Source organism: Mesoplodon densirostris, chromosome 8 (assembly GCF_025265405.1).
Source record: "Mesoplodon densirostris isolate mMesDen1 chromosome 8, mMesDen1 primary haplotype, whole genome shotgun sequence".
Classification (NCBI taxonomy): Eukaryota; Metazoa; Chordata; class Mammalia; order Artiodactyla; family Ziphiidae; genus Mesoplodon; species Mesoplodon densirostris.
Window position 1 is genome coordinate 98,799,974 of NC_082668.1, and position 135,244 is coordinate 98,935,217.

General features: G+C 37.7%; 1 protein-coding gene across 4 annotated transcripts; it reads left to right on the forward strand.

The window, feature by feature from the left end:
* The first annotated feature begins 4,495 nt into the window (after positions 1–4,495).
* On the forward strand, positions 4,496–105,462 carry UBE2E3 (ubiquitin conjugating enzyme E2 E3). 4 transcript variants are annotated; one of them, XM_060106795.1, is made up of 7 exons: positions 5,012–5,086; positions 5,625–5,843; positions 7,620–7,670; positions 86,890–87,022; positions 90,918–91,065; positions 104,814–104,849; positions 105,302–105,462. In XM_060106795.1, exons 2-7 carry the CDS (start codon positions 5,650–5,652, stop codon positions 105,397–105,399), a joined length of 660 nt encoding a protein of 219 aa, XP_059962778.1. In that variant the 5' UTR covers positions 5,012–5,086; positions 5,625–5,649; the 3' UTR covers positions 105,400–105,462. The 4 variants fall into 4 exon arrangements, with proteins under 4 accessions (XP_059962776.1, XP_059962777.1, XP_059962778.1 ...); XM_060106793.1 differs by lacking the exons at positions 5,012–5,086; positions 104,814–104,849; positions 105,302–105,462 and adding exons at positions 4,496–4,585; positions 92,713–93,345; XM_060106794.1 differs by lacking the exons at positions 5,012–5,086; positions 104,814–104,849; positions 105,302–105,462 and adding exons at positions 4,855–4,994; positions 92,713–93,345.
* The last annotated feature ends 29,782 nt before the right edge of the window (positions 105,463–135,244 follow it).

Consider the following 135,244-nt stretch of genomic DNA (forward strand, 5'->3'; position numbering starts at 1 on the left):
AAAAAAAATGTATCTGTTCATGACTTTTGTCTTATTAAGGTGCTTATGTTTTCATTTCATGTGTACAAGCTCTTTATGGAATAAAGACACAAGCCCTTTTCGGTATATACTCTCCCTCAGAGTTATCTCAAAGGAGAAAAGCGGGAAATGATCACTGAGTTTTGTGCCTTGAAGTCCCTGAAGTCAAACAGAGGCTTAATGCACCTTTCCATTTCCGCACCCCAGCCAAGGGTCTGGCACACAGCAGGTTTTGTACACATGACACAATGGAGGAACACTAGATGTCAATCAGTGCATTGGACTCTGGAGGTCCAGAGACACTGAGACTAACAATGGCAACCATGGCTTCTTAAACTAAGCCTGGGCCAGGAAATGACTTCCTAATAAACCAAACTCTTCTTTTTTTTTTTTTTTTTTGAATGGATAGTAAGAGAGAGTTTTATAGCCAGAGGACAAAAGGATACAAGTAACTGGATAGCATCTGAAACAGCCTGAAAAAAAGAAGGGTAAAAGGAAGGGATGTTGAGAAAGGTTACTGTGTGGAAGGAAACAAATGAAAGCACTCTGAAATCAACAAAACAAATTAGTAAGTATTCTATATCCATTATGTGTAAGGTATGTTGTTGGCCATGGTGGGTGATTTTAAAAGATCCGTGGCCCTACCGTAGCTTATATAATCACTCAATTCAGAAACTTATTAAGCAAATCAAACGTATATTCCTGTAGAATTCTTGGTTACACACACACATACTCATGTACCTATATAACACTGAGACCCACTGAAAGGCATGGGAGAAAGCAACTCCCAAACCAGGTAAGTCTAAAGGATTCTGGGTCCTGCCTTGTCTGCCCTTGTAATGACCAGTTCCTTTTGGTCACAGCATTTGGGGGGGAAAGAGAGAAGAGGTCTCTGTGGCAATATCTGCTGCAATTGAATTTTTTATCTTTCCTCTTACTTCTGCCTTTTTCAGAGTTGTGAGTGAGAAGCTGGCAGGACCCCATACCAAGAAGAGAAAAAGAGGAAACCAAGAGGGAACAATCTTCTTGTGGTAGCTGATGTCTACTTTGTGGTACTATTTTGAGGGGTCATATGGGAAGAAATTTTTATTACATACTTTATAGAATAATTTGTACTAGATGAAATATGTATGTGCTCAGGAATGCCTATAAGACATGATCCCTGTTTCCAAGGGTAGACACGGCAAAAAAAAAAAGAGAAAGATAAAACAATTACAAAACAGGTGTCCTGTGAGGAAGAACTTCAAGTTAGATAACAATTCATAACTTACAAGTTGCTTCTGGTCAAGATAGTGATGTCAGATGACCTTGGAGGACAGCTGTAAGCTGGAAAGAATTTCTTGAACAAACACCTTTAGTCAAGTGAATAATGGTAGCTGAGTACCTAATACTGTGAGGGCAGGCCACTAATGTCCCTCACCTTATGGAGCCATTCATTTTCTTTATGGTGACTTTAACAATTTGGTAAGTACTATTTATTGAACACCTATTATGTCCCAGGTACTTCGCCCAGAGCATTATCTATATTATCACTTATTGATCCCTCCAGGCCCGGTTCATTGCAACTTCTTCTTTTTTTTTTCATTGCCACTTCTTTTGACCCACACCCCATGGTGCATAACCCCACGCTGAATTAATAATTCCATTACTAATTTTTAATTCATAATTAATAACACTCCACTCATTCTGTCCACTCCTTGAATGCAGCACTTCTCATCCTGTAGTCTACATTTCTGGCTGTTCCACTACCTACTGAGCTCAGTAAGAGCAGCACCCATATTTCACTCCAATTTCTTAGCATTTGGTAGTTCCTAAGTAATCTGTTGCGTGAATATTGAGTGGAACTCCATGACTTCAAACTCATTGAAGAATCATGAAATTTTTGAGCAAGGATTTACACTTCTGCTACATACGAGAAAGACTGAACTAGAAAGAGTAACTTGCCTGGGTTTCCCTGATGGTGCAGTGGTTAAGAATCCACCTGCCAGTGCAGGACACACGGGTTCGAGCCCTGGTCCGGGAAGATCCCACATGCTGCGGAGCAACTAAGCCTGCGCGCCACGACTACTGAAGCCTGCGCGCCTAGAGGGCGTGCTCCGCAACAAGAGAAGCCACTGCAATGAGAAGCCTGCGCACCACAATGAAGAGTAGCCCCAGTAGCCCCCGCTTGCCGCAACTAGAAAAAGCCCGCGCACAGCAAGGAAGACCCAACGTAGCCAATACATACATACATACATATATACATAAATAAATACAATTTATTTTAAAAAGAAAGAGTAATTTTCCTGAGGTCACATGAATTTGATAGAATAAGATTAGAATCCAGTTCCCTTGCTTTTCAGTCCACTGTTGTTTCTTTTATCATGGAAAATGCTACCAAACACAACTAAATATCTTTATCTACCAATCTCCTAGCCCCACCCTAATCCTATCAGCAAATTGCCATTGGGCCTTCAGTCTACTTCTGTGATATTAAATTTCCTAAACTATCCCACTTTTTTATATATAGCTTTCCTTTCACAACTTCCCATTCCAAATAGAGCAAAATCCAAACTCCAAATTGGTTGGCTTTTGCTGTAGCAGCACAGTGTAAAAGTTGGGGGAAACTTCTGCCTGTATTTTCACTAACAAGCTCTTTCCACAGGTACACTTTGATCCAGCCCAGTGAAACTTCTTGTCAACACACACACCATGCTCTGTCTTCCACATCTGAGACTTCCTATTCCTTCTGACTAGAGTGTCCTTCCTCCTAATCGACCTGGTGCACTTTAATGACCTGTTCCCCTTCTGGACTGGTTGCTTCTAGCACAGAATAGAGACCTGGCTTGAGTCACACAGTAATTGAATGAGTGCATTTTGTGTGTCCAGCACCTAGGGCATAGCCCTCTGAAAGGTTCGCTGAATGACTGTTGTCTTTGGAAAATCACAGAAATGTAACTTACTCGTCAGAATTGTAAGCACCAATTTACCAAAACTTTTCTATTTGGAGGAAAAATAATATATTGGCTCACTCAGCCTTTTTTTCTTTTTTCCTTTCATTCTAGTTCAGATGTTATGACTCTGCTATTGTCACTCCCTCTGTGAACTCCACATTCTCCCAGCACCCCTGCCCCTGACACTTGTGGAAGAGGAATCCCCAAATTCCTTAGGGGCTCCATCACTGGAGCAAGTTCTCAGTAGCAGGAGAAGGTCTGGGCTGCAAACAGGAAGTTTTTGTACTTCTGGCCACTTTGTGCCCGGGGCAAAAACTGCAGAGTCCACCTGGAGATTGCAAGCGAGAATGACAGAACAAAACTAACCTTCCCTTAACCCCATCTGAAGCTTTTCTGCGTAGACATTCTGACCCAGTATCACTTAGGGCTTCTCTTTCCAGAACTGGCGTCTAGCAGGCACGTCAGAAGGGCATCCAGCAAAGCATCAGGTATGAACCCTCCTTAAAAGACCCTCTTCACTTTAAAAAATCTTGAGTGGGACATTTCAATAATTGTTCTGAATTTTTAAGTTTTCAAGGCATCCGAAGGACCTTCCCCTTTGGAAGGCTGAGGGCCAAGGAGAAGCAGAGGCTGGTCACCTAGTCTCGAAATCCATTTTTCCTCCTTCAGTGCCCAAGACCCCATCTTGCCCCTTTAGCTCACACGAGGGGCAAGAGGCAGCTTTCCTCCGCCTGCGTGCCTGGCTTCGTCAACGACACCCATTAGTCTCCAGAGCAGCAGGAGACTCCCGGCCACGCGCCCCGGGCCCTTGTCCAGGCGTGGGGGCCCCGTGGACCACGCTGGCCCGTGTGTAGGGAGAGGAGATGCGGCCAGCCCCGGGGATGACCCTGGCCCCAGCCTGCGGGGCGGGTAGTCCAATGGGCAGCCTCGCTCCGGAGGCGGGCTCAGGCCGGAAGCCACCCCGCGGCACAGCGGCCCCGCGAGACGGCGCCCGCGCCCCCGCCTTCTCCGGTACCGGCTCCGCGGCCAAGGGCGTCAGGGGCCAGCCCGCCGGGTCCCCGCCGCGCTCTTTGTCCTGGCCACGCGCGGGCGGACGCGTGCGCCCCCCGGGTGAAGGGAGGCGCGGAGAGAGCGCGCGGGAGCGCGCGGGAACAGCTCGCGCCCGCCGGGCGCCGGCGGCGCGCGCCCCTCCGCCAGGCAAGCAGCGAGCGAGCACGCGCGCCGCCGCCGCGCCCTCCCCTCCCCCCGCGCTCGCCTTGGAACTTGCTGACTGCGCGGCCGGGAGGAGCCGAGCCGGGCGGCGGCGGCGGCGGCGGGAGGCCACAGTGCGCGGGGGTCTCCCGCGTCCCCTACGCCTCGCCGGGAGCTCGCGCCCTCGCCCAGCCGAGCTCCCACCCCCCCCTTTTTTCCGAAGGCGCTGGGCGGCGCCACCCTCCGGCCGGAGCCCGGCACTGCACAACCCCCTCCGACTTTCAATGTTCCACACTCCCCGGCCAGAGCCTCCTCGGCTTCTTTTTTTCCCTCCCCCCCCTTTCCCCCCCCCCAGCTGCCTCCATTTCCTTAAGGAAGGGTTTTTTTCTCTCTCCCTCCCCCACATCGTAGCGGCGCGCGAGCGGGCCGGGCGGGCGGCCGAGGTAAGGCGGCGGGGCCGGGGGGCCGCGTGGGGGGCGGCTGGGGCGGCGGCAGCGGTGGGGGAGGGGGCGGGGGCGGGCAGCTTTGTTCGCGCCGGGAGCCCGCGCCGCCGGTGTCCGCGAGCCGCGGCGGGGCCGGCCGGGCTGCTCGCATCACTTGGCGCCCGGCGCGGTGAGCGCTGCCCGCGGCCCCCGCGCGGCCCTCCCCACAAAGGGCCGCGGAGCTGCGTGGCCGCCGTCGCCGGCCGCGGCTCGCCTCGGCGGGAGCGGAAATTTGTTGCACTTCTTGGGGCTTTGTTTGTTTGTTTGTTTTTCCTCTGAAAAATTTTTTTTCGTTATTTTGGACAAAATGTCGGTCCGTGATGTAAAAATTGAGCGAGGAACCTTGATGGCACGGGGAGCTTTGCAGAAGGTGCAGTTTGAATTCTGCTTTTCCCAGGGTGGCAGCTCGGTCTTGGCCGGATGAATCTTCTCTGCTGGCGGTGAAAACGGCCAGAGCAGCTTGTTAGTTGATTTTTTTTAAATTCGTTAAGTGTTGTATTTAAAGGTTTACGGGCTCAGAGGAGGAATCGCCACCTTAAATAAGCATATGGGCTATTAATAGGGTATGTTTTCCTCTCGGAAAGGGAATTTGGTAGCTTTGACCAATGTCACTGTGTAAATATTTAGACGTTTTTAGTGACTTTTGAACATTTTTCAGCGAGATCTGTTATTTACAGTGTGTCATGTTATTAATGCTCGTTGCCTAAGTTCCCTGGCAAATCTGTTTCATGCCTTCTGAGAAAGTAGACAATTGATAGATTGTCCAAGGGATGGAAAAAAATGTGAGTGGGTTTTCTAACTTGAGTTCGGTAAAGCCCTGAACGCTGCCGTTGTGAGACACATCACCTCCCCTGTAACCTTCCTGTACGATGAGATGTGTGAACACTTTTGAAGCGTTTTTATTAAAATATGATTTTAGGTGAAGATTAAGAGAAGAAAATGCTGTTGGCTTATTTCGTAGACTTACATTTCCTTTTTTTCCCCCTTTTCTCTTTAAAAGTTTTCCAAGAAATAACTTTACCAAGATGTCCAGTGATCGGCAAAGGTCCGATGATGAGAGCCCCAGCACCAGCAGTGGTAGTTCAGATGCGGACCAGCGAGACCCAGCCGCTCCAGAGCCTGAAGAACAAGAAGAAAGAAAACCTTCTGCCACCCAGCAGAAGAAAAACACCAAACTCTCTAGCAAAACCACTGCTAAGTTATCCACTAGTGCTAAAAGGTAATGTGTAAAAAAAGGATTAAGCACGTTGTCAGATTGTCTTCCAAATGGCTGGACGCTTTTGTTGGTTTTATATCAGTAGCAATAGTTCGAAAACATTTCCTTTGCGCTCAGTTTTATTTGGACTTGAATGAGTTGTCATTCTTTAGGTGGCATATAATCCACCTCCCTAGAATTAGACTTTTAAGCAAACTCGTTCTATACTTTGGTGACTTCAGTGAGAGTGTCCTTGAGCAGAGATTGGACTAACATCTGACAGATTGTTTAAGGAGTTGGCAAGGAAAATTTGGTGAACCCAAATTAGCTGGTACATTGAGGATGTTTCCTTTTTATGAGTCATATTCGGCTTCCTTGAAATTGACACTTAGATCAGCAGTGTCTTCATGAAACTTAATGATCAGAAATGGTCATGTTTGCTAGAAAATTTGTAAATTCAAGGCCTTGGCTATATTTGAAAGCAGATTTTAAAATTGTGCTCCAAATCTGCTTTCAGTTTTACAAACCTTACTTTAAGTCATGTATCCCAGGTATTACTTTTTGTAATTAAGCTATGGTTATATAGCTCTGTGTCCTTGTGAGGGCAAATAAAACTGAAAAGTAGCCATTTACATTTTAGGTGGCACTTGGTGAGTGACAACTTTGTCATTTTTCCTGTTCACTCTAAAACTTGTGGATATGCTTGTCACGTTAATACTCAACAGCAGGAGAAACATATTTTGTTGGATATAAGTGAAAGATCATTTGTTTCTTGTTGATTTGTGTTATCTGTAATGGTGAAAAAAAGACTGTCAATGGGACTACAGCAGTGGTAGTAGTAGTGGAATACCCATGATTTCTAGTAATTATACATCAAATGCTTCTATAGCATTAACCAGTATCGACATTTTATTGATTTTTGTTGATCACAACCAAAAGAAAAAGAAAATATAAAAGCTGATCAAATGTTGGCATTCTGTAGTGATATTCTATGGATTTTCACCTCTATTACATCAATAATCAAGTATTAATAACGAGAATATTTATGAAATAACAGCAGTCTTTGAGATAATTTAAAATTCTCAATTTGTTGTAATCTTGTTGATGAGCATATTAGACACATCTTAAGTTTTGAAAGCATTTTAAATTTGAATAAAATAAGGACTGCGTTTTTCCCTCTTACCTCAGGGATGTCATTATCTCTTCTCCCAAATTTATTAAATTTAAGTGCTGTACTTAAGGTCAGGGAAAACAGATTCAGTTAAATAAGAATGCCAGAATCCTTTGGAAGTTTTTCACTGGTAAAAATATTTGTAAATTTCAAACTTTTTTTTTTTTTTTACAGATAAAATATTGTCAAAGTTATTAATGTACTCTTGCAGTAGCTTGTTAACTCTTACCTTGGTAAAAGTGACTTGAAGTCATTGTCAAATATTCTAGTGCTTTCCCTCCTCCCTTCTTGTCTCATTTGCATATAAGCTTGAAAAGAGAATTTCTTTGGTAAAAAGTGTTTTAAAATACATTTTATATCCTTTACTGAGTACTAGTGGGGGGCTAGTTCTCAAATCAGGTGTAAATGTCTTACTTATTTATAGTAGCAAGTGAGAAAAAAAGCTGCAAAGTTTCTGTTAAGGGATTTGGGTTATGCCTCTGAGAACAAAGAGGAAGCAGCCATGTTAGCATTACTGAAGGCGAAGCCAGCCTTGCATTTAACTGCATGGTGGTAGAGGGCAGTGTAATTCCCCGGTTATTCTGTAGACTCTCTCAAATCCTTTTTGTCTGTTCTCATTTCACTAACAGAATTCAGAAGGAGCTAGCTGAAATAACCCTTGATCCTCCTCCTAACTGCAGGTAAGAAACAAATTTTGTTTTAATTTCAAATTGTGGAAAAATATCAAGAGATTTATGTATTGTCCTTGAATATGTGTGCTGCAGAAGAGGCTACATTTGTTTCTTTTCAGCTTTGCAAGTGGATTAAACAAAAATTGTCTTGGGTGAATTAAATTAATTTGGGAGGATAAAAACCTTTTTAGCGTGTATCATACACTTTGGACTTACGAATATGATTTTGTGCTTCTTGCTGGGATTAGTATGAATAGTGCTGATTTTTGTTCTGCTGTAATAGTTCTATACTGTGTTTATTCAGAAGTATATTGCAGAAACTTCTAAAATTTTACTAAGCATTAAAGTTACTGCTTGTGTGCAATCTGAACTGACCTTCCAAATTTAGAAATTGCTGAATGTGGTGTTACAAAATGTAAATGCAGTAAACAAGAGTATAGTTGTTTCTGTTTGATTTATTCAGTAACTTGCCTTAAGGACAAATTTTACGTGCTAAGCTAATGGTTTTAGTTGCTGTTTTCTAGAGAATGCATTGCTGGAATTATTTACATTTTAATTAAATGGCCTAATTTGGAAAATTCTTAGTAATTTTAGTACTTGAAATATGTGTATAAAAAGCAGTGAATGAGTTGGAATTTGTGGGAAGAAGTCATTTCAGTGAAACTCATGTAGAATAATTTAAGATTGTTGGTTGGTATAGGTGTATTAAAAGTAACTGGTTGATAATTTTTTCCCTGAAAAATTTTTTAAATTCCTCTTACTTAGTGCTCACTTTTTCAATAGTGACTTTATGGCTTCCAAAATTCATCAGACTTAGAAAACCAGTCTTTAGATAATTTGCATGGAGATACCTGCTCAAGAACAAGAGTGGCTGCTAGAAATAAGGAAGTGTGGTTTGATATGAAAATGTTTTCTTGTCTTACCTATATTTTTGCTACAAGTTGTGTTCACTTGTGATGATCAGACCTATTTCTGAAGTCTACTTGAGATATAATAGGATATAATCCAACTGCCTCTTATCATGTGTGTTAACTGGCTCCTCCAGTAAGGTGATCTGATCCTTATTTGCTCATACTTGTAATCAGACATTTCAGTTCAAAAAGGAAACATGAATGTATACTAATTTTAAACATAGTGGTATGTCAGATCTCAAAGTAGTGCTTACGAGCTGCACTGTCCAGTAATGTAGCCACTAACCACTTGTGGTTATTGACCATTTCAGTTGTAGTCCAAAAATGAGATGTTCTGTAAGTGTAGAATACACATCAGATTTTGAAAACTTAGTATGAAGAAAAGAACTTTTGTAAAATATCTTACTGATTTTCTGAAAAATATTTATTGCATGTTGAAATATTAATATTTTTGATATGTTGGGTTACATAAAATGTTTTAAAATTAATTTCTTTTTTTACCATTTTAATACGGTTATTAGACAATTTAAAATTACATATGTGGCTCGCATTATATTTCTGTTGAACAGCACTGGTTTAGAGAATAAATAAATCAAAGTATTTCCTTTCAGGCTTCTAAATGGTGTGTCAAATCTGTAGCCATTTAGGGAGGTCAAGTTAAATTTGCTCTCTGGAAGAATCACTTAACTTGCAGATTGTATTCTGGTATTTCTCATTGTAAAAGACGTAAAGATCTATCAGTTCAAAGGTCTTAAATGTTTTAAAATTGCATGTTAAGGTCAAACATTTTTTAAAGGTTTTTGTTGATTTTCTGCAAATGGCACAAACTAGTGTTCTTGTGTAAATCTAATGAACCCAGTAGAGATGTGTGAGATGCCCTCAGAGCAGTAGCTTAGTGTTGCAGTTGCCGAAGAAATGTGCTCTACATGTTTAGCCCAGGAATGTTTCCACAAGGTCACTGACGATTATTTTAGAGGAAGTAGAGTCTTTCTTGGAGATAGAAAGTTTAACTTGTTATTATTTTTCTCTTTATCTACCAGATTTCCTTTCAGTCCATGAAATAATGCTTCACATTTAGTGATTAGGCTAGTGAAATAGTGAACCTTTGGGCTTGCCCGTGTGCAGTAACTTGGGATACATCATCTGTGCTTTCCCTTGTCACAACTTGTGATCACTGTCAACTATTGCAAATTACATCTTTCAGTTCTGTGCTTCTTGTTATGTATGAGTTTCTTTGTGACTGTGTGAGTGATTAAAGAAAAAAAAACAGAAAATATGAGTCTTAGTAGGAGACTGGAGAAGTTTTTTTTATTAGTTTGGAGACAGCCTTCCTTCATATGCTGGATAAGTAAAATACCCAAATAGTTTTGTGTGTTTTTCTATAAGTCTTCAGATTCTTTTGGGCGGAAGAACATCTAGCCCTTGTTCTTGAGCAGGTATTTGGAATAGTGAGTGTTTAGTGGAGGCCTTTTAGGATTTTGACAGCTAATTTAAAATTTGTATTGTATTTTTACCTTTGTGTCATACTTGTGGTGTTCTTGTAATTCACAGGTGCGTTGGTGAGAATTTTAGCTTTATGATGATCGTACAGTTTAAATTTGTTAATTTTTGTCTGAATTAAAAGTGGGACTCCATATTAATAAATTCTAGAGTATGTGAATTCATATTGCCTGAAATCTATGAAGCCTAATTCTTTTGACTTTAATGTGTAGTTAATCAGAATTCCATTTTGGTTTTGAATATGATTTTTATAAGCTTATCAAAGTACGTGACACATTTAATTCTTCCTCAGGGAAGAAATGTAAAGTATATCTGTGTACATTCAGGAAAAAGTTGAATGGAATACAAGAAAACTCAACAAAACCAAAATTACTCAGACTTGATTAAGATTTTTCTTAAATTCCTTCCTATGTTTAATTAATAAAATATTCTTTAGTTACTATACAGCTGTGTCAAATATGTATACACCCAGGGTGATCATAGGATAGACTTAATTACTGAATTAAGTGTGTGGCTTTAAACATGTTTGAATACATTTTGATAGTATTGACATTTCTTTTCCCAATAATATAAAAGTTTGATAAAATGTTATTTCCAATGATTTGATGACATTTCAATTTTTAGGTATTGGAGTGCTTTAGGCCAAAGCATTCTAAACATAGGGATATGACATTTAGTGCCTTCAATTCATACTCTTTACTGTATTCCAGATTAGAGTATAAACAGCTGATACACCAGTGAGAATGAAGGGAAATTGTATGTGCTATTAAGACATTTATGTTCCATCCAAAGAGTGTCCTTGTCCTCTCAGGACTTGACAGGTGGTGGAAGTTTAGAAAGGTGCTGGATTTTGAACTTAGCCTCTAATTCTTTCTGTATCTGAGAAAGTAGAAAAATACTCTCCAAAAATATTCTTTAATATGTTCAGATTGAATCTGTGTTAAAGTAGGTATTCAGGGACATTTGTAAATAGTTTTTGAATGTGGGAATGTGGGAAAGACCTTATTGGGAGGGAGGTGTGACGGTATCAAGTTATAGTATTAATATGCAAAACCTGAAAGTAGGTACTAAGTGCTTGCAAATTTTGCTCATTTCCTTCTTTCTAAAAAAAAAAATTAAGAGAAGCAGTTAAGTTCTAAACCAGAAGTTGGCAAGCCCTGATTTATTTGTAAGCCTAATTGTCTAACTGGATGAGCTCTATCTCCCTTTGAGGGTTACCACCACTTTGCACCATTTCTAGGGAAGATAGAACTTCGCTGCTCAAAGGGTGGTCTTCACAGATGAGATTTTAGAAATGTAGAATCTTGCCTCCCCCACTGCAGAAGTACTGAATCAGGATCTGAATTTCAACTAGATTTCCAGGTGAATTGTATGTATATTAAGGTTTGAAAAGCAGTGGTACTGGAACTGGACTGTCTGGGTTCAGATCCCTGCTCTGGCACTTAATAGCTATTTTAACTTAGATAAGGTATGGAATATTTCTGTCTTTCAGTTTCTTATCTGTATAATGAAGATTAAAATGATATCCCTCTTTATAAGTTTGTTGTGAGGATTAGATGAATTAATATGTTTAAAATTTTTTTAACGATATAAACTTGGTCAATAAAGTGGCCGTAGCATGGTTAAAGAGCTAGTTTATAGCAGTATGCCTTCACTCTTGCTGGCGTTTTCTCTAGTGCATCAGCATCCGACTGTAGGAGTAATTTCATCTTAACCAGCTCCGCACCTATTTATTGAGATTATGTCAAGCAGCTGTTTTTCTGATGTTAGTAAAAGCAGTTCCTTGGAACTTGAGTAAAAAAGAAAATAAACCTAAGAACATTGGGTAAAGCTGAACAAATAGTATATCCTCTTTAAAGGAATATGCATGAGGTTAATGATACTTAATTCAGTAGAGAATGCTCTGACTGTCCAATAAATTATAATAAAAAATTTTTAAATAATGGTGATAGTTATGTTTTCCCTTTTAAATGTTCCATTGTAGGAATTTGTAGTTTTACTGTATTGAGAATGAGATTATATCAATGTTTTTGTAAAATTTAGATCCTGAATTGATACAGTTTACTCGTTACCTAAACATAGCATTCTCTCCTTCTCTGGAGAGATTTTGGAAGCTTTCTCTAATTGGTGTATGAAGGCAGGTCATGATCAAAATAACATGTGATATCTACATAGCTTTGTTGGTTGCTTATACAATACTTGGTTTTAAACCCTCCCACATGTATGGATAGATTGCTTTTTCTTTTTTACTTATACATTTGATTGTTATTGGCCAACAATATTAGCCAGTTTGTATTAGCCAGTGTGTGCTATGTGAAGGTACCCTATTTTATAAAACAAAATTGTGTCATTAATCATCTAGTCCTTTTGTTTTCAACTCTTGAAAAAAAATCCTGTAATTGCCTTTTCATAAAAATTAAATCTCAGTTGGACGCTCGATTTGTGAAACAGTTAAGTATAGAACTACTCTGACTGAAGGTGTTTTCCATCTCACTCTACTGTGGTCATCTACCAAGGAATAGTTCTTATTTTATTATAAATTAATTACATTTTGGCATCAGCATAGACCTCAAAAATCATGAGGATTTTTCTTGGTACTTGGACATTCCTGATAATTTGAAATGTTTTATTTTTCAATAAGCTAATAGTTGGTTCAGCACAGCTGTAATATCAATACATGAATCCAGTATGTTAATACTATACAGTATAATTATTTACTTGTTTGTCTACCTTCTGCAAGAGTTAGTGTTCCTTTGAAAGGAGGATTGTCTTGAACATTTTTCTGTCTTGCTTCACACAGTGCTTTTCATGTGAAGATTTATTAAGTTAGTAAATAAGTTGAATTCTGTCAGATTGACGGGAATAGAAATTACAGGCAAAACAATGAATTTGGATTGGAGAAAATCTATTAAATATCCCATATATTCTTTACTTTTTCATAATTGTAATTTTTAATGTGATTATTCAGAGGTATTTGGTTACCATTTTTATTATAAAAGGAAATTGATTCACAGTAAAGCTAATTATTTCCCTCATATATGCCAGTGTAGCAGAAGGACTCAGTTCTGTTGTGACTAAAAATTTTTTCCAAAAGAATGATGTGATTGAAAATAATATTCTTCCCCATCTAAAGGTCACATTTTCATTAGGGATCTGTTAAGTTCAGTGCAGATAATGTAATTAGAAAGTATGTGAAAACTGTGCATTTAAAAAGTTGCATGGTTACTTTGCTGCTGCATGCAAGACTCAAATTGTTTTGTTCCCTTCTATACATAACCAACTGGTACCTTATTCTCTCCTTGAATAAGTTGCTGTAACAGCAGATGGGTATGTTTAGTTATAAGAAAGTCAACAAGTCATTGTTCCTGAGAGTGCCGGGCGCTCCGATTGATAACGGAGAACTTGATCTGCCATTCTGGTCTTTCCTACAAAATTAAGATTAAAAACATAGCATAAAACCACCTGTAGATCTAGAGAAATAGAAAATGTTTTTTTTTCCCTCCTCATACTGCTTTTAACGGGGAAGTATATTTGGCATTTTAGAATCTAGAAGAATAAACATCTTTAAACGTTTAATATTTCTCTTGCCTCAGTTCTCAACTGGAGGCAGTTTTTGCCTTCTTATTCCCTCACCCCACCCTGGCCTAGGGGGCAATTGGCAATGCCTAGAGACTTTTCACAACTGGGGGAACAGGGGCTGCTACTGATAATTTAGTGAGGAGAGGTTAGGGATGCTGCTAAATACCTTGTAATGCCTAAGTCAGCTCCCTCCAACAAAGATTTATCTGGGCTATAAAATGTCAGTAGTGCTGAGGTTGAGAAATCCTGCTGTAGATGTTTATTCCAGTATCTTGCCTCTTTAATTTTTACATAGTTTGCTTTTTACCATTTTCCTATCTTACTAGTGATGCCTACTGAATACATTCTCCTATACCTTCCTCAGAGTTGGTGTCCCCATCTCCCACTACTCTTGTGCTGTAGTTTATCTTATGTTATCTGATACATGTCTGTTTTTTTATGTGAACCTACAGGAATGGCTACCTTGAGTACCTGCCAAATTATGGTCTATTGAGGCCAGAAATGCTTACAGCAGTATTTTTAATTAACTAGTCTCCTTCTAGTTAATTATACCCTCTCATGATTTAGCTTTAGGCTGGTTGTATCTGTGTGCTACTGGGAATATTGTAGTATCATCAAGTAGAAATACCATTGGAAAGTCATCAAAATTCAGTTGGATTCAGTACGTTGATTGAACTACAAACAGGTTAGAAAGCCATGCTCTTCATTTGATTTTTATTTTTATCATTAAGACCATACAGAGATTATTTACTTCTATTATTGTTACAAGTCCACAGTCTTTTATTTCAAACTCTTGGGGCCAGTAATGTTTCAGAATTTGGAAATTTTAAGATTTTAGAAAGGGAATGTGATATATTTGTTGTGTTTTATGTAACACTGCCAGTGGGATCTGGAGAAGCACTCCATAATCAAACACATTCATATTTCTACAGTCAAATTGTATGAATGTTCATATTAAGGGGATAAATAGACACTACAGATAGTTTTTGGTTAGTTCATGTTTGGTGTTGCTGCCAAATTATTTTTCTCCAAACTTACTTTTTTTTTAATCTTTGATTTTTAGAGCTTTTGGGATATTCCAGAATTGCGGGTAAGCAATTGTGGCTCTATAATACTTCTGTTACAATGGCAAGTGACTTCAGCTATTTTACTCATGGTGAAAGGGTGTTTAAAGTCTTGTTCAGCTTTTCTTTCTTTTACCTGTTTCCTGATAGCTGTTTTTAGTTTCTCAGTTGTTATTTTTGTACTGTTGCTTTTTTTTTGGTATAATTTGCATGCCTAACTAGAAAAAAGTTTAGACTCTTGATTTTAGAATTTTTTCTCCTTAAGGTGAAACTATAAGTATCAGTTTCTTTTTAAGTTGTTCTGTGTACATTGGATTACTTTTCTACTTTGCTATCAGAATTCTCTTTTAAGCATTCTATTCATTCTGGATATACAAAATTACACAGAAAGGAAGATATCCTTTAATACCTAAGCTCAGGACTTGCCATTTTTATGTATGCATTTTGTCTAGCATTTGAGTGCAGTTAGGCTGTAAAAGGAGACGCTGAATTTTGCTAAGCTGTGTTGTGTTAACAAACAAACCTAGAAAGCTTATAACATGAACATATAAACGTTTGTCTCACTTGTATGAAGTCCTCTGTGGGTCCAGGGACTCTCCTGTTTAGCTCTTCCACGTGTCGGCTCAGATCTGTTCAGCTTACATCTTGTAGCCCTGCCATTTGGAACATGTGTCCAGGCAAGATAGCTAGAGGGTCATGTGCTGGCTAACTGTTAAGTGCTTTGGTCTGGAAGTAAGGCATGAATTAATCACATGGCCTCGACCAACTGCAAGGTGGCTGGAAAATGTTGGGGAGCATATGGATATTCAGTGAGAAATCGATTTCTCTCCCTATATTCAAAGGATATATACTTCATGAATAGGTGAGCACCCAGCCTGACACTACTGGATTCCATAGTATAGTGCCTATTAATATGCTATTTTATTTAATTCCCAAAACAATCCTTTCAAGTATCATTCTTGTTAAGATATCAAAAGCTAATCTGAGAGTTGTCACACATGTAGTGCATATACATAACAGCTCCAGGGCAAAAATTTAGGCTTACTTTTTTTTTTTTAATTAATTAATTTATTATTTTTGGCTGTGTTGGGTCTTCATTGCTACTCGCAGGCTTTCTCCAGTTGAGGGGAGCGGGGGCTGCTCTTTGTTGTGGTGCGCAGGCTTCTCTTGTTCAGAACACGGGCTCTAGAGTGTGCAGGCTTCAGTAGATGCGGCGCGTGGGCTCAGTAGTTGTGGCTCATGGGCTCTAGAGCGCGGGCTTTATAGTTCTGGGGCACAGGTTTAGTTGCTCCGCAACAAATGGGATGTGGGATCCGCGGCATGTGGGATCTTCCCGGACCAGGGCTTGAACCCATGTCCCCTGCATTGGCAGGCAGATTCTTAACCACTGCGCCACCAGGGAAGCCCTTTAGGCTTACTTTTTACGTGAAGGTAAGCACTTTTGCTTTTGTACACTGCTGCTTGAGAAATCTGGTAAAAGCATTCAGAGTTGTTTAAGGGTTTGTAGGTGCATGCTTTAGTATGAGTACATCCCATTTGTTTGCTTATAGTCTCTTGAAGGATCCAAAATACTGTATGGTTTTAGAACCTGACAAGTGAGGTCCAGATGGTGAGTTGGAGAAAGAAGAGTTGCCTTCTTTGGCTTGGGAGTGCTAGGCTTGCCTTGGGGTTTTTTTTTCTTCTTCTTCTTCTTCTTTTTAAATCATTCAGAAGCATTTTCTTTTCAAGGAGCATTCCCCAAGTTGCCAGCTTTCTTGGCTATTCTCTTGCCTTGTAAGGAAGAAGGTCAGGGATTGAATATGATCGTAATGGAAAAGGCAAATCTTTGTTCTCTAGCTTGTAGTTCCTTGTGTAAGGCTTTTCTTTGGGCAAAGCAATGAGACTTTAAATCTGCCTCTACTTTTTTGTCTGGGGTATTGTGAAGCGGTCTATGTTTATGAATTGCTTTGAAGTTGGAAAAAAATCTATGGATAAGAATTTCTAGCTTTATGGAGAAAAGTCCTAATCACAGGATTTTAGGAGTATTTTAATGCTGATTTCTCAGCAACATGTGCACTTGTTATTTTTTAATACTGGTACTAGATCTGACTTTTTATAGAAATTTGGCTTTATATTAGATCCCTCTTAATTTTGTCTTGTTTTATATCGTTTCATAGTTTATTTAAACACTATTTTTCCTAAACTTGTGAATTTATACAAAAATATTTCCAGATAATAGTATGGAGATTTGCTTTTTTCCTAGGAGTCTCTCTGGAAGAGGAACTGTTTCACTTAGCAAAACAGACCTAATGTTTTCAGTGTGACCTGCTAGGTTGATATAGTTCATTTCAGATTGATAAAACTAAATGAGTTTTATGAATCAAATCTGTGTCTTGCATCTTGTCTAAATGCTGTATTAAAATTAAATTCTAAAGCTTTCAGCTTTTTCTTTCTGTTGACATTTTATCAGTTTTATAAGGGTATAAAAGGAAATAGCGTAAGCTTGTTTTTAGCACCTGTTTTGGATGTGATGGTTAGTAAGATGTGATTAACCTTAAGTAATAGCAAGAGGGTCAAATTTCTAGAGTTATTAAATTTTTAAAATCCCAGCCTCCTGTTTGGTCCTTGTTGTAAATAATAATTGTTTTAATTTTATGGTTATTTGCAACAGATAAAACTTTGAAAGGAGTTGCAATATTGCCTTGTTCATTCATTGTCCAAGGTTTAGTCTGTCTATTTTGGAGGGATTTGGACCAGTTTTGCCATTCTGAAGTTTCTTTGCTGCTTCACTGTCCCAGAGTAAATGTACTTTGTCATTCTGTTTAACTTCTAGCTTGTCTGGGGAAAAATAAAGACATCTCTAGTCTGAAATTGCTTTTGGGAGTATAGCTCCACATGTTTTGGTCTGAGTGAAAGGCCTAGGGAAACATGAATTTTGTTACCTTTTTATTTTATTTTCCTTTACTTATAAATCATCATGATGATTCTCCCTTTATATCCATGGGACTCGCTTTTCATAAACACCATTCATTCCCTTTCTGAGGGTGGTTATTTGTAGTTTGTTTTGCCATTTACAATCTTACAGGTCCTTTACAAATGGATCATTTTTTTACATTAAATTTTAGTAGGTCAAGAATCCATTTATTTAGGGTCCCCAAGAGAATCGATCTCAGAAGATTGTGGCTACACATTTTTTATGGCTTCCTACTGCTTTCTGTAGTCTTCTCAATTTAAACAGTAGCAACAACAAAATATAGAGGGCATCATAAAGCCTTGGCTTTATGGTTTTATTTTTGTTTCACACTTGTTTCTAAGGGTATTGGTAATATTTTTGGATTTGTAAATACTTGTAGTAAATCTACCTATCATAAAGAGGGGAAATCTGGCATTTGAAGGGTTTAAACACAAACTTAGATGCATGTGACCTGTGTGGAATTCAGTGACCGTTTTAACTAGTGCACCTTTAGATTTTCTTTATTTTATTTACATCAGTGTCTGTTTAAAATTTTTAAAGACATTTCTGTTATGTTCTCCCAGATGCTTAATATCCCCATATCCATTAGAGGACTATGCCAAGTATTCATTTTGTTATTTTATAAGCCCAAAAATAAACATGTTGCAAATGATCGCTTTTCCCTCCTGCTGAGGTTTCTTAATTTTTTTAAAATTAACTTATTATGGAGAACTTGAAACATATACAGAAGTAAACAGACTAGTGTGATAAATACCCCTGTAGCCTTCACCCAGTTTCAGTAGTTACCAACCTTTGACCAATTTTGTTTCATCTATAACACCAAACCATTTCACCCTCCCATATTACATTGAAGCAAATTTCAGACATCATTTCATCTGCATTTTTAAAGAACAGCTATTTCAGTGTGCATTTTCAAAAGGTAAGGACTTCGTTTAATTTAACCACAATGTCATTAACACATCTAAAAATATCAAAATTCCTGAATCAGTCATTGTTCAAATTTACAAATGTCTCAGGTATGTCTACCTTCCTTCTTCACAACTAATTTGAATCAGTATCCAAATAAAGTAGAGACACTGATGGGTCGATGTTTGTTATGTATCTTCCAATCTATAAGTTCTCTCTTTTTTGTTTTTGTCTTTCTCTTTTTCATTTTTGCAATTTATTTAATGAAATAGGGCTGAGTTTCTAAGTGTGGATTTGCTTATTGCATTCTTAGTCATAGTATAATATCTTTCTTTGTGTTCAGTGTTTCCTGTAAAATTGGGAGTTAGGTCAAGTTAGGTTCATATTCAGGGTTGATAGCCCCCCACACTTTTTTTCTTTTTACAAAACTGCTTTATAGGTTTTAGTGAGCTTTTCTATCAGGAAACACATCTGATTGTCTTTTTGTGATGCTGGTAGCTATTGGAATACATCTCTTAAGAGAAATTTACCCACATCTTCCATTTGGTTACCAATCTGGTGAGTTACATAGTGAAGGCATACATAGAGTAAGTGGTTAATTCTTCCCCTTGTTTATCAGATTTATTTTTTTCTTCCTTTTCAGAATAATAATAATGGTTTCCTATTATCCTTTTCAGACTCATTGTGAACTTGTATTTGTTGTGTTTCATTCCATTGCAGTACTTCAGTATATGCTGCTATAGTCCTTACAGACCTTCTTAATTTTAAATAAACTTCAACTTAAATTGCTTTGCCTTAGGAAACTTTGGATGTATAAAAGTTGCATGGACATATTTGGTGGTAAAATAATGCAAATGCATGTCATTCAACTTAACCAATGCCCTAGGTGTTATTTTAAAAACTGAATACTTACTGAAACTATTGCTTTAAACATAACATATTTTCCTGGCCACCTCTTCATTTGTCAAGGGATAATCAATGTCTTAGCATTAGAATAACCAAAATTCCTTTATTAGAACTATATGTCTGTTCTTAAGTTCCGAATTAAAATAGATTAAGGTGGAATGCAAAGACCTTGATCAGAATCAAATTATCACAAGAATTAAATTTAAAAATGAACTTTGTTGTTCATTTTTATCTAAATATACAAGGAGAATACACAAGAAAAGCGACCTTCTTTGTCTGTTTACAGTGTTTCTTATCAGTGCCCACTTTGGCATTTTGGACTGGGTTGTTCTTTGCCTTAGAAGACACTGAGCATCCTTGGACTTCGCTGACATAGTGCTAGTAGGGCCTCTCCCAGTATTGTGGCCACCAGAAACCAACTCCTTCTCCCATTTCCAGATGTCTAGGGGGGAGGAAGGGTTATCATTTCCAGTTGCAAATTACTGGTCTAGATTCCACATTATAATGATAGCAAATCATAATGCTGTAATAAAAATATTTTTGTATAATATTGCTTTAAGTAATGTATAATTTGTAAAAGACTTCTTATGTAAAATCTATCATGACCAAATGTGTATGATTTTACTGCATATGAAATTGTCTTTTATGCAAAAAATATTTTCTTCCTCTAGCATTTTACTTTTTACACCTCCCCCAAACTCTGAAATCTTTCATTAAATTTAAGCTTTTTGTATGACCTTAACGTGTACATATACACACTCTCTGGCCAATATGTATCTTTGTATATTCCTTTGATCTTTTTATTGTGAGTGAATTTGATTTTATTTACAGGAAAATCTGTGCTCTTAACAGGATTTTTCTGCTAGCCCATTGCCTGAAACTGAACCTTTCCTTTTCATTTATCTCCAGTCTCTTTCCAATTATTAACCTTATCCTGTTTCTGAGAGTTTTCCTTTTTTTAAGCCCATTTAATTGTCATCTTTTCTCTTCTTATCCACTATCTGGCTGCCCATTTATCTTTTAGTTTACTGAGCCATATATATAGCCACATCTCCACTTTTCTGTCTTGTATTTCTTTCATCTTTTTGTAATCTGGCTTCTCCTCTTCTATTTTATTTGAAAACGTTATTTGGTAATCTGGCTGTCAGTGTTTTCTTCATATGACTTATTTTTATTTCTTTTTTGTTTTAACTGCCTGCCTTCTTATATGTCTTTACTTTCAACTTCTTTTTGATGTCCCTGAAATGTCTCTTCTTTCTCCTAATTACTTGTCTTTAAGTATTTAGTATTTCCTCTTATGTGGGGTATTACTCTTTTTTTTCACTCTTGTATCTTTTATCCCTTCTCATTTCCCCTGGGCACTCATGCCACATTGTGTCACAGCTTTTTTTTGATTATGGAATTCCCTCAGGAATTTTAGTGGGTGTCCATCAAAATGTTCTGCATTTGGTTCTTAACTTATCTTTATTTTTAATTTCTGTTATGTATAAAAGCTATGCTCTGGCAGAAGTAGGTCTGTTTCCCACCCCCTGGGCATAACATGGGTATCTAGGCTCTGCATCTCCGTTTACCTTCTCTCACTGCATAGAATGGCTTTCATCCACCAAACAATAGTGCTCCTTTAAGGCCCATTTCAAATCCTACATCTTGTGAAGCCTTTCCTGCATATCTCTCTTTTGAGAGACTTACATATTTATTCTCTGCGACTTATCGCCTCTTGTCACATGCCCTTTCTTTCCAACTGAACTGGGCACCAGAACTGGGTGTGGAATGTTTCTTTATATTTTCACCTCTTAGTATAATACTCTTGCACTACATTTTAGGATAATGTTAATGAACTCCTAAGTTGAAAGTAGTTCTGAAACTAGCCAAATTCTCAAAGGTGTGGCATACCACAGGAACCCTACTTTGACCATACATCCTGGTTTATATCTTTTGTCTTGTTGTAATTGTTAATAGCATTTCCTTTCACTTTCAGAAATATCCCAGTTAGTATGATAAGTTGTAGGGCTACCTTACCCTAATGCTGTATGTGGGCAGTGTTCTGGTTAGGCTTGGTGAATCAAAATATTCTTGTAATCAAGCATTGTCCAAAGCAGAGATTCTAATTTCGTAGTCCAACAGTGGCCTGAGAATGTGCATTTTAAGAAGCATGTCTTAGGATTCATGTACTAGCTGCACTGTAATCAGTTTTTTGAGAAATAGTGCTCTGAGGTTTAGGGTCATTGTCGGGATGAGGAGAGTTGGGAAGGGACGGGCGAAATAATGAAATACCATTTATTCTCTATGAAGCTAGAGAACAGTTAAGATCGTGTTTCTTACTTGGTTTTTAATGGCTAGCTGTTTCTTAACATAAGCACTCTCTATACTTTGATCGCCTGTGTCATAATGCAAAAGATTGGTAAAAGTGGGAGGAGTGTGCAAAACATTAGGGCCGTGTGTATATTTATATGTATGTGTGTGTAGCTAATGACTTAATGAGGGCATGAAATTTTAGTGCAAACAGCTGAAAATAAAAGTAAATCAGAACTTAATAAGATGCAACTTTGGAGGAAGATGGCATTAGCTAAAAGCACCAGAGACATCCCTAAATCTTACTAGATGTTTTTATTTTTTAAAAAAAAGAAAATTTAAACCAAACTTCAACAGCAGTCTCTTAACGATAATCGACAGAGGATGATTCATTTGAAAACATGGATTAGATTATTTGTAAAATAACTTCTAAAAATTTATGCTTAATACTTTTATTAAATACTTTTCTCTATAGATTTACAATTAAGATGTTTTAAACTTCCAAGTGGTAGCTCTTTCCCATGTTATCTTTTATTCTAGAGCATAGGAAAAGATGACAAACTACCTTAAACATGTTTTGAGGCAAATATGACCTAAGTCCCCTAGCATGATACTAGTACTGCCAAAATGACAATGGTCTAATTTCATTGATGAACAAAGAGCACTAAAATTGTAAAAACAAATAGAATACTCTTCAAACAAAGGAAGTTTGTTGCAAGACTGAAGAATGGCAGTTCCCAGTCCTCTGATATATCACAACAGTAGGCTAAAGAAGAAAAGTTATTGAGCGTTTCAAGAAATACATATGATATAACTAAAAAAAAAGAAAAGAAACAGACTTACAGATACAGAGAACAAATTAGTGGTTATGGGGGGAGGGCCAGCATAGGGGTAGGGGATTAAGATGTACAAACTGTTATGTATAAAATAAGCTACAAGGATATATTGTTCAACACAGGGAATATAGCCAATATTTTATAATAACTATACATGGAGTATAACCTTTAAAAATTACCAGTCACTATATTGTACATCTGTAATTTATATAATATTGTATATCAACTGTACTTCAATTTTTTTTAAAAAAAGAAACACAATATGAAATAAAAGCATTTGGTACATTTTATCCACTCATAAGTTATGGGCATTTTGATTGTTTCCACCTTTGGGCTGTTGTGAATAGTGCTGCTGTGAACTTGTGTGTACAGGCATTTGTTTGAATACCTGTTTTGAGTTCTTTAGGGTACATTCCTAGGAGTGGAATTGTGGTCATATACTTGCCAAACTGTTTTTTACAAAGTCTGTGCTACTTTACTGTCTCACCAATAATGTATGAGGGTTCTAATTTCTCCACGTGCTTGCCATACTTATTTTCTGTTGTTTGTTTGTTTGCTTGTTCATTATAGCCATTCTGGTGGGTGTGAAGTGGCATCTCATTGTGGTTTGGATTTGCATTTTCCTAATCACTCCTGATGCTGAGCACCATTTGGTATATTTTAACTGACTCTCAAATCTTAAACAGTGAAGTAGAAGAGAATTTTTCCTTAAAATAATAAAATATGCTTCTCTTTAACAAAAAGCCAATATTCTATTTGTTGAAAATACTTGCGAACAGTTCTTTTAAATTTAGGGGTGGGGGGAAACCAAAGGTGCCACCATTATAGTTAGGTAATAACTGTGACTATAAAATTCCCAACTATTGGGAAAGCAGAGACAGATTCCGCACCCCTCCCCTCGCCCCGCCCCGCCTGCAAAACAAACAGATGAGCAAAAACTGTCCTTTTGTACCTCCAGGAAGTCCAGCTGACCCAGATAAAGGGCTCTGGAGTTAGACAAATACAAGTTCAAGTCCCAGCTCCACAAATTAACTGTGAGCTTTTGAGCAAGTTATTTAACTCTTCTCTCAGAAATGCGGATAATAATCCTATTTCATCTGTTTATTTTAGTGAGTTAGATATTACATACCTTGTATATGTTACATGGAATGGTAAATAGCAGTTATATGGAAAAATAAACAGGCATGTTTATGGGAGAACATTTTGAAAAAACGAGGTATTAGAACCAATGATTGTACAAAAAAATAATTCTAGTCCACAAGTAGCAGTGATGAGTGGGACAGAATACGAAGATATTATACAGCATGGTAACTGATTTATTTCTCCGGTAAGAGTTAAAGTCTTGTGTTCAGCAGCCATCTTTTGCATTTTTCATTATCAGCATTTAGCCCAGTTTCTAGCACGTGGAAGATACATATGTATTTTTTTAAGTTTTGTTGAATACAGGTTCAGATTGACAGAGAGTATATTAAACAAACACTTTAAAAAAATCTGTTAAAGTAACTTTCCAAAACATGGATTTAAGAGTACTTATTAAATCAAGTTGAGGTCAATGAATAGTGATTTTAAAAATTGTTAATTGGCCTTCCCTGGCGGCGCAGAGGTTAGGAATCCACCTGCCAGTGCAGGGGACATGGGTTTGAGCGCTGGTCCGGGAAGATCCCACATGCCGCAGAGCAGCTAAGCCCATGCACCACAACTACTGAGCCGGTGCTCTAGAGCCCACGTGCCACAACTGCTGAGCCTGGGTGCTACAGCTGCTGAAGCCTGCGCGCCTAGAGCCCGTGCTCCGCAACAAGAGAAGCCACCACAATGAGAAGTCCGTGCACCACAACAAAGAGTAGCTCCCGCTCACCGCAACTAGAGAAAGCCCGTGCTTAGCAAAGAAGACCCAATATAGCCAAAAATAAATAAATTAATTAAAAATAAAAATTGTTAATCACAACTTTTACAGTATAATCTCCATATGGATGAAAATCTTAAATATACTGTAAAAAGTCAAATACTTATGTGTAACATTTCAGGAGGTTTGGGGACCACAAATTTCCTTCCAAGCACTAATTTTATAAATGGATTATTACATTTACTGTAAATTACTATGAAGAGACAAATTAAAATTTGTCATTTATTCAGGAAAGATACTTGGGAGAGAAATAACTTTATACCCTTTAGAAAGTTGAGAGCTTGCATGTTGAAAGTAGAATTAAAAGAGCTTCTTAAATAGCTGGTGAAAAGAAAAATAAAATTATGTTTTGCCTTGACTTTCCCCCTTATGAATGTGTGGGGGAACAAGAGTGGAAATATAACAAAAGAGAAGATTTGGAGAAGGGGTGGGTTAATGGAACACTAGATCAGTAGGTTTGTTCAAGCACAATGGAAGGAATAGGCGGAAGAGTAGAGAAAAAAATAGAGATTAGCCTAATGAAACTCAAAATTGAAGATAAGGATCCTGACATGGAAGGGCAATAGGAAATCTCTGCAGAGTATTGAAAAGAGGAATTAGGATTTAGAGGTGTAACAGATGAGCCTCTAAAGTGAGTTGTAGTGGTTAGAGACTTAGGTAACTAATTGACACATGGATGCTCCTAGGGGGAAATGATCTGGATGCAGTTCATTGTTCAAATCAATTAATATATTATTTTCAAATATGAATGAGGAGATTTTATAATTTTACCTCTTTAAACCTCTTGTAGTGCTGTTCTCACTTTTAAATACTCAGTGACTAAAAAATGACGTTTATATATGTCTTTGTGTTTTAAATGGAAGTTTACAAGGAAGTTGTACTTTTCTAGCTGTTGCACATTGGGGATTCAAAGACTTGAGTATCACAAGCAACAGGCAGTAATTACATTATCACAGAAGCCCAGTTGTTATTAGTAGGAACTACATGTGGCCTTCCACGCCTAGCTGGCAAATAAAATTCTGGGAATTAGGTTGACTTTATGATTGGCCTACTAACCACCTCTTGAAATGGATTTGTTTTAATGGATTTCTGTTTTGATGAAAATGTGTATCAGTTGTTGGCTGCATGACAAAAGCACTAGTACATTAGTAACAGCATAATGTTCAAGTATATAATCTATATTATATATTAATACATTTATTCTGTATTTGTAGTATTCACTGGTGTTAACAAGTCCTAAGAGGTTGTGTGAAAAGTACGGAGGTGGGACAGGAAATGTAGATTGTGTAAATTGGCAGATGCTTATCTCTTTTTTGTTGTTAAAGACAAACTTAGGAATGATTACAAATGAAGGAAGTCCTCTAAACTCATAGATTTAGATGCTGTGACTTAGAACAGTGCCGTCCAATAAAAATATAATGCAAGTCACATATGTAATTTTCAATTTTCTAGTAACATTATTAAAAATATTTTAAAATGTGAAATTAATTTTGAAGTTTTTATTAATGCAGATATCCAACATTATTATTTCGACATGTAAACAATATATACAGTATCTTTGAAATTTGGTCTGTATTTTACATTTACAACATATTTCATTTCAGACCTAGCCACTTTGTAAGTGCTTAATAGCCATAGGGAGCTAGTGGCTACTGTATTGGACAGCATGGATTTGGAATGTTTGCCATGTCTTTTTGTCTGTCATGGGTTAACTTGTCTTTTACTCCCTCTTACCACTTTTTATTGTGCATAGATTTTAAGAACTGGGACACACCCCAGTTTGTAAAAGTAAGATTAATAACCCTTCATGGCTGGAGGTAATTAGATGTGAAAGGTCTAAAAGAAAGCTCAGCACCCAGTGTAGAAATGCAAGCTGTTTTCCAAGGGATTCTGTTTTGAAATATATTTCTCTGCCCATGATTCTTCATTATTGCTGTCTTACGGTAGTATGTGCATCCTTTTCACTTGAGAAAGAATCTTTTCTTTTTGTGAATGGAGAGTATGTCTTGAACATCACTTTTGTGACAGGAAGTATATTTGGCTTAATTAGGATTCCTAGATGGAGGAGTTTATTTAGTAAGGAGGTTACATTGGACTTAAATGTATTATTATTGGTTTTCTAAGCTGAAATGTCATGTTATGAGTTTAATTTTTTATATTAACACCTTTTAAGCAAATGTAAGCTTATGTATTTGTAACTCTTTTACCTTGTTACAGATAATCTTGCCATTAGCACTCATGTTTTAGACAGTCTCTAATGAGCAAATACGGTGTTCTCACTCTGAGCATTTTTAGAAGTACTACTTTAATTCAAATTATTTGTGTCTTATTTTCTAAGAACTTAATTCCTGCAGGGATAATATTATCTCAAGATGTAAAGTTGACTTAATCTAATTACAGTTGGACCTTATTTGATGTAAACTTTAAATAAGATAGATAGGGCCTCCCTGGTGGCGCAGTGGTTGGGAGTCCGCCTGCCGATGCAGGGGATACGGGTTCGTGCCCCAGTCTGGGAGGATCCCATATGCCGCGGAGCGGCTGGGCCCGTGAGCCATGGCCGCTGGGCCTGCGCGTCCGGAGCCTGTGCTCCGCAACGGGAGAGGCCACGACAGTGAGAGGCCCACATGCCACAAAAAGAAAAAAAAAAAAAAAGATAGATAGTTCTCTGTTTTTTTGGATTGTGGTTTTTATTTACTACCCTAATGCCATAGTCATTTTGCTGTTTTTGAACACTTAATTTGAATATTAAAAACTTCATGAAACAAAATTTGCTTATAGTACACGGTAGAACCAGACTATGTTTTCCAAGGCTTCTAATCTTTTATATTTTTATACCATTTTTTCTTATGTGTTGAATTATGATAAGTGTCACTTAATTGCAGGTATGCATGCCCATTTGATGTAATAGCTATTACTTATTGACTATGCTAGTTACTTTGCTAGGTAATGTACATGTATTATCTTTTTTCTCAGTTCTCTCAGGGAGATATTATAATCATCTTTTTAGAAATGAGAAGAGTAAATCTTTGAGAGATTAGGTAACTAGTCTAAAAACATGCTAATTAATTGTGGAAGCAAGCTTCAAGCTCAAGTCTGACTGATCCAAAAAGCCATGCTGTTCATCACAATAGATATTCTGACGGCATCAGGTGGGAGTGTGGGAGTGTGTGTGTGTGTGTGTGGGTGCACGTGCCTTAGTGCACGGCTGTGTGTATTTGTGTGTGTGAGAATGTGTATGTGGGGTGGCGGTGAAGAGATGAGGATAATCATTTTAGCACAGTACTCTGTGAATACTTGTCAGTTTATGCTTGTGTTGTGTGCACATGCTTAGGGCTTGTTTCTTTTTAAAGAGGCCTGGGCGTTATAGTCTGCTATACTTGTAAGAAAGTAATATATATTATGTAGTGACAATCAAGGCTGCTGTTGCTTCTTGGCCTTTTGCCAAATGTAGTTTTGAAGGCTAGTACTGGTATATTAAATCTTAAGGTATACTATATCTTACAAAGAAAATATTTTGAAAAAAATTACATAAAACCCAAGAGTTTATATTTGCATATACTTGCGTACCGGCAGCCTGTAAGCCAAACGTAGCATTGTGTGTTTGTGTGAACTGTTTTAAAAAACTGATTTTGAATGCCTGTGTCGAGACTCACTTGGTTGCAGTAGTAGAAAATTCAAACCAAACTGGTTTGAGAAAAGCATTAATTTGTTGGCATTAACTGAATAATGGCACAACTGAATAAGTTAAGTTGTCTCACATAACTGGAAAGTTCAGGGTAGAGTTGGCCTTAGGCATGTCCTCAATGTCTTGACTTACCTCTCCATCTGCCAGGTCTGTTTCCTTTTAGTTGACTCCAATATTGTACAGGCTTTGTTGTTGTGGTTATAGAATAACTAACTGCGAGTGCCTCCCAGCTACATCCTTTAGGTTCAGATGCAGTATGAAATAGTGTGAGATTACTGGCCCCAATATATTTCTGTCAGAAGTCCAGTTGCATCTCCATAACTCTAATTGGGTTCATCATTGAATCAATCACAATGGGGTGAGTGGAGTAAGGGTGAAATGTTATGCACTTATGGTTCATGCCTATCCCTGATACTGGGGTAGGCGTATAGGTTATGAGAAGGGCTGCAAATGTGAAGTGGCTTACCACAAGTCAGGTGAGTGGGGCTGAGTAGCAAATGCAATGTGCATTTCTTTTGGGGTGGCAGGTATTCTTTTTTTTTTTTTTTTTTTTTTTGCGGTACGCGGGCCTCTCACTGCTGCGGCCTCTCCCGCTGTGGAGCACAGGCTCCGGACGCACAGGCCCCGCGGCCGCTCCGCGGCATGTGGGATCCTCCCGGATCAGGGCACGAACCCGCGTACCCTGCATTGGCAGGCAGACTCCCAACCACTGCGCCACCAGGGAAGCCCCGCAGGTATTCTTTATTTCACCATAGTCCTCACTCTTTCAAGCGTGCTGGCTTATTTAAGTAATTTACATTACCTGCTTGGTACTGTCGAGTACTTGGTTTTAATTCCTCTGGTTTATATCTTCCTGTTATCGGAAATTATTGAAGAATTTGTTGTGTTTATATAAATGTATATTTTTCTCTACTGAATTCAACAGATCTATTTTTATAGTTTAATCTTTTGGATATCTGTGGCTTCCTTTTTGAATAGGAAATTACATTTGTTTGAGTTGTGGAATGGCAAAGATGTTTACAAAGGGTTGGGTTATTTTTTAAATGACTTTACCAAAACAAGTTTGTTCCTTGGTTAAACCTCAGCCAGTTGTCTTGAACTGCTTCTGGCAGTTTTTTAGAAGACCCTGTAGCCAAGGTTTCGGCATGTATGTATAGTTACAACTAAACCAGGAGCTACTAATCTAAACACCAGTGGATGGGCTGCTATAGTTGGAAGGAAGAGGTTCCAAGCCTAGCGCTTCTGTAGGAACAGAATCAGAGGCATTTCTAGAGTCCCTGACTCAGAGCAAGCCAGAACTGGATGGGGTAGAGAGGCACAAGTCTGTGGCACTATTTGGGAGTTGTGTCAACAGGTTAAAATTAAGAGTGGCATCTAGAATTGAGTACAACTAATGTAGAAAAAACTCTTCTGACAGGATTCTCTTGCACTGGCATTAGATTCAGAGCCTTAGGGTTTGCTCTCAGGCATGTCTTTGCATGTTTTAAAGACACATCTCTCAACCCATTGTCTATATTTACTTTCTCTATATTGATGGTGATTTCCGATTTTGTCGACTTCCACTCTTTGCCTTTAATCCTTTTGAGTCTAGGGTGGCCGGATAAAATACAGGACACCTAATTAAATCTGAATTTCAGTTACACAACAAATAACTTGTTAGTATAAGTATGTCCCAAATACACATGGGATATACTTATACAATATTTCTTGTTCATATGAAATTCAGTTTTAACTGGGTGTCCTGGGTTTTTCTTCAAATAAACTTCTTATTTTGAGACAATTGTAGATTCATATGCAGTTGTGAAAAATAATTCTGAGAGACCACCCTGTATTTTTATTTGCTAAATTTGGCAACGCTCTCTGGGTCTTTTCATCATGAGGCAACCCAACCTCAAAGCAATTGTGTTTTGCCAATCATAAATATTAGTTGGAAACCTTTTGGAGACCCTCTAATACTTCAGAGAAGATTGATTTTTGAAAGAATAATGTTTGAGGTAAGATACTACTAAAAGTACTTCAACATTTTCAAAATTGCAGAATAAAATTACTTTAAAAGCTATGCAGGATACTGCATTGGAAATGTTAGGAAACAATGAACTAATTTAGCTTGAGACATCTCTGAACAGGTAATATTTTGAGCCAGGTAGTCTCAGATCTCTTTCATCGCCCAGTCCTTTAAAGTCGTTACAACTCCTTTGACCCAGATTTGGCAAGAGGGTTTATAGTTCTATCTTTTCTAGCAGTTTGTGGTGATTTCAGAACTGTGGAATTATAATTTGCCTACCACACCTTTGAATAAGATGGGAAACAGAAAAGACCGGATGCTTTGGGTTTTCAGAGTTCTTGCTCAAATTGAATCAGCTAGCTTGTTTCAATTTGTCCTTTTTCCTCATCTTGACAGGATAGCATGGGGAGAAACATGACCAACTTGTTTCCCACACAGCTACTTAGTCAATCCCAGCTGTTACTCTTCATTGGTAAACAAACCTCATTAGTACTTTTATTTTAGAATAGACTGAACTGGGGGAAAGGAGAGGAAGTAGAACTGCGAAGTAAAACTGTATATACTTAGTAAAAATTGATCATCTCTCTTTTTCCTTTATGCTTGGAAATAGTTGGGTAAATAGCTCTACAACATTGTTCTCTAATGAGGAGATGAAAATTGGAGCTGGAATTAATTAGTCCACTGGACCTTCCATTGGGTCAGCTCTGGTCTCCAGCTTTACCTCCTCTGGAGGGGCACTGCCTCGATATGTTCTTTGTGTCACCACTCCCTGGGAGGCAAGACAGTGCGATGAGGCCTTTACGGCAGTGGTGCTGCTGCAGGGCTCTGATTACAATAGCATTGTCCAAAGAACTTTCTGCAGTGGTTGTAATGTTTGATCTGCCACATTTGGGAACTGAGCACTTAAAAGGTGGCTAGTACAAATGAGGAACTGAATTTGTAATTTAATCTTATTTTATTTTTTATTGAAGTATAGTTGATTTATAATGTTTCAGGTGTACAGCAAAGTGATTCAGTTATATATACCCATTTTTTTTCAGATTTCTTTTCCATTATAGGTTATTACAAGATATTGAATATAGTTCCCTGTGCTATACAGTAGGGCCTTGTTTATCTTTTTTTATGCAAGGTAGTGTGTATCTGTTAAACCCAGATTCCCAATTTGTCCCTCCCTAATTTTACTTATTTTAAATTTTAATAACCATATGTGGCTAGTGGCTACCATAGTGAATGGAGTCTTAAATCTTTATCCAAGCTTCTTCAGGAATAGACAGGTCAATTTGTGTTTGTTCCCCAAGCATACACTGAAAATAAAACCAAACAAATATAGTATTTTGAATAGTCTATAGCCTGGCTTTTTAAAGTAGGGCTTGACAGGTGTCAAGATCTAATCATTTAAGCTTTGGCCTTAATGATAAAATCACCAGTTGTGACATCATGGGTCTCTACAGTATAGACAAATATGATTGCTGTACCAGTCAGGCAGTTATTTTGTATGAGGGTTTTGTTTTTCTACATGAGACTTGGCTGAATGCTTTGCAAGTAAATAATTCTGATATTTCTTGAACAATCACTATTGCTGGGCATTATTCCAACTCTCACAGCAGCTTTATGGATGTTATTCTCACTTAAGAAGAGAAAACTGAGGCACAGAGAGAGAAAATAATTGCCTAGGATCACACAGTTCGTAAAAGGTGGAACTAAGATTTGAACTCAGGCATACTGGCTCGAGAGTTCATGCTCTTAACTTCTGTACTGCACTGATCTTGTTAAGTTGTTGTTAAAGTGGCCATAGACATTTTGTTTGTATGCCTACAAGCTGAGTACTGGTGGAAAATGTGTTCTTAGTTCCAGTTGAGGTCCAGGGATGTATACTGCAGCCCTGATTGTGTAAGGAAAAGTATCCCGGTTCTAAGCCATTGAGGGGAGTGCTGGGGTCAGCTCTGGGTTCTAGCTGAGCGATAGCTTGGGCCTGGCTCCTGTGCTGAGGATAGGGGAGTGGGAAGGGAATTCCTCAGTGGCTTTGGGTTGGAAAAAGGGCGTACTTAAAGCAGATCAGGAGCACTGGGCATGGCTAAGGCAGGTCAGCTTCTTACAAGCAAACATTAAACAGTTACTGAGAGGTGATAGATTAATCTCTTGGAAGGTAAATTCAAAATAATAATTTGATACATTATGACCATATACTTTGACAGAGTCATTCAGTCTAACAATACTTGTTCCTCATCAGACCAGGCTATAATTTGTTTTATTTTCCAATGGAAATATAAAAGTAGTTGAATAGAATAACACTGGGTCTTGATGCATTAAATACTATGGCAATGCTAAAAATACTATGGCAGTGCTATAGACAGTTGTTCTAAAACAGCGTATTTTATACTGTTTGTATAAGGTGAAGGAAGTAGTTATTTCTTTTAGCCAACTCTTTTTTTTTTTTTTTTTTTTGCCACAACACGCGGCTTCCAAGCGCCTTGTGGGATCTTAGTTCCCCGACCAGTGATTGAACCCGCACCATCAACAATGAAAGCGCAGAATCCTAAGCACTGGACCACCAGGGAATTCCCTTTTAGCCAACTCTTGACATTTTGTCACCTGCCTGCTCCTTTTGAAAGAATGTCCTATCTAATCCTGATTTTCCTCAGTAACTAATGCTAATGTGTTATTTTTCCTAGGCATGTACTATTTTTAATGTTGACAGATTGGGCACATTACAAAATAAGTGACTAAAAAATAAATTATCTTTTCTACCATTTATCTTCAGAGACACTGTGAATTATTAAGTTATCATATGGCTTTAGTCTATTGTAGTATATATGCACCTGCCTGAAGTCATGAACAAATATAAATTTCTTCCTTTCAGTATTTCTGTTCTACTGAAGTGTTGACTGTGAACATGTCTTTGGACTCCTGTACTCTAAAGTATGTGCTAGCCCTCATTTATTTAGGAAATGTAAGAAACACTGTTTTAAGGATATGTTGATATCTAGATTTGCAGGGTGGTATTAATAAGGACATTGGCACTTAGCTACTTTATAAATGCTTTTTTATCATAAAATTACAATTTATGATTTTTTAATAAACTAACTTTTCCAGTTTCTTTAATACATTTTTTATTCTTCATCAATTGTCCTCTTAATGTATTTGTATTTTGATATCGTAAATACTATTTCTGTTCTGTCCTAATCTAGCCAGATATGTGGTTGTAATGGGATTCTAGTTACATCCATTTTTTTTACCCTTTCTGGATCATGGTAATGTTTTACCAACAAGAAACAGAGTAAGATGAAAGTCTACTGAAGTATTACTTCTGGTATGGTACTGGTACAACAATTAGAGGATATATATTTGTGGTAGACTGTATTCTTTTGTATTATTGTGTTTCTCTATGTAGTTCTTTTTTCCTTTTTTAAAATAAATTTATTTATTTATTTAGTTTTGGCTGCATTGGGTCTTCGTTGCTGTGTGCGGGCTTTCTCTAGTTGCGGTGAGCAGGGGCTACTCTTCATTGTGGTGTGCAGGCTTCTCATTGCAGTGGCTTCTCTTGTTGCAGAGCTCGGGCTCTAGGTGCGCGGGCCTCAGTAGTTGTGGCATGTGGGCTCAGTAGTTGTGGCTTGCGGGCTCTAGAGCGCAGGCTCAGTAGTTGTGCACGGGCTTAGTTGCTCCACGGCATGTGGGATCTTCCCAGACCAGGGATCGAACCCGTGTCCCCTGCATTGGCAGGCGGATTCTTAACCACTGCGCCACCAGGGAAGTCCTATGTAGTTCTTATTTTCAAAGAAATCAGTAGTAGGGTCAATTTCCGGTGTCTTAGAGCTGGTTACTAACATGTTATTGTACTGTTTCTTGCTTGTCTTATCCTTTATAATATTGAAGGGTTATTTTTTGAGGTGGTTGCTTTTAGCTGATTTCTTTTTAAAATAAGAGTAGTGGTTGATATTATTGGTTGTAGAAGAAGTCAAAGGGATGTTCATATATTTCCAGGCGTGCCTACCTGCCCTAAATCTTTTTGTGTGCTCCTCAGTTATAGTAGGTTACTGCTGTTACTACTAAAAGGGAGATCGTGTGCAGGGACTATGCAGGTTTTTAATATTCCTATCAGACTGAAAATCTTCCTCACTATGGTGTAAAAATTCTGTTAGGATTGGCGTTGTTTTAGTTAGATTTTGATAATTGTTTCGTGGTTCCCAAGAATGGATTCAGAAGTTACATGTGAACTTGATTCTCACAGTTAGATATAAAAGGAAAACAGTAGCTAGTAGAATTTTTCTCAATATCATGTTATACTTTTCCTTTTTCTACGTTTGGATAAATAGTGCTTTCTATTGGGAGTTAAGAATAGCTAAAACAGCCTGTGACTCTTAAAACCTGTTTAGGGGAAAAGAAACCCTTTCTGATGAAAAGAAGTACGATGTTATAGAGTATTGAATATATGTACCTCCTGCTTGTAGTTTTTGTTATATTCTCTTATTTTTGCATTTTACTCTTACATGGATGTGCTTATTGGCAATATTCAAATCTGTCTCAGATTTTTGTGTGTGCCTTGGGTGCCTCTGCAAAAATGAACCTACTGATTTCTTTATTAGTGAGTGCCCTGGGTTAAAACGTACTACTGAAGACTTACTACTTCAACTGCACATCATAAAACACAGGGCCTTTGTGGACTTATTTACTGTTAGCCCCTAATGTTGTTAGTAAAATCAAAGAGTGATTTGGTGACTTGGCCATGAGGTCTTGACTCATTTTTGATCAGAGCCAGAACAAAAGTCCAGATCGCCAGGCTCCAGTCCATTGTTCTTTCTAGTGCTCCTCAAGCAAAATTTTCTTTTAGAAAGATAACCCAGTAGCTGCAAAGGAGCCATGATATAGAATCATCATTTCTAATTATATTAGTTGCCAGGTAATGTTCTTCCATTCTTCAGCTTTCATCTTAATGCCAGCTTTGTGTGAGCTATAACAGTTTAATCACTGAGATCCTCTGGCAAGTAGTGTTATAAAAATTGGATCATAACATTATTTATTGTTTTATTTTAGCTTTTGAAGCGAATGAGCCGTGTATCTTCCTTTTAGCTGCTTTTAGGAAGAACAAATGGTAAAGATTGACTGTAACATTTTTTCCAATTATTTAATTTCACATTATGAACAATGGTTTGTATTTATTTGTTCTTAAATTCCCTGAATGAGGCTTATTAGGCAAAATGGACTCCATAGAATACACCATGTTTTCCTGTCACTTTAGTGTTTTCAGAATTAAGCTTTCAGTGTATGTGTAAGGGCAGATCTCTTGTGTTCCACGGTGAGGTAGAGGACTCAGGTATTAGGTGGGAGGAGGAAAATTAATTATTGTCTTCTTTTGAGAGAAAGCAGTGTTATTGGTCCCTAGCTACAGATTTGTTTTGTCCCTTGCCAAGAATGATAATTTTTAACGGTATGTGTATTCCTTTGTTGTGTGCCAATCCTGATTAGATTAACAACACCAGTTAGATTGGTTTTTAACAAATCTATTACATATATAGGGTATGCTAGGAATTTTCAAACATGTCAGGCAAATATTTTATTTTGTCTTACTGAGTTGATAGAGAGCCAAGATATTTGTCAGTTATAGTTATCATGTGAATCAGTGTTGTCTGATGATTAACATTATTTCCTAGGTAGTTTGCTGTATAATTAGGTACTTTACTAGCTTTTTAAAAACAAACAGACATGGTTGAGTTGGGGGGAGGTGTGTGTGTCTGTATACATACACACGCACAAGTGCGTGCACTCTCATGGATTCATGTTTATGTGTGTATAATTGATTTTAAGTCGTTTATCTACACAACTACACAATGTCAGGTAAGCGCACAGAGGTTTAACATTTAACAACGCAGTAATCTCTTTGTTAGGCCTGAAGCCAGTTTGGAAGATCTGACTAGTAAAAAAATGCAGTATATTCCATGAACACTAACAATTTGATAAACACACATACACACCCCTATATCTGTCATTTTATATACATATATATGTAATTAACATCTATGTTTTGAATTAAGGTGTTAAGCCATTTGATGATGTCATACTTTAGACTAAAGTTTTATTATTATCATCTAATAACACATTTGTAGTCATGAATTTAGAGATATTGATAAACATTAACATTTCTCATATTGAATGTTTCTGGCATCCCTACTATGTATTAGACATTACTTGGTGTTGAGAATATAATAGTGAACAAGTCAGCCTTTGTCCATATGCTTCTTCCTTTTTAGTCAGGAAGACATATATATTAATTTTTTTAATTGCAAATATATTAAGTGCAACAAAGGAAAAATACTAACTGTTATGATAGATGCCATAGGGATTTTGTTAGCTATCTATTGCTGCTTAATAAATTACCCCACAACTCAGTGGTTAAAATAACAAACATTATTATACTTTCTGTGAGTCAAGAATTTGGAGAGGATTAGCTGAGTGATTCTGGTTAAAGATCTTCCATGAAGTTACAGTCAGGGTATCAGCAGGCTGAAGTTATCTGCAGGCTTGATTAGATTGGAGGATCCATTTTCAAGATGGCTCACTCATATAGCTGTTGGCAGGAGGCCTTAGTTCTTCACCACATAGGCCTCTCCATAGGCTGCTTAAATTTCCGTATAACATAGCAGCTCACTGCCTGCAGAGTAAGCGATGGGGGGAGGGTGTTGGAGTGTGGCTTCTCCATGTGGCCTGGGTTTCCTTAAAACATAATGGCTGAGTTTCAAGGGCAAACATTCTCAGAGAGAGAAAGACAGAGAGAGAGGGAACTAGATAGAAGCTACATTGCCTTTTCTGACCTAACCTTGGAAGTCATACAGCATTACTTCTGCTGCATTCTGCTCATCAAGGTGGTCTCAAAATCCCACCCAAATTCAAGAAGAGAGGAAGAAACCATACCTCTTAATGGGGAATGCCAAGGTTCTGGAAAAAGCATTTGGACCACAGAATTGATGTGGTCATTTTTGGAAAATACAGTCTGTTGCAGAAGGGAGAGGAAGAGAGGATGCTGAGAGATCAGGTAACTTCTCATAGTCCAGGAGGGAGATGATGGTGGTAGTAGTGGGAGTGGAAAGAAGAGGATACATGTAAGAGATAGGCCAGAAGGATGGACAGAATCTAGTGATTGAAAAGCTGTGCATGGTAAAGAAGATGGGATGTTAGAGAAGACTCCTGTGTTCCAGACGTAAGCAGTCAAGTGGATGTGGTGTCATATTCTGGGATGGGAAATTTTGTATAAAGACCAAAGTGGGGAAGGAGATTTTGTTTTCGTTTTCAATGGTTTTTGTTTTCAGTGGCTATGGTGGGCTGAGTTGGGAATATTCTAAGTTTATTTTTGAACATACTGAGTTTGAGTTATATGAGGGACATTCAATGGGAATGGAATGCTGCTAGTCTAGTTCAGAGAAGCAGTCTGGGCTGGAAATAATTATTTGAGAATTTTAGGTATATAGATTGCAATTGGTATGGGTAGGTTCACTTAGGTGAATGTAAACTGAGAAGATTAAAAAGGGGGGAAAGGTTCTGAGGAATGTCATCTTTAAATGATTGATTAGAGGAGACTACATCAGCACGTAAGACTGAAAAGGACTGGCCTGAGAGGTAGGAAGAAAACAAGAAGAATATAAGTATGTCAAGGGAACCTAAGGAAGATAGTATTTCAAGAGTGCATAAAAGTCAAGTAAGTTGAAGGTTTAAAAATATTTTGTGGATTTGGCCTCTTGGAGGTGACGTTAACAAAATTGTTTTTGTAGAAGAGTGGAAGTGAAGACAAATTGGAGTGGTGTGAAAAGTGAGTGGGAAGGGAGGAATGGCGATGCCTGATGAGTCAACTCTTTTAAGAAATGTGGTTAAGGAGGAGAGGAGGGGGCTGAGGCCAGTAGCTGCAGAGGAGAATGAAGTAAAGAGGTTTTTTTTTAATTAAAATTGTTTTCTTTTTTAAATGGAAAGGGCTTGACACTTGAAATGCTTACTTAATAATTTAGAGAGATTTATAAAAGGTTGGAAGAACCAGGGACCCAGAGAGAAAGAAATTTCTTTGTGTTAGAGGCCTGGAAATGCCAGAACAGTTCAGAGAATAGGTGTGTTTGGGACTAGCAGTTTGGATCCCATCTGAGGACTGTATCACCCTAGTTAACAAGAAGATGGGGAGAGAGGGTGTGAGGAGCACCTGGGTCTGATTTAAAAGAGAGCTCAAGGGTAGAGGACAGAATTGGACCAGAGATGAAACCTGGATCATAGGAAAGCCTGGAGCTGAGGATGGAACACTCCCTGGGACAGGGAAAAAGAGTGTAAAGCCTGAAGGAGGGCCAAAGGGTTTGGGAAATCTGGAAGAAGCATAGGACTGGGAGCTCAGATTAAAGCAGGACAGTGGCCAGGACTCTCCAGAGATTACGAGAGTGTGCAGGTAAAGTCTGAGGCCTAAGAGGGGCCACTAGGACAAGGGCAGGGCCAGTGAGGCGAGCTCAGAAATGAAAGTTTAGAGTTGGGTACATCTGAGGTTGGGACCCTGGAGGATGAGTTGGGGGCATAGGGTGGGGAACCAAGTATGAGTCTCTCTTGTACTAAGCCAACAGTTTTTCTTCTAAGACGAGACCATGAATGCTGCAGCTTGGGCAGTTTTCTCCAAGGGGAGATAGTTTGTATGTATACTACCATTTTGGTAAATGTGACTGATTCTAAATTTGATTAATCTGTCATAGCTCTGGTTTCTTCCTTGATCTAATTTGTGTAGAAGTATTCCTTTCATATGTTGCTTATTTGAAAAGTGGTAAATAAAAGGTTTTTAAAAAAATCTCTTGTTTAAATAATACTTAGATCCAGAATGCTTCTTCAGCCTGCCTTATCTTTCAACTCCCAACTAAAAAGAGGGCTTTGATAGCCAGAGAATAGGGGATTTAGGCTGCCTTTCTAAAGAGAGCTATTGACCTGAGGGACTGAGTCCTACTGACGGCAGATTTTCTTGGTTACAGAAATCCCATCCCTCGTGTTGTCAGTCATCATCTTCCAACTTGCGAGCTTGGTTTACTTTTTTTCTCCATTTCCTTTCAACAGTATCTTTACTTTCTGCTTTCTCTTTACCTCAAAGATCACCCTAGTTAATTTTGTTTATAATGAGACTGCCAAAGTGGCTTTGCTTTGGTTTCATTCATGCCTGTTGGACTTTCATTTGCTTTGCTTTTGGTACTTGGATGTCTATCTCTTCTAAAATGAATATTCTTAAATAACTAATAAAAAAGGTTATATTACAGTAGTACTTTATTCCAGTAAAACCTAAAGAACAGAGTTTATATTTAAAGATTCTGTCCCTCTTGGAGGACTATATACTGGTAATGTACATGCATACATAAGCACACAAGCACCCATGTTTACACATGAGGTTAATATTTTTACGTATACATATATTTGACCTATAGGAAGACACAGTTTTTGTACTATATATCTATTGGGATGGTGTGTGTGTGTGTGCGTGTGTGTATACCTATATACACATATACATATTTCAGTGTAGATGATCTATTCATTATTAGCTTTTGTGCCGGAGGACCCAGGGGAGCATAGGTAGTTAAAAACTGTGTGCCCTTCTTACTTGCTGACAGCTCTGTATTTTGTTTCAATTTCTTATGTTTGTTCTTTTATTAGACCTTTTAATAAGCAGGTTCTGAAGAGCTTGAAGAAGGAAATGATTTTAATTGCAGGAGTTAGGGCTTTTTCATTCTGGTTTTTCCTTCTGCTAGGATTCTTCATCTTTGATTTGATACAATAGTAATATCAATAAATGGACGTAGGGTAGTAGTATAACATATATAATTTTTTTCCCCCAGTATCTGGAGGATCTAGAAAAGCTTATGCTTTTTGTGTAGGGGAGAATCATTTTCCTGATAAGTGATTATCTGGGCTAAAAGCAGGAGAGATCTATGGTCTCTGGACTCAGATTTTTCATTGTAAAATGAGGAAGTTGAAAATACTAAAACTCTGAAGTTTCTTTCCAGCTCTAAAATTTATGAGAATGTGGGTTCATGAAATTCTTAGTTGACAGGCATTAAATCATTGGAGCATGTTCAGATAGTGCTCAAAATTTGCTGCCCATAAATGTCACTCAGAAACATATTAACTTTGCATTAATCTTTTTCCTCCCTACAGTATATACTTTCAAACTTTCAAAATGCACTGTGCAGTGGCCTTTTAATTTTGTTTTTATTTTTATTTTTTTTAAGATTTAATTTTATTTATTTTTGGCTGCGTTGCGTCTTTGTTGCTGCATGCAGGCTTTCTCTAGTTGTGGCGAGCCAGGGCTACTTTTTGTTGCAGTGTGTGGGCTTCTCATTTTGGTGGCCTCTCTTGTTGCAGAACATGAGCTCTAGGCACTCGGGCTTCAGTAGTTGTGGCACATGGGCTTAGTTGCTCCGCAGCATGTGGGATCTTTCCGGGCCAGGGCCCGTGTCCCCTGCATTGGCAGGCAGATTCTTATCCACTGTGCCACCAGGGAAGTCCCACAGTGGCCTTTTTAGCTTCTTGTTTCAGTTTGTTACTTTGGAGAGCACAACATGGATTTTATTTTCATTTCACATTTTGAAGGAATAATAGTAACTACAGAACTTTCAGGAGTGGGGGGCTTCATTTGTAATTATATCAAAATTTATTTTCATTGGAGGGCACAATGTACAGTGATATTTTTTTAAGTCTATTTACTGTTAGTTTTTTTCAAAAGGTTGATATATTAGTTTCTTTGGGCTGCTGTAACAAAGTACCACAAACTGTGGGTGGCTTTAAACACAAATTTATTATCTAACAGTTGTGGAGACTAGAAATTCTTGAACACAAGATGTAGGCAGGACCATGCTCCCCTCTGAAACCTGTAGGAGAGACTCTTTCCTTGTTTCATCTAGTCTCTAGTGTTTTCAGGCAGTCCTTGGCATTCCTTGGCTTTGTAGATGCATCATTCCAGTTTCTGCTTCCATTATCACATGGCCAGCTTCTCCTTGAGTGTCTCTGTATCTCTTTTCTTAAAATGATAGAAGCCATATTGGATTAAGGGTCCACCTTTCTCCAATATGACTTCATCTTAACTAATTACTTGTGCAATGACTGTTTCTAAATATGGTCACATTTTGAAGTACTGTAGGTTAGGACTTCAACATATCTTTTGCCAGGGGTTGGGGGGAAGCACAGTTCAACCCTTAATTGTTGATGAGATTATGATCGTATAAGTACTCATGTACTAAAACCAGATTATTGTCCTCTTACTCCTTATTTCATAAATCTTTCAACACTGCCACTACCACCTTTCCATCTGCTGAGCAAACGTTACTGAATTCTGTTTGTTTCTGGTATCTAAGATCAAATAAAAGCCTTACAGTAGATTCAGAGAAATGTTGAAACTAGTTTTCATATAAAGCTAAGAGAAAGAAGGTGAACAGTTAGAAGTGGGCTACATATGTGATGCGCAAGAAAAAAATATTACGTAGTCATAGGAAGTAGAAAACTTTAAATTCACCTTAACATATCCAGGAGCTCCTTGATGTGAGTATAAAATCCAGTGATGTGGCTGTGGCTGACTGGGTAGATTACAATTCTAATTAAATTTTTAGATTCAGAGATTGATAAAAGATGGAAAAGAAAGGGAGAATTTTATCCTTCCTGTTCCATAATGTTTTATTTGGAAATGTTTCAGTATTTTAATGTATAAGCATTTGAAACTAATGAAAGGGTTATTGTATACTTTGTCAATAATTTTATAGACTACAGTGCATAAAAAGCAGTAATTATTTCAGGAAAGATGGTTTAACAGGTACAAAAATAATGGAGTAGATCATTGCTACAGCAATATACCACTCTTTGTAGACTTGCATATATAATAATACAGTTGGAATTAAGAAACATGAGATTAGTTGAGATTGTGGTATTTACTGGCAAACAAAATATTAATCCCAATGGAGTATAGTTCTCCCTCTTGAAATTATGTATTCATTTAAATTAATTTTTCTGTCCTTATTCAGGTTTTAAAAATTAATTATTCACATAATTGCAAACCCCTACCACCCCCTAGTTAACAGTTTTTCTTTTTAGATGTGCTATATCTATTAACAGCTGTGGTCATGGAACCAAGTAAAGTAGTTTAGTAGTGGTTTTTTGTTTGTTTTGTTTTAAATTTAGGAGTGTTTTGAAGTGATGGATTTATTAATATTCTTGTAGACTATCTGTTTCTGTTAGTTTGTACTTCATCTTTTTCAAGGATCATATGTAGGTTGGAAAATGTTTTTGGAGTTTGTTTTTTTAACTTAAATGATTTCTAAGTATACCTGCAGGTTCAGAGTAACAGTCCTGAGAATCCATGACCTAGGTCTTCCTTATATATGAAACCACTAGTTTTTCTCTTTTGATCAGTTGTTTTGTTAAGGGAAAAAGCTGCCCTGTCTCACTCACAACTTTTGTAAAAATAAAATAATGTGTGTATCAGTTTGGAAATTGTAAAACATGTACAGTTGTAAAACACAGTAAGGTGTCATTAATAATATTAGAATTTAAGTGGGAATGTGTGATGTCCTCTGATTAATGTTTGTTATGGTAAATATACTATAAATCTAGGAATTATGGAGTGCTTTTTTAATGAATATTTAATAATGATCTGATGGTTATGAAATTTAACCTTTTCATTAAGATTGTCTTGAAAATAAGATTAATTTTGCTAGCTCGATCCATTTCAAGAAGACTTAGGTGGTAGGAAAAAAATTCAGTCAGTTCTCATTATCTGCAGTGGTTATGTTCTTTAGTGTTGCCACAAACACTGAATTAGTGAATATTGAACCATTGTCTCTAAAGGAAATACAGGATTAGTTTCCTGCGAGCCTCTGGTTCCCTTTTCATCAACAGATGAAGGCATAACTTTATGTTTTTGTTTAAAGATACCTTATCTAATATATACTGTTAATTTATTAACATTGAACCGGTGGCCAACAGCACTATATATAACTCAGGCCTGGAGAGAGCTTATGTAACACATATGTTTTCTTAGGGCACATCAGAGCCTTCTTGCATTTCGGGACAGACACTAGACAGCACTTCAGCACTATGCTTCGGGGGCCATTCCAAACAGCAAGTCACACACAAAAAGCACAAAAAATGGGAAAAATGTGGTACTAAATAGACCATGAAAAGAGGACTTGTTTACAGTATGAGAGCTGAAACAAGAAGGCAGAGTTTTTATTATTTATTTATTTATTTACGGCTGTGTTGGGTCTTCGTTGCTGCGCACGGGCTTTCTCTAGTTGAGGCGAGCGGGGGCTACTCTTTGTTGCCGTGCGCGGGTTTCTCTTTGTGGTGGCTTCTCTTGTTGCAGAGCGCGGGCTCTAGGCTTGCGGGCTTCACTAGTTGTGGCGCACAAGCTTAGTTGCTCCGCAGCACGTCGAATCTTCCTGGACCAGGGTTTGCATTGGCATGGCGGATTCTTAACCACTGCGCCACCAGGGAAGTCCTGAAGCAAGTTTTGTCTTGTTCTACCTTAGCTGAAACTAAAATTTTTTGCCACTGTGTGCATATGCCTCGAATGACTGCAGAAGCACTGCTAGTATTGATTTGGGGTTTATAAATGTATTTTGAGGAGTAGGTGAATTCAAATATAAAATCCATGAATAAATGAGGATCAACTGCCTACTGAACAGTGAAAGAATGAGTTGGGTTGTTATTAAATTGCTAAAGTTGGATTCAGAGACTTTTCATCTTAATTCCTTAAATTTATGTTTACAGTAAATAAACTCTATCTTTATCTTTTGATTTCTCAAACAATATAACCACAAAAATCTCCATTATCCATGATATTTGTAACAAATAAGTAAATATAATGTAATGCCTTGCCCTTTCATTTGATGATAAGAAATCTGCTATTCAAGGAATCACGAAATGCTGTGTGGCATCAGAAAGATGACAGAGGACTTTGGCCAGTGTGGCCAATGTGCGGCATCCCTTATGCTACCTGACTCAGCAGTAGCTAAGCAACTGCACTCTGACAACCTCTGGGTAATTCTGGGTGTAAATCAGGGGCATCCAGTATAGCAAAGGGGTTAAGAGTATGAACTCTTGTCTGTCTTGGTAAGATCAGTTACTAGATGTGTGACTTTAGTTCTGTTAAGTTTTTTGTGCCTCAGTTTCTTTTTTACAATGAGGAAAATAATAATACAATCATGATTTTGGTGAGAGAATTAAGTTAACTAATACATAGAACATACATAAAATAGTGCCCACCACTTAACTTACTGCTCAGTAAATGTTAGCTGTCATCATCATTACTATTGTTACCATCCTTAGTTTAAGCAGACCCATTTTATTCCTCCCTGCCCCTTACTGTCATGAGTGATAGAGCAATTGAAAACCCCGTGATTTATAGTTTTCATATTTGTAACCTCTCCCAGCATTCCTTTTTATCATCGATGTAATTAGTCACTCCCCACCCTTTTACTATTGTTGTAAGAGGTCAGGAAGGGGAAGAGAGAAACATGTACGTTCAGTCCTCCATTATGAGCCAAAAATTGATATGGGGACTTGAGCAATGAGTCACCAAAGGATTATTTTTTTAATATTTATTAATATCTTAATCTTTCTTCCCCCAAGAATAGTCTTTTGACTGACTTTTTCTTAGAAAATGGTTGACAGTGTATATAAGATTGACTTTTAAAGTGCATAATGGATTATGTTAAGACTTGATCAGGGAAAAGTGAGACTCCATCCTACTATCCTGCCATCTTGCAGTCATTCAGCATGAATGACTGCATGAAAAATAATCCAGAAAATTTTTCAAAAAGGAGGGAACACTTAATGAAGTATTTGGGGAACTGAGTTTCAGTCACCATGAAATGAACAAGCAATAACAAACAATAACAAGATTAGGTAAAGCTCCAATAAAATAGAATTGTGGAACTATAAATTATACTTTAATATTTTTCCTCAATTTATTTTCAAACTTCACATTATACCTATATATATGCACACATATGTACGCACACAATATCCTTGTATATAAAATATAGTAAAGATGTAACTGTGATGTGCTGCTGTGTAGATATGAGTCACTGTTTTTTCCAATTTTTTTTCCAACATTTTGTTAATGAAAATGTTTAAACATACAGCAAAGCTAAAAATTTTTTTTAAACATCTTTATTGGAGTATAATTGCTTTACAATGGTGTGTTAGTTTCTGCTTTAAAACAAAGTGAATCAGCTATATGTATACATATATCCCCATATCCCCTTCTTCTTGGGTCTCCCTCCCACCCTCCCTATCCCACCTCTTTAGGTGGTCACAAAGCATTGAGCTGATCTCCCTGTGCTATGCGGCTGCTTCCTACTGGCTATCTATTTTACATTTGGTAGTGTATATATATGTCCATGCCACTCTCTCACTTCCTCCCAGCTTACCCTTCCCCTGCCCCGTGTCCTCAAGTCCGTTCTCTACGTCTGCGTCTTTATTCCTGTCCTGCCCCAAGGTTCTTCAGAACCATTTTTTGTTTGTTTATTTAGATTCCATTTATATGTTTTAGCATACGGTATTTGTTTTTCTCTTTCTGACTAACTTCACTCTGTATGACAGACTCTAGGTCCATCCACCTCACTGGAAATAACTCAATTTTGTTTCTTTTTATGGCTAATATTCCATTGTATATATGTACCACATCTTCTTCATCCATTCACCTGTCGATGGACACTTAGGTTGCTTCCATGTCCTGGCTATTGTAAATAGAGCTGCAGTGAACATTGTGGTACATGTCTCTTTTTGAATTATGGTTTTCTCAGGGTATATGCCCAGTGGTGGGATTGCTGGGTCATATGGTAGTTCTATTTTTAGTTTTTTAAGGAACCTCCATACTGTTCTCCATAGTGGCTGTATCAATTTACATTCCCACCAACAGTGCAACAGGGTTCCCTTTTCTCCACACCTTCTCTAGCATTTATTGTTTGTAGATTTTCTGATGATGCCCATTCTAACTGGTGTGAGGTGATACCTCATTGTAGTTTTGATTAGCATTTCTCTAATGATTAGTGATGTTGAGCATCCTTTCATGTGTTTGTTGGCAGTCTGTATATCTTCTATGGAGAAATGTCTATTTAGGTCTTCTGCCCATTTTTGGATTGGGTTGTTTGTTTTTTTGCTACTGAGCTGCATGAGCTGCTTGTATATTTTGGAGATTAATCCCTTGTCCATTGCTTCATTTGCAAACATTTTCTCCCATTCTGAGGGCTGTCTTTTCATCTTGTTTATGGTTTCCTTTGCTGTGCAAAACTGTTGAAGTTTCATTAGGTCCCATTTGTTTATTTTTGTTTTTATTTCCATTTCTCTAGGAGGTGTGTCAAAAAGGATCTTGCTGTGATTTATGTCGTGGAGTGTTCTGCCTATGTTTTTGTCCAAGAGTTTTATAGTGTCTGCCTTACATTTAGGTCTTTAGTCCATTTTGAGTTAATTTTTGTGTATGGTGTTAGGAAGTGTTCTAATTTCATTCTTTTACATGTAGCTGTCCAGTTTTCCCAGCACCACTTATTGAAGAGGCTGTCTTTTCTCCATTGTATATTCTTGCCTCCTGTATCAAAAATAAGGTGACCATATGTGAGTGGGTTTTCTCTGGGCTTTCTACCATGTTCCATTGATATATATTTCTCTTTTTGTGCCAGTACCATGCTGTCTTGATTACTGTAGCTTTGTAGTATAGTCTGAAGTCGGGGAGTCTGATTCCTCCAGCTCCATTTTTTTCCCTTAAGACTGCTTTGGCTATTCAGGGTCTTTTGTGTCTCCATACAAATTGTGAAATTTTTTGTTCTAGTTCTGTGAAAAATGCCATTGTTAGTTTGATAGGGATTGCATTGAATCTGTAGATTGCTTTGGGTAGTAGAGTCATTTTCACAATGTTGATTCGTCCTATCCAAGAACATGGTATATCTCTCCATCTGTTTGTGTCATCTTTAATTTCTTTCATCAGTGTCTTACAGTTTTCTGCATACAGGTCTTTTGTCTCCTTAGGTAGGTTTATTCCTAGATATTTTATTCTTTTTGTTGCAGTGGTAAATGGGAGTGTTTTCTTAATTTCACTTTCAGATTTTTCATCATTAATGTATAGGTATGCAAGAGATTTATGTGCATTAATTTTGTATGCTGCTACTTTACCAAATTCATTGATTAGCTTAAGTAGTTTTCTGGTGTCGTCTTTAGGATTCTCTATGTATAGTATCATGTCATCTGCAAACAGTGACAGCTTGACTTCTTTTCCAGTTTGGATTCCTTTTACTTCTCTGATTGCTGTGCCTAAAACTTCCAAAACTATGTTGATTAATAGTGGTGAGAGCGGGCAAGCCTTGGCTTGTTCCTGATCTTAGTGGAAATGGTTTCAGTTTTTCACCATTGAGAATGATGTTGGCTGTGGGTTTGTCATATATGGCCTTTATTATGTTGAGGTAAGTTCCTTCTACGCCTACTTTCTGGAGGGTTTTTATCATAAATGGGTGCTGAATTTTGTCGAAAGCTTTTTCTGCATCTATTGGAATCATATGGTTTCTCTCCTTCAGTTTGTTAATATGGTGTATCACATTGATTGATTTGTGTATATTGAAGAATCCTTGCATTCCTTGGATAAACCCCACTTGATCATGGTGTATGATCCTTTTAATGTGCTGTTGGATTCTGTTTGCTAGTACTTTGCTGAGGATGTTTGCATCTATGTTCATCAGCGATATTGGCCTGTAGTTTTTCTTTGTGACATTGTTGTCTGGTTTTGGTATCAGGGTGATGGTGGCCTCCAGCATGAGTTTGGGAGTGTTCCTCCCTCTGCTTTAATTTGGAAGAGTTTGGGAAGGATAGGTGTTACCCCTTCTCTAAATGTTCGATAGAATTCACCTGTGAAGCCATCTGGTCCTGGGCTTTTGTTTGTTGGAAGATTTTTAATCACAGTCTCAATTTCAGTGCTTGTGATTGGCTGTTTATATTTTCACTTTCTTCCTGGTTCAGTCTCAGGAGGGTTGTGCTTTTCTAAGAATTTGTCCGTGTCTTCCAGGTTGTCCTTTTTAAGGCATGTAGTCGCTTGTAGTAGTCTCTTAAGATGCTTTGTATGTTTGCAGTGTCAGTTGTTACTTCTCCTTTTTTATTTCTAGTTCTATTGATTTGAGTCTTCTCCCCTTTTTTCTTGATGAGTGGCTAATGGTTTATCAATTTTGTTTATCTTCTCAAAGAACCAGCTTTTATTTTTATTGATCTTTGCTATTGTTTTCTTCATTTCTTTTTAATTTATTTCTGATCTGATCTTTATGATTTCTTTCCTTCTGCTAACTTAGGGGTTTTTTGTTCTACTTTCCCTAATTGCTTTAGGTATAATGTTAGGTTGTTTATTTGAGATGTTTCTTGCTTCTTGAGGTTGGATTGTATGGCTATAAACTTCCCTGTTACAACTGCTGCTTTTGCTGCATCCCATAGGTTTTGGGTCATCATCTTTTCATTGTCATTTGTTTCTAGGTATTTTCTGATTTCCTGTTTGATTTCTTTAGTGATCTCTTGGTTATTAAGTAGTGTATTGTTTAGCCTCCATGTGTTTGTATTATTTACAGATTCTTTCCTGTCATTTGTATCTAGTCTCATAGCGTTGTGGTCGAAAAAGATACTTGATAACGATTTCAATTTTCTTAAATTTACCAAGGCTTGATTTGTGACCTGAGATATGACCTATCCCGGAGAATGTTCCATGAGCACTTGAGAAGAAAGTGTATTTTGTTGTTTGTGGATGGAATGTCCTATAATATCAGTTAAGTCCATCTTGTTTAATGTATCATTTAAAGCTTGTGTTTCCTTATGTATTTCCTTTTGGATGATCTGTCCATTGGTGAAAGTGGGGTGTTAAAGTCCCCTACTATGATTGTGTTACTGTTGATTTCCCCTTTTATGGCTGTTAGCATTTGCCTCATGTATTGAGGTGCTCCTATGTTGGGTGCATAAATATTTACAATTGTTATATCTTCTTGGATTGATCCCTTGATCATTATGTAGTGTCCTTCTTTGTCTCTTGTAATAGTCTTTATTTTAAAGTCTGTTCTGATATGAGAATTGCTACTCCAGCTTTCTTTTGATTTCCATTTGCATGGAATATCTTTTTCCATCCCCTCACTTTCAGTCTATGTGTGTCTCTAGGTCTGAAGTGGGTCTCTTGTAGACAGCATATATATGGGTCTTGTTTTTAATATCTATTTAGCCAGTCTCTGTCTTTTGGTGGCAGCATTTAACCACTTACATTTAAGGTAATTATCGATATGTATGTTCCTATTACCATTTTCTTAATTGTTTTGGGTTTGTTATTATAGGTCTTTTCCTTCTATTGTGTTTCCTGCCTAGAGAAGTTCCTTTAGCGTTTGTTGTAAAGCTGGTTTGGTGGTGCTGAATTCTCTTAGCTTTTGTTGTCTGCAAAGGTTTTAATTTCTCCATCAAATCTGAATGAGATCCTTGCTGGGTGGAGTAATCTTGGTTGTAGGTTTTGCCCTTTCATCACTTTAAATATGTCCTGCCACTCCTTTCTGGCTTGCAGAGTTTCTGCTGAAAGGTCAGCTTTTAACCTTATGGGGATTCCCTTGTATGTTATTTATTGCTCTTCCCTTGCTGCTTTTAATATTTTTTCTCTGTATTTAATTTTTGACAGTTTGATTAATATGTGTCTTGGCATGTTTCTCCTTGGATTTATCCTGTATGGTACTCTCTGTGCTTCCTGGACTTGATTAACTATTTCCTTTTCCATATTAGGGATGTTTTCATCTATAATCTCTTCAAATATTTTCTCAGTCCCTTTCTTTTTCTCTTCTTGTTCTGGGACCCCTATAATTCGAATGTTCGTGCGTTTAATGTTCTCCCAGAGATCTCTAAGACTCTCCTCAATTCTTTCCTTCTTTTTTCTTTATTCTGCTCTGTGGTAGTTATTTCCACCATTTTATCTTCCAGGTCACTTACCCGTTCTTCTGCCTCAGTTATTCTGCTATCGATTCCTTGTAGAGAATTATTAATTTCATTTATTTTGTTGTTCATCATTGTTTGTTTGCTCTTTAGTTCTTCTAGGTCCTTGTTAAACGATTCTTGTATTTTCTCCATTCTGTTTCCAAGAGTTTGGATCATCTTTACTGTCATTACTTTGAATTCTTTTTCAGGTAGAATGCCTATTTCCTCTTCATTTGTTAGGTCTGGTGGGTTTTTACCTTGCTCCTTCATGTGCTGTATGTTCGTCTGTCTTCTCATTTTGCTTAACTTACTGTGTTTGGGGTCCCCTTTTTGCAGGCTGCAGGTTCGTAGTTCCTGTTGTTTTTGGTGTCTGCCCCCAGTGGGTAGGGTTGGTTCAGTGGATTGTGTAGGCTTCCTGGTGGAGGGGTCTAGTGCCTGTGTTCTGGTGGATGAGTCTGGATCTTGTCTTTCTGGTGGGCAGGACCGTGTCTGATGGGGTTTTTTGGGGGTGTCTGTGACCTTATTATGATTTTAGGCAGCCTATCTGCTAATGGGTTGGGTTATGTTCCTGTCTTGCTAGTTGTTTGGCATAGGGTGTCCAGCACTGTGGCTTGCTGGTCGTTGAGTGGAGCTGGGTCTTAGTGTTGAGATTTAGATCTCTGGGAGAGCTTTTGCCGTTTGATATTTCATGGAGCCGGCAGGTCTCTGGTGGACCAGTGTCCTAAACTCAGGTCTCCCACCTCAGAGGCACAGGCTTGACACCCAGCTGGAGCACCAAGAGCCTTTCAGACACACGGCTCGGGGAAAAGGTAGAAAAAAGGAAGGGAGGGAGAGAGGGAGGGGTAAAATAAAATAAAATAATTAAAATAAAAAATAATTATTATGAGGTAGAAAATTAGAAAGAAAGAAGAAAAGAAGAAAGAACAGAGCAATCAAACCAAAAAACAAATCCACCAATGATAACAAGTGCTAAAGACTATACTACAAAAAAAGAAAAAACAATAAAACAGACGGACAGAACCCTAAGATAAATGGTAAAAGTAAAGCTATACAGACAATATCACACAAAGAAGCATACATATACACACTCACAAAAAGAGAAAAAGGAAAAAATATATATCTATATATTAAAAAAAGGAAGACAACAATCAAATCAGTAAACAAATCTACCATTGATAATAAACTCTAAATGCTAAACTAAGATAAACAAAAAACCAGAAACAAATTAGATGCAGAAAGCAAACCCCAAGTCTATAGTTGTTCCCAAAGTCCACCGCCTCAATTTTGGGATGATTCTTTGTCTATTCAGGTATTCCACAGATGCAGGATACATGAAGTTGATTGTGGAGATTTAATCCGCTGCTCCTGAGGCTGCTGGGAGAAATTTCCCTTTCTCTTCTTTGTTTGCACAGCTCCCGGGATTCAGCTTTGGATTTGGCCCCACATCTGCATGTAGGTTGCCTGAGGGCTGCTGTTCTTTGCCCAGACAGGACAGGGTTAAAGCAACAGCTCATTTAGGGGGCTCTGGCTCACTCGGGCGGGGTTCGGAATGCGGGGCGAGCCTGCAGAGGCAGAGGCCAGAGTGAAGTTGCAACAGCCTGAGGCGCACTGTGTGTTCTCCCAGGGAGGTTGTCCCTGGGTCCCGGGATGCTGGCAGTGGCGGGCTGCACAGGCTCCCGGGATGGGAGGTGTGGAGAGTGACCTGTGCTTGCACACAGACTTCTTGGTGGCTGCAGTAGCAGCCTTAGCGTTTCATGCCCATCTCTGGTGTCCTAGCTGATAGCCCTGGCTCGCGCCCGTGTCTGGAGCTCATTTAGGCGGTGCTCTGAATCCCCTCTCCTCGCGCACCCTGAAACAATGGTGTCTTGCCTCTTAGGCAATTCTAGAGTTTTTCCCAGATTCCCTCCTGGCTAGCTGTGGCGCACTAGCCCCCTTCAGGCTGTGTTCCTGCAGCCAACCCCGGTCCTCTCCCTGGGGTCTGACCTCCGAAGCCTGAGCCTCAGCTCCCAGCGCCTGCCCGCCCCGGTGGGTGAGCAGACAAGCCTCTCGGACTGGTGAGTGCTGGTTGGCACCGATCCTCTGTGTGGGAATCTCTCCGCTTTGCCCTCCGCACCACTGTGGCTGCGCTCTCCTCAGTGGCTCCGAAGCTTCCCCCCTCCGCCACCCGCAGTCTCACCTGCGAAGGGGCTTCCCAGTGTGTGGAAACCTTTCCTCCTTCACAGCTCCCTCCCGCTGGTGCAGGTCCTGTCCCTATCCTTTTGTCTCTGTTTATTCTTTTTTCTTTTGGCCTACCCAGGTATGGGGGAGTTTCTTGCCTTTTGGGAGGTCTGAGGTCTTCTGCCAGCATTCAGTAGGTGTTCTGTAGGAGGTGTTCTGTGTGTAGATGTATTTTTGATGTATTTGTGGGGAGGAAGGGTCTCCCCTATTACTCAAAGCTAAAAATTTAGTGACTACTTGTATGCCCACCACCTGTTGTTTGTCACTGAGCAATTTATTTCTATAAAGGTAATTTTATGTCACAGTCTCATAAACAAAGCTGTACACTTTAGAAAACAAATATGTCTTCCCCCGAAGTCTTTAATAGAAATTAAATAAAGGTGTCTCTTTTTTTAATTAGGGTAATTTGCTTAAATTATAGTAATTCAGATGGAGTAACTTCAAAAGTAGGTCTTTCTAATGTGTATTATCATACTGTTTCATATCAGTTCCACTAATAAAAGTAGAAAAATAGCAAAATAATTCTCATGATTCCATTGACAGTACAGCCAATTGTAAAACATTGTTAATAATATCAAGTAATTTTTAGGGTCAGAGTGTTTTGAGGTACAGTTTCGGATTTATCGTGGGTCTATGCATTTGTCCAGAGACCAGACCACTTTGCTCAATATGCTTGAATTACTAAATGTATTCACTAGCCTAAAGACTCTCCTACATAAATCAGAAACCCTGCTCTTAATAGCATATAAGATAGTGCAGTAAGTTTACTTTTTTGTAAATGTTTTCATTTTATTAGAAGTATTTTATTTACAAATAAATATAATTTGCACAGGGTCATTGTGTTGATTTTTGTCACTGAGGATGTTACCTATTTTTTCCCGGTAGTTGATGTTAAAATGTGAATAGCGTTGTTGGCCAAGGTAACTTCAGTAGTTTTCTTCAGTATTTATTGTGAAAACAGGTATAATTGCCTATAATATATGCATTTAAAGATATTCTTTTAGAACAGTTATCTAAGAGGTACCTTTAATCATAGTTGTTAAATACCACTTGTCACTTTTTTTTTGGTTTTAAGTGACTAACAGACTGTTATTTTTATTTATTTATTTATTTTTTTGCGGTACGCGGACCTCTCACCGCTGCGGACTCTCCTGTTGTGGAGCACAGGCTCCGGACGCGCAGGCCCAGCGGCCATGGCCCACGGGCCCAGCCGCTCTGCGGCATGTGGGATCCTCCCAGACCGGGGCACGAACCCATATCCCCTGCATCGGCAGGCGGACTCTCAACCACTGCGCCACCAGGGAAGCCCCCAGGCTGTGTTATTGAACTTGTCTCAGAAATGATAGAAATACCGGGTCATTATATTAAATTAATTCTGGATTTGGATCATATTATTGGCTATTAATGGCAGAGTCACATCTACATCTACATATGTTAGCGGTAAAGACTTAATAAAAGAGAAAAAAAAAAGAAAAATGTTAAGTTCACATTTTGTCTTCTATACGAATAACTCTAATTTAAGTGTACAGCCCTTTTTTATTTTTAAAACTCTAAGATAATTAAACTTTATATGAAAACAGTTTTCAAGAGAGTGGGAAATGGACTTAAGGAAAGTTGTACAGTAAGCTTGTACTCACATTTTATCTAAAATGTATAAAAATTATTTTTAATGTTCAAAAATGTTAACATTTGAATAATACCAGGAAGCAATTTTACTTCGTTTAGAGGGTCAACAGAATAGTTAATAAAGTGATGATAGAACTGAAGAGACTTTTGCTCTAGGATCAAGTGTGTTGGGCTAATGAATAAACAGTTTGAATTAAAACAGCAGAAAAAACGGAAACAGCAAACTCAAATCCTTTGGGAGATTTAGTCATAAATTTTGAAAGTAATGATTTGAGCCTAATACTTTAGACGTTTTCATAGAACAGAAAAACATGTAAATGTATCAATAGCTTACATATTCTATAGATTGTTTGGGCATTTTCTTATAATCTGATTTTTTTAATTTAAGAAGGCATTGAATAAACCTAGGTAACTCTCTCAGTTAAATTCCCTGAAAAAACACCTGTGGGTTCATAGAGAATTTTTATTTCTCGTACTTTCTATGTCTTGTTTGTCTGAAGGTAAGAAAGAGGCTTCTCTTTGCAGGTATATTTTCTGTCGGGGAGTTATTAGATCTTTAAACCATTTTTTGATAATCCTGGGAAAATGCCCTCCCTCCAGAGGCTGAGAAAAAAAGAAAGAGATGGGGGGAAAGCTGCGTTTCAAAGGAATTAAGCTGGATAAATTAGTGTTCTTGAAGTTGCAACAATGCCATTAATTTAAATTTGGGGTATGAGATTTGTTCGACCATCACTTCAAGTAGATTACATTTCCTTGACTGGGCTGCCTATACTTCTGTTGTGTCAGTCAATGTGGTTATGTTTAATTAAATCTGTGGCAATGCCAGTATTGGATCCGTTGTACATAAATTGTCAGTAATCTTGTATTTATTTGATATTGATTGAAATTCATGTCCAGTTTGAGTCTGTTGACCATGTGACATTTTGTATAATTTCTATGGTTATTGTAAACATAAAACTGATAACCAGTTACCTAGGAAATTCTATTTTAAATGTTTTGATTTGGATTTATCTAATCAGTCAGAAATATCTCTATGAAGCTAATTATTTGTTAGTAAAAAGATTTGTGGACCAGAATTGTGCAGCATATCCAAACTTAATTTTATCTATTCTTTCCTAATTTAAACTACATTTATGAATGTTGTCAGCATTTTTAGTGAAACTTTATTCAAAATTTCTTAGGTAATCTGTACTCCTTTAAAATATTACCTGCAACTTTTAAAATTAAAGGTCATGTATTTTATAACTCATGTTAATTTCAAATTTATAGCAAATATAGGGCTTCCCTGGTGGTGCAGTGGTTGAGAGTCCGCCTGTCGATGCAGGGGGCACAGGTTCGTGCCCCGGTCCGGGAGGATCCCACATGCCGCGGAGTGGCTGTGCCCGTGAGCCATGGCCGCAGAGCCTGTGCTCCACAACGGGAGAGGCCACAGCAGTGAGAGGCCCGCGTACCGCAAAAAAAAAAAAAAATATATATATATATATATATATATATATATATATATATAGCAAATATACGTGTATGTATATGTATGTGCATGCGTGTACAGATTAAATCTTAGAATATAAGATGGACTGTAACAAAAAGTGTAGGCAAGTTTTATAGTAACAATATCCTGCTTTTTGCTTTTCTGGCTAAGAAGTTAGTAACTGCATCATGGCCAGCCAAACCTCTTGTTTGAAATGATAGGCATGGTTAACCATGATTTAAAATACCCAATAAATTTGAAAGTAGAACTATTTAACCCATTAAATGAAAAAATCTTAGCAGGAATTCCTAGATGTAAAGCCATTTAATTCTGAGATTTAACTTAAACAATTCATTTATGGGTAGACTTCTTAAAAGTTTTGTTATTGGAGCATTATGGAGGCTGGACATTTTGGGTTTTTTAAAAATTATTTGAAGGTCTGGGGGAAAAGTGTTATATAATTAAGAGATGCAAGAGAATTGTAACATATTGTGTCTTTTAAAGGCTTTTAGAGTGACAGAAAAGCCCAAATTCTCTCCTAGTATCACTTTTTAAATGGAGTTTTGAAGCTGAATGTAGTTCAGTTAGGTTTTGTTTGCTATCTCCCACTCTTAACATTGCTGTAACTACTTTCCTAGTCATTTGATTCTGCAGAAAAATTATACTCTTTTGTTTGTAAGTATACTATTATTATCTATGCACTACATAATGCATAGAAAAAATAGATGTAACATGCTATAAAGCATAGTGATAAAATAAACACTGATGACCTCTCACCTACCTAAGGGACTAGAATACATCATTGAACCTATATTGTCCATCCATATCCACTCCTCTGTTTCCCCTCACCCAGATGAGATTTTAAAAATTATTCCCTTACTACTTTAAAAATATAGGTTCTCTGTACATTCCTAAACAGTGTATCTTTTGCTTATTTTTGAGCACTGTATACTTGGTATCATAATGTAATTGGACTCCTACAATCTTCTTTTTCTCTTTTGTTGAAACTGAAAAAAAATTTTAATGAGGTATAATTGAGGTTTAACATTAGTTTCAGGTGTATAACAGTGATTCGATTTATGTATTTATTGGGAAATGGTCACTACAGTAAGTCTAGTTAACATCTGTAACCACACATACTTTAAATTTTTTTCTTCTGATGAGAACTCTTAAGATTTACTGTCTCCGGCCTCCCTGGTGGCGCAGTGGTTGAGAGTCCGCCTGCCGATGCAGGGGATACGGGTTCGTGCCCCGGTCTGGGAGGATCCCATATGCCGCGGAGCGGCTGGGCCCGTGAGCCACGGCCGCTGGGCCTGCGCATCCGGAGCCTGTGCTCCGCAACGGGAGAGGCCACAACAGTGAGAGGCCCGCATACCGCAAAAAGAAAAAAAAAAAAAAAAAGATTTACTGTCTCAGCAACTTTGAAATAGAAAACACAGTATTATTCACTGTAGTCAACAGGCTGTACATTACATCCCCAGGACTTGTTTATTTTATAACTGAACGTTTGAGCCTGTTAACCACCTTCACCCATTTAGCCTGCTCTCCATCCCTCTGCCTCCAGCAACAGCCATCTGTTCTCCATATCATTTTTTTAAAAATTCCACCTGTAAGTGAGATCATATGGCATGTGTCTTTCTGTCTCACTGATTTCACTTAGCTTAATACTTTCAAGTTCCCTCCATGTAGTCACAGATGACAAGATTTCATTCTTTTTATGGCTGAATAATATTCCATTATATATACACCATGTTTTTTAATGCATTTATCCATCAGTGGATATTTAGGCTGCTTCCATATCTTGGCTCTTGTAAACAATGCTGCAGTGAACGTGTGGGTGCATATATCTTTTTGAGTTGGTGTTTTCATTTCCTTCAGATACATACCCAAAAGTAGAAATGCTGGATCATAGGGTAGTTCTATTTTTAAATTTTTGGGGATCTTCCATACTGTTTTCCATAGTGGCTGCACCAATTTACTTTGCCATCAGTGGTGTCAAGTCTTCCCTTTTCTTCACATCCGTGCCAACAGTTGTTATCTCTTGTCTTTTTGACAGTAGCCATTCTAACAGGTAAGAGGTGATAGCTCATTGTGGTTTTGAATTGCATTTCTCTGATGATTGGTGATGTTGAGCACCTTTTTCTGTACCCTGTTGGCCATGTGTATGTCTTCTCTGGAAAGATGTTTATTTAGATCCTCTGCCCATTTTAAAGTCAGATTCTGGTGTGTTCTTTTGTTATGTTTTTGTTTTGTTTTGTTCGCTTTCATTTTTGTTTTGTTTTGTTGCTATTGAGTTGTATTTGTTTTAAAATATATTTTGGATATTAACCTCTTGTCAGATATATGATATGCAAATATTTTCTCCCATTCTGTAGGTTGCCTTTTTTAAAATTAATTAATTTATTTTTGGCTGTGTTGGGTTTTTTTGTTGCCTCCTGTGGACTTTCTCTAGCTCATTGTGGTGGCTTGTCTTTGTTGTGGAGTACAGGCTCCAGGTGCGTGGGTCTCAGCAGTAGTTGCAGCTCACAGGCTCCAGAACGCAGGCCCAGCACGGGCCTAGCTGCTCCGCGGCATGTGGAACCTTCCTGGACCAGGGCTTGAACCCGTGTCCCCTGCATTGGCAGGCAGACTCCCAACCACTGCCGCCACCAGGGAAGTCCCTGCCTTTTCATTTTGTTGATGGTTTCTTTTGCTGTGCAGAACTGCTTTTCAGTTTGATGTAGTCCCACTTATTTACTTTTACTTTTGATGTAGATCCACATGTTTATTTTTGCTTTTGGTGATCCATGTCAGGCAGCTTACCACCTGTGTTTTCTTCTAGGCTTTTTATGGTTTGAGGTCTTATGTTTAAGTCTTCTATCCATTTTGAGTTGAGTTTTGTATTTGGTGTAAGATAGTGGTCCAATTTGATTCTTTTGCATGTGACTGCTAGTTTTCCCATCACCATTTTGTAGAGACTATCCTTTCCCCATGGCTCCTGTGTTGCATGTTAAATGACCATATATGTATAGGTTTATTTCTGGCTCCCTATTCTGTTCCATTTATTTTGTGTGTCTGTTTTTATGCCAGTACTGTACTGGTTTGATGACTATAGTTTAGTAATAAAGTTTGAAATCAGGAAGTGTCACGTCTCCAGCTTTCTTCTTTCTCAAGAGTGTTTTGGCTATTTGGGGTCTTTTGTGGTTACATACAAATTTTAGGATTGTTCTATTTCTGTGAAAAATGTCATTGGCATTTTGAAAGGGATTTCATGGAATCTTTAGATTGCTTTGTACAGTATGGACTGTTAAATAACATTAATTTTTCCAATCCATGAGCACAGAATACCTTTCTATTTATTTGTTTCTTCAGTTGGTTCATCAGTGTCATTGTACAGGGCTTTCACCTCCTTAGTTAAATTTATTCCTATTTATTTTATTCTTTTTTTTAATAAATTATTTTTATTTTTTAATTTTTTTAACACCTGTATTGGAGTATAATTGCTTTACAATGGTATGTTAGTTGCTGCTGTATAACAGAGTGAATCAGCTATATGTATACATATATTGCCATATCCCCTCCTCTTGTGTCTCCCTCCCACTCTCCCTATCCCACCCCTCTAGGTGGTCACAGGGCACCGAGCTGATCTCCCTGTGCTGTGCAACTGCTTCCCACTAGCTATCTACTTTACATTTGGTAGTGTATATAAGTCCATGCCACTCTTTCACTTCGTCCCAGTGTACCCTTCCCCCTCCCCACGTCCTCAAGTCCATTCTCTACGTCTGCATCTTTATTCCTGTCCTGCCCCTAGGTTCTTCAGAGCCTCTTTTTTTTTTTTTTTTTTTTTTAGATTCCATATATATCTGTTAGCATACGGTATTTGTTTTCCTCTTTCTGACTTACTTCACTCTGTATGACAGACTCTAGGTCCATCCGCCTCACTACAAATAACTCAATTTTGTTTCTTTTTATGGCTGAGTAATATTCCATGTATATATGTGCCACATCTTTTTTATCCATTCATCTGTCGATGGACACTTAGGTTGCTTCCATGTCCTGGCTGTTGTAAATAGTGCTGCAATAAACATTGTGGTAACGTGACTCTTTTTGAATTATGGTTTTCTCAAGTTACACGCCCAGTAGTGGTATTGCTGGGTCATATAGTGGTTCTATTTTTAGATTTTTAAGGAACCTCCATACTGTTCTCGCACCAACAGTGCAAGAGGGTTCTCTTTTCTCCACATCCTCTCTAGCATTTATTGTTCGTAGATTTTTTGATAATGGCCATTCTGACTTGTGTGAAGTGATATCTCATTGTGGTTTTGATTTGCATTTCTCTAATGATTAGTGATGTTGAGCATCTTTTTATGTGTTTGTTGACGATCTGTATATCTTCTTTGGAGAAATGTCTGTTTAGGTCTTCTGCCCATTTTTGGTTTGGGTTGTTTGTTTTTCTGATGTTGAGCTGCATGAGCTGCTTGTATGTTTGGAGATTAATCCTTTGTCTATTGCTTCGTTTGCAAATATTTTCTCCCATTCTGAGGGTTGTCTTTTCGTCTTGTTTATGGTTTTCTTTGCTGTGCAAAAGCTTTAAAGTTTCATTAGGTCCCGTTTATTTTTGTTTTTACTTCCATTTCTCTAGGAGGCAGGTCAAAAAGGATCTTGCTGTGATTTATATCATAGAGTGTTCTGCCTATGTTTTTCTCTAAGAGTTTTATAGTGTCTGACCTTACATTTAGGTCTTTAGTCCATTTTGAGTTAATTTTTGTATATGGTGTTAGGAAGTATTCTAATTTCATTCTTTTACATGTAGCTGTCCCGTTTTCCCAGCACCACTTATTGAAGAGGCTGTCTTTTCTCCATTGTATATTCTTTCCTCCTTTATCAAAGATAAGGTGACCATATGTGCGTGGGTTTATCTCTGGGTTTTCTATCCTGTTTCTAGGTATTTTATTATTTTTGATGCAATTTTAAATTGAATTTTTAAAAATTTTCTCCTGCTGATAGTTCATTATTAGTGTATAGAAATGAAACAGACTTCTGTATATTTTTAGATTTTTGTCCCATTGATTCTCACTTCTCCTTCTAGGAGCCCTGTGATGCTAATATTGGTCCTCTTGATGATCTTCCATAAGTCCCTTAAGCTATCCTCACTCTTTTATATTCTTTTTGCTGCTCTGATTGGATGAGTTTTGCTGCTTCTTTTTTTTTTTGGCCATGCTGTGCGACATGCGGGATGTTAGTTCCCCGACCAGAGATCAAACCTGCGCCCCCTGCAATGGGAATGCAGAGCCTTAACCACTGGACCGCCAGGGAAGTCCCAAGTTTCACTGCCTTCTGTTTGAGTTTACTCATCCTTTTTTCTTCCTCATTTAGTCTGTTGTTGAAACCCCTCTATTGTATTTTTCAGTTCAGTTGTTGTATTCTTCAGCTCTGTAATTTCTGCACGGTATTTTCTTATATTTTCTATCTCTGTTGAAATTCTCACTTTATACATTGTTCTGACCTCAGTGAGAATCTTTATGCCAGCTATTTTGAACTCTTTATCAGGTAAATGACTTATTATCTCTGTTTCATTAAGGTCTTTTTCTGACATTTTATCTTATTCTTTTGTTTGGAATATATTCCTTTGATTCTTCATTTTCCTTGACTCTGTGTTGGTTTCTATGCATTAGATAATTCATCCATCTCTTAAGGGAGTAGTGACCTAGTGTAGCAGATGAACTTTATTGTTTAACTTTGCCCTAGCTCTTAGTTGTCTTTGAAACCTTGAGATAGTACAAGCCAGCCTACTTTGTTCTTAGTTGCTCCCAGTAATTCAGGGTGTGTCAGTGTCCCAAAGGGAAGGCTCTTAATCAGCACCTAGATTCAGGCAAATTGGAAGCTAAATTCTCAGGTAGTATCTTTTTGTTGTTGTTGTTGTTGTTGTATGCGGGCTTCTCACTGTTGTGGCCTCTCCCGTTGCGGAGCACAGGCTCCGGACCCCCAGGCTCAGCGGCCATGGCTCATGGCCCCAGCCGCTCTGCGGCATGTGGGATCCTCCTGGACTGGGGCACGAACCCGTGTCCCCTGCATCAGCAGGCGGACTCTCAACCACTGCGCCACCAGGGAAGCCCCATCAGGTAGTATCTTTTAAAGTATTCAGATATACCTCTTTCTGGGGAGGACTTGGAGATGAGTGTTTCTGTGTGCTTTCTCTGCACTGAGCCCTGGGGTGATAGCCAATTAAGAATTGTTTGTTTGCTACCATCTGTTGATCACAAGCCCTGCTGGCCATCAGAGCCAGGGTATGAGGGTGGCACCAGACTTCTGCACAAGTTCCTTGGAGATTGGAGATACCAACAACCTGGAATCAAGTAGAAGGAGAGAGTGAAGATGATACCCGTTGGCTTCCTGTTCTTTGGGGAGATTTCTCTAGGCCCCTAGATGTGTATTAAGTTAGAGGCCTGCCCTCAGGTAGAAGCTTTCAAGATAAGCGGATGACCTCTTTTATGCAAAGATAAGGTATTTCAGTCAGCTGCTCTGTGCTGGGCTCTGTGGGATAGCCTTGGTGAGTCTCTTTGTGCCCTTTAAGACCTGTTTTTCATTTCATTATAGCCTTGTGGGTCTCATGGACATATGTCCCATTATCTTTCAGAGCTGATATTTTGGGGGCCTTTCTCTTAGGTACAGGCCTTAAATGTTGCCATCTTGAAGTGAAACCTCTTTTTCTCTTAAATTGTGTTTCAAGATTTATTTGAGCCATGGCATGTAGCTGTGTAGTGGGGAATATCAAGTGTTCAATGTTTATTTTGTCATGAGCACTTTTAATGTGATGATTATTTAACATGTGTTCTGGTATATGTGAATAAATTCTTTACGTCTATATCTAGGAGTGGAATGAGGGTCACAGGGTATGTGCGTGTTCATCCGTGCAAGATAATGCTAAATTGGTCATGCACCATTATATAGTCCCGTCAGCAGAGTGCAGTAATTCTCTTTGCTATATATGCTTATCAATACTGACACTCTGAAGACTTCTTGATTTTTTTTCCCTAGTCCATGTGTATCATTCTCTTACATGGTTAGAACTTTTTTAGGTCATGGTTAAGAACTCTTTACCCGCTCTAAGGTCTTGAAGGTACTATCAATATTTTATTTTTAAAGTCTTGTCCTTCATATTTATTTTAAATCTATTTGGAATTGGTTCTTTGGATAATGTAAGTTCATGGTCCAGTTGCATTTTTCCCCGTATGGATAACTGTTCTAGTATGATTTATTGAATAGTCTCTCTGTTGACTAGAGTACCATTTCTGTCATTTCATGATTCTGTGCATGGTTCCATGCTGGGCTCTTCTGTTCTATTGATCAGATTTTCTATCTCTGCACAGATACTACATGGTACTGTTTTAATTACTAAAATTCTGTTGGGTCTTGATATCTGTTAGGGCAAGAATCCATGCCTCCTTCATCAGGAGCTGCTTGACTGATCCATATAATTTGAGAATCAGCTTATCAAATTCTTGAAAAATTCTTTTTGTGGTCTTGATTGGAATTTTATTGAACTTGTTTATCAAATTAGAGAAGTGAAATTCTTAAAAATGTTGAATCTCTTTGTCCATGAATATATATATTACCGGATTAATTTAGGACTTCTTTGATTACAGTTATGTTTTACAGCTTGTTCTATGTAAGTATTGTACATCTTTTACTAGATTTTTTCCTAAGTATTTAGAATTTTGATGGTATGTATTATAAATTACATCATCTGAAAATTTCAATTTGTTCCTGTTCTTCTATTTAGAATTTAGGTTGACTTTTTTTTCTGTCCTTGTATTTAGCAACATTGCCTCAACACTTTTATCAAATCTAATACTTTGCTTAAACATTTTTTGTGCTCTCTATGTAGACAATTTTATTATCTCCAAATGACAGTTTTCTTTCTTCTTTTTAAATCCCTTTTCCATTTAGTTCTTTATCTTACTGTAATATCCACTAGGTCGTAAGTGGGTTTCCTGTCTTGAGATTTTAAACAGAGTGGTACAAATTGTTGTCTTTAAAAATGATGTTTGATGTGTATGTTTGAAAGATTACTGTTAAGCAGTTAATGAAGTCCTTTTTTCTAATTTTCTAAAACGGCATTTTTGTTGTTTGTGGTGTTCTTATGGAAACTCTTCATTGGGTATTAAAATTTTCATCAAATGCTTATCTGCTATTGGAAGAAATAGTCATGTTTTTTTCTCTAGTCTGTTATTTATGAGAAATTGCATTTGTATAATTTTTCTAATGTCAAACTAACTTTGCATTCCCAATTTGGTCATGATATATCATCCTCTTTAATATAAACACTTTTGGATGTGGTTTATTATTAAGAGTTTTGCGTCTATGTTCGTTAGTGCGATTAGCTTTTAACTCTTTTTTAAAAATTCTACTTTATTATCCTGTTTTTAATATCAAGGTTATATTGGTCTCAGAGAAGAAATTTTTTGGTTCTTCAAAGAGTTTTAAGATTGGAATGATCTTCTACTTAAAATCTACTTAAAATTTAATAGAACTCTTCTGTAAAACAATATTTGGACCTGGTAATTTTATATTTGGAGTAGCTTGGCATAAAGAAAAGGTAGAGATTATCTACTAGTCCACTTAATTGATTATAGCGGTATTCTCATAGTCTGTTTCTTTTGGTAAATTATATTAATATTTTTCTAGGAGTAGGACCATTTGTCTAAGATCTTTTTCTTGTCTGTTGTTTGTGCCCTTTTTCAGTCAGTCTTGTCACAGGTTTGTATATTTCATTAGTCTTGGCCAAAATAAATAAAAAACACTTTTAATCTTTGTTGATTCTCTATTTTGTGTTTGTATTCTGTTTCACTAATTTATACTTTTACCTTTGTAATCCTTTCTTATTTATTGTAGCTTATTCTGTTGTTCCCTTTGTAGTTTTTTTTAGTTTGAGTATTTAGCTCACTAATCATCAACTTTTCTTCTGTAATGTAAGCCTGTGAACTGTAAATTTACCTCTAAGTACTGTTTTTGTGGTTCCTCTGATACTGTGGTTCTAAAAATTTGTTGAGATGTGCTTTTTGGCCTAATACATTGTTAGGTTTTGTAAGTATTTTCAGTATGTTTCAAAAAATGTGTCTTCTCTGATTGTTAGGTTTAGGGTTCTGTTTGTCTCCATTATATAAAGCTCAGTAATTGTGTGTTCAAATATTTTGTATCTTCTTTTTTTTTCCCTACGTATCGAAAAACAAGCATGAAAATGTGTGCATTTGTTTAATCTCTCCCATAGCAGTGTATCTTGAGGCTATTTTATTAGCTAAAGCAAGTTTGAAATCATATGCCTCAGTAAATTGAAATGTTTATCTTTTTTTTTTTTGGCTTTCCCACATGGCTCGCAGATCTTAGTTCCCCAACCAGGGATTGAACCCTGGCCATGGCAGTGAAAGCACCGAGTACCAACCTCTGGACAGCCAGGGAATTTCCTGAAACATTTATCTTTATAGCTTTTGGGTTTTGTCTTTTAAAAATACCTTATTACTCTTTGTGTGTATGTGTGTGGGGGACAGAGAGAATTCACTTTGACAGTCTTTGAAAAGTGATTCATTTATATTTATTGGACTGGGGCTTGTTTCTACTATCTACTTAGTACTTCCTATTTTTCTGTCTTTTCCTGTACCTGTCTCACTATTACCTTCTTGCACTTCTTCTTTCTCCCTTTTTAAATTTATTGTAGGTTTTTTACATGTTTATTAGTTTCTTTTTTTTTTTCATTTTTTTCCTCTTTATTTTTAGAAGATACACACTATTTCTGTTTTCTTACGGTTCCCTTGAAATTTTACCATGCCTACCTACAGTTAATATCTTAACAGCCTCTCATGTAACACAAGGGCTTTGGAACATTTTAACTCCAATCAGCTCCTTTCCTGATTTGAAATGGTTCCAGACTAACAATTTTATAAATGCCATTGTTTCTGTCTAACTCAGAGTTTGCCAGGCTCACAAATGCCACTTTGGAAATTCCATATAACCTGTGTTTATCATCCAAGAGTTATTTTCTGCAATGGGAAACCTACATCAGGGAGGGACTCCAATAGCAAAACCTGGAAACCAAAACCTACTGATAATCACTCTTCTGAGGTTTTTCTTCTCTGAAGAAGCAGAAGCTTCTAGTGCTACTTTGAGCAGATTCTGTGTTCACTTTTCCTTGGGAGACATCTCTGACAAAATGAACTTTCATATTGAAGTAATATCTTATGAAAGCTAAAGTGAACCTCATTATTTCAAAGGGAAAGAAAAATAGAACACAGCCCTACTTATTCATCTGGTAGTAATTGTATGAAATAACATATTCAACATTAATTTTTAATTGGTGACATTTATTTCTCCGTAGAGTCAGCTTCTGCTGATAAAAGTGTATATTATTCTTTCATATATATAGACTACAGAAAAATCATTTAGCTAACTTATTCAAATGACCCCTATCAAAGGGAACCTCTGTAACGTAGATAGTATGGATAAGATAATGAAGTTTAAAAAAACATTACAGTGACTCATTCACTGTTTTTGCATATGCTCTTTGCATCTTAGAACTTTCTCATTTGTGTGCATTTCTTTATAGTTAACTCTCAGTCTTTTTTACCAGGTATTTCTTTTTTTTTCTGAATAAGAAAAATTGACAGTCTTTGAATGTAAAAGAGAAAATTTTAAGTGTATCACCATAATTTGGACATGCAAAGGAAATGAGATTGAAAAAATATAATTTTCAAGTGTGCTTCCTTATTCCCAACTATGATTCAGAATCACTGAAATTTATGGGCAAATGTTTCATGTAATTTTAGGATTATCTAACACTATCTGAAATTTCTTGGAGCTAGCATGATGTAATATTAATTTATGCCCTACTCAAATTTTAGTATGTATTTGAATTGTATTTCATTTCTATTTATATTGAAGTTTCAAAGCAGGTACTGAGGAGGACAAAATATAAAGGACAGGTGAAATGGTTTTAGTAATAGAAAACACAACTTTATCATTGTCATGGAAATTTTTCTAAAGTTAAAGGATATATAATAATATCTTCAGGGAGGAATTGGTTTGAGACTTGTAATTTATGAAAGGTAGAGAAAGGGGTAAGGTAAGATACTAGTATTTTATATAATTCCAGGTAAATAAATTCTATGTAGGTAAATGACAAAATTCTGGCTTAGTATTTATAACTTTTAATTTTTGTGTATATATAGCAAAAGAACTATTTTGTTGCAGTATTTGTGTGCATCCTCTTTAAGGGGCAAAACCATTTTCAGCAATGAAAATTTAAGCCTCCAAGTGAAAAATTTCTAAGGTACCTGCTGTGCTATGATTTGTATGATGCAAGGATATGTATGAAAGTATATATATGGAGATAGGCAGACAGACGTAGATATATAAGGATGGATATATAATGATATATATAAAATATCCTTATACGAATATTTGTATGTATTTGTTTTACACACACACTCATAAAATATTCCTTTTCCTGGGGTATTCTTTTTGCTGCTACAATTACTAGTTGTAAGAACAACCAGTTCTTACAACTAGTAATTTTTCTTCTTTTTATGCGCAAGAATTTTCATCATTCTATTGATTTTTAAATGTGTTCCTAAAGGGTATGAGTTCACTTTAAAATAATTATTATTGTTAATACAAGTTTTACTTTATATGTTCCCAGGGTTCTTGGCAATGGCAGTATGGGGACAAGAGGAGGGTCACATAATGGGCAATATATGCTTATAACGAATTTTTTTAATCCTTCAGTAGTCAGCTGTCTTTGTATTCAAGATTTATTTTATGTGATTTTGAACTCTAGAGGTATATATTAAAGTAAGTATATACACACACACACTTAAGTAAGTGTGTATATATATCCACATACACACACTCGAAGTACGTATTTATACTTATCTATATATGTAAGTCTCCAGTGTGGTAGGTAATATCAATACAGTACATTTTTTAAACAGCAGAGACATAATCCTTGAAATACCAAATTTTTAATTGAAATGAACAGGATGGAAGTACTGGATACAACTGGTACCACCTTGGACATTATAATTTTTGGAAATGAAGAACAAAGTTGGAGGACTCGGACTACTTGATTCCAAGACATACTGTATAAAGCTATAGTAATCAAGATAGTGTGGTATTGGCATAAGGATAGACATATAGATCAGTGGAACAGACTTGAGGGCCCCAAAATAGATCAACACAAAAATGGTCAGTTGATTTTTGACAAATGTGCCAAGGCAATTCAGTAGGGAAAGGACTTCAACAGATGGTGCTAGAATAACTGCATATCCACGTGCAAAACTGTGAGCCTTGACCTTTGCCTTGTGTCATGTATAAAAATTAACTCAAAATGGGTCATGTCATAATGTAGAGGCTAATGTAATAAAACGTCAAGAACAAAACATACGAGACAGTTTTTATGACCTTGGATTAAGCAGAGATTTCTTAGGCCTCAAACAGCATGAAATAAAAGAATAAAAATGGGTAAATTGGACTTCATCAAAATAGAAAACTATTGAAAAAATGAAAAATCAAGCCACAAACAGGGAGAAAGTATTTGCAAAAACTGTGTCTGATGAAAGACTTGTATCCAGAACCTATAAAGAACTCTTATATCTTAATTATAAGAAAAACAAACCAATTCAGAATGGGCAAAAGATTGAATGTACATGCCACCTACAAAACTGTATAAATTCCAGTGATGCTTAATATTATTAGTCATGAAGGAAATGTATTTAAAATCACAGTGAGATACAACGACACACAGACTAGAATGGTTAAAATTTAAAAAAAAATCATACTAAGTGTTGGGAAGGATGTGGAGTGGTTGGAGCTGTCATACGTTTGCTGTTGAGAAGGCAAAATGGTGTATCCACTTTGACTAATAGTTTGGCAATTTGTTGTTATAAACGTACACTTACCGTATGACTCATTGTTCGGTTTGAATTGTGCCTGCGCCCCCCACCCCCCGCCAAAGGTATGTTTAAGTCCTAACCCTCAGTATCTCAGAATGTGACCTTATTTAGAAATAGGGTCATTGCAGCTTAATATAAGGTCTTACTTGAGTAGGGATTTCTTAATCCAATACGACCTGTGTTCTCTGAAGAAGGGGAGAGAGACAAAGAGGATACAGAGGGGAGAGATGGACTGCTGAGGATTACAGACGCTAACATCAACTAAGAAAAAGACATGGAGCACGTTCTTTCCTAGAAGCTTCAAGAGAGCATGGCCCTACCAACACCTTGATTTCATACTTCTAGCCTCCAGAACTGGAAGAGAATACATTTCTGTTGTTTAAGCCACTCAGTTTGTGATTCTTTGTTATGGCAGCTCTAGGAAACGAATACACCCACCAAACCACTTACAGGCATTTACTTAAGGGAAATGAAAACATGTTTTTACAGAGATGTACTTTGAATATTTATAGCAGTTGTAGTCCTAATAGTCAAAAGCTGAAAATAATCCAGTGTCTACAAACTGGATGAGTGAATAAAAATTGTGATATATCTGTGTAGTAGAATGAACTACTGATACATGCCACAACATGAATGAGTCTAAAGGGATTATGCTAAGTGAATGAACCCAGTCTCAAAGTTCTGCTTACTCTATACTTCTACTGATATGACATTCTAGAAAAGGAAAAACTGTGATGGCAGAAAGCAGATCAGTAGTTCTTAGGGGATAAGGGTGGGGAGAGGAGATTAACTGCAAGGGACATGAGGAAACTCGTGGGGTAGTGGAAATGTTCTGTATGATGATTGTGGTGATGTTACAGGACTATATATCCTTGTTGCAACTTAACCAATTGTCCGCTTCAAAATGGTGAATTTTATTATCAATTATAACTCAACAAAGCTGATTAAAACATGTAAAAAGGAATATAATAAGTGGTCCCATTGAGTGTATAATGAATATGCTTTTAGGTTGAACAAAAAAACATTTAAAGATTGTATAAATCGTACTTTTGGCCACCATAAAATTTGTGATAATGGTGTCAATTGTAGAATCAAAATGTGCTGTATCTCGATAACTTAGAAGTGAAGATCGTGTACTCTAGAAAAGGATTCTGGTGATGGTGAAGACACTGATGTCAAGGAGCTGAATAAAATTTTAATGAAACATGAGTAGAGAAAAGCATTATTTGCAAGTTAATTTTTTATTTTATTGGGTGATTTTAAATATCTCAGAACTAGTGAATATTTTAAATGGCTGACTGTTTGCTTGGCATTCCTAAAAATTGATGTAATTAAATTGGAGGGAAAAAACTTTTTGTCTCTTTGTACTGGGAAAATGGTGGATTGCCTTATATTCAGGCATGCATAGAGCCTTCTCTTCTACACAGTTAAGCAGAGTTGATACATCCTCCTTCATCCTTCCATGGGACATTGAACTGTCTATAGTTCTGCACATGTTACACTGTGTTGCAACCATTCTGTACATTTAGTTATGTGGCATTTTATTTATCTTTTTTTATCCCTACCACGGTCTACAGTGCCTGATTTCTGATGTACATAAAATAAAAAATTGGTGGATAGGACAAAAAATATTTTTATAAAGAATCAATCTTGTGCCATGATGCCTTTTATCATGCTTGACATTTACTCAACAAGCATATTATTAAATGTTATGTGGAAAGCATTATACTAGCTGCTTTGGGACGTATAAAAATGCTATAACATCTAAACTTCTAAGGTTAGAAGAAATTGTAATCTCTATTTAGTGTAAAGTATAATATAAAGGATGAGGGTGAGTAATCACTAGAGCTTTCAGGTGTATCATAGGTTAAAATACTGGAAGAACTGTTTAGCCTGATGACAAAGGAAATCACTTTTCAGCAACTATAATATTCAAAGTAATCATAGTTTAAATGTCATTTAACAAAACAGTTTCTGGGATTTTTATAAAATTATTCTCCTTACTATTATATTGTTAGGTTGATCAAAAGAGTTGGACTGTGCAGGAAATGAAATAGTCTTTACCAGGAAATAGTGATTTCCTGATGACAAAGGAAATCACTTTTCAGCAACTGTAATATTCAAAATAATCATAGTTTAAATGTCATTTAGCAAAACATTTTCTGGGATTTTTATAAAATTATTCTCCTTACTATTATATTGTTAGGTTGATCAAAGGAGTTGGACTGTGCAGTAAATGAAATAGTCTTTACCTTGGAAGAACGGGAGACTTGAATTTTCATGAGTAGGCTCTTAGTGTTTTCTTCTGATGCTTCAGCACATTTCCTTTTCTCTAAAGAAGTACAGTGAAGAGTAGTGCTTCAAAGATTCACTGGCATTTTTTTTTCTTTTTAAAGTAGATTTTAGAGTGTTTAATAGTACTTGAGACAAAGCCCTTTACCTCTCCTCATAGGGGCACTGAACAGTAATGCAAGCTTAGTACGAAATATATTTTATGTACTAATGGCTAAAATGGATGTCAGGGTTTTCTGTGAGTGCCGTGAAACAAAAGGATTCTTAATACTGCAAATTGTGATAAGGTTTTGTCAAATAGAACTATATTCATTCCATGGCTGGTGCTTTCACTCGGTGGATTGAATGACAACCAAAACTTGGACACGAGGCAACGTAGTCTAGAAGAGCATTGGAGTGTGAAGCAGAAGACGTCATCTCTCATCTGGGCAGACCTTAGCACTATTGACTTAGTGCTATAATGGTGCCTATGCCTTAGGCAATAGAAAGCAATTGGAAATGAGAAAATATTTGTGAAACCTTCTGCTAATATCTGTCAAAACTAAGAAATTAATACTGGTAAATTACTACTAACTGAACTGCAGGCTTTATTCAGATTTTATTGTTTTTTTCACTAATACTCTCTTTTTGGTTCCAGGATCCATTCCAGGATACCACATTGCATTTAGTTGTCATGTCTCTTTGGTCTAACACATCAGTTTTCAAGAACATTTTAAGTTTTCCAGATGTTTGATAATTAATGTTTGACTTGTCTCAGGAAACAGAATATGTACTGAGCATCACTCAGTCTTGTCCTGTTAACTCAAGACTGTTGTTGTGTAACATGTTACCATTTGGTGCCTTCAGGGGTTGTTTACATGTTTCATGTTTTCTGCCTTGACCTCAAGCTGCTGTGCTCTTCTTCTGGTTGCCCCTCCATCTGTGTAACCTAACTAAAAAACCAAACAGCAGTGTGTATTAAATTAGTTCAGAAGGAGGGAGAAGTCACTTTAGTATTAGGGAGGGCTTTCTATTTATTAATTAATTCCAATAAAGTACATTGAAAGAGACAGGGATGATCATGGAGGTGGGAGAAATGGCATGATCAAAAACATGAGGAATTTTTCCAAGGATTCCAGAGGATTTCTAAGCCTTCCCAATAGTTTGTTACTTCCATTCTTGTGTTACAAGAATGATTGCTTAAAAGGGCTTGTTGAATGATTGGATATGGGGCCTGGAGAAGAAGGAAGCTTAAAACTCAAGTCTGTATAACTTGAACAATAAGTGAAAGTGCTATTGTTTTTAAATAACATTTATTTTCTGATTATAAAAGTATAATTATTATAGAATATTTGATAAGAATCAAAAGCAAAAATATACATAATAAAAATCAACTATGATTTCAGTATAGACATAACCACTGTTAATGTTTCCATCTATCCTCTTTAAAGTATGATATATATACATATTTTTTACACTTTGATTACTACTAATACAGTGTTGTGACCTTTTTGCACATTAATCTGGTATGAGCATTTTCCAGTGTCAGTAAATCTTCAGAATCTTGATTTTTAGTGACTACATTATAGTTCATTGAAAACCATGTCATTTAACTATTACCATTTTGTTGGACATTTGAGTCTCATTTTTAATTTACTTTGAGACTCCTTGTACAAAAATCTTTATCCACATCTCTGTTTATTCTCTTAGGACAGCTTCTTGGAAGTGGGATTACTTGATCAACTGGCTCTTGAGACACGTAGCTAACCTTTAAAAAGTTATACTCCTCTCTCCTCCCATCAGTAATGTGTGAGGATGACTGTTCCTCCCACACTTTTGCTATCAAGTACTATAATTTTTGGTCTTTAGAAGGGCCAGGTTTTATTTTGAAGATTATTTTGACCTTGTTGAGTTTGAGGTGACAGTTGGACAGATAAGTATAACATTCAGTAAGTAGTGCTTGAAGAAGCAGTGATAAATGCAAAATATGCACACTACAATTAAAGATTTAGAAACCATCTATATGTAGTTCATGTGAAATAAGTTATCTCTAAGCAATAAATATATATAGTGTGTGTAATGATATCTGTGGTATATATAACAAAAAGTAGGGTAGTTAAAGACTGATGAGCTTTAGGGCAAACCCAGATAGTAAGAGATGGAAGTGGGGGAAAAAAAGGATCTTTCAAGGTGATAGAGAATGCAGGGTTAACATGAGTAGGAGGTTGTGTTTTCTGTAAGGTCTTACCCTAAGGAATATTTTAGCTTACGGTGCAGCAACTACTTTTGTAATTTACCATTTCTAACCTGGTTTCAATATTCCAGTGTTATGCCAATAGAACTGTTTTATGTCACATAGATTAATATATTTTTGATCTTCTTAGTGAACCTTTTGCTGTCTTATATTCTTTTAGATGATATTACTAAAGACCCCAAATGGTAGTTGCAGGTCTGAAACTGTTCAGGTCTGTTTTAAAAGTATTTTATAGTACGGTGGTCATAATAATATCTAGTGATGTTACTGATTAATGTTCTAGACTTAATGATACATGTTAAATGCAAAATATACTATTTTAAACAGTATTTTACCCATCTCTAATTGCTCTACTCGGTATTTATGATTTTAAGTCTGCTTCTGCTTTATAATCAGAGAGGGAGAGAAAAGGCAAGAAAGCAGAGAACAGCAAGAGCAAGGATCTAGAACTATCATAAAGCATTTTACTTTTTAGAGACAAATGTATAGGCAAAATTATTTGTGCCTTATATGAGTAAGAATATTTTTGAGACACTTTCTCATTTGACAAATTTTTTTTTTCAAGTTGTTGTATTCTGCTGCTTATCATTGTAGCTTTTTGAGGTGGTGATAGGGAAGGTGTCCAGGGAGGCTGGCATGCCCCTGGCTGAGCCCAACCAGAGTAGCATTACCTTCATAAATTCACTGTAATCCAAAGATGATAATGAGTTTTGGCAAGAAGTTATCGTAGCCTGTTAACATCTGTCTGTACAATAGGAGTAACAGTTACACAGCCTAGATAATGATGTCATATCTGAGAATTAGAATATTTTCTTGTGTTTCTATCCTGCCATTTCCCATTCTTCCGCATATCAGATCTCCTGCTCCCCCAAGTTGTTTTGAATCTTGGCTGCACTTTATATCACCTGATGAGTTTTTAAATCTCTGTAAGCTCAGATCACACAGCACACTCCCACACTGATTAAATCAGAATCTCTCAGGGCTACAGCCTAGGAAATCAGTAATTTTTAGAGCTCCGTGGGTGATTCCACTTGGAAGCCAAAGTTGCAACCCATGGTTTCAGCTGTAGTAATACCATCAGTGAACTTAGTAGTTATCTTTTTTTTAAAAAATATTTATTTAGTTGGCTGCGCCGGGTCTTAGTTGTGGCATACGGGATCTTTAGTTGCGGCAACTTAGTAGTACTTAAGAGGGTTGCTTATTAAAATCACCTGGGAGTTTTTCTCCACACTGTTCCTTCCCTCCCTCTTCCCCTATTACTGGAGTGAACCAGTGTTAACTGACAGGAGTATAACCCACTCCTTAGATGTGTTAGGACAAAAAAAACAAAGGATTAGTTTGTTAAGTACTCTTTTTCCTATACTCTTTTTGGGAGATATTCCGCTTATGTAAGTAACTTTGCATTTATCCAGTATTATTTCATGTTAATAATTTTGTGGTGTTTGTTTAGTATTTGTAAAATCTCTGTGAGGGCAGAGGTCATGTCTATTCTGTTCATCACTCTATTTTCAGTACCTAACAGTGCCCAGCATATAGTGGTTACTCAGTAAATGTTACAAAAATGAATCATTAGCCCTGAGTTTTGGGAGTATCTCACTTACAGTTTTATATCTATATGTACTATCTATATTATAAAGCTTTATAGTTACATTATCTGCTAAGGAAAAAGATCTTCCATAAAACAGAACATAAACAGGAAATAGATTTATTTAATTTTGAAAGTTTTTTGCGGGTCAGGGATTCAGTGTGGATTATTAAGTTTTGAACAAAGATGCAGGACACAACACAATTCATACTTGGCTCTCAAATCAAACTTCAAAACAAAACATATAGAAAAACTAAAAAACACCAACAGGTACTTTTAGAGTTTGTGCTTAGTTTAAGCTTCATGATAAACTAGACTAGAGCTTGTACATTTATCAGCTTGTTAGTTGTATTTTACCCAGTCATAGTCTTTGTCTTAAAGTAGAAGGTGGTAAATTAAAATGACATGATCCTGTCAAATATGGTTGACTTGTGATACAGATTTACAATTCATTGGCAAAATGGCTTAAATTTTGGATGAGCTCTAGACTTTATAATGTGCAAAGAATGGGGGAAAGGATGTTACCTAAGATATCTAAAAGCTGTTATTAGATCTTTGTTATTCCAGAATTAGGAAATCTCTAGTGCCAGAGTGCTAGGATTGAGGATAGCATAGCATATCATACAAATTCACTCTGCCTATTTAAAAACCTTTATGGTTTAGATTTTCTTCTGTAACCTTAGTGCTTTACTCACTGGGTTTTCTGTTGTTTTTTTCCACCCCCACCCCCACCCCCACCACCTTACTTTTTAAATTAAGAAGCAAGTAAAAAAAAATACTTTTTTTAAATACATAGTGAACAATTCAGAATAGAATAGAAGAGAGTATACAGTGAAAAGTAGGTTTTCTTTCTACTGTAGAGAACTATTCTTAGAGGAAACCACTATTACCATTTTCTTGTGTATCTTTCCAGAAAGAGTCTGTTTATATTGCAGATAGCTTTTCATATCCACTGTTATGTACCTTCCTTTTTCTTTCTGTTTCTTCTTTTTTGTTTCCCCACCAACCCCATTTAACATATGTCTTAGAAATCTTTCCAAATTACTTTTTTATTTTCCTCACAGCGAGCTGGTATGATCCCCACGTCCTTACCAGATGAAGTCTTCCTTAGTCTATAACATCCTTTTCAAACCCAGCTTTCCCCCATATCTCTTCATGTAATTAATCTCTCCTCTGCTTTGCTCCCATTTTTTTTTTTTTTTTTGTCCCTCTGTCACAGGTCTGCCATATATTATCATGACTTATGTGTGGTTCTCTCATCCCAGGTGTCAACTCCTCATCTCACTCTGTATTCTTTCCACAGTCTGGCTCATCCCATCTGTAGGACTTTAGTTACCACCTGTGTACCAAGGTCTCCCAAATTTATATTTGCAGCCCAACTCCCCGCACCACACACACACATCATTGACATATTTATTTCTTGTGTATCTCAAAGGCAGCTTAATCCTAGTGTGTCCAAAACCAGCTCCTTGTTCATTGTCTGTATCTTAGTAAAAGGTATCTGTATCCATCTCAGTTGTACAGTCCAGAAAACTATGAACTATTCTTGATATCTCCTTCTCCCTCACCTCCCATATTCCAAAAACATAAGTTTGGTTGATTTTTTACTTCCTAAATCCCTCTCAAATCCATCCTCTTCCCTTTATCTCTGATATTATCTTAGTCCAGTCTGCCATAATCTTTACTTGAATTATCACAGTAGTCCACTGACATAGCCTCTCTGGTCCTCTTCCAGACCATTTTCCACACAGCAATATAAGGAATGTTTTCAAAATGTAAATATTAGTGTGACCCCCTTCCCTGCTTAAGATATTTTGATGTCTCCCTGTTGCTTTTAGGATAAAGACAAGATCTTTAATATAGCCTAACAGGGTCCTGCACGGATATTTGTTACTAATTCCCTCTTCAGTTCATCTCTTACCGCACCCCACCCCCCAGTTCTCTTTCAGTCTCTACCACACTAGACTTAACTTGCAGGCGCTGCCGTTCACCTTGCTTCTTACTACCTCAGGGCATTTACATATGCTGTTCAGTCTTCCCCAGCTCTTCCCTTTTACCTTCTCCTAGTTAACTCCCACTTAGAGTTTCAAATATCATCTCAAACATTGGTTAACTCTGTGAATCTTCCCTGAACTTCCTGACTAGGTCACATCTTCCTGTCACTCAGCAAAGTACATATACCTCTCCTCTGTAGCACATTTTCTGCTGCATTTGTGTGTGTGCTAGAGTTTGACTAATCACTATCTACTCAGGTAGGCAGTAATCTCCCTGAAGGCAGTGGCCTTTATATCTTTAGTTTCCTGCACAGGTGCTCAGCACAAAATAGTAGACACTTATATCTTTAATGAATAAATGAATGAATTTGTTTCTGTTTTCTCCATTGACTCATCTTGTGGAAAGTATGCAAAATTTTACAAAGGCTCAAATACATATTTCAGGTTCAAAGGGAATCCATATGCTCAACAAGGCACAGTATGGCTTAATAAACAGTGTGTACCACAGACTTCCTAAGGCCTTAAGTTTACCAGAAAGAGGTTATTCTGGGGGTGGGGAATGGGAAGATAATTGTGAACTGCTAGCAGATTTCTAGGTCTATTTTGTAGTTAGTGGAATTATTTGCCTGTATTGTTTCCTAAGCCATTTCCCCTCTCCCATTGTCTTATATTTCCCTAATAAATGGTGATCTCCTAATTACTTTCAACCTAGAGAAATAAAACTTTTCCCAAAGCAGTCAGGAATAAACCTGTTCACTTATAAAACAATTGAAGTTTGGAAAGAAATAATAAAGATATGGTTAAGATTGTATTCTCTCTAGATAGGCTGACTGTGTCTGCCTACCTATTAGCCATGAGAATTTAGGGGAAGCTATTTAACTGCTGTGAGCCTTGGTTTTCTCATCTGGGAAGCTGGGATAGTTACAGTATCTATCTCATAGTATTACTGTGAGGATTAAATGAGATATACAGCATTTAATGTAGTGACTCCTGGCAACATACAAATGCTCAGTCAGTGCACATGGTTGCTGCTGTTGCTGCAGCTGCTGTTCTTGTTGGGACACATTTTCCCAGTACAAAAGTTGTTTAGTCTAGTTCACACATACCTTCTCCCCGCACTCCACCTTCCTGTGTCACAGGGAAGGTAGAACTCTGTAGGTTTCAGCCAAGAGACAGTAGGAGGCCCTAGGAGGAGAAAGGGTGGTGGGCGTTTGCATTAGCGATTTGGAGGGGAGGGTAGGTACTCTTGATGTCTCCATTAGTAAAAGAAGAGTCTGGATCTTCACATACATGGCACCTCACTTAAAGTTATGGGGGAAATGGTTTAAATTGACTTGTGAGCCAGCATTGAAACCACCATCTATATTACTGTGGTTAAAATGTGATCCAGAGTTCCAAATTACCTGATTTTAAAACACATTATTGTGTTTCAAACTCTTTCTATAAACCAGCACTTAAAGAAACAGTACTTTTTGCTTTAATATGGAAACATTTACTTGTTCTAAACTTCATTTGTATTTTTTTAAATTAATAAACGTTATTTTTAGAGCAGTTTTAGCTTCACAGCAAAATTGAGCAGGAAGTACAGAGTACCCGTATACCTGTTGTCCCACATGCACAGCCTCCTCTCTCCCAACATCTCACACTACACCAGTACATCTGCTACCATTGATGAGCCTGCATTTGACACACTGTTATCACTCGGTGACTTTAGTTTACATTAGGGTTCACACTTGGTGTTCTACGTCCTGTGGGTTTGGATGAATGTATAATGACATGTATCCACCATGGTAGCATCATACAGAATAGTTACACTGTCCTAGAGATCCTGTATGTTCTGCCTGTTCATCCCATCCTCCCCATTAAACCCTAGCCACCATTCATCTTTCTACAATCTCTATAGTTTTGACTTCCAAGAATGTCATATAGTTGGAATCATACAGTATGTATGATTCAGATTGGCTTCTAGTAATATGCATTTATGTTTCCTCTATGTCTTTTAATGCCTTGGTAGCTTATTTATTTTGAGGGCTGAATAATGTTCCACCATCTGAATGTACCACTTTATTTATCCATTTGCTTACTGAAGGAGGTCTTGTTTGCTTCGAAGTTTGGACCATTATGGATGGTCCAAACTATATAAACGTTCAGTAGTCCAAACTACTATAAACATTCATGCGTAGGTGTTTATATAGACATAAGTTTTCAATTCATTAAGTACCTAGGTGCACAGTTGCTGGATTGTATGGTAGGAGTATGTTTAGTTTTGTAAGAAACCGTCAAACTATCTTCCAGAGTGGCTCTGCCATTTTGCATTCCCACCAACAATGAATGAGAGTTTTGTTGCTCCACATCCTCACCAGTATTTGGTGTTGTCAGTGTTTTGGATTTTGGCCATTCATATAGGTGTGTAGTGATATCTTGTTGTTTTAATTTGGAGTTCCCTAATGATGTTTTAGTCCATTTGGACTGCTCTAACAGAATACTATAGACTGGGTGAATTACAAACACCAGAAATTTATTTCTCACAGTTCTGGAAGCTGGGAAGTTCCAGATTTCGTGCCTGATGAAGATCTGCTTCATGGCTCGTGAATGGCTGTCTTCTCACTGTGTCCTTCCATAGCAGGAGGAGCAAGGGAACTCTGGGGGTCTCTTTTATAAGGGCACTCACTGCCATTCCTGAGGGCTGTATTCTCAGGACCTAATTCCCTCCCATAGCCAGCCCCCCCCTCCACACACACACACATACCACCACGTCGGGCGTTGGAATTTCAACATGAACTTTGAGGGTGGATGGGAGACAACTCACAAACAGTCCACAAAATGTGATGTTGGCCATCTTTTAATATGTTCTTTTGCCATCTGTGTATCTTCTTTGGTGCGGTATCTTTGTTCATGTCTTTTGTCCATTTTTTAATTAGGTCGTTCATTTTTTCTTTGAGTTCTAAGGGTTCTTTGTGTATCTTGGATAACAGTCCTAATCAGATGTGTCATTTGCAGATATTTTCTCCCAGTCTGTGACTTGTCTTCTCATTCTGTTGATGTTGTCTTTTGCAGAGCAGAATATTTTAATTTTAGTGAAGTCCAGCTTATCTGTTATTTCTTTCCTGTATTGTGTCTTTGGTACTGTATCTGAAAGGCGTCACCATACCCAAGGGCAACTAAGTTTTCTCCTATATTATCTTCTAGGAGTTTTGTAGTTTTACATTTTATATTAGGCCTGTGATCCATTTTCAGTTTATGTTCGTGAAGGGTGTAAAGTCTGTGTCTAAATTTCATTTTTTTAACATATGGGTGTCCAGTTGTTGTAGCACCATTTTTTGAAAAGACTGTCTTTGCTCCATTGTATTGCCTTTGTTCCTTTGTCAAAGATCACTTGACTTTATTTATGTGGGTCTATTTCTGGCCTCTCTGTTTTGTCCCATTGATCTATTCGTCTGTTCTCTTGCCAATACCACACTGTCTTGATTACTGTTGCTGTATAGTAAGTCTTGAAGTTGGATACTGGCAGTCCTCTGACTTTGTTCTCCTTCAATATTGAGTTGGCTATTCTGGATCTTTTTCTCTCCATGTAAACTTTCTAATCAGTTTGTTGATATCCACAAAATAATTGGCTGGGATTTTGATGAGTTTGCATTGAATCTGTAGATGGGAAGAACTGACATCTTGACAGTGTTGAGTTTTCTTACCCATGAACATATAGTAGTCTCCATTTATTTAGTTCTTCTTTGATTTTATTTGCATTTTAACAGATTTTATATTAATATATAGTATTTTAAAATTTAGTCATGGTGGATAAGGTCTATTGAAGTTATACCAACATGGCATCTTAGCTCAAGCTCTTTCATTTCTGTAGCCGTAAAATTAAACCCACGCTTAAGTAAGAACTTTGTATTAGTACTTTTTTTTTAATGCACACTACACACACAGGTATATTTATTTTAACAATTTAATGGTTTAGGACGGGACACTCACCAGTACACCACTTTTCATAGTTAGGTCCGTCTTAAGTCAGACATATGTTATATTCTTTTCTCCTTGAATTTAATTCAGCTCTTCTTAAGATTGCCATAGGGATAAAAACCATACAGATTTTAGTGTAAATCTTTGCAGTTGGCTTAGTATGAGATTTAAAAATTGTATAAAAAAGCATTGTGTTAAGAAAAGGATATTTGTAAAATGGAATCTGTTATTAAATTAAGCATTTGAGAGTTCTTGTGGGGAATCACACCAGTGCTGTGTAAAAGGCTAGTGTTTATGACCCTTGCAGTAACAGTAATTGCTGAACGAATATTCAAGTGATGAGAAACTGGATTTTGCTAAGATCAGTCCTCTTGCTGCTAATGTTTAAAATAGTGTTACTCATTAACAATAAGAGCAGCTAGTAACAGAAAATTCCCAGGTGCAAGTTTGTCACTCTCTCTAAACTTTCTGCTTTTTACTTTTGTTTGTTTTGGGCAGAAGATATAATAGCTTATGGGAAACATGGTATTTAAAGGGAGGAAGGTAATGTTTGCAGGGGAAAAACAGGAAAATAAAATACTACTCTTTTTCTTAGTGGTATTTAAACAAACATTGACGTCCTCAATTCTGGCATTTAACAATTGATCTTTCTTTTTGGCATTAGCAAAATATTGAGGTTGCACTAAACAAAGCCCCTGTTAACTGTCTCTGCTTTTTCCTAATTTGACTCAGAGCTGGAATGATTTTACTTCTGCTGTATCCGCGAAGTAAATTACTAGGTAAATGAACCCTTTCTTATGAAATTAATACATGTTTACCCCACTATCTGAAAGTAGAGTGTTCCTATAAAACCTTTCGTAAGCCTAAATGATGTGAAGCGAAGAAGCAGTTACCTTAGGACACATCTTGCTAATGGCAGCACAAAATAAATCGAGGTAAAGCACAGATGCTCACAGACACAGTTCAAAGCTCCGGAGGCTTGATGCTGAGATGCTGAGTGTAGTTCCCAGGGAAGGAGCTTGGTGGTGCCGCTCTCCCTGCCTCTAAAATGTTCACTGCAGAACAGACTGAACACTGTTTTTGCTTTTCACCTGTTTTTTTAAAAGCGAAAATCTTCTTTGCATCTCTTTTGGTTGGTGAAAACAGGTACTAATGTAAGTCTTTCGTAAGAGCAAAGTGGCATAAAGGGAGTTTTTTAAAAGCAGGGGATACCCATTTAAGAAAAAGTTCCCTTTCTGCTTCCCCCTTTCCTCTTTTCCCTTTCCTCTGCCATTAAACATGCTCTATGACAGGGGTCCCCAACCCCCGGGATCTAATGCCTGATGAACTGAGGTGGAACTGATGTAATAATAATAGACGTAAAGTGCACAATAAATGTAATGCACTTGAATCATCCTGAAACCATCCCCCCTACCCCCGGTCCTTGGAAAAATTGTCTTCCATGCAAACAGTCCCTGGTGCCAAAAAGGTTGGGGCCCACTGCTCCATGAGATCTCTCTTTCCTCTCCCCTTGGGCAGATCCCACAACTCTTTAGTCACTTTGAGTTATTAAAATACATCTGATTTTCAGGGCATAAAAAGCCCATTTCACCGTAAGTTGGAGAGCCTGGTCCACATCTTGCAGCCTCATGGAGCTTCCATTTCTAGTGGGAGACGGACAATAATAAGTAAGATAAATAGATAAAATATATGTTAGAGAGTGATAGATGCTATGGAGAAAAAATAGAAAGGCGAGTGAAATGTGTGGAGACTGTATGTGACATTTTAGATAGAGTGGCCAAGAAAGGCCTCACTGAGAAGGTGGCTTTTGAGCCAAGAAAGACCTGTAGAAGGTGGTGGCACAAACCATGTGGGTATCTTGAGGAAGAGCATTCCAGGCAGAGACACTGGTGCGGAGACCCTGAGGTGGAAATGTACATTTTAGTTGGAGAAACAGGTTGCTATAGCCAGTTGAGCGAGGAAAGGAGGAGCAGATAAGAAGGATGGTAGTGGTGATGTGCCTTATAGGTCAGAAGACTTTGACTTTAACACAGAATAAGGAGGTAAGCCGTTGGAGGGTTTTGACCAGAGTCCCATGATCTGATTTACTTATCGCTCTGCCTGGTTGTCATTGAGAATAGACTACCGTGGTGGGGCTTAGGGCCTCAGGTGGAAGCAAGGAGGCTATTGTAATTAACCAGGCAGAGAATGCTGGTGTTTTCAATTATGGTTGAGGTGGTAGGAGTAGGGAGAAGTAGTAGAATTTGAGGTATGTTTTGAAGAGAAAACCAGTGGAATTTACAGGAGGTGGGTTAGAAAGAGTGTTGTCAAGGGTGAGGTCTAGGTGTTTGCCCTGAGGAACTAAAATAATAAAGAGTTGCCATTAGCTGAATTAGGGAAGCTTGTAAGAGGAATTGGAATATCTGGGATTCAGTTTGGGGCATGTTAAACTTTTCAAAATTACTGGATACAAAATATTAGATTTCAAAATAAAGAGTGTTTAGTAGGCATTTAGATGTATAGCTCTGGAGTTTAGTATAGAAGTGTAGTCTAGAGATACAGGTTTGTAGTTTCAGAGCTTACTGATGCTATTGGAAGCCATAAAACTGCAGGAGATCAACAAAAGAGTAGATGTAGTTAGAAAGGAGAAGAGGTTTAAGGACTGAGCTCTGGAGGATTGGCAATATTTAGAGGTTAGGGAGATAAGGAACAGCAATAGTGATTGAGAGGGAGAGGCCAAGAAAGTTAGGAGGAAAACCAGTCAGTATGTTATTCTAGCAACAAAGCAGAGAAAGTATATCAAGGAGGAAGAAGTGACCAACTGTGTCAAATGTTGCTGGGCCAGTCATATAAGATGAAGATTGAGAAATGAGCGTTGAGTCTAGTGATGAGGTCACTGGTGACCTTGGATGAGAGCTGTTTCAGTGGAGTGGTGGGGGGAGTTAAGAGCCTGTTAGAGGTAATTGAAATGAGAGCTGGAAGGGGTAGTGGAATCGTGATTAGTTTTTAAATAAAGATTGGGGAAGTGGCACTGTAGCATCCTTGTGGGCATGATTCACCAGAGAGGGAAAAATAGATGATCCAGGATGGAGTGTAGAATTGCTGCAGTGTTGTCCTTTTGGAAAAGAGAAAGAGAGAAGGTTGAGAACTAGTGAAAAGGTGTGGCTAGCACCTATCTTGAGATTGTCAGCATTTAGCACCCATTTTCTACTCAGCTGTGAAGCCTCAGTGCAGGTCAATTACTATAAAATGTTATGTTTGAATTAGGGTGGAGTCAGTTGTGCCTCCAGCACACCCACACACACCCTCCTTACCGCCCCCAGCCCCCCGTCTTGATTAGCAGGTGGCACCTTTGTGAGAAGGAAAATGGGGGCTCTTATTCCAGACAAGGCAGCCAACAAGAGCTGGATTTTTAGCCCTAACTCACCTTAGGCTAGGTTCCTTAGAACACAGCCATAAGCTGCAACCCTACTAGGTCTACTCCAAAACAGTAGGGAAAGTCACATTTCATATCCTGCTGCAATAACCATATCCTTAGTGTCTTGTAGCAGAATAGCATAACTTAGAAGACAGCAAATTTAAGAACCAAGAACTTGGTGTGGGAATTCCAGCTCTTCTACCAACTGGCAGAGCAGAGTTAAAATGGATCGCTTACTTTCTGTGAATTGGTTTCTTCAAGTGTAAAAGGAGGGGTTTGGCTTCAACCAGATCCTTTTCATGCTGAAATTCTGTGATTCATTAAAATATAGTAATCCCCAGCCATCTGAAGCATAACATAGTTCCTCTGCCAAGAACCAAAGAATATCACCGAGGAAATTTGGTTTCTTCGGAGAATTGCTCTCCTAAGGTTCCTACCCAAGTAAGTATTTGCAGAATTTGACTGGAGATTAAATTACACATAGTAGCACTGAAATTATAAGAGGAAATACAAATATAGCAAAACTATTGAAGTCAATAGAGATTTATGCAGACTTTGTCCAAATTCTCTTGAGTATTTTGTAGCTGTGGGACCTACGGAAAGTTATTTAACTCTCTGAACTTTAGTTTCCTCATCTAAAAATAGGAATATAATAATAGTACCTACTTCATAGATTTGTAAGGTGAATTAAATGAGATATGCACTATGGTGCTTTGACAGATGCTTGGCTTATTATGGAGTAAACCTTAGCTGCTGTTGTTATCATCATCATCATCATTATTATCATCAGTGTGTGACATGTGTAGTTTAAAACATTTTAGTATAGCAGCTGTACTATAAAAGTCTCATACTATAGTTTTATAACGATTACTTTGAGTCATCAAGGGAAAAATTAACTTAGAAAAGGAAATGCCATTGAATCAGTTTAAGCTTCTCCTTTTTTTAAACAAAATTGGTACTTCATTTTGTATGCCTTTAGTTACAGTGAAAATTCCCTTGAAGAATATACCTGATTCTCAGATGATAGAACAATGAGCCATTACTGTAATTAGTTCCAGTTGCTGTGTATGCTTAAAACTTAGAGAAGATAGTATTTTTCAAAAGTGTATTTTCCCTAAATAGACCATAAAAGTAAGATTTTATAGTTCATATATATCTGCCTTAAAGATAGGTTTTTGAAACATCCTGTAAACATTTTGATTGTACCGTCAAGTTTTCTCCACCCTTTCTGTATGAACTGTTGTCAGAGTGATTATTGATAGCATCGCCTACTTGATGTTTACAGTCTGCAGGGTATGTTTTACAGAATGAATAAGCTATAGTTAAATCATTTAACATATACCTGAATGTCCTATTGTAGTTAGTGTGGTTGCTTTATCAATGCTGGTTTGCACTTATTTTAAATCAAACATGCAGATCATTTATAAACTGATGGTCATTTTAAAAGAAGAAAAGCTTTATACATAACTTAGTGCAGAAAGTCAAGTTAGTCTAAAGTGTAAAGGTTAGAGAAAAATGGAAGTCCGTAAGGTAAATTTGAAAAGGGTTTAAGGGGTATTGGATGTGTCTTACTAACAAATAACTGTGAGTTTAGACTTTATTTGAATTATCTCTCACTGTAGTTTATAAATGAAATGATGGTGTTGAACACAATGTAATGTACTTGGGGTTTAGTAGCACCTAGCACTCAGACCTTGAACAACATTCCCACTAAAAGGAACCAGGGCTGCTTGAAGAAATGGCAGATTTCAAGGATGGGAGCCTGGAGCATATCGTTAGGCCAGAAAGTAAGGAAGTGTTCCAAAAAATGATGGTGGCCTATCACAAGGATACAGGGTCATTTTGAAGGTGTTCCCAGTGGCCAGATCTGGGGTGATTTGAGTATCAAAATAATTAAATTCAGTAAGAATTCTAAATCATTAGGAAAAAAGATAGGAATCCATGAGACCTCACCAATAATACACATACATATTCTTAGAATCAGGAGAAGAGAGGGCTCAGGGGCCAGCTGGTAAATGTGGAGGAAATGCTGACATTGGAAAATTATGATTTTATCACTATCATAGTAAGGTTTACTTTAGCCAAGAATCACAAGTCGATGTTAAATCTAGGGGAGAAATTCTGATGAAGAGTGGGGTATTTGCAAAGGTTGCTTATTGGTTGCAGTAGGAAAATTGGACAGCACTTGATCTGGATAGCGAAAATTAACATCACCAGTGTGCCTCTGGATGTGACACCCTGAGAAGAACACAGCATCACTTACGTTCTCTTCTAGCCAGGACTGAACTACCTGCATCTAATCATAAGGAAACATCAGACGAGTTCCAAATGATGAGCATTCTATTAAAAGAAAAACTGTATTCTTCAAAAATATTAATATTATAGAAGGCAAAGGAAGGCTAAAAGGCTCTATATTAAAGGAGACTAAAGGCACAGGATATATAGATGGTTGATCCCAAGACTGGGATCTTGTATCTGGAGGAAAATTAAGATTTTTTTCTAAGGCGTAATTGGTTCAGTTGACAACATTATTTTGCAGATTGTAGGTATTGTATGGATTTTACTTTTACTGAAATTGTAGCTATATTGCAGTTGTATTAGAAAATGCACACTGAAATATTTATGGGGAAAGGGCCATGATACATTCAACTTACTCTCAAATGATTCAGAAGAAAAGCACTTTGTGTGTGTGTGTTGTGGTGTTGTGTATGTGTGGTTTTTTTTTTTTTTTTTTTTTTTTTTTTAGGAGGAGGCGATGGAGAGGGAGAGAGAGGGAGTTGATAAAGCAAATGAGCAAAATGGGATTCTGGATAAAGTTATACAGGTGTTCTTTGTTTTTGTGATTTTTCTAGAAGTTAGAAATATTTCCAAATATGTTTATACACACATGCATGCACAAGTTGGTTGAGACTTATTTCTTTTATACTTATCTCTTATTGTTCTAGGCTGCTAATTTACCTTTGATACTTAATTGGTTTAAGATGTTAAATTCATTGATCACAGATATACACATTGATTTTTAATTTCTTTTAAATAGTGCTGGGCCTAAAGGAGATAACATTTATGAATGGAGATCGACTATACTTGGTCCACCAGGTTCTGTATATGAAGGTGGTGTGTTTTTTCTGGATATCACATTTTCATCTGATTATCCATTTAAGCCACCAAAGGTAAGAACCTAGAATTGCATTCTTTAATACTTATCCTTTTCCACAGTCAGTTTATTCTAGGGGATGGATGCAGTTATTTTTATTTAATTGTTTTTCATGGATTATACAGAAACTCTCATGTAACCAAGGATTTTAAAACTAGAAGTAATTGATTTGTCTTTTACAAATAACTTTGTAATCAGCGGAGAGTTTGTTAATTGTAAATAAAAGTATGCCACTTTGCACATCAGTAAGCACATAAATTTTAGGTTTATGATATGAGAAAAAGTATCTTATGAACCTTGCTTAAGAAACCTGTTGGGATAAAAAGTAAATCTGTCTGACAGCTTCCAGAAAGAAGAGTTAAGTAACTTGAATCTTGTGTTAAATACCCTATCTTTATAGATGAGCAAAGACTAGAAATCTATAGCAAAGAAGAGAGAGCTAGTACTATTTAATAAACTTATTTTGTGCCCTCTGTAGTATGATGCATTGATGGGAGTGAGGGCGGCTGGGTGACTTAGGCCTCCTGTTGTCTCTGAATGTGAATTAGGTGGATAACAGCGAGAAGGGTTGAGTTGTGTCTTGTGATCACTGGCAATTATTTTTCAAGTCTTAAACATAACAGTTACTTGAATAGCTTCCTCCTCTGACTTCTCCCAATAAAATGGTCAAGCCAGCAGTTTTTACCATCAGTATTAAGCCTGAGCATAATTATGCTGTCGTTAGAAAGACTTCTGACATGTCGGGGAGAAGTGTTATCAAGCCCTTAACTGTCAACGTAGTTCCTTATGTTCCCTTCACTATTTAAAATATATGTTGCGATTTAATGCCTGCCTCACGTGCATGTGTGTTGTTATGTGTGTGTGTGTAAAAATAAAGGATTTTTTTTTTTAAGGCGGCAGATCATTTCTCCCTTATCTAACAAGGTAACAACAGTTCCACCTAGTGGTATTTACCTCAAATTGCAGATACCAAGTTTCCCTATCACCTAGAGGTATTGGCTGTCAACTACAGCTGTCAGTTTTTGAGTGCTTTACTGTGTGGTCCCACCAGAACCTAAGATCTTTAAATGATTGTCTTATTTAATGTTCTCGGGTATGTCTAGTATCTCTTGCTAGATCAATCAAAGAAAGGGACAAAACCCTCATGTTAATAATACTGCAGATTGTATTCACATTCAGAATGACACATGTTAAATGCCAGTATATCGTTAACTATTCAGTTTGCCTTCAGTGCTTAAGTTTTCTGTATTATAGCAAAAAAAACCTTAGCAAAATAGCACATGACTGTATTTATAGTGAGGCTTATTTCTACTTTCATCATTTTTCATATTGGAAATTGGTTTTAACATGGTAGCAAAATTAGAAAAAAGTTTGCAATATTTAGTTTTTATGAAATTTATACATGAGGGAAACTTTGTTAAAGGAAGAGACATTTTTCTTAGAATCTTTCAATGGAAAATAGAGATTGACTAGCATAGAACTATATATGATTTGTCATAATTATGTTAGTTAATAGGATGGCTATTTATTAATTTAACATGTTAATTTTTTTGCTAAAGTCTCAATACTTTTATTTTGTAACCCTTTAATGTTGATTCCTTCCTCTTCCCTAAGATATCTTATGTAGTATTATGAAGCACTCCTCAGATCTATAGTTGGACAAGTGAAAAAGAAGTAAGACTTCTGCTGTTATCTTGGTTTAGGAATAATTATTTCTCTACAGTTCTGCTTATTTTTGAAGTTCAGATAAGGTGTTGAACTTCTTGAGGAATAATAGAAATTTAATTCTCTTCTGTTCATTGATTGTTAAAAGCTGAAAGGAATCAGAGTATTAATTGTGTTTGTAAGCCATGCATACCTATTGAGTAGTCAGCTGTCAACGAAATGAACATACATTATTCCCATATTCTGGAGCAGGGCTGTCTAATAGAAATATAATGCAAGCTACATGTGTAATTTTTTATAGAAACAGTGAAATTAATTTTAATAATATTTTACTTAATCCAGTGTATCCAAAAATATCGTCGTTTCAACATGTAATCAATAGAAGCATCATTAACGCCATATTTTACATTCTGTTTGATATTGTCTTTGAAATCTGGGATGTATTTTACACTTTTAGCCCATCTTAATTCTTATAACCACACTTTAAGAGCTCTGTGTAACTAGTATGTACTGTGTTAGAACAGTTCTAGAGTTATATACAGTAGTCCCTCCTTCTCCTCAGGGGGTATGTTCCAAGACCCTCAGAGGGTTCTTAAAACCACGGATAGTACTGAACCCTATATGATGCTATTTTTCCCGATGCATAAATGCCTATGATAAAGTTTAATTTATAAATTAGGCACAGTAAGAAATTAATAATATAAAGTTAGAGCAGTTATAACAATATACTGTAATAAAAGTTATGTGATTGTGGCCTCTCTCTCTCTCAAAATATCTTGTACAAACTTAATGCCTCTTCCACTGTAACTAAGCACTTATGCCTGTAGCTTTTTCAGCTTGATGTACAACAGCAAAACTAGCACAAGTGTTTTTATCCTTTTACAATTTCATGGATAGAAGACTCATTCTTGCCATAGATCTTAGCAACCTCAGTGTAGAATTTTTTTTCCTGCCCTTATTAAGTCAAAAACTTCCACCTTTTCACTTAAGCAAGAATTTTACAGCTTCTCTTTGGCAGATCTCAGTTGCCAGCATCACTGCTCTTGAACTTTGGGGCCATTATCAAATAAAGTAGGGTGACTTGAACACAAGCACTGCGATACCACAGCAGTTGAACTGATAGCCAAGATGCTACTTGGTAGACTGACTGGGCAGGATTATGCTGGACACCCAGGCAGGGTAGAGCAGAACAGTGCAAGATTTCATCATGCTACTCAAAACAGTGCAAAATTTAAAACGTATGAATTGTTTATTTCTGGAATTTTCCACTTAATATTTTTGGACCCCAGTTGACCTCAGGGGTCCAAAACTGAAGCCATGGAAAGCAAAACTGTGGATAAAATGAGTACTACTGTGGTCTCTTTCTCCTCCTTCACCACTACGCCAGTGGTTTCTTTCTTGTTTTTAATTATGTGTCCTTATCAGAAATACACTTTTGAGTGCTTTAAACATTTTCTTCCCAGACTCCACTTGGGAGATCACAGTACATTGCTAGTTCCAAGGGATCAGGAACTGTCTTTTTTCTTTGCAACTCCAAATTAAGAATTAACCACCCAATTTGTGTTTGTGATTGTTTGAAACTGGTGAGTGTTTGTTTCTATGATTGATTCTCTTTTTTCACATATCTCAAGGATATAATAGTTTCCTTTATTCAGTAGCTTAAGACCTTACTTGTTTCGTTTTACTGTCTTAGTCTAACAAGACAGTGAGCCATTTGTGGAAATGAAAGTCTGAGAAATAGGAAGGCTGGTGATTTCACCAACCTTCTCCAGTATTTTCTCACACATGGCAAGAGATTAGCTAAGTTGGTGACCTTTTTCTACTAAGAAACTAATGTAACTTTAGTTTTATGTTTAAAAAAACTCTTCACTAGTTTCTCTTACCTTTGGCACCAAAACGTTTCTGTTCTCCCTCACTTCCTGTCTTTAAATAGTGGTGTATGTGTGCATGCCCACACATACATTCATAGAATTACCGTATCATTTGTTTAAGCAATTCAGCGACTCATTTGGTTTAAAAGCAATATAGTTCCTGCTATACTGGGTAAAAACAATTTCTTTGAACTGAATTAAATAAAACCATTTAATTTTGCTCTTACTTAAACCTAGTGTTTGTTAGCTCTTCAGTGAAATTATATGCTATTTGCTATGATCTGTGATATGTTCCACTTCATTTTTGCTAGTGAGAGTTTTAGTTGGTAATAAAGCTTTTTATTTTCTTTCTGTCTTTAATGTCACTGCCCTTAGGTTACTTTCCGCACCAGAATCTATCACTGCAACATCAATAGTCAGGGAGTCATCTGCCTGGACATCCTTAAAGACAACTGGAGTCCTGCTTTGACTATTTCAAAGGTTTTGCTGTCAATTTGTTCTCTTTTGACAGACTGCAACCCTGGTAAGCAGATTTTTATTAACACATACATTGAGGCTACAAAAACTGCATTTTTTTCAGTTTAAAGTGAAGTTGAGAAGTAAATGCTGTTGGTACAAAGATCAGCATAAAACACTTTTTGAGGAAATTATCAATGCCATTTCAATTAGAATAGACCAAAAGTTTCACAATAACTTCCTTTAATTTGTTAATGGCATACTACCCTATAATTATTTTCTCCCTGTCATTGGTGACTCTCTGTTTTCTAAATTAATGGAGGTGTACAAACCACTTTTGACGGGAGTGAAGTAATGTTTCTTACACCACTGCCTCCTTCTCTTGCTCCTTCCATGCTGCCATGTGCTTTAACGCAGCCTCTCAGTATTGAAGGGCTTCTTGTTCTCCCTTCCTTTTCGGATTATGGTTGGTTGTATTAGATGTGGTAATAGTCGATATTAAAATGATAGCCGATGAGAGAGTTAGACTAGATTATGATTTTAAGAACTCAGAGATAAAGTCATTAGTGTGTAATCTGTAAGAAATGCCTAACTGTCACACATGATCTTTAATGTGGGTAGCTGACTTGCAAAAATAATGTTTAGACCTGGGATTTCGCATATGCTCTCTTACTAAGTGGCCATTTTTAAAAGAAGTTGGCTTATTTTTTCTAAATATTTAATCAATCACCAAAGGTTATTACTGTTATATTAGGCCTAGCAGTTATACATATACCCAAAATACAGATAGATAGATAGATAGATAGATAGATAGATAGAATGATATATAGAAGGATATTCATTATGGCATCTTTTATTACAGCAAAAGATTGTAAATAACCTACATATCCATTAATAGAGGATGTAGCTTAATGAGGTAGCTCTATGTGAATGGATAGAGAAAACTCTAAGATATATTAAGTAAAAAAGCAAGGCACTGGAAAAAAACACACGTGTGTAACAATATTCTAAAGTTATAAATGTGTATAATGTCTCTGGGTAGAAATGCTGTGAACAGGTATAAATTATTTGCCAGGAAGAGAAACTTCTGAGTAGTTGGAGTCAGGAGGGAAGAGAGCTTTACGTTTTACTGGCTGTCGTTTGGTGTACTTCAAATGTTGTACATAGTACATAGTACACCTTTTTTGAAAAATAAATTCAAAATAAAATTTACATCTCAGATTCAATTTCTCACTCAGTACTATTTAAAACAAAATGGCAAGTAAGCTTTCAAATGGAGGTAAGGGTAATGATTTAAGTCGTGTTATTGTACAGAATGAAGGAAATATTTCATTCTGAATAGCATTGCATCATAGGATCTGAGTTTGGAAAAATTAATTTTTAAATATCCGTAGAAAAACAAATACAATCATCTAGCACACTTTTATTGTTCAGTAAAATGCTAAGAGTGAAAAATAGTTTTTGTATGTTAAAGGCATACACATTTTTAAAAATCAGATTTATCAACTCAATATTTATTTTTTAAAGAGGCTTTTCTAATTTGAATATTAAAATATAAAGATGATTATGTTACTTCAAACATTTTTCTTTTGAGAAATTAGCCATTATATATCAAGATGCTGCTGAAAAATCAGCATTTCAGTTCAGTAGACTATTAGAACTGAACCTTTAAGACACCATATAATATCTTTTAATGTTCTTTCCACTTTTCCAGCGGATCCTCTGGTTGGAAGCATAGCCACTCAGTATTTGACCAACAGAGCAGAACATGACAGGATAGCCAGACAGTGGACCAAGCGATATGCAACATAATTCACATAATTTGTATGCAGTGTGAAGGAGCAGAAGGCATCTTCTCACTGTGCTGCAAATCTTTATAGCCTTTACAATACGGACTTCTGTGTATATGTTATACTGATTCTACTCTCTGCTTTTATCCTTTGGAGACTGGGAGACTCCCCAAAAAGGTAAATGCTATCAAGAGTAGAACTTTGTAGCTGTAGATTAGTTACGTTTAAAACGCCTACTTGCAAGTCTTGCTTCTTTGGGATATCAAAGTGTATTTTGTGATGTACTAAGGATACTGGTCCTGAAGTCTACCAAATATTATAGTGCATTTTAGCCTAATTCATTATCTGTATGAAGTTATAATAGTAGCCGTAGATGACTAGGAATTATGTCATTTGTATTAAACCCAGATCTATTTCTGAGTATGTGGTTCATGCTGTTGTGAAAAATGTTTTACCTTTTACCTTTGTCAGTTTGTAACGAGAGGATTTCCTTTTACCCTTTGTAGCTCAGAGAGCACCTGATGTATCATCTCAAACACAATAAACATGCTCCTGAAGGCATAGTTTCCTGTCGTAATATTTTAAGTCAGTCTTGTTAGAAGGTGTGTCTGAGATGATTGTTGATGAAATAAAAATGTGAATATGAAGATTAACTACAGAGGACTAGTATAAATAAATCATTTATTAAATTGAAAACATTTGAAATCTTATAAATGTGTAGAGTTTTTTTCCTTTAAGTCCTAATGAGAGAATACATGAGTTTAAATATACAAAACTGCATTTTTTAACCGTTGGTCTCAAAAAAACATAAAGGTCTACTTTGATAATATGATATTTGAGCTAAAAATAACATGAAATCCTGGCTTACAAGATTTTGTTTCCAAAATGATGACTTCTGTTCACCATTGGGCAGCATTGTCAAATAACTTTAATCTGGTAGCCCTTCTGTGTCTTTCATGCATTTTTGACTTCTAATCCTGTTCTTGAATTTTCATGGTGTTTTTTGTGTGCGTTACCATTCTTATTATGCACTAGTCCAGCAGATATAGGCAGAGGCAGAGATGAACATAGAAACCCTTGTCTGCCCTGAAGGTAGACTAGAACTCTGGGTTACTGTGCAGTTGTGGCATTATTTCTCAGTTGAAAGAATAGGGAATTTTAAGGGTTTAATAGGTTATATGAATTCTTTCTTTCTAGTTATAATTATTAAATATTAGATTTCTTATAGGAGTTAGTTTATTTTTCAATATTCAGATTGGTCAAGAGAGTATAAATGGTTTTTTTCTATGACTGGAATAGTTATTGAGGTAATTCTCTGGTCATGTAACCAAGGTTGTGGAATATGGGCAAATGTCTTCTCCAGTCCTAAATATGGAAATAAAATACCACCCTAAAATTTATAGGCTGGAATTATTAGCATAAAAATACATTGCTCCAAGATAATAAAGTAAAACATTTCTAGTTGTATATACCCTCACAAAGAATAATGGACTCCTACTTGAGTATTTGTCAGTAGAAGTCTTAAATCAGGGTAAAAATAAAATTACACTTCTGTATCTGTCTTTCACTTAATGCACACCCGCCTCTCCGCCCCCGCCAAAAAAACCCAAAAAGAATCTCTCCACGTTACAAAGGTACACCAAACAGGCTTAGGCTTATGAAAACCTCTGAGCCTTCACTATTTTAAGCAGTAACTAATAATCTGTACTGGAGTTCAAGTTAATGTGATGAGAATGGGCATCTTTTATGTAAGCTATAAGGATTTCTATGTAGGTGAGCTGTAGAAACTAGTTTTTACCCACTTTCAATATTGTACATTCTGCATCCTAGGTTAATAAACTTCTCTCTTAGTCCTAGAAAAGCATTCATCATAGTGAGTATCAGGATGTTTGGAGATGCTATCCTTTGACTTCCTTCATTTGCTATCAGCCTAGTTACTACCACCAAACTGCTTACTTGTAGGCTGTGTCCCATACTCACCTGGGACAGAGTGGAGAGAACTGGTGACATAAAAATATTTGTGGCTCTTCCACAAACTACCTTTGTGGCCTTAAATAAGACACTTTCATCTCTTATGTAAAACTCAAAAGAAGTTAATTTCATTATTTCCCTGTTCTCTATTAGTCCTTAGTCCTCAAACTCAGTCATTCTAACCTTACAAAATTTGTTATGCTTGTTCCACTTTCTCTTGCTGGGATCAGGCCACAGTTTCAGATGGACTGAGTAATAAGTCATCATTTCGGTTCCTACTATTAGGTTCTCTTAAAATTCTGAATTTTTAAAAATCTTTTCTATTTTTGATCCACTTCCCAGTTACATAGATGTCCATCCATGTGTACTACAAATAGGTTTTTTTTTCCCCATGGAACTTTGTTCTAGATGTAAATTGTGATATTTTAAACCTAGACTTTTTCTTATTCATTAAGAGCAAATTTTACAAGTCCAAATGTAATGTAAGTATTCAAGAATGGCCATAGCACCGTGTACCCCGTTGAGCCTGGAGTGTTCTAATTATGATCATGTGCCCTCAGAGGGGCCATGCAGTGCACAAACCATTACATGCCAGGCTCCACTTAGTTACTGAGGTGCCTCATCTTGTTTAATATCCCTCAGAAAGCTTCAGGAGAGAGACACTCTGATGATCCTTAGTTGACAGAATAGAACTGATTCACAGACAGGTTAAACAACTTGATGCAGATTACACAGCCAGTATGATGTGGAGGTACAGCCCCCATTCTTTACCACTAGGCTAAGAGTTTTTGTTTATAGCATTACAGTTAGTATTTAATATATATATGTTTATATGTAAAAGCGGGTATACATAAATTAGAAAACTTCTGAAAGGTAACCTATAAGATAAAGTACAATTTTGCATTTTAGTCAATCCTTATTTTAATCTTCTATTTTAGTCTCAAATGGAACCTTACAAAATAAGCCTTTATTAATTGATTCCAATGAATACAAGGTATGTTTATTTATCTTCTGTCTCAGACATTTGTCATAAGAATACTTTTAATATCACTGGCTTCCCTTTTTTAATTTGGAAAATGAGATAAATGATGTTATTTTAAATTTATTTAACCGTGCATCACATGACCACATCAGAAGATATATATTGATAAATTTATCAATCATTTAATGATGACCTTTTTCAAAATAAGAAGATACATTAGTTATCTAGACATTGCCTTTTTTTTTTTTTCCTAAACTAGGATATCCTAACGTGTCACAGGGATAAAATTCGTAGGTTTGATTTGGCCCGTGTGTATGTTAACTCTTTCTAATAAGGACGTGGAGGTGCTGTGTACTTGGAGACAGTCCTCTGCTTGCCCATGTGTTCTTACAGCAATACAAGAATGACTGCATTGTAAAACTCAAGTCAGTTTCAGTCCTGTGGCATCACATAGTAACCTGTGTCCTAGTCATGTTAATGCAGTACATTTGCACGTCTTCAGCTGACATACTGTGGTCTTTGGACAGAATCATGGCAGGATTTGAAGCATTAATAATTTTCATAAAACCATTGCAAATGATTTGAAGGGGTTGAGCTAATGATTCTACAATAATTATCCACTTATATTTCAGTTAGTGTTTCTTACTTTAGATGAAGAGAATATGTAAATCCCTTGTTTCATGTTTCAATTAAGTTTTTTCAAGTAATACCGAAATAATAAAAAATAATTCATAATTACATTTCAGTAGGTAGGCATTCTTTGAAATAACAATTTTTTGTAACTAGTTTGTTAACCTTTTTTTGATAAAGTTCTTAAGTGATTTAAGTGAACCGCTCCAGTGCGTAATGGGATGTTTCTACACAGTGGAATGATAGTTATGAAGTGAATTTCTAGGACTGGTGTGGATAAGTGGTGTTAAAGCCTTGTCAACCTAGATATTACCAGTGAGTGCATTTAGAGAACTATAAATTGACTTTAAATCTTTTGTATCTGTAGGTTACCTTGCTGAAATCCAGTGAGGCTAAAGCCAATTATAATTATGCAGGTCTTTTTAACATAGAACATTAAAAGCAGTTTTTCCCCCAAATCTTCCAATTCCTAAAGTTTATCTCAAGTCCAGCTCTTTTGATGAAACCTTTCCATTTTACTATCATGTACCTTCAGTCTGTCAGTCTCTCTGTTTCTCTGAGACACCGTCTGTACAAATAATAGAAGCAATTCAAACATGTACATATTTCCAAGTGTGATCAAACAAGTCAGGTGCCCTTCTGGGCAAGAATTCTTTTTTCTTTCTTTTTTTCTTTTGGATGGAGGGGGCTGGAGGGGGGAGGGTACTTATACTATGTACCACCTTAACTGACCTCCATGGTGAATTTATTCTACAAATTTTAAGAGTTTGCTAATTGAATGTCCTTTCAGGCACTGTGATGCATGCAGAGATGAATACATTCTTAAATAGTTTTTTTCCTGTCCAAATAGATTTTTCCCTCTTGTTAGCAGAGGAGAACACATCTTTGCTAATGTGTATCCATTTTCTACTGAACGAGAAATCAAACAGATGTCCCTGCTGATTTAGCTATGAAAATATTAGTATAATAATTAGGTAAGTTTTATCTAATCTATACGATGTTAAACATTCTTAATACTATTTGATGCTTTGAAAATAATTACTGTCTTTCAAACTACTCTGAATATCCAATATCTCTAGCATGCATTTTGATACTTTATTATATTCAGTTTAACACTTTATACATACTCTGGATAGTGAGCTTTTGGAGGATAATATCTATAGTCCTTGTCTCTGTATCTTAGCCCAATATATAACATGATATATGTTTGCTGAATGAATGAATATTATATCATGGGTGTAATCTTCTCCATAAGGTTATCCACAGACATGTAAAGCATATAAGTCCTGTCTTCTTTAATCCCCCATCATACTGATTCAGTGCTTTATACTTGGTAGGTGATATTCCTGTAAACCTGAAATGTGAGAAGTAGCAATGGGTTATTTTCATAACCTACCTAATGCCTACTTGTTTAAAATGGAAATGAATTAATCTTGTAATTTTAAAGGTCCTTAAATATACCAAAATGCTTTCTGTCCTACAAAATGTACATCATTTCCCATTATCATTACTGTCTTAATTGATATATTTCTCCTATTCCTTTTCACTGGTAAAAAGGAAAAAGATAATGGAATATATGTATCTGCTTACAATATTCTTTTGGGGTATCTAATAGGAAAAATGAAAAGTGGTAGCTTTTGAAAAAATTTCTTTTAAGAGAAATATTTTAGGGAAAAGGAACAAGTATACTGTACTGTATAGTAATACAAAGTGGGGGGGCAGTCCTGGAGTGTTGAAAGTTAGTCACTGAAATATTACCCAAATCTCTTCATTTTGTTTTTCTTTCCCTCTTCTATCTTCTGTGAGAAAGGGAAATAGAATAGGACAAAGAACCAGACAGGCCACTTTTTTTCTTTATTGCCCCATGTTATTCCTGAGCCATTAGGTGTAATTGAAAGGTGACAGGGTAAAAGCTCCCTAATTCCAGAAGTGTAATTCCACCTTCTCATTGTAACATGAGTATTTCGTAAGTTGGCTAAGCAAATTCAGGTATGTTGGCTGCTTACTGCTCCAGGCCCATCTCACACCGAGAGGGGAGAGAGATAAACCCATGGAGAACGGGTTACTGAGCGTTGTTGGTCACCAAGAGAAGTTCTGATACTCTGGGGCAAGTGTGTAAGGAACGTTAAAGATTCTCTAGGACTGAGACCGGAGTGCTTTATGACAAGTCTTTATACGAGCATGTCATGCCTTCATCTCCCTAGTGATGAAGAAGAGGAATTATAAGGAGCACAAGGTGAGGGAGTAAAGCTGTATTGCAGAGATATTGCTGGCACCCCTTGCCTGATTCCTTTATCATTTTTTAGGAGCACGTTAGCCCTCTGCTGAACTCTTTCCCTGGCCACACAATTCCCAAATGGTAAAGGTCATTTTAAGTATTCATGTGGGTCAGTTTTTTCTTCGGTAATTTTTTTAATGACACATTTTATTTGTATGTCACCTCCCTTGATCATGAGCCCCTAGAAATCAGGGATCCAATTCATTTCACTAACATTGGTTTAGATACTTAGGACTAGCAGTGAACAAAGCACACAAAAATCCCTATCCTTAGGGCGTTTACTTTCCAGTTCAAGGCGACAAAGTTTAAAAAGGGGGGGAAAGTGTATATATATGACAGTAAGTGCTATGTCAAAAACAAAACGGGTAAGAGAAGTAGGGAGTGTGCTGAGAGGGAGAAAGGGGAGGTTGCAGTGCAGTTGTGAAAGGGTGATCAGAGAAGACCTGACCAAAAAGATGAGTCAGGAGCTGAAGATGGTGAGGGATAAGCCACGCGGGGTGAAGAGAGTTGCAGGCAAAGGAAATAGCAAATGAAAAGACCTGGGGGCAGGAGCATGCTCAGTGTTTGCCGAAACCAGCAAGGGCCCAGAGAAGGTGGGGCAGAGAAAGCAGCAACTAGAACAGCAAGAGGCAAAGTCAAGAAGGTGACAGCTGAACAGGTCACGTAGGGCCACGTAGTGTGTGGAGTGCCTTGTGAGGAGTTTGGGTAGTACTCTAAGTAAGATGGAAGCCACTGGAGGGTTTTTTAGCCAAAGAATGATAGGTTTATGACCTGTTTGAGAATTTCTGATTATCGTTAGGAAAAAGACTTGGGGGGGAGGGGGAGAGGGAGCCAGGCTAGAGATACTGATGACTCCAACCTGGATGGCATTAGTGTAGATGGTAAGAAACGATCAGATTCTGGTTCAAGGTAGCCAATAAGATTTGCTCATAGATCTAACTATGTGGTGTGAAAAAGGAGTCAAAGTTTGGCACCTGAGCAAACTAGAAGGCTGGAGTTGTAGTTAATTAAAGTGAGGAACCTGGGGGCGGCAGGTGGGGGCATGCAGCAGGACTGGAGAAAGATGAAGAGCTTCGCTTTTGACAGGTTAAGTTGGAAGTGCCTGTTAAGCATCCAGATGGAGGCGTCAAAGCAGCGGACATCCGGATCTGGAATTCAGGAGTTAGTTCTGGGCCAGGCACAACATTTGGGATTCATGAGTGGATAGGTGATATTTACAGCTATGGGATTGGTTGAGATCATCAAGGAAATGAGTGCTGCTAGAGAAGAAAGAAGTCTGGGCACTCCAACATTAAGCTGAGGACAGACACGAGGAATCAGCAAAGGAACCCAGGAAGGAGCAATCAGGAAGTAAAAAGGAGAAGCCTTGGAGAGAGTGGGGACCTGAAAAGGGAGGTGAAAAGTCTCACGGAGGTGGGAATGATCTACAGCTTCACATGCGACTGATGAGCCACCTAAGATGCAGATGTGGACCGAAATGGCCATTTTATCTAGCAACTGACTGATGGCAAGCGTCGTTTTGTTGGAGTGGCGAGATCAAAAGCTCTGTTGGAGTAGGTGCCAAAGGTAATAGAAACTGTAGACTTCTGACAGTTTTGCAATAGAGAAATGGAGAGTCGTTTTATTTTTTTAAGATGGGGGAGAATTACACTGTATGTTGATGGGAAAGATGAACAGAGAGGGAGAAACGGATGAGTAGGGCAGAGAAGCAATGTCCTTGAGAAAATCATTTGTACTTTACTGGGGGTGTTTCCAAAGCCCCCCTGCACTTCCCTTGGACATTTCTTTCTCTTCCTGAATAGACTAGGAGCTCTTGGGAAGCACAGTATCCCCACTTAAAGCAGTACTGACCTTCACGAAACTCTTGAGCTCTACTAGTTAGGCAGGAGAAGATGGGATGTAGTGAAGTGATTGTCCTTTGCTGGGAATGCAACATCTCGTTCCATCCATAGTTAATAGGAGAACAAGCAGAGGGCAAGGGGATAGGTCCAGGCTGGAGGGTAGTTGTGGTAGTGGGAAACTTTCTTGTGGCTTCTACCCCTCCACAAAGTAGGAAGTGGTTATTGGCTGAAAGGGAGGATGGGGGCACCAGACCTCATGTGTCTGTGTGACGACTCTGTGCCCCGGAGAGTGGTCATTTATTGTCGAGAGAATAAATGAATGGTTAAGTGAATTGTTTAGCTAGATGGGCCTTTGATTTTATAGTTACATGTTAATAATGAACAAGTAATTAAAATTCCCCTAGTGTCTGGAATGGCTGTTCTTCATCAAGTATGGTTAGCAACTAGCTGACTTGAATCTTGAGCACCTTAATATTTTCTTAAAGTGATTTTCCTTTTCATTGAAGAATCTACCTTGACACCAAACTTAACTAGATTTAAAATTTTAAATCAACAAATTTAAGTATTTATCACTAATGCTGCTTTACATGCTGGAAGCGGGAGAAACTTAAATTTCCCAAAGAGCTCATCAAAGTCTAGTCAGGAAAAGAGATGTCCTAGGTAAGCACAGAGAGCTTTCAGGAAAATGGCTAATCAAGAATCCTTTCTTGCCCATTCAGATGATTCTAGAAAACAGAGCAGTGTTTACCCCAGGTCTACTTTGTAACGTAGTAGTGAGAGAAGGATACAGAGATGCCAACTCCTATTACCCTGACTTTACCCCTGGTTCCATGGTAAAGACACTTCCAGTTCCAGGCCTTCTATTCCTTTACCTTGCTCAGGAAGTAGGGAATTTGAAGGACAAGTTTCATTTCCAGAGAACCCATGGGGCAGTGAGCTAAGGACCAGGACTCATACCTTCTATTGTGTTTCCCTTTCCCTGCTCCTGTCCTGACTTCCTGCTTCCAAGGTTCATACATAAGAAACGGGGCACTTCTTAGCTTATTTTCTCTGAAAACCTGGTCAGTGACAGACCCAAATCACAATTGGCTCAACCACTTAATTTTGCCTAGAGAGTCAGGAATTAAGAAATACTTAGCTTTTATCCTGATTGAGTCTTGCTGAACAGTACTTTTGCTGTGTGATTATTGCACATTTATACCCAACTAATTATCTGAACTTAAATAGGGTATGACTCTTCTTTCTTAACCTAAATTAATCATCATAATATTCTTTAGACTATCTCACACTTACACAGGCTGATACTTGCTGGCTTTTCACTTTATTTCTGAAGGACAGCATGTTTGGATTCTGTTCTCAGATTTTTCAGTCCTAGGTCTAATTCAGGCCCTTATCTGCAGGAGTCTTTTAAGTCACCCTCTTGTCCATACAGAGGACTCCAATCTCTTCTTCATGCTGACGTCACATTGATCTTCCCAGAGTAAGCACACTCCTTGCTCACAGACTTCAGTGGCTGCCCACTGTTTTCAGAGTAAAGTCCAAACTCCTTAGAAGCCCAGCTTTCTGTCATGACATCAGTACGCCCCCATATGATGAAGCAGCATCTATTTCAGTAGTAGGTTCAGATGCACTGGTTTTTAGTGAAATACCAGAGTCATTCTGGCCAATGGCAGCCGTTCTATCTATCACTTAAAAATATTTTCTCAGAGAAATAGCAGTAGTGACTCATTGAGAAAACTTCCTTAATCTTCTGACTCTTCTTCAAGGCCTTCTTGCTCATAGGACTACAACTCTTTGATGCTCTGACACTTTTATAATTTCTTTTACTACTAGCAGTTCAAAGTATTGATGCATATAACCTTGTTGCTGGCTGTGTTAAGTTTCAAGCATCAGAAAATAGATTGCTTAAGATACTTTGCTTGGCATACCAGTATTTTATATCTGAATTGATATACTTGTTACTTCAAGACAGATGGTGCATTGCTTCTGTGCCTAATAGCATTTGGCAGTGCTGAAATTTAGCCTTCTGTTCAATCCAGAATAATTCAGTGATGAGTGGGCAACTTTGTACTTTTTTTTTTTTTTTTTTTTTTGCTGGATTTGAATATTTGGAAGTGTTTTAGCTTACTTACTAACTATATGTAAGCGCCTTCATAAAATGACATTCCAAATGTAGGCAAGTACATAATCAGGGGATGAGCACTGTGTATCAGTTTGGCGTATGGCACCACTTGTTTTTATTTTCATTATAGTGATATGTTTCTAGAAAGATTAACGAGTATTCGGCCACATTTAAACATGGGCACAAAGCTTTCCAGGTTTAAAGTTAACTGTTAGGCTAACAAGAGTTAACATCAAAGGGGAGGGTTTGCAAATGTTGTTGAAGTGAATCTAAAGGAGCAGAGGTTTTTAGGTCTCATGTTGATTGTGTCTCTTCAGTTTCATTTGATTCCCCTGGTTAATACCTCTCCTCAGGCACCTTGCTAAGACAGCATTTCCTTATTTAAGGCCTGGCTGGAAGATTGCAATGAAGAGCATCTCTAAAGCCCTGTATTTTGTTACTTAAATTAGAAATCATTTTGTATTCTTTCTTATTTGCAGCTTGTTAGAGCTTTCCTAGTGATTTGCTGGAAATGTATTTTCTCTCCGTGTACTTTCAAAGCAGGATTTATGTAATTCTGTGGTTATCATTAGGGGAAGACTGAGTGTTAGGATGCCAAAAGCCCACAACATGAGAACACTCCAGTGGGGACATCTGAAGAGCAACAGCAAAAGCACCGTCCTTCTGCACTTGGTTGTGGGTTCTGTTTGTTGATGGAGGATGTTGATGGTTGATTTAGGAGAGGGCACTGTGATGTGGAGAAAACGTCCATCCCATTTAAGCTTTGGGAAAAGGTTTACTCCTTTGAGCTGGGGTTAAAGATACTGTATTGCCTGCTCTCCTAATTCTGGAAGGATAAAGAGATCAATAGAAAGTTTCCTCGGATTCTGTAAGTCAGACCTGTTTCTATTTTTTTCTACATTTCCAGAGAAGCCAAGATCACAAAGACTGGGGCATTCTGTATTCGTATAGATTATGTAATGTTACTGTAAATTCTTTTTCTGACAGTGAATATACTGTGCACAGGTACTCTGACCACTTCTCTAGATTCATTTCATATAACACACCCATGGACTGAACTTCAGAGTCACCGCTTCTTTAGCATCTACAACTTGTCTGGAAGTTGTCTGGAACATGTCTGGAAGACTCAGTTCCTGTCTACTGTGTAGTGGCATACCTGGGACAACGGAACTAGAAGAGTGACTTAGGAGGACACATTTACACCCAAAGGACTCATGGCTTCTCTGAAAATCACTGCAATCTGCTTATTTAACACAATAGGGATAGTAACCTTAGCTCTTAAGTCCAGGTCCTGCCCAGGAATCTTTTTTTTTTTTTTTTGCTGTATGCGGGCCTCTCACTGTTGTGGCCTCTCCCGTTGCGGAGCACAGGCTCCGGACGCGCAGGCCCAGCGGCCATGGCTCACGGGCCCAGCCGCTCCGCGGCACGTGGGATCTTCCCGGACTGGGGCATGAACCCGCGTCCCCTGCATCGGCAGGCAGACTCTCAACCACCGCGCCACCAGGGAAGCCCCCAGGAATCTTTAAAATCATCATTTCCAAAATAAAACGTTACCTTCAAATAGAATATGTATTACACATATATGAAAACTAATTACCAAGAGTTTTCGCCTGACATATTTTGACACTTTGTCTTGAAAGAAATGAATAGAGAGATCACAACTTTTAAATTTTAGTTGTATTATCACTTAGAGTAATTAAAGGTCATTGATGTATCCACAGTAGTTACTTCGTGAGTAAAACACTGCAATAATAGTTATTTCAGTTCTAACTCCTGGGTCTTCAGATTCTGAACTCTAGGGTCAAGATAGTTTAATTAAACACCAGCCTGTGATAGAGTAACTAAGCTTTCAAATTTCTTATGTACTGTCTTATTCTGTAAGTGGATTTTTTTTTTTTGAACTGGGCCTGACTTTCCTCAATTATATAACTGAACAAAAAACAATGAACAGCACTGCAGAAATGTTGGGAAAATGATGAGAGAATTTTGTTTAGTAGTAAAACACTGAGCAGTGTAAAGTGTCTGGAGAGACTTTTTTAAAGCAGTAAAACAATACAATTGCAAATTGTATGGATAATTACATTTTTGAGTACAGCATGAAGCTTCACTATTAGAACATTGTTTTTGCTTGTGCTAATAGGTTGTGTCGCATCTTTTTTTGTTGTTTTTTGTTTGTTTGTTTTTGTCTCTGGGCTCTGAAGATTGGAGTTTACTCTTAATTGCCAAGAAGGACATAAGTGAGTATATTTCTTTTTTTTTAATTTAACAGACCAATAATGGATACATATTTATTTCAGAGTGTTCGATTATAATTAAGCAATGTAGATGCTGTAAGATTCTTCTAGATTTTACACTTGAGAGCTGGTCTGGTCTAATCATTTCTAGATGATTCTTCTGATTCCCAGACAAAAATGAAAGACTGAAGGAATTAAAGAATTTAGACTCATTCTGGGTGTGGTGGGAACAAACTCATGCACGTTCCTCTCTAGAGAAAAACCATACTTTCCTAATCCTTGAGGTTTCTTTTAATCCCATGTTTCCTCCAGACCAACAGTAAGATGTTTTCACTTTCTTTCTTTTTTTTCTTCTTTTTCTTTTTTTTTTTTTCCTCCAGAAGAGGTGTGGTGGAAGGGTCTGCCAGAACCAGAGGCTAAGCACACAGCAGTATAAAACAAATTCTTTATTCCAGCTTCCAGAATTCATCCTCTTCAAACTTTCCTGTTCACTGGAATAACGAAGCCATTAAACAGTGGTGTCAAGTCTCATCCAGTGGTTGAAGCTCGGTAGAAAACAAGGAAGCAGGCAGGTGTGGATCCAGTAGACCAGCTGCACTCAGACCGTCCCACTTTCACTAAAGGGGGTGGGGAAGTGGGGAGACAAAAGTTAAATTGGTACTGAAGCAGATCTGATGTGACTGTGACAATCTTCCAGTGGGTATTTGTTGATCTTAATTTAAATAGTCACGTGTTAAAAATGTGAGTGTCAGATTTACTTCCTCCCAAGGCCACTCAGCTATGCTTCTTGTAGTCTTTGGAAGGGATGAAGAGGAAACACAGAGCCACACTTTAATGATGGTGCTAGACTTTTGTGAAAGCCAAGTGTAATCGTAGAAACATTTTATTTTATATTTTTATTCCAAAGTAAATGCAGTGTACTAAGTGAGCAGGTTTAGATAAATGTTCCGTGTTATGCCAAAAAGGTTACACATATATTTGCTTAAAGAAACTCTCCCTCTGGATTTAATAAAATTCTAGCCACAAAGAGGTTCAAAATGTAACTCACGGTTTTTAATGAAAAAACCTAGAAAACTTTTCCCACACATTTTCCTTCCCTTCTCTCCCTTCCCCTGCCTTGTCTTCTCCCCCATCGCCCCCCTCCCCCCAGCCTTGCTCGCCATGGTTGTAGGAAAAGAAGAGCAGCCGAGCACATAGTTATGTTGTTCCTTTAAACTCTGAATCGGAGGTTTTCTGGGATCTCCCAAACTACAGTGCTGAGGAGCTTGTTGCTACCCACCGCACGTCATCCCACAGCTTCTGATTAAATATCTTGAGAATTGGCCAGTATTTTTAATTGAACAAGGGAAAACTTAAATATACAGGAAGTGTACCTTTGTTTTTTAATTCATTTGTATATTTTCTTGATGCTTCGCATAAAGACCAAAAGGTGCTTTTGCTTCTCTCTGCCCCCACCAGAACTGTGGAGTTATTGTGGGGTGTATGGTATTCCATAGCACACCATAAATCTCCACTAGATGTCAGTGTGTCACCAAATGAAACCAGTTCAGCGCGCTCTCCAGACCTGTTCTTGAAATATTGAAAATGGGAACTCATCTATAACTTTTTAACGAGAATGATACAGAGAACTTTTAGTATACAGGTGAATAATAAGTTATATTTTTCAATCAATCCTAATAAAAATGAAATCTTTAAAAAATGTTGTACCTTTCATCTGAGGATTTTAAAATGCTTTACTTATATTCTAGTTTTTGCAATAATATCCCCAAAGAGATAGACTGCAGGTATTCATTTTACATTTTACAGTAAAGTACCTGAAGTGCGAGGGGACAAAATGATTGGCTCACGATCACACAGACGACATCTGATAAACCCAGGCTGGTATTTCTGCCGTCACAGAACCTACTCTACCTAAATAGTGCTGCTTGCTCCTTTGGCGTGGAAAGTGTACTTGGATGCGGATGCCCTTTATTTCTCATGTGTATTAACCACTTTGCCTAAAAAACAAGCTCAAGAAAAGTGGAATAATAATTAAGAATGATTGAAGATTATTGATTCAATTAGTATGGAGATGTTTAAGATGTAATTTTAAGGTTTTATAAAGATTGCACAAAGAAAATGTGCTAAACGATGTAGATAACTTTTAAAAATTATAGCAATGTTTTACCTATGCTATTTTACAGGTGGTGAACTCAGACCGATGTTAGCCTTGTCATAGTTCATATGCTCAAGTGCAGAAGGAAAGAAACGCAGTTGTAATTTGGTCTGGAAGGTTGAAGCTCTTGGGTATTTTGGGATTGATGGACATATTGCATTTTGTAGGTTTTACACTGTATAATTTTCGTAAAGGGGAGTATACGTACTGTCCTGTATATGAGGATTTAAATAGTGATTTTATCAAAATTGTGTAAATACACAAGTTACAACTGTGTAGAAATCACGTTTGTGGATAGAGATTAAAAGATAACACATTAGGGTGGTGAGATTATGGGTGAATTTAATCTTCCCCTCTATATGTGGTAACATTGTTTTTATAATAAAAAGGGGAAAATGGTTTTTATTGTCTTGTAAAAATTTGCCACAATCTCCACTTTAGAAAGGCTTGTTTCCTGTCAATGAGGTACCTTGTAAACAACTGAAATTCAAAAGATTTGTTTTGGTTTATTTACTTCAGTTGTTTTAGTTTAATCACAGAAACCAAGGTTAAACTGGCAGAAGTACGTATTTTCAAACCTTATGTAGCTGTCTTCAATTTGTGTTTTCCTTTGAAACGGTGCAAGGTTAAAAGAGTCACCAGTAAAGTTCAAGAGATTTTCAAAATTAAGAATTATAATAGCTATTGATTTTGCATGCTTGGACCTATGTTTTGGTTGAGAACTTGTATTTCTCAAATCATGCATGGATCAAATTGAGGTATAAAATAACATTTCACATATGTGAAAGAAAACTTGTACTTTTATGATATGTCTCATTTCAGTAATAACAGTGTAGCCACCCTTGAATTATGTATAAAAGCTTCATGGGCAATAATAAAACTTATACAACTGATCGGTGATTATCCATTGGAGAAGTCAGGCATGTGTATCAGAATTGCCTAGAAAACTTTTTAAAACCCATGTTTCCCTGCCACCATCCCCATCCTGTGATCACAGATTTCCAGATTTGGCGCTGGGGTGGGTGGGTGGAGAACGCAAGAGTGTGCGATTCCAGGACTGTGCGATTCCAGGACTTTTCAGGGTGCTGCAAAGTACTGGTGCCGATGGGGCCTTCAAAGTCACTCCCACCCCAGGCATGCCCTCAGTTTGAGTTAATTCTTGGGCTCCTGGAGCCGCTAAAACGCCTTGAATACTGGACACTCAGTTGGCTAGAGTTATTCGATAGTTGTAACAAACCTAGGGGATAGCTGAATGGAGTTGATAGGCTCCCATTTGGAGGTGAATTCTTCGTTCAATCAGTTCCTGTTAAATAGAAGGTAAGGAATCCAGGGGGAAGACCAGGACCAGCTCAGCCTCTCTCATGCCTGATTTGTAGCGTATCAAATACTCCAGCTCCCACAGAACCTGTATTTTCTCTACCAGTTTCTCACTGTGCTTAGAATCCCACCATTAGATTCATTCTTGGGCTTAAAATATAGGCATCTCCAGAAATCTTTCCTTTTTAATGCTGATATTACAGGAATCGGTAACACATTGAGTTTTATTAGTTTTATCAGGAACTCTACACTAAAGGTCATTAGCTCAGAAAAATCACTCTTCACCCCTGATACCTGGCTGAAGCAAATTGTTGGGTAAATGGGGATTTTGATAAGGGAAAGAGGGAAAAGAAGCCTAGAGCATTCTAGCTACTACTTGAGAAGACAGGCAGAAGGGGGCAGGGGCTGATTGCCCAAGGGAGTACCCTCCAGGCGCACAGAGGAAATCAATTAACTAAAATGCAGGCTCTGATTGTAGTTGTGGGCAGGAGAGCCTGCATTGCAAGCTCCTAAGTGAGGCCCCTGCTGCTCCTGTGGAGGAGCTTCATCTCCTTCACCTGTTGTCTCTAGCAAGTCCTACACCCAGCACGCAGGGGTCCAGAAGTTCTTGTTATTGCACTTCAGTGAGACTGAGAATCACCTGGAGAGCTTGTTAAAGCAAAGTCCTGGGCCCTACGTCAGAGATTCTGATTCAGTTGGTGAGGGCCACGAGTTTGCCTTTCCAGTTGCTGATGCCTGGGGCTGAGTGGCAATGCTTTAGACAGCATATCTCCAAGCCGCGTCTGCAACCCTGGCAGCGCACCCGATACCCCAACATACGCCGAAGTTCTAAGTCGTGGGCGCTTCCTGACACGCTGCAAAGGTGAGCCCAGCGTCCTCATATTTGCCAAAACGTTATCATCTAGGAGATACTCCATTCAGGCTCTCGTGATGTTGTGTTTCTTGTCTTTGCAAACTTAGTCACACACAGGAGCATGAAGATTTTGTATTATGTCTTGCATACTAATTTCTCAGGAGGATAAAGAATAAAATTCAGTAGGCATGGGACTTCAAAATCATTTTGATCAGTTTCCTGGCCTTGGTGGGTTGAATTGGTTGAAATCCACAACCTGCTTATGGATGCTCAGCAGGAATTAGGAATGATACTGTTTGTTTGTTTGTTTGTTTTGCGGTACGCGGGCCTCTCACTGTTGTGGCCTCTCCCGTTGCGGAGCACAGGCTCCGGACGCGCAGGCTCAGCGGCCATGGCTCACGGGCCCAGCCGCTCCGCGGTATGTGGTATCTTCCCGGACTGGGGCACGAACCCGTGTCCCCTGCATTAGCAGGTGGAGTCTCAACCACGGCGCCACCAGGAAGCCCTGACTGTTTTAAATATAGCAGACTTTTCCTGGCAAAGTCTCTTAAAAACTTTGATAGAAATATTTTAAGAACTTGGAAATTCTTAGGGGTTTTTCTTGGTTTGTTTTTTGTTTGGGGAATTTAAGAATTCAACACATTGAAAATGAAAAAACACCCGCAAAGTACTGGAAAAAATTTCCCGTTCTTGTCTCCTTAGAATAATGCTTATTATATTCTGGTTAAGCTGAAGGATAAAGATGGGGCTAAGTATAAAAGTATTTTAAGTTAACTTGAAAGAAATTTCAGTCTTAATTATTACTGAAACAGCTTAAAATACAGAACAGATTATTGTTTGCAACTAGCAGTTCCCTTTCCATTTTAATCAGTTCCTTCAGTATCTTTGAGTGTGTTATCTTTATTATGAGAAAATATGGTTACAGTTCCTCGACCTTCATATAGCAGTGTTTAATAATTAAGGCTTATCAAAATTTGTCTCAAAGATTAACTATGCTAAATATTATTTTTAAATATATTTTTAAAATACGTTAAATATAGAGTTTTCTTTCATTTTTAAATCAGTTTTACTTTTATTAATATGTAGCTATCCCCTGAGCTGTAGAGTGCTGTGATTTGTAAAATTTCTCTCAGCGGGCATGCATTTAAGAACATTAGCTTACCTCATTGGAGATTTGTGAGAACTGTTAAATAATAAAGTACCCCATGCCACAGCTGGGTATTACAATTGGAAATAACTAAGAAACCTTGGTTTCATAACAACATAAGAACATAGACTCAATGAAACGACAATAATAAGATTTGTCAAATGTTGCTTGTTAGAGTCTGGTCTACTTAGCAGTGCTAATCTCAATAAATCTATCAAGAGCGCATTTCTTTTCCTTCCATATTTACAGAAACCTCTATGTCATCTACTATAGTGGATGGATTTCTTAGGTAGCTTTCAGTGTTAGTAGTTCAGTTACATTACCAACTGTTCTATCACTATAAAAGATTTGCAAATGGGAAAACTTCAATATCCCACCAACACAGGCCACTTTCCTTTGTTATATGCTCTCCATAAACAGGCTTTTTTCTTAGCAGAAATCGCTTTAGTCTGTAACTAAGGTATTTTCTTATTTGTGTCTATTTGACTATACATCGTCCTCACCTGGGCTTCTGAGCGCATGTGCGCAAGGACCATGCCTTACGCTTCATTGCAAGCCCTGGGCCCAGCATAGTGGTAGCAGCTGAAACTACTTTTTATTAGCAGTTATCTGCTACGAAAGATTTTTCTATACTCACAAGTAACAGGTATTATTTCCCTAGGTCATCAGCCTCGGGGACCGATCAGAATGTGTGTTAATAGTTATTTTGTACTTTGGTCCCTCACATTTCTCCCTAGTTCAAATGAAGGAGAGGTGATTGCTTGGACGTCTCCCAGCTGCCGTCTTCCTTCTGTTAAAACGTGGCTGCTTTGACTTTCTCTCACTGACTTCATGGTACAGGCCTGCTGCCGCTGCTCCACAGCCTCCACCCCTGTGCTTGGAGCTGTCACTTTACATAAAGGCTGCATCTTCCATGGAGATGAGAGCCATCAGGGCTTGAGAGGCTTCTCCGTATCCTGAAGCCATACTTTTCTGCTTCCGCTCCTGATGAAGGCAGCAGCCCCTTTGTAACGAGAGACTGGGGAAAATCTTGTTTGTCTCATCCTAGACTACAAGTAGGCTCCTTGGAAACACAGTTGTCATTTTTCTATAATCAAAGTCTAACCTGAAGATGGACACACTTTTGTGCGCTTAGTAAATTCTTGTGAGCAAAGCATAGTTGAGAGGTTAGTTTTCTACTTCTGGGTTAGGGACTTGAAGCTTCCATCGTGTTCCTTCTCCTGGTAAAAGTGAACCACCATCCCACCCCCCGCCCACAACCCCTCCACTGGAGCGCATCATCAAAGGAGCTAGCGGGCTTCCCTGGTGGCGCAGTGGTTGAGAGTCCGCCTGCCGATGCAGGGGACATGGGTTCGTGCCCCGGTCCGGGAGGATCCCACATGCCGCGGAACCGCTGGGCCCATGAGCCATGGCCGCTGAGCCTGCACGTCCGGAGCCTGTGCTCCGCAACAGGAGAGGCCACAACAGTGAGAGGCCCGCGTACAGCAAAAAAAAAAAAAAAACAAAAAAACAAAAAGAGCTAGCTAGCCAGGCACACTCTTTCTAATGCTTCTGAAATTGTTTTGAGTTGTCGCTTACCATTCTCAGCCCAACCCAGCCTGAGTATTCTCTCCTAGCTCTGGCAGGGAGATGTGTGCTCATCAACCAGGCTGGGTCCTACCTACCTATGTTCCTGATCCTCTTTGCCCCGCCAAGCACTTCTCCCACTCCCTGGCACAATTTCCTGTGAGAGAGGGCAAGGGGGGCTTTGACTAGGAAAATGTACATTCCTATCTTAAAATGTGACATGAAGGAAATATATAGAAACAAATGTTTTGCATCAAGTTTATTTCTACATTTAGCATTATTGCTATTTGGGGGAGGGATTGTAGATATAAAACGTTTTACAAGTTTTATGAGTTTAAAATAAAAAGACCTTGGGCTATCTGTCCCATTTCAATTTCTGTTTTTAATAGGAAAATTTTGGCTTCTCCCCACCCTGGTTTTCATTAAGATAGTACCTCCCTTTCCTCTATTCTTATGGTATATGTTTTTACAGTATAATCTTGTATTAATTAAATTAATTAATTTAATTTAATTAACTATAATCTGGATTAATTAAATCTTTAGTTTTGTTACGGAACCAAACTTTGGTCCACTCGCCTGCGTGCAGTAAAACCAATATACTGACACGGGGTTGTGGTGAAGCAGAGTGTAGCATTTACTGCAGGGCACCAAGCAAGGAGTCCAGGACAGCTAGGGCTCAAAAACCCCGAACTTCCTGAAGGGTTTCAACAAAGCATTTTTAAAGACAGGGTGACAGAGGGACATCCCAGGGTATGTGATTGGCTTCTGGGCAATTCTCTGATCAGTTGATAGTGAGGTAACAGGGCCGTGTCACAGAGATTAACATTATCAATCCTTAGGCTCCAGTAGTCTGGAGGGCTACATGGTGTGGGTTTTAGCATCTGTAAAACAACTCAGGAAATGTGTATCAGATACTATTATCTAGGTACTTCAGAGAGAAACTAAAGCAGAGGATACTGGGGAGAGGTATGTCCCTGGAAGGCCCCATAGTGTCCTACTCGGTTACAGTTTTAAGGTCAGTAGAGAGGAAGTATGATCATTACCTTAAAGCTTTTAACAAGGGTTTGTTTTTCCAGTTTATGAGAAGCAGACAAAATTTGATGAGTTAAATCTCTCAGTATCACACAGTAAGATGGTGCATATAGTGTGGCCGTTAACCACATGGTCTCTTTACCCCATGTTAGCTGTTTAACCTTGGGTAAATTACTTAACCTCTCTGTGGTTTAAATTTTTCATCTATAAGATGTACATAGCAATAGTACGTATTTTTTAGGGTTGCTATAATGAGATACAGGTTGTCAGTGCTGCTGAAAACTCAGCCTCTGTGCACCAGTGCCGAATCAAATCTCAGAGACTGATTTTTTGGTGAAGTAGAAAAGAATAGCTTTATTGCTTTGCCAGGCAAAGGGGGACACAGCGAGCTCCTTTCCTTCCCTTGAAAACCGTGTGTCCCAACCCAGGGGAATTTGGTAAGGAGTTTTATAGCAATGGTTCAATGGTGGGGTTGCTGATAGGATTAGGGTATGTGCAGGGCCTGCACTCCTTTCATCTGGTCTCAGGCAATCTCTCGATGAGCCTCTCTGGTTCCTTTAATCTGGCCTCAGGTGGTCTTCTCTGGAATGAAGAATGCTAACTCCATTTGTTGGGGGTTTCGGGTTCATAAAGAGCTCAAAGATATTGTTATGTGTCTCCCTTGAGGGGGAACCAGGACCCTGCCCCAAGGCTGCACTATTGTTTCTTGGCTGCTCCTCCCTTGTCTCTGCATCCCCTCCCTTCCCTGATTAGCAACTGTTTGAATCTGCCCTTTGGGACTCAGGGAAGGTCATGAAGGCTAGAGTCTGTTTCCTACAAACAAGGAACAGGGTACTACAGAAAGGCTTTCATGCCCAGGAATCCCACAGGGTCCTGCTCGGTTTCATCAGGAGTGTAGTGTAACTCTACACGAGCCTGGCACAGTTAGGTGCTCCATCAGCATCAGTTACTGTGTTTTTTGAATGTACAGTAGCAAACAGCTCCTCATAACCTTTATTTTCAGAAAAGGAACCCTATTTCCTAGACAATCTGACTAGTTCTTTTTCTAGCTCTAATTGCATGATTAACTGCACCTACTCCAGCCTCTCATAGGGGGCTTATTTCTTTACTTAGCGTCAGCATTTCTGACCATAGATGAACTTAAAGAAGATGGAACAATAAATAAAGCAGTAGGCAACTTGTGTTGTGGAAGTCTTCCTTGTCATCGTGTTGCAAAAGGATCCATGCCTCTGCCCAAATCCCAGAACGCTTCCTTGTAGTAACTTCATGAAGCTGTCTTGTATTTGGCAAATGTCTGAATAAATCTCTTAACCATTGTCAGGTCTTAAATGTGTTTAACCCAGCTGAGGACAGATTTCCTGACTAGGTACAATGGACCAGTCCCTGGGGCCCGTGCGTGCTGCTTTTCTTTTCCTGCCAGTTCTAAGTGTGCCACCACCAGGTATATAATTGTGCTCTCAATAATTGGCATTCAAACCTTTAGAACTTGGCCCTAGGAATTGGCAGCAACAAGAATAAGGCAATGAAATTCTTGTTCCTTTCATCATCACTTTCTATTTTGTATAATTGTACTCTTTAATATCTAGGCCCATCATTTATCACAAATATATTGATTTCTGAGAATCACTTATTTTACAGTGCCTTCACTTTATCTGACCTAAGATACCTGTGAAATGGGTAATTCCCTTTCTCTTTCCTCAGGGGTAAGCCCCAGGGGGTAAGCTGGCAGTGGGCATTGTTTTGCATAGGCCTTAGGAGCCTCAAGAGAGGGCAGGGATAGGTATTGACTATATGCTTTAAGGATCATGTCCATCTTCAGGACTCCACCCAGAGCTTGTGTTAAAAGGTCACTCTAACTGCTAGAGCCTGGATCCAGCTGAAGAAGGAGCTGAGCCATAGGGCGCAATGCAGGTGTGCAGTGTTGTGGTTTTGACAGCACTGTGTGTCATTCAGCTGCCTTGTTACCCGCAAGAAGCCTGTGTAGCACTGAATGATCAAAGGCTTTGTGACATTCTAAAAGCAAGAGACATCACCCTCTCTCCTATAGAGGAATAGAAAGGGAAGAACAGTCTAGATAAAGGAGGCATCAAGTATAAAGGCCTGATAGAGCCGATGGTGTGGGTGAGGTTTCTAGGGGCAGAGCTGATTGACTTGCTGACTAACTGGATAAGAAACCTGAAGAAGTGGGTGAATTTTTTTAAATGACCCTGACCCTTCTAGTTTGGATGACTTGCTACATAGTCATGCTGTCAATCAAGAAAGGAAATGTATTACTAAAGAAGGGAGTAAGAGTAAGAGAGGGTGAGAACTCACTACAGCTATGCCTTGTCATCTCCATATGGGATTTCTTTGATTACTTTTTTTTAAAAGCCTCAATATAGGAGATTTTATTGAGACTAAGTACTTGCCCAAGGTTGCAAAGCTAAAGTGGCAGAAACAAGATTCAAACTCAGGATGCTGCAACTACAAAGCCAATGACCTTTCGTTACACCAAGGAGAATAGACCATAAGGCACACTATCTTAGGATGCTTCTTATGCTGCTAGCACTGTGCCCCAATTCTAAAAATGATCCTATGTATTGAAATGCCCCCCAAATTAATCATTATTGTGAGGACTCAATGTCTGCAACAACCTGCCCAGGCTTTCTCAATTTACATCAAATGCTATTTATTTAATTAAAGAGAAAATTATCCACACAATTGAACCACCAAAAATGCAGCACTGAAGTGTTTTGCTGTTTTGATAATTATAAGTTTGCACGGGAGCCTTGAAACTGAGCATCAAACGTTCTGTACCAAATCAACTGCCAGTTCTATGACCTTGTTATAGCAAACCTCCCTTACTGGAAATCTTCATAATTAGAGCCCATCCTTCCCTAGTGCAGCATGCTGTTGCAGACACAATTAACGACCTCAGAGCCCAGATTGGCTCAGGTCCTGAGCAATATTGGCGGGAGACCCATCAACACTATTTCCATTTCTCACTATTGAGAACATAGGCCCCATGTTGTCCAAGATCCAAAGCAGTGTTTCTTAAAGTGTGGTTCCACAACTCCTCATTTGGGCTGAAGCTAATATACGAGTGCTTGGGCCCCACTCCAAATGTATTCACAGAAATTATTGCAAAATGATCCAAGAATCTGCATTTTAATAAACGTCCAATATGACTTTCAGGTATGCTGTTTGAAACAGCTTGTCAAGATGTGTGTAGACAGACCACTGTTACAATTGTGTTGTTGACAGCAGAGGGATTCCTCCCAGGGGAACAGGCAAGAACAGAGTCCTTAGAAATGTTTTTTCTACAACCATCTATTGGTCATTTGCCTTCTATAGGTGATGCTGAAAACTCAGCCTCTGTGTACCAGTGCTGAATCGAATATCAGACAGAGTTGGTTTTTCTTTAATTTATTTATTTTATACAGCAGGTTCTTATTAGTTATCTATTTTATACATATTACATATTAGTGTATATATGTCAATCCCAATCTCCCAGTTCATCACACCACCACCACCACCCACCACCGCTTTTCCCCCTTGGTGTCCATATGTTTGTTCTCTACATCTGTGAGAGACTGAGTTTTGGGTGAAATAGAAAAGAATTGCTTTATTGATTTGCCAGGCATAGGGGGACACAGCAGGCTTGTGCCCTGAAAAACTGTGTGTCCCAACCCAGGAGGATTTGGTGAGGAGTTTTACAGCAATGGTTCAAGGGCGGGGTTGTTGATAAGGATCAAGGTGTGTGCAGGGCCTGCAGTCCTTTAATCTGACCTCAGGTGGTCTCCTGATGAGCTTCTGGATGTTATCAAACTGTGATCTTCTCTGGAATGAAGAATGCTAACATCTTCCATTTGTTGGGGGTTTTAGTTCTGAAGGAGAGCTCAAAGATATTGTTATGTGTATCCCTCAGAGGCAGAACCAGGACCCTGCCCCAAGGCTGCACTATTGTTTCTTGACTGCTCCTCCCTTGTCTCTGCATCCCCTCCCTTTCCTGATTACCAAATGTTTGAAAGGCTTCCATGCCTAGGAGCCCCACAGGGTCCTGCTCAGTTTCATAAGGGCACAAAGGAAGTCATCATTTTTACTTACCTGTGATATTGCTACAGTCAAGATACACAGATGATAGCAATACCTTTCTAAAAAGCTGCCTCTCCTCTTGCTGGTTAAAAGTATATGTGCTTTGAACAGAGAGGTATTTCATATGCTACAAAACACTGGTGTTTGATTTTCATAGCGTCCTTTTTGAATTTCTGTAGTTGTAGTCTGCAATTTTTGTTGGAGTTGGCCAAGAATATTTTTCTCCCAAGTAATGCACTAGTAAACTGCTGTGCAGGGGTACCCCAAAACAATGCTCAGTGAAACTGGAAGCAGAACTGTGTCCCATAGGGAGCACAGCATATCATCATCACTGATTTTTTTTTTAACAGTATCATATGAAACCAAAAGTGACCAAGAAAAAGCAAAGCAAAGTGTTTCTGTGCACAGCTTTTTGGCTCCAAAATGCCATTATTTTTATATTGATAGAGCGATCAATAAAATAAGTTGATGGATGCACGCATCCATGTTGTTAAGTGTGAGAGATATTGATTGAAGAACCTCAGCCAAAAATATGTTGTGCCCAGAAAACTACACTTAGGGCTAAAAGGGAGGTACTTTTTGAGAGGTACCTCAACAAGCGTTTGATAAATAAGCATACTAGATCCGTTCTGCTCACTGGTGGAGCCCAAGTCCTACCCTCCCCAAATGACATGTTTTGTAGCTTGTGATTATGATGAAGATTAATTTGGGAGTATCAGCCAAAGCATTGTGACACAGAATTAGTATAAAATCTCAAAGAAATGATAATTAACCAGATTTTGTTATCATGAATGATTCTGCTTAAAACATATAGCTGAAAATTTGAGAGACTCAGACAACTTCCTTGTCATCTCTCTCTACAACATTAAACAATGACACACTCTGATATTCCTGGTTACTTTTACTGAGTTTACTGGCCCCTTCTCTGAACTGGTCTAGAGACTAAAGTATATAAATATGAAAATATAGGGATTAATCATCAAATTAATGACACATACATATGTCCTAATGTTGGGGGCCATTAATGTTGGGGGCAGGGGTGGAGAGGAGACTGGATCTGGGATGGACTAATCAGGAAGACTTCCTGAAAGAAGGGCTATTGAGCTGAACTTTGATAGGAATTAAATAGGGAGCAGAAGGTAGGGGAAGAGTGTGGAAATACCTCTGATGATAATGAAAAAAGTACGTTTGGTAGATGGTTTGCTGAGAAATAGGTGTAGGAGAATACTTGCTTTGAAAAGGTGTGAAAAATAAGGTTGAAAAAGTGAATTCACCGAAACCAGTTTCCTTGAGGATGACGGGGTACATGCAAAATCTCTGCCCTGAGGTCTTCAAAATATATGCTCCTGAGAGCAAAAGTACCAACATACAGATGAAAGCCCCTCTTAGCAATCACCTCACACAAAAGTCCAATGGGGAGACAGTGGAGATACAAATTTGCATCACTGCAAAGCAAATACCTTAAAAAGCCCAGTCACATCAGATAGTCCTTCCTCGGCCCCTCTACCACCGAAGGTTTCATTGATTCCTCTCACCTCTTCCCAGTTTCTTTCCATCTTGCTGGCTCTCCTCCCTTCTTCTCTCTGACCTTTACCCATCTTTGCTCCTTTTATTTACCGGGGAAAAGACAAATGAGAAATCCCTTTCTTCATCCCATGCTGAGCGGCTTCCCGGTCCTCTGACATCTTGCTTTCCACTATGCTCTGCACTAAGGGGGAAAGGAAAGCACACAAACATGACATCTTCCTGAACAAAGGCAGTTCTTTCCCTAAGAGACATTCTGGTGCCAGCTGTGAAAGTCCTAAGAAAAAATTAACTTCACTGAACGTACAATGACAAACAAGGACTAGAACAAAAAGGATTCTCTCCAGGTCCTCTTAGCTTGCCCCTGTAGCTCAAGCTCTCTGTCTCACTAACTTGGACACTCCACCTACATTTGCTTTGTAAATGGCAGTTGGTTTATTTCCTGGTGATCAGGATCCTCCCCCTCCCCTCCCCTCTCCTCCCCTCCCTGCTTTTCTCCCCTCTCTCCCCTGTGGTGATGAGAGAGGAATAAAACTCCCCCTGCCAGGGAAAGGCACTTAAGGCCTGGGGTGCTTTACAGTGCTCCCTGGAAGCAACTAATATTCATTACTCGTTAATGACGTCTTGCCCAACATAATGTGGGTCTTACATTCACATACCTTCTCCTATTTAATTATCTCCATAACTTTGTGAGAGAAGTATAATTATCCCCATTTTTATACATGTGGGAGCATAATATTTGAGAAATGAAATAACCTGTCCAAAACAATACAGAAAATTCAAGACAGAATAGGATTTGAAACCAGCTCTGTCTTCAGGGATTTGAGAGTAAGTTAGTTTGACTCCTTACTACTTTCTACTATTTCAGCTTCTCTTCCAAAGTTTTCTTCCGTTTATGTCTTGACTGAAAGAAGAATTGCAGCTGTGTTAATGTGAACATAACCACCAGCATGTCATCTCTTAAATTACTATTAAAATTACAAATATGCTTCATATTAATGATCCTCTTTGTGCATTTCTCTGTACTGCAATCACACAAAACACCTAATCAGTTTATCTCTGCTTTTCCATTTTCTGTCTGAGGATTTCTTTAGCTCATATCCTGTATTATTTAGTTCAGACTCATTCCTCTCAGCTTTCAAGTCTGTTCTCAATATATCCTTAAAAACACTCCTATACTAGTCAGATTCTCCAGAGAAACAAAACCAATAGGACATGTGCATATACACACACAATTAGAAAGATTGATCAAAAGCGAGACTTATTTTAAGGAACAGGTCCAAATGACTATGGAAGCAAAGGCAAAATTTGCAAAGTAGGCTGGCAGGCTGGAGACCCTGGAAAGAATTGCAATTTGTGTTCAAAGATGGGCTCAGAGGCAAAATTTCTTCTTCCCTTGGGGCTTTCAGTCTGTTTTCTCTTAATGTCTTCAGCTGATTAGATGTGGCCCACCCACCTTATGGAGCATTATCTGCTTTACTCAAAGTCTAATGATTTAATATTAATCCCATCCAAAAAATTTCTCCACTGAAACATCTATAATACTGTTTAACCAAATATCTGGGTACCATGGCCTAACCAAGTTGACACAAAATTAAGCATAAAAACTACTTACCCCCAAGCCATTTCTTTTACCTAGGTGCACATTTGCATGTGCAGAAAAAAATGCCCTGAAGTATACACACTTTACAACTAGAGAGGATACATCACCTTGGGCAGTGGGAAAGGGGGAGAAATTTACTTTTTTGGTCAGACCACTCTATATTGCTTAAACTTTTTTCAGAGTGCATTGTGATCACTGTTACTTATACAGTTGTCCCTTGGTATCCCTGAGGGATTGGTTCCAAGACTGTCATGGATACCAAAATCCACAGATGCTCAAGTCCAGTAGTTAGCCCTCCATATCCATGGTTCAACATTCATGGATTCAACCAACAATGGATCATGAGGTATTGGAGCATTTTTTGAAAAAAATTCAGCATATAAGTGGACCCGAGCAGTTCCAACCTGTGTTGTTCAAGGGTCAACTGTATTTTCAAATTAGTTTTTAATCAAAATAAAATATACCTATATTTAAAGTAAAACAATAATACAAAGCTTATGAGGAGATTCCCAGGCCTCTCTTCCAGCCCTCCCCAACTTCTGATTCCCATTTCCTGCAGGCTTTCAATTTTAACTCTTATAACTTTTTTTTTCTTCTGGTTTTAAACTCTCTGTTTCCAAAAACGCATTAATACAGTCTTGGCTTTCAAATTTGAGACATTATCTATTGATACCACACTCTACCATGGAAGATGGAGTTTTACACTACCCCCTCCCATACTTTCTCCCAATTTCCCTCATTCCATTCCCCCCAAACCATATCACATTTGTGTTAAATATATGTTTAGTGTTGCATTATTATAATAACATAAATGTCTTCCACAGCAAAGCAATATATTATTTTATAATTAAATTTCCTTTCTTATACAACTTACTGTCCCCCCTCATTGCCTAATTTTATTTTGTTTACTTAGTTTTCTATGTTCCTATGGTTAACTCATTTCCATACTACTACATCTCTAAAACTTGTCTTAATATAGTTTCACACATAGCTAACATATCAGTTTAAATGTTTTCCTCAAAGTCAGCACTTTGAAACTTCTGTCTTCTATTCCAGTCCTAATCATATACTGGTTATTATTTAATAATATCTTCCCTGTTTATTTTATCTGAAATAGTTTTCTGGAACTCTTATTAATGGATATTAGAACTCCTCATCTGATTCTATTATTTTCTTATTTTTCCTCTCCTGCTTTCATGCTTTCTCTGATTTTGTTTTGTTTAATTTTCTAAGCTATATCCTCAACATTACCTTCCAACCTGTTTTTGAATCTTTTATTCTATTATGTTTTTGGTTTTTAAGAGCTCGTTCTTGTTCTCTGAATATTCCTTTTTCTGGTCTCTTGCTCTCTTTCTTCATGAATGCAATATCTTCTGTCTCTCTTTTAACTTTTCTTCAGCTTACTGCATTGTTCTTGATTCTTCCAAATTTTTATTTTTCTGCTTATTTCATTTGGTTTCTCTCTTTCACATCAGCAGATTTCCTTAAATGCCAGGTGATTCTTGATTGTTTATATTTAAGAGTCAGTCACTAAAAAGCTGATTGGAAGTTCTATGTGCATGGCTGTGTTCACTGAGTGTGTGGGTTTCATTATAGGATAAAAAGGATTTTCCATGGTAAAAACACATAAATGGTGGTTTAGGTAGGATTTTCCTCTTTGGTTTAGTTTAGTAACCAAAGGAATCTTCCAGTTTTCAGCCTCGAGTATATCTTGTTTGCCAGAATCTGCGTGTGGACTGGAGCATGGTCTGGTTTGGGAGGTGGGGTGGGGAGACTGGAATATTACTGTCGGCATTCAGGCTTTCTTTTAATACCCCCTTTTTCCATAGATGCCTCACCCTTTCTTTAGCTGTCTGTTGTCCTGGAAGTACCTATTACATGAGAGTGGTGGAAGGTCATACAGGGTGGGGGTGGAAGTTCAGGTGTCCAATTGACAATTAAATACACTTAATTTTCAATCAGTGCTCCATGAATTCATCAATATCTAAAAGGAATTCATCATTACCAAGTGGGTTTCATTCTAGGTATACAAGGCTGTTTCAATATCTAAAAGTTAATCCATGTAGTCCACTATATTGATAGACTAAAGAAAAAAAAATCACATGATCATATCAATTGATACAGAAAAAACACTGGTCAAAATTTAGTAAACAGTCATAAAAACTCTCAGAAAAATAGAAATAGAGGGGAACTTCCTTGACTTGATAAGGATAATCTATAAAATGACTACACTTAATATTATACTTAATGGTGAAAGACTGAATGCTTTCCCTATAAGACAGAAAAAAACAAGGATATTCACACTCACCTCCCTTATTCAACATAATGCTAGAAGTTCTAGCTCATGCATTAAGGCAATAAAAGGAAATAAACATAATACAGATTAGAAAGGAAGTAATGAAATAGTACATATTTGCAGATGACATGGCTGTTTTTGTAGAAAATCCCAAGGAATCTACAAAGAACCTCTAGAACTAATTAGTGAGTTCAGTAAAGTCAAAAGATATAAGATAAACATAAGGTCAAAAGATATAAGATAAACATATAAGATAGACATAAGATAAAATAACATTTCTGTACACTAACAATGAGCACTGAAATTGAAAATAAAATACCATTTAAAATCATTCAAAAGAAGAGAAACACTTAGACGTAAACTAACATATTAAGTGCAGGACTTATTGCTGAAAACTATACAACACTGATGAAAGAAATCAAACATCTATATAAAAGTAGAGGCATACAATGTTAATGGATTGACAAATTCAACATAGTAAAGGACCATTCTCTTCAAACTGTTATACATATTTAACTCAATTCCTGTCAAAATACCAGCAAGATTATTTGTGGATATAGAAAAGATTATTCTAAAACATATATGGGAAGCAAAAGAACTAAAATAGCTAAAACCATTTTGAAAAAAAACTAAGTGGGAGGAATTTATCTACCTAATTTCAAGACTTATTAAATAGCCACAGCAATCAAGACTGTGTGATAGTGGCAGAGGGATAGAGAACCTAGAAATAGATTCACATAAATATGCCTGACTAATTGCGGACAAAGGTGCAAAAGCGATTTAATGGAGGAAAGATAATGTTGTTAAAAAACATGGTGCTGGAGTAATTGAACATCAATGGGGAAAAAAAGAAAAAAAAGACAATGAACTTTGGATTAAGTTTTTATACAAAATACTTTATATACCTTATACAAAAATTACTTGAACACGTGGACTTAAATGTAAACCATAAAACACTAAAACTTTTAGGAAAAAAACAGAAAATCTTCAGGGTCTAGGGCTAGGCAAAGTGTTCTTAAACTCAACAGCAAAATCACAATCCCTAAAGACAGAGTTTATCAATATTCAAAAATAAAACTTTAGCTCTAGGGAAGACCCTGTTAAGAGAATAAAAAAAAGCAACAGAGAAAAAAGCTGGGAGAAAGTTTTTGCAAACATATCTGACAAAGGACTGATACGTAGAATATGTAAAAAAACTTTGAAAACATTTTTTAAAATCCAATATATAAATAGACATAAGATGTGAAGAAGCATTTCACTGAAGAGGATACAGTGATGGCAAATAAACACATGAAAAGATATTCAACAGCTATTTGGGAAATGCAAATTAAGACCACAATGAAGATATCACTACATGCCTAATAGAATAGCTAAAATAAAATCAGTAGTAATATCAAATGATGGCAAGGATTCAGAGAAACTGAATTATTCATACATTGCTGGTGAGAATGTAAAATGGTACAACCATTCTGGAAAGCAGTCTGGTATTTTGTTTAAAAAAAAAAAGAAAGAAAACTAAACATGCAACTTCTATATGACCCAGTAATTGAACTCCTAGACATTATCTCAGAGAAATAAAGAATTATAAAAACCTATACAAAGATAATCATAGTAACTTTATTGGTAATAGCCCCAAATTAGAAGCAACCTAGATGTCCTGCAACAAGTGAACATTTAAACAAGCTGTGATATATCCATATGATGGAATATTACTTTGCAATAAGAAGGAATGATATAAATTTAATGCAGAAATAAATTTGTTATATTGCTTTCAAGGGTCAGTGCTTATGCTAGTGAGCACTGATCTAATTTTATACAAAAGCTATGAGGTTGGACCAGCCACGTCATGGGAGTATCTATTTGCTGCTTTGCTCTTTGGACATATCTTCTTCCCCATACCTTTGCCCAAAGAGAACCTAGTCACTTCCGATTATTGAATATTCTAAAATATTAAACAGTATATTTTAATATTTCTAATATTAGGTTCACAGAATATGTTAATTAAGGAATATTTTTACCCTCAACAGTATGTAGTACTATTGATTTCACACCAAGTTCCCAACAATGATCTATTCGTAGTTTAAAGACTAAGTATTTTACATGTTTACTTATTTAAGAACTTTTTACAGAACTTAGCACCTGGTAAAGTGGCTATATTAGGGTTTTGATTGCTTAGAAAGCGAACTAATAGGGCATATGTGTGTATGTATGTATGTATATATATTTGTAGGTGGGTATTTCTTTGTTATAAGGAATTAGCTCACGTGACTACAGAGACTGAGAAGCCCAGAGCCAGTTGTAATTCAAGTCTGATCTGAAGGTCTGAGAACCAGAAAAGCTGATGGTGTAACTTCTAGTCTGAGTTCGAGCCAGAAGGCAAGAGAGACTGATATCCCAGCTGAAGACAGTCAGCGATAGAGAATTCTTTCTTATTCAGCCTTTTATTCTATTAGGCCTTTAAATGATTGGATAAGCATCACCCACACTGGGGAGGGCAATCTTCTACTCAGTCTGATACTGACCAGGGTTCTTGGCCTTCCTTAATCATTAGAAATTGATAAGAGGCCAGACAGGGAATTCAGGCAAGGTTCTATTGGGGCCCCTGCTGCAGCCGGGGGGAGTGAAAACAAGTAACAGTTTCCCTTGCTTGCTCCCCAAGGGTGAGGGTAGGGGTGTGTCCAGGAGTTGGGCCAGAGGGGAGGCTTAGGTGTTTTTCCCACCCCTTTGGTGGTGTTTTATGCAGGAGGCATGTGCAGTACCCTGCTTTTCTCCCAACACCTCTTTTGCTCCCAGCTCTTCAGAAGTGGCAGTTGGGTTTTTTGGTCTTTTTGTACCTTGTTGTCCAGAATTTGCCCTAACTGCACATGCCTACAGTTATTTTTAGTCCCTTGTCATTTCTTTTTATTTTGTTGCTGGAGGAGAGGTGTGTCCAGGTGCAGCACTGCAGCTCTGCAGCAAAGGGTCCCAGGTCCCAGCCTGTCTCAGGTCTACAGATTCAAATGTTCATCTCATCCAGAAACACCCTCCCAGACACACCCAGAATAATGTTGAACCAAATATCTGGGCACCCCATGGCCTGATCAAGTTGACACATACAATTAACCATCTCAGTGGCATAGCTTATGTTGACCTTTGAAATAGAGTGAATAATATGAATATCAACAAAAAAGAAAAGAGGCATATCAAGGGTAGAATGTTTTTATCAGGTCATGAAACAAAAGTCAAGGATTCCAATGCATTTCTTTTTCGTTAGGGTGGTTTTCTTAGGTAGAAAGTAGAAGCACTGCCTTGTCTGTGCCTCACCCACGCTGGCCTTATTCCTTTAGCGCTCTTATAGCCCTCTCCAGTCTCAGTTTCCCCAGGTCTCATGACCCAAAACCTGTTGAGTTTTCTTTTTCCTTTCTAAACCTATCTTCCAGCTTTCCTGAGTACTCAGGGTCTTCTTGTCAGATCTTTTCATTTTGTGAGGCCCCTAGAATAATACTAAATAAAGCACTACTAAATCAGGATGACAGAAACAATGGCATATGTTAAACGTTTGTATTTAACAAACGAACATTTTAACACAAAAATTTGTAATAGACCTTGTTCTGCCAGTTTTATCAACCTCTTTCTGTGCCTGTGGGTGTGGCCGCATTTGGAAGACAATGGCTAAGGTCTAAAAGCACAGTTCTTTGTCAAGGTTGATTTGAGTCCAAATGGTCCAGATCGCATTCCTTTTCTACTAAAGACTATATATACCTTCCCTACTTCTTTTTACCGCTAGTAGTTCTTGACTTTTCTACTTTTAGATATCTGGTGAGCAACTAGTGCTGCTTCCAACGTCCTTTTCTCACTGTCCAAGCAGTTCAGCCCAGAGTAGAGGGCCCAAAACATCCTAGCTCTTGGGAAAGAATATTCCTCAACCCAGGTCTCTAGAGAGTGTCAAACTGTGAGCGTAAAATGGTTTTAGTATTTCATTACTTTAATTTTATGCCTTTTACAAATAATTTCTCTCCTTTGGACCACTGTATTTCTTTTTATAGAGAAAAATGGAAACTTCAGTTTTGTCACAGTTACACTACATTTAGATTAAATTTATATTCACATTCAATGTGACAAATTTTTCTTCAAACGGAAAGTTTCAGAGGTGGTTTTATTGATTAAAAGAAAACCACATTAATACTTAGTTTCTTTTAATCATGTACCATTCCTTAGGTTTAAAATGTATTTAGTTTTAAATAGGGAATACATCCACATGGTTTAAACTACAAAACTACAGTGTCCTTCCCACCTTGGCTCCCAACTCACCCGGGCCCCTCTGTGAATGTAATTTTTCCAGCTTCTTGTCTATTCTTCCAGAGAGACTGTATATATATTTTAAAAAAACATATTTTCGTACAAGTGGTAGTTTGTAAGACACATTGTTCTACATCTTGCTTTCCCCCAACTGAACCAACTATCTTAGAGATTGTTCCACAGCAACATAAAGCTCTGTTTCATGCTTTACTTTATGGATGTGCCATAATTTACGTAAACCGATCAACAGTGAAGCTTACAAATACCTGTGTAATTTTGTACTTATAGCACTTCAGAAACACAGGGGAATATATCTGTAGGTTCTGTAGTGTAGGATAAATCTCTAGAAATTCACAAATCTTTTTTTTTTTTAAACAGGCCGCTGTCATCTCAGCTACAGAATTTTCATGTACTTGATAAATGCACAAAACAAAATGGTTTTAAATCATATTTTAATTTCAATTGATAGCATTCTATAGCTTTTATGAGGAATTAGATCTTAAGACCTGGAAATGGTGTGTGTACTTGCTTTTGCTTGGTTTTACTCTCTTCTCCTCTTTCCTTTTTTCTTTTCATATTCTCTTTTCTGTTTTTCTTTTCCTCCTGTTTTCCTTTTTTTCTCCCTCCTCTGTCTCCTTCCTTTCTTCTCCTCTCCATTTGTTAAGATCACACCAGCTTCTATTTGGTTTCTATTAATGGACAGATTGAGAGCTACGTAACCACTAGGTGGTGGTACAAGAACACAGGGAGAAGTATTTTCGTAAACAGACTAAGAATTAGTTTTGATTTCCTGCTCAGTTTTTTTTTTTTTCCTGCTCACTTTTTAAATTGCTATCCACTTGGGCCCTTAAATGCCTCCTAAGGGATGTCGTTGTGATCGCTGTTTAGCAGTTGAGCCAACATAAAATTGATGTCGAGCTTTACAACAGCTGTTATAGACCACTTCATGTTGATGTTGAGACTTTTGAAAAATGCTCATGGCTTGAAAATTTTAGCTCTTCAGTAGGAATCTAAGTTTTCTGATTTGAAGTACTTGCATTTATTTCTGACTGATTTACAGATCTTACAATGTTACAGTGGAGACTAAGACTTTATAATCGTGCTTTATTTAGCTGACTGAATTTTCAGTTAAAAAAAAAAGCACGACACTTTCCCAGCTCCTTCCTATGGAAACGAAAAAAGGCATCTGCTTACTGTGGTTTTACCCTATTGACTGCAATTCGGTGTTTTATACAACCTTGCAACATTGATCTTCATCTAAATGAGTAAAATAGGTGTTTTAAATGATTTTGGAATTTGATGTGAAAGTACTTTCTGTGTGTGTTTGCTTAATTAATGTTTGGAAGTCTACCCTGTCCTTTTTAATATCCTGAATCTGTGCTTAAAATTTTTGGGATTGGTTGATTCTCCTTAAATCAAACACACACACACACACACACACACACACACACACACACACACACACACACGGGAATCCAGCATAAATATTGAAGGATATTTGCTTATTTTAGAATTGTGTGATCATTGACATTTACTCTCTGCTGAAATTCTGTATAAAGTATTCGGTACAGGAGTGTGGTCATGGTTATCCTGTGAAACATTCTGCCGGAAGTCGCACACACAAACTCTCATCCCTGTTGGATTTGCAGAAGTGGATATACAATGACTTTCCTGTTTTGTCACAGTGTGTTCATGTCAAGTGGCAAACTCACCCCTTCCTGAGAAGTAACCTTACAACAAAGTACCTACTGACTTGCTTTGATGGATCAGGTATTTTTGGACAAGTGTTGAGGCATGTCACCTTATTTCCATAGCTATTGATAGCTCTACATACAATTTTTGCCAGTGCTCACTGGGTTAGAAAATGAAGAAGCAAACATTTTTGCTAAAGTGTCTCACAGGTTTTGATGATAATGGTGCCTTCTTACCATTTAACATGTCTAGTCTTCCTAATGAAATTCTATGGTCTGGTATACAACAGGGATCTGTTATAACATCACACCTGAAGCCTTCACTTAAGGCATTTTGTGTCTCACTAAAGGGAAAAAAAGGCTTTTTTGTACCTGTTCACACATTAGGAAAAAAAAAATAATCGCAGGGTTCAATTCAATGGTAGAGCATTAATTCAAAAGAAGCCTTGCTCAGATGATGAAACCATTACAACATTGTTCCAGGAAATCAAATCAACTGCAGCCGATTCCTTGGTTTTATTAGGAAAGATGGCCTATTTTGTGATCTGCAATGTTTAAATCAATTGAACAATAGTGAAATCACTCCCCTGAAATGGCTATTACACAGCTTGCAACCTTTTGTTCAAGAGATTAAGTTTGCATCTCCTCGCATTATCTCCTTGTAATTGGAAAACCTTCATTTTGACAGAGAAAATGTGCCAGTATCCCTGTGAGCTTTGCCACAAGCCAGTGCAGAATGCCATCTGGTGGATGCATGCCCCAGTCGAGCAACAGCCTCCTGTCGGCTTGTATCTGGAACTTTGCAACAGAACAACTAATAGCATCTTAAGCTCCATTTGTCTAGCTCGCTAGTGCTCTTGGCAGAGGTCATAACCAGCAGTGGTTTTGTTGATTTGCTGCATCAAATATAATTAGGTTAAAGCACTCACTGACAGAGGCTCTGATAATGGCATAAAAGCCTCAGGCTTAAATTTACCCATTGTGTCAAATTTAAGTTTAGATCAACAAAGACATACTAATTTCATCACTGGAACAATAGAACTTAATAATTTTTAAACATGCTTATTTGGGATAACAAGATTTTCTTTTCTTTGGATCTCATAATTGTCTCATGTTTTTCCTTTTATTTTATTTTTCAGTCTTTGGTTTCCAACGAAGTGGCTGGTATTTCTTGCTAGGAAAGATAGTGTCATAGTACATGGGCTATACATCCCTTCCGAGCCTTACATTTGAGTGCCTTGTGGAAAACGATGAGGTGTTTTTATCAGGTTATATCAAATAACTTTGAACATTAACAGTTTCATACTCAAAGGGTAGAGGTAACATTATTACTGACCCTTTAACCCTTGCTTACTGGAAAACTCGGGTAGTGTCAGAAGCCTCTTTATAAATGAGTAAGTTTCAGGCTCTGAGTAAGATGGAGAAACCATTACTTTGGGTTAAACTTAGGGCAAAGCTGGGCCCAGAGCACAAGATACACTTTAGCTGCTATTAAGAGTCAAAAGAAAAATACAAAAAAAGAATTTCTGCAGAGAAGGAAAAATTCGGCAGATATAAGGTTTAACAGTTTCCTGCATACATGTTGTAAAACAAATCAGCAGAGGTCTGTGCAAGAGAGGGAGAGCTTGGACTTGGTCTCAGTGGGGTGGTAGTACTTCCCTGCAATGGCTGGGCTGATGATCCGGATGAGGCTTTTTAAAGAACTAGCAGAGGAGTGAAGTATGATGTCACATGCAAAATAATAATATGTGAGATGCATTTTTTACTGACTTTTACTCCTCTCACTTCCATGGATTCTCTAATATCCCTCCAATACTAGAGCTTGCAAAGAAACCGCTATGAAATTTCCAGGGGGTGGCAGTGATTTCTGTGGACTTGCGGAAGCTCTCTTAGTTTGAGTGTTCCAGGTATGCTGCTTCTGATAAAAGCAATAGCCATATGTGAGAATGAGGTTAACTAAGTGTTTATTTGAGGATTTAATATCACACACACTCTAGGAATAAAGCAATTATCGTCCTGTTAATTTCACATTCATGTATGACTTATTTATTTGTTGTTTACCTCTCTGCATGATGAAAATGCCATGGAAATCTGCTTCTTCTGGTGCTCTAATTTTAAATGATGCTAAACGTTATGTATAATTTCAAGTTACAGATTGCTATTTCCATTCTATTTTAAGTACTATATGTATGAGAAGCCCCTATGTTTTTGCAGAATGCTTTTTAAGCAGAATCAAAGCATAATTGTCTAAGTAATTACAGAATAGGTAGTTAATAGATCAAAACATGAGTTCTAAGCATTATATTTAGAACCATATAGTAATCTGAGCCATATATATACATATTATTATACAAATACATATATTATACAAATATAATCAGAAGATAACAGCACATTGCCCCTACTGATAAATTATTTGTATCTGTTTATTTGTAATCTCATGGCAGAGTCAATATTTGGTGAAGTGGTTCTGAAAGTTTCAGGGCACTGCAGTTTTCATCTATTTACATGACATGACATTTTTAAAGAACTAGTCACTGGCAGAATTCTAAGCTAGTTCATCTTCTGGGGATATAACTGAGAAAAAGAAAAAGGAATTCATATCCAATGTACGTGAATTCTCTCTCCAGTCTGGGAATCAACTCAAGTTACATGCCTCAAATTCCACTTCCTGAACCTTTCTTACTCTTCTCTGCTTAATACCAGATCCATATCTGGAACCAGAATTGTGTGCTATCCAAGTTCGTCTAAATATTTTATTTATTCAACAAGTATTACTGTGTGCCCGCCATATATATGCACAGATAAGGTCCCTACACCTGGGCGGCTGCGTCCAGATTGAGAAGATAACACACAGATGGGAAATACTGAATAAATTATACTGCAGGTCAGTATACATTTAATACTCCAAAGGCAGAAATTGTTGAGGAAATTCATTGCTGAACACCCTTAACACAGCCTGCAAAGCTTGGTATGCGCCAGTTGTTCAATCTCCATTGTTATTTACAAAAGTGAAGCTTTGAATTAAGAAAAAAAAAAAAGAGCACCATCTGCCTACCCGAGTAATAATGCTTGGTTTTATTCCCAAGCATATCAACCACTGGCTTGGCATTTTAACTAACTGAAGCACTTTTCTCACTAGAGTGTGTCTGTGTCTACAAAGGACCTTTTTTGACTGGCTGCTCATTTTAACATTTCTGCCCCCTGACTCAGCCTTTTGATGAACATGAAGCTTTCCATTTATTAGTGTGGTCAGCTTGTCAAATGACCCTTGCATTCTAGGTAGCTCATGTGCAGATTGTTGGCCTTCGACAGTTACTTATTCAGTCAATCCTTTTAGCAATTGACAGCTTAATCAATATTTATATTGAGTGTCTATTTTCTGTGGACCCAAAGGGCATATATAGCTCTTTAAAGGTGCAAAGGACTACAATATGATGCCCGTGCAAAACTAAATTTCAGTCAAAGAAAAAGTACATAAAAAATACTCTATTTTAAGCAGAATTTCTAATTGCCAGATTGAATGTTATACTGAATATATGTTACATTGAATATATTCATTCAGTCAATCATTTACTCAACAAATATTTATTGAATGTTGTGATGTGCCAAGTACTCTGTGATTCACTGGAGATATAAAGATGAATAAATCATGCATGGTGCCTGCCCTGCCCTATATGAATTTAGAGGAAGTAGATACAGCTGTCAGCTAGAACCTTGTTACTTAAAGTGTACCTGAGGGCTGGCAGCAGCAACATCACCTAGGAGCTTGTTAGAAATGCATAATCTCTCACTTTATTCAGAACTATTGAGTCAGAATCTGCATTTTTAACAAGATGCCTAAGTGACTTGAAGTTTGAAAAGCCAGAAAGATTATGGAATGCTTTATAGAGAAGCTGAAATAAGTAGAAGTCACCAAGTTTTATTAAAAGAGGAAGGAAGACACATTTAGGAAGGTTATAGTGCTTTCTTGATCGGTTTGGGCTGCTGTAACAGAATATCATGGACTAGGTGGCTTATCAACAACAGAAATTCCTTTCACACAGTTCTGAAGGCTGAGAAGTCCAAGATCAAGGTGCCCAGCAGATTTGGTGTCTGTTGTGGGCCCGCTTCCTGGTTCATAGACCGTGTCTTCACACTGTGTCTTCACATAGCAGAAGGGGCAAGGGGACTCTTTGGGGTCTTTTTGTTAAGGGCACTAATCCCATACATGATTAGGTCTGCTCCTATGACCTAATCACCCCCCAAAGGCCCCACGTTCTAATATCATCACGTCGGTGATTAGGTTTCAGCATATGAAGTTTTGTGGGGGTAGGGTGGGGATTGCATTCAGTCTACAGCAGAGAGGATTAGCTATAAATCTAAAACATGACTCAAGAGGTAAAGTTTTGGAAGCTAGTTGGAAATAATACTTTAAGAAATGATGGGAAATGACCCAGTAATTGGTTAATGATTCACAGGGAGGAGTAGTGATTGACAAAGTATGATAATATGAGATTCAAGGCTGAGAGGAGGCAGAACGATTTAGATTCTAGACTTTGGAAGTAGGGAGACGTTGCCAATGGTAATTCAGTGCCTGGGGGTGGGGCTTCCTTATCCAGAGCATGTCGAGGCAACCATTAATGTTTTCAAAGGTGATTTTTATTTAAGTTTACTTATTTATTTTTATTTTTGGCTGTGTTGTGTCGTTGTTGCTGTGCGTGGGCTTCTCATTGCTGTGGCTTCTCTTGTTGCGGAGCACGGGCTCTAGGCACGTGGGTTTCAGTAGTTGGGGCACGAGAGCTCAGTAGCTGTGACTTGCGGGCTCTAGAGCGCAGGCTCAGTAGTTGTGGCGCACGGGCTTTGTTGCTCCGCGGCATGTGGGATCTTCCCAGACAGGGCTCAAACCCGTGTCCCCTGCGTTGGCAGGTGGATTCTTAACCACTGCGCAACCAGGGAAGTCCTCAAAGGTGATTTTTAAATGAATTTTTAGGGCTGATATTTTTTGAATCCTAAAATTGTAGTGAAATCCAATAATAGATATAAATCAAGCTATAGCATCTTATATACACCAATTTTTCTAAAACGTCTATAATTTATTAGACCTTAGATATGGGGGAAAAGGAGTTATCCGGTAAACTGGATCAGTAATCTTGCTTCAAAATTAACGGAGAATGTTATTTCGGAGAAAAAGGCTCTTTACATCTTTATCTACATAGAGTTGTGTCTTTATAATCAAGCAAGGTCCTACCAAGATTGTGAGAAAATGAATTTCTGTGGTGCCTTAATCATGCTTTCTGTTTCCCTCCGCTCAGCTGTTGCAGTCTCGAACACACAAAGAAAGAAAGATACCATTGTGGCAAAAGTCAATGAGGATATTATTGAGGGACTGGTGACCTTCTCAAGTGCGTCTTTTTGAATCACACTCTGTCAAGTGGTTTCTGTCCTCTTGTGAGGTCCGTCCTCTACGCGGGGATGCTTCCATTCTCCAGTTTGAAAGCATTTGGGGTGGGGGCAATTCTGTGTAACCCAATTAATCCTGTGACAATCGTAAAAAATTTACATTGGCTTATTAGGCCCTTAAGACTGCTTCTGCAAATGACTTCATTTCTGAGAGGCTTTAAAAATGACATCCATCCAAAAGAAAGATTAAAAAATAACCCCCAAAAAACAACATCCATATCTCACATTTTATGGGCATCTGTTAGTGTGGCATCCAGTGTGCTTTACACACATGACTTATCTGCACATAAACCTGAGCTGACAGGGAGAAGCCTGCAGCTTTCCAGTAAATGACAGACTTAATCAGTGAGACACAGAGCCCAGAGCTGTGTCCCGGACAAAGTTTACCTTACAAAGATCAGAGAACACCACGTGAACATTTTCAACGCTGATGTTTCCAATGTATCAGCACAATTGTTAGAAGTTATTCTTTCCTCTGAAAAGAGTGTCTCAAGACAAGTTGTTGGATAAGTCCAGGATTTTTTTTCTTTATCAGTAAGTATGGGAAGCTGGAGATGTGAGAGTGATGATGCAGGGGTATGGAAGAAAGTTTTCTAGCTGGAGATGGGGTCCATTGGTGAAATTTTTGTTGCAGACTGAGATTAATTGATCTAATCATTTGAAATGATATTTTCAAAGTGATAATTTTTTAAAATAATTTAGACAAACTTGTTTTGGGATGAACCTTTTCTGCAGAGCCACAGAGATATCCCCTCATCAAATGAAATAGTACGTGTACTGAGCATTTGTAAATGTACAGTGTTTCAAGGATAATACTTCTCATAACTTTAGTTTCATGGTTGAAGACGTTGCATTACAAATATGAGTTATGTACACACAGATGAATATTTTGCTGGTGGCAAATCTTCAGCATTTAAGGGTAGATTTGATATTTTACTTATGAAAGTCGTCTGGAGCTATATGTTATAAATTAGTCAGGTGGTCAATTTCTAGTAAACTACCTTAGGTCAAAAGAAAGATGGAAGGAAGGATGGATGAAAGGAAGGAGAGAATAAAGGCAAAAAAGACCATGCAACTGTGAAATAAGAACACTTTTACACATTTGTATTAAATTCTCGCTTTAGTTCCACATGGCAGCGGCAAAGCTTTACAATTCCTTTCAAAGACACTGTGATGGAAGCAAACTTTTGAATATCTGTGTTTCAGTGTGTTTGTCCCAAATAGGTTTCATTGTTCTGCAGTCAGATTTAATGCTTATGAATTACTTGATTTTAGCAATCGTTTTCAATATTTATTTCTGTATTGAGAGCCACATTATATATACAAATGCACTGTTTCCATCATTACTGAAAATAGACATTCTCAGTTTGATTTTTTTATGTATGAAAATTAGAATCCATAAAGTATCACATTATATCAT

Coding starts and splice junctions, on each gene's coding strand:
- UBE2E3 (XM_060106795.1), top strand. CDS start 5,650: ATGTCCAGTGATCGGCAAAGGTCCGATGATGAGAGCCCCAGCACCAGC. Junction 5,844..7,619: donor TTATCCACTAGTGCTAAAAG/GTAATGTGTAAA, acceptor TTTCACTAACAG/AATTCAGAAGGAGCTAGCTG. Junction 104,850..105,301: donor AATTGCCAAGAAGGACATAA/GTGAGTATATTT, acceptor TCTTTATTCCAG/CTTCCAGAATTCATCCTCTT.